Below are 121,896 nucleotides of genomic sequence, written 5' to 3'. Positions count from 1 at the left end.
GCAAATCAAAACCACAATGAGCTACCACCTCACACCAGTCAGAATGGCCATCATTAAAAAGTCTAAAATAATAAATATTTACATATTACTCAGCCATAAAAAAGAATGAAATAATGCCATTAGCAGCAACATGGATGGACCAAGAGGTTATCAACTATCATACTAAGTGAAGTAGGTCAGAAAGAGAAAGACAAATACCATATGATGTCATTTATATGTGGAATCTAAAATATGACACAAATGAACCTATCTACAAAACAGAAACAGACTCACAGACATAGGCAACAGACTTGTGGCTGCCAAGGTGCAGGGGGTGGGGGAGGGATGGATTGGGAGTTTGGGATTAGCAGATGCAAACTAGTATATAAAGAATGGATAAACAGCAAAGTCCTACTGTATAGCACAGGGAACTATATTCAATATACTGTGATAAATCATAATGGAAAAGAATATGAAAAAGAATATATATATATGCATAACTGAATCCCTTTGCTATATGGCAGAAATTAACACAACATTGTAAATCAAATATACTTCAATAAAATAAATTTTTAAAAATCTTTGTGGGCTTCCCTGGTGGTTCAGTGGTTGAGAGTCCGCCTGTCGATGCAGGGGACACAGGTTTGTGCCCGGGTCCAGGAGGATCCCACCTGCCATGGAGCAAAAAAAAAAAAAGAAAAGGCAGTAGAAAGAGTCCACTAGCAAGATGATGTCACAATCTCTTGTAACCTACTCACCAAGGTGACTTCCTTTGATGTCCTTAGAGTACAATGTCTTTGTTGCATTCTGCTGGTTAGGAGCAAGTTGCTAGGTCATCCACACTTATGGGAATGGGATTACATGAGTGTGTGCACAGCCAGCAGGAGAGAGGAATCACTGTGGCCATCTTAGTGTCTTCCCAGCACAGTTGGGTAAACCTCTAATTTTTGCTGGACTGTCTAGAGTGGCTTCTGTTTTTGTGATGAAATCATGATCGACCCAGCCATCCTCTCGGGATTGCACCTGTATCCCTTCTGTGACTTAGGTGACTGCTCTCTGGTCGAATCAAAACCACGGAGACTGTAAAATCCTGTGGCTCCCATCTTTATGCACCCAAATAATCTTCGCCAACAGACCAGGCTGTTTGGACATGCTCTCCACTCTGATATTATTCAACTCTAAGTGGTGCTGGAAGATTAGACTCAGGCATTTGCTGAAGCCAGTTTCAATACGAGACACTACGAGCAGAGTGCAGATTAAAGGAACTCTTCGGCTATATCTTCATGTATAAGAATTTGTGAGAGATTGGTTAAATAGTGAAAAATGCTTAATTGCTTGAAAATGGTTAGCATGGTAAATTTTATGTTATGTGTATTTTACCACAATAAAAAAATTGGAAAGTAAAAGTAGTGACTGCAAAGGAATGGACAAATTTTTTTTTTTTTGCGGTACGCGGGCCTCTCACTGTCGTGGCCTCTCCCGTTGCGGAGCACAGGCTCCGGACGCGCAGGCTCAGCGGCCATGGCTCACGGGCCCAGCCGCTCCGTGGCATATGGGATCTTCCCGGACCGGGGCACGAACCCGTATCCCCTGCATCGGCAGGCGGACTCTCAACCACTGCGCCACCAGGGAAGCCCTCTACTGCCTTTTCTATTTGTGTTGATGACACAAGCAGCCTTGTTGGAAAGGTTCACATGACACAGAACTGAGGGTGGCCTTCAGGCAGCATCCAGCTGGGAACCTTCACAACAACAGACCACAAGGAGCTGAATTCTGCCAACAATCACTTGAACCTGGAAATGGATCTTTTCCCACTCAAGCTTTCAGATGAAGCTCCTGCCCTGACCAACACCTTGATTTCAGCCTTGTGAGAAACTCTGAAGCAGAGGACCCAGCTAGGCCATGAGCAGACTCCTGGCTCAAAGAAACTAAATAATCCATGTGATATGTTTTAAGCTGTGAGTTTGTGGTAATTTGTTTTGTAGTAATAGATAGCTTATGCAATAACTATTGGAAGGCTCAAGGAATGACTGGAGGCTGTTGCTGTCTCAGCTGTCTACAGCACATGGCAAAGAACTTAACTTCTACCCTGCATCTGAAATTGCCACCATAGATTCTCTTCTGCCTTCAAAATCTTGAGCAACGGGACTAGTGGTTAAGCCCAGTGGTTAAGAATCCACCTTCCAATGCAGGGGACACGAGTTCGATTCCTGGTGGGGAAACTAAGATCCCACATGACGTGGGGCAACTAGGCACCGCAACTACTGAGCCCACATGCTCTAGAGCCCCTGTGCCACAACTAGAAAAAAGCCCATGCGCCACAACTAGAGAAACCTGCGCACCACAGTGAAGATCCCACAAGCCCCAGAGAAAATCCCGGGTGCCACAACTAAGACCCGACGCAGCCAAATAAATAAATAAATAAATATTTTTAGAAAATCTTGTGCAAAGGAAAGTATGAGTCTGGAATATCTTGGATGCCGTGAAATAAGGAAGTGCTTTAATAAATATGGGGGAATGTCGAAAGGACACAGAGCCAACCAGAAGTTCTCAATGGCCAAAGCTCAAGTAATTTGGGAAATAAGCTAAATAATAATAGTAATGGACAATAATTCATAGAATAAAATAAATATCCATGATTCCTTGCTGATATAAATTAATTAATTAATTGGAGAGAAGGGACAACCCTTCCGTATGGAAGAAAACTAGTTACAAAAGTATTTGGGGGACTTCCTGGTGGCACAGTGATTAAGAATCTGCACTCCCAATGCAGGGGTCCCTGGTTTGATCCCTGGTCAGGGAACTAGATCCCACATGCGTGCCGCAACTAAGAGTTCACATGCCACAACTAAGGAGCCCGCAAGTTGCAACTAAGGAGCCCACGAGCCACAATTAAGACCCGGTGCAACTAAATTAAATAAATAAGTACTTGGGTTGGCCAAAAACGTTCGTTCATGTTTCCATAACATCTTACAGAAGGAATACGAGAAATGTAAAATAACCACCAGGCAAACACCATAGCAACAATTGTTGGAGGCAAGATTCACCAAGGGATGCTAAAATCAGTGGGCAAAATAGGATATTAGCATAATCTCAGAGTAAATGTAAGATATTTATAAATTGCAAAGGGGAAAAATTAGTAATTTTACATTGGAGAAACCCAGCAAATAACATCTTAGCCAAGTGATCAAGATTCACCTTCTGATATGATGCACAAAGTACACAGCATCCCATGCACAGCTTCAGTCTAATCATGAGAAAATACCAAACTCACACTAAGAGATATTCCACAAAATACCTCACCGATACTCATCAAAAATGTCCAGCTCATGAAAGGCAAGGAAATGAACTGGAGTAGAATAAGGAAACACAAGTTGGAGGAGACAAGGATGTACAAAAACTACATGTAGTGTATGATTCTGGATTGGTTCCTGGAACATTAAAAGGACATTAGAATAAAATAGACAACCAACAAGGATGTACCCTATAGCACACGGAACTATACTTAATATTATGTAATAATATATGAGGGAAAAGAAACTGAAAAAGAATATATATATATATATACATACATATATAACTGAATCGCTGTGCTCTATGCCTAAAACTTATACAATATGGTAAATCAACTTTACGTCAATAAAAAACTTTTTTTTAGAAAAAAGGACATTAGAGAAAAACTGGTGACATTTCAAGACAGTTTGTGGTTTAGTTAATAGTATTGCACCATTATCCTTTTCCTGATTTTGATAATCATACACTTATATGATCCTACAAGTTGTTAATACTAGGGGAAGTTGGGTGAGGAACATGTGAACTCTTTATACTATTTTCACAAATTTCTGAGTCTACATTTTTTCAAAACAAAAAACTTGGCATGCAAACATAATCTCCTACTCATATGTAAAATGCCAACAAATGACAATAATTCCATCATCCCGGTTCTGCCTAGCATCCTGATACTGGCCCTCACATCATCAAAAATGCTCTTGTGCTCTCCCCAAGAAGGTGAGACCCTGAGACCTAAAAGTCTCTCTCTAGTAAATGTTCATTCCTTTTCTAGATCAATTACAGTCCAGTTTTGATACATTGTAATCTGAAGTCTAAATTATAAGGTTAATATAAACAAATAAGGTCAGTACTAGCATATCATGCAGAACCATCTATAAACCAAGCCTGAGGGAAAAACTCATCTTTCTCATTGGATTGGTCATAGGGAACTCCCCACGAGGCCATGGTGTGAGAGAACAGGGTCAGTGCAGCAGGAAGGACTATCATGGGATCTAAGCCATTTGCTCACACAAATCACTTGTGTTTTCAGGACAAGTTCATGCACGATCTTATACGTACTGTTTCTGCCTGATGTAGAATTACCGGTATGCACGACCAACTTTATAGCTTCATAGATCCAATGACGAACACCTAGATCATGATAACCAACAGAGGTCAAATGATAACTTAGTTTCCCTTTGGTGTCTGCTAGCACTGAGGAGTAAATCAGGAGCTGTTTCTCAAAAAGGGAATATCTGTCTTCAGAAAATGGCATTACTTTGCTCCAAAATCCTAGAAGTCTGAGATTCTCTATTGGGGTTTTCCTGAAGTCCCATCATAGCCATCAAAATATTAGAGATGCTTTGGAACCATTGAATCTACTGCAGCACCTTCTCTTGCTCAGGCTTTCACTCAAAACTGAGACATTACGAACTACTCAGTAAGTGTGTCAAATGTATATGTTGCCTCCAGAATCCAAAGTGACCCACCAAACGCTATGCCTCTTTATTAGTGGTAGGGGCACAAGCTGCAGTAACTCATTTCATTCGGGAGGGGGCATCTCAAAATACCCCAGACCAGAGAACCTCTAGGAGCATCAACTAAGCGACAAACTTTTGGATTTTTATGAGGTTTATCTCCCATTCTCAGTCATGCAAGTGTATTAAAAAGAAATCTAGGGTATTTGAAACATCTTCATTATCAGATCCAAACAGCGTCAGTGTAATAGAGCAGGATGATGACCTGATGAAAGACTGTTTCCTGTAGACCGGATTATGACATAGAGCCAAAGATTCAACATCTTTGAGGAAAGATGATGAAGGTATACTACTGCTATTGTTGCCAGGGGAAAACAAATTCTGGTAGGTTTTTTTTTTTAATTGGTATTTAGAGGGAAAAAAGTGTCCAGATCAATTACCAGTTGATCTGATTGCTGCAAACCAGTTACCAGGAAGGTCAATTTGTTCTAAAGAGACATGAAATCAGATGCAACTGAGATTAAATTTATGATAATCCTTTGTTCTCTGAAATCAGTCTTTTGCACAAAACTAATAGGCAGGATAAATGGGGAATCCCTACGTCTTTGTTTTCTTTACTGGTGATGTTGATCTCTGAAATTTCCCAGGGGATGTTTTATTTCTTTTGTGATGTGTGGGTTAATTCCTGGGCTTCCACTTGGCCCTTCCTACCATGATAGCAGCCTTCGTTCTATGAGTCGGAGAGCCACTGTAGGGTTTTACCAATTAGTGCGTATAGAGAAAAATATACAGAGTGAGTTCACTGACCACTAGACCTACTGTGAGACAGACTTGGATGAAAACTCCATGTACCACATGACTCCGTAAGTCACCCATTTGACTAGTAAAATGAAAAGTATTACAGTTTTAAGGGTCAAAATTTAAGGTGGGTCAGCAGGGCTGCATTCCTTCTGTGGGCTCTAAGGAAGAATCAGTTTCTCTGCCTTTCTTAGCCCCTAGAAGCCTCCGACTTTGCTTGGATCATGGCTCAGCACACTCTGACCTCCACTTTTCTCATCACATCTCCTCTCTCTCTGACCCTCCTGACTCTGTCTTATAAGGACCCTTAAGATGCCATTGGCCCCATCTGGATAATTCAGGATAATTTCCCATCTTAAGATCTTTAAGGACATCTGCGAAGTCACCTATTCACAGGTTCCATTCTGGGGCTTAGGAAGTGAACTTCTTCAGCCCATCCAGTAATCCTTGAAAATTCTGGGTATTTTCCTTCCCACAATACACAGTCACTCTGGTAAATGGCCGTAGATCCCATGTGGGAGATGAGGAAGAAGAATGGCCAAGTTGCAGGGTCTTTCCTAGGGAGTTTTCCCTCCCCTTCGATTTAAGGGGCCCTAGGGCTGTAAACTGGCTCAGGTGTGAGAATCAGGTGACGGACAATGACCCTACAATGTATAGCTCACATCAGGTCTGTGGACGCCACAACTAGAACACTTTTACTTCTTAATATCGAGTAAAACTTTAGTGGAGCTGCACCACTTCCCATGCCCACCTGGTTCCTCTGAGAGTCCTCCGCAATGTCAGTGGTCTCAGCAAACTGCATGGGATGACGGACACATGAGGCTGGAGGAACCCGGAATTGCCCCCTCAGTGCCTTTAGCCTGCTTACGTATCAGTAATCATTGGGCCACTTTATCACCATAAAAGGAATTTCTGACATGCCTACTACAATGATAGACAGGCAGGCTTGGAGGAAATTACTGATTGACCAGGATATAAGCCAAGTGCCTGATGTGGCACTACATAGTCAGACAATCAATGGTGTTGCAAAATCTTAGAAATCAGACAGTCATAACTCTGTGAATATGTCCTGATGTCTTAATGCCTTTCTGGAGAGGGGAGGGAGTGATGCCTAAGATCTCCAAAAATGACAGAAGCACCGCATCCCTCCACCTTTATCAACAGAGCACGAGAGCAGACCAACTGTGAGCTGCAGGGAAATCGGAAGAGTCGATTTCTTGTCACTTACAGAGGTGTCAATAAAGGCAGATGTGTATTATTCCAAAGACAGGAGACTAAAGCAGACTGTTCAGAAGGACTTATAGCTCGAGTGAGATCTTAGATTATCTGTGTAACATTTTCCACTGGCCATGCTGTGGTGAGGAAGGCCCATCAGTTTGTTCTGAGTGACAACAGCTTGGTATAAGTCCCACTTAACCCTGGGATGTCCCACCAATGTCCTCCCATCTGCATGTCCCCAACACCCTCACTCTTTCATTGACACCCCAGTACCTCACATGTATTGAGCTAACATGTTCCCTTTTTGGCAGCATCTGTGAAAGCTTCCTTGGATCCAAATCCAACCAATCAGATAACACCTCATACAAAATTTAACCCACCCTTAATTAATGCATAAATACTTTTGTTTCTGTAATCTGGTCACTTCTCCCATTACCCTGTCATCACCTACCCCCAGCTGATGAAGTCCCATCTACTTTGAGAGTCCCCACTGGTGTGAGCATTAATAAAGTTTTATCTTTTATGCTTGTTGCTGGTTGTCATTGGCACAGCATACAGGAAGCTCTTAGATGGCGGATCGCCCAGGGGAGCCCTTTGGGGAGGTCAACACACGTGAAACAGGAGAGGTGTGTTGGGAGAGACAGTTCTCCATGGGTCTCTCATTTCTTGCTGGGTATGCCAAGAGTGCAAGTCCCTGACCACCCTTTCCCCTGGCCATTTCTCAGGATTGTGTTTGCAACAAGCAGCCTTGAGAGATGTGGTAATGTTTTTTCCTGGAGCAAAGGGCAGGCTTGCATACTGCTTGCCATAAAATAGGAGGTTCCCCAAGCTCAGTGTTTCCCAGCTGTGATGCAAACTCACTGTGCGCACAAAAACTATCAGGCCCACGTTGCGTCACCACCGTGGGATTGTGGAGGCAGTGGTGAGAAAAAAATCATGCATGTGTAATGCTGATGCTGCTCTCTGTGCTTTGGGTAATAAAGTCCATGCAGTGAAATTTGATCCAGGAGTCTGGTAACTTCTGCCAGCACCCATGAAAGAGGAACAGGCCAACATACTAGCTTGGAGAGAGAATGAAATGAAAATCTCAGAGCCCGGAAGGTACAGGAAAAGGGCAACATAGAGCCACAGAAGAAAGCCCAGAAGAATGTGGTCAAGGACAAAGCTGTTGGTGCTTTTTTTTTTTTTTTTTTTGCGGTACGCGGGCCTCTCACTGTTGTGGCCTCTCCCGTTGCGGAGCACAGGCTCCAGATGCGCAGGCTCAGCGGCCATGGCTCACGGGCCCAGCCGCTCCGCAGCATGTGGGATCTTCCCGGACCGGGGCACGAACCCATGTCCCCTGCATCGGCAGACGGACTCTCAACCACTGTGCCACCAGGGAAGACCGTACAGCCTTTTTATAGATAAATACCTGCCAGAAGAGTCTTAGACTCTTTGAAAGGGACTTGAGACTCACTACTATATTTGCTTCGTAAAAAGAATGAGCACCAACACCACGCACTGAAGGCAAACCCTGAGAAATGAAAAAAATAAGTAAAGAAGAGCAGGCAACCAAGATCACAAATTTAAAGAGGTATATCCAGTTCCCTGGAAGAAGTCTGCAGCAAACGTAGAGAAATTCAAGGACATTCTACTTTTTAATTTTTATTTATTTATTTGGCTGCATCGGGTCTTAGTTGCAGCATGCAGTGTCTTTTGTTGTGGCTCGCAGGCTCTTTGTTGTGGCAGGCAGGCTTCTCTAGTTGCAGCGCACAGGTTCTAGAGCGCACGGGCTCAGTAGTTGTGGCGTGGGCTTAGTTGCCCTGCAGCATGTGGGATCTTAGTTCCCCAACCAGGGATCGAACCCAAGTCCCCTGCACTGGAAGGCTGATTCTTAACCATTGGACCACAGCGAAGTCCCTCAAGGACATTCTAATAGCCAATGTTCCTGTCTTAGACTTTCCTTCTCCAGAACTTCCTCCTCCTATACCTCTCAGAAGATGGTTTAAATTTAACATAGAAGACTGTAATAGAGTAAGACAGTTAATACAGACAAAAATGGGAAAACACCAAGCCAGTGATGATACAGGGGAAGCAAACACCCATAATATTCTAAGTGAAGAGGCCTGCCTGAGGCTTGGGAGACGGTACCTGTGCTTTTGTTGCCTCTGTGTTTTAATGATTCGTTCTGATGGATTTGGACTAGGTAGACTCTAAGCTCTATGAGGTTCAATTTCTCTGGAAAAAACTAAATGGCTACTGGAAATAACTTTTTTCAAGCAACTTTTATTTTCTCAACTACAGGGTAGTAAAGTAAAACAGTATGTTACATGTAATAATCCATTATGTTACAAAATATAATGCAAAATAATATGGAAGTCTAAAGGCTACCTTGAATTTGAAACATTCCTTCCATCATGCAATGGAAATTGTGCACCTTGGTGTGAATACACCCTTCATGCATCTAAGTTAAATCAGTTACACACTTTTAAAATAGCTTTATTGTGACACAATTCATATAACATACAATTCACTAAGTGTACAATTCATTGTTTTTTAGAATCATTGCAGAATTGTGCAACCATCACCCACAATCAATTTTTGAACATTTTCATCATCCCCAAAACAACTCTGTACCCGTGAGCAGTCACTTCCTATTTCCCACCAATCCCCCACCCCGCACCATCCCTCAGCTGCCACTAATCTACTTTCTGTCCCTATGGATTTGCCTCTTTTTGACGTTTCATATAAATGGAATCATACAACATGTGGCCTTCTGTGACTGGCTTCTTTCACTTACAATAATGTCTTTAAGGTTCATCCATTTGTAGTATGTATCAATACTTCTTTCCTTTTTATGACTGAATAAATATTCCATTATATGGTTGTACCACATTGATGTATCCATTTATCAGTTGATGGACATTTAAGTTGTTGCTATTTTTTTGGCCACTATGAATAATACTGCTGTGAACATTCACGTACAAGTTTTTGTGTGGACATATGTGTTCATCCCTCTTGGTATATCTATGAGTGGAATTTCTGTCCATAGGATAACGCTGTTTCAGGAACTGACAGACTTTTCTTTTCACAAAGTGACTGCACCATTTTACATTCCCACCAGCAGTGCAGGAGGTTTCCAATTACACTAACTGCTCACCAGCGTTTGTTATTGTCCCTTTTACTATAGCCATCCTACTGGGTGTGAATTGGTATCTCATTGTGCTTTTGATTTGTATTTCTCTAATGACAAATGAAACTGAGCATCTTTTCAAATGCTTATTGGTCATTTGTATATCTTCAGAGAAATATCTGTTCATATCCTTTGCCTATTTTTATTTTATTTTATTTTTTATACATCTTTATTGTAGTATAATTGCTTTACAATGTTGTGTTAGTTTCTGCTATACAACAAAGTGAATCAGCTATATGCATACATATATCCCCATATCCCCTCCCTCTTGCGTCTCCCTCCCACCCTCCCTATCCCACCCCTCTAGGTGGTCACAAAGCACCGAGCTGATCTCCCTGTGCTATGTGGCTGCTTCCCACTAGCTATCTATTTTACATCTGGTAGTGTATATATGTCCATGCCACTCTCTCACTGCATCCCAGCCACCCCTTCCCCCTCCCCGTGTCCTCAAGTCCTTTCTCAACGTCTGCATCTTTATTCCTGCCCCACCACTAGGTTAATCAGTACCATTTTTCTAGATTCCATATATATGCGTTAGCACATGGTATTTGTTTTTCTCTTTCTGACTTACTTCACTCTGTATGACAGACTCTAGGTCCATCCACCTCACTACAAATAACTCAGTTTCGTTTCTCTCTATGTTCTTTGCCTATTTTTAAATTGTTCTTTGCCTTTTTGTCATTGAGTTATAAGATACTTTGTATATTTTGGATATAAGTTGCTTAACAGCTACATGATTTGAAAATATTTTCTCCCTTTCTGTGGATTTGTCTTTTCACTTTTTTGATGGACACCTAAGAAGACTTTGCCTAATGCAATGTTATGAAGACCTACTCCTATGTTTCTTAGACTCCTTCTTCTAAAAGTTTTAGCTTTATTTTTAGGTATATAATCCATTTGGAGTTAATTTTTGTGTATGATGTAAGCAAAGGGTCCAACTTTATTCTTTAGCATGAGGATATCCAGTGATGTAGCACCATTCATTGAAAAGATTATTCTTTCCCCCATTGAATTATCTTGGCACCCTTTTTGAAAATCTGTTGATCATAAATGTGAGGGTTTATTTTTAGATTCTCAATTCTTTTTCATTGATCAATATGTATATTTTTATGCCAGTACCACACTATTTGATTACTGTAGCTTTGTAGCAAGTTTTGAAATCAGGAAGTGCAAGTCCTCCTACTTCTTTCTTTTTAAGATAGCTTTGGCTATTCTGAGTCCCTTTCATTTCCGTATAAATTTTAGTTTGTCAATTTCGGGGGGGCAGCTGAGATTTTGATACAGATAATGTTGAATCTGTAAGTGACACACATATCTGGATGGAAATAGATGCCATGCTCTGTACTGCTCTTTTTTTTTTTTTTAATTAATTATTTTTGGCTGCTCTGGGTATTTGCTGCTGCACGCAGTCTTTCTCTAGCTGCGGTGAGCCAGGGCTACTCTTCCTTGCCGTGCGTGGGCTTCTCACTGCAGTGGCTTCTCTTGTGGTGGAGCACGGGCTCTAGGCACGTGGGCTTCAGTAGTTGTGGCACACAGGCTCAGTAGTTGTGGCTTATAGGCTCTAGAGCGCAGGCTCACTAGTTGTGACACATGGGCTTAGTTGCCCTGCGGCATGTAGGATCTTCCCGGACCAGGGCTCGAACCTGTGTTCCCTGCATTGGCAGGCAGATTCTTAACCACTGCACCACCAGGGAAGTCCCTATACTGCTCTTAACAGAAGGAAAATCTGAAGACTGCTGGGGAAGTAGTTAAATTTCCCTTTTACAAGTAAAGAAATCAAATGATTAGGTCTGCTTTTTCTCTTTTAAATGATCTCTTTACCTGATAAATCAGCATGTATTATAGTCATTGACTTTGAATCTCATTTTGCCATTTAGTCTTGGGAGGAATTTAACTTAATTTAATCTAGTACTGGACAGGCCATTGCAATTCTCCCTTGATTCACCTACACAGATCTGCAACTTCTACATTTAACATTCATTTGAGATGTTACCATACCTTCCCTTAACTATAAACTGCATAATTGTTTTCAAATGTAGGTTTAAATATTATTCAGGTATGGTGAGGCCAACAGATCAGAAAACAATTGCCATTGAAAAGACGGTTTCTCACAATTCTCAGAGGAGGGGGCATGCCTCACCATGCAGGGCCACATGGGAAGCAGAAGGGTTAGCTAGGAGGCAGAGAGAACAAGGGTATAATATGGGCAAGAGTTTTTATTGTGGTTCCCAGGGGGAGAAATGGGCGAGGCAGGGTCAGCAGGCTAAACACCTTTAGGATGGCAAGTGTGAATAATTTCAGCAGGCTCTGGGGTATAGGGGATGCCTATTACTTCTAATATCAGGAGGGGTACTTTTCAATATGATACACATTGTGCTGGGTAGAGACAGTGTCAATACTGTATTGTTAGGAATATGTTTGGTACTAGAAAGGATTGTCGTTCATATTAGACAGAATTGATGGTACTTGTCAGGAGTCTCCAGGGAAACCCCTTTGTACTGAGGCTCCATCATTTGCAGAGACGTGGATGGACCTAGAGACTGTCATACGGAGTGAAGTAAGTCAGGAAGAGAAAAACGAATAACATATATTAACGCTCATATGAGGAATCTAGAAAAATAGTACAGATGAACCTATTAGCAAAGCAGAAATAGCGACACAGACATAGAGAACGAACATACGGACACCAAGGGGGAAAGAGGGGGGTGTGAAGAATTGGGAGAATGGGATCGACGTATACACACTACTATATAAAAAATATTTTTTCTCACCTGGGGTATTAAAGTTTTGTAGGAGAAAGTTCTTATTCTTAGGAAATTCATACTGAAGCATTTTAAGGTGCAGCATCTTGATGCCTGAACTTATTTCCCAATGGTCTAGGAGGAAAAAAGTGGGTGTTGACAAACACAATCACACGTGAGAGGATGGGTGAGAGCATAAAGAAAGCTGATGTTAAAAATTGTTGTGCAAAATGTTGCAAATTGTTAAATCTAGGTGGGTGGAATCTAGATGTTCATTATGCAATACTGTCAACCCTTCTATGTGTTTGAAATATTCCTAAATAAAAAAGTGAGAAAAAAAATAACATAGTGGTGAAGTGCTTCCAACAGTCAGCTTAAAGGGAAAAACTAAAGCTAACCATGATGCAGAGCATTGTTTATTCCTAGACAGAAGCCTGGATGAGATTAGATATATACATTTGTCCCAGACCGGTTGCTTTCTAGATACACCCACTGCACCCCTTTGCTAAAATCCGGAGTCTCCTTTAAGGGAGTGCTTGGGTCCTGATGGTGAGGTCAGGCTAGCCTGAGCAGTCAAGAATCTATCCAAACACCATTGCGAGTGTACTTAATGCCACTGAATTGTATGCTTTAAAACAGTTAAAATGGTAAATTTTGTTATATATATTTTACCACAACAAAAAAATTTTAGAATCAGCTTGTTATAGTCACACACGCAGCGGGGATAAAAACCTGCTGGGATTTTGACCAGGATGGTAGTGAGTCTCTATCACTTTGGAGAGAATAAGAGGTTTTCACGTTGAGTCTTCCAGTCCATGGAGATGGCATGTACCTCCTTTAAGTCTTCCTTAATTTCTCTCAACGTCATATTATAATATTTGGAGTATAAATCTTGCCATCTAATCACATTTGATTTTAAAATGTTGTTGTAAAACATGATACCTTATTTTACTTTCTTCCTTTTTTATGATTTATTTATTTATTTTACACTAGGTCCTTGTTGGTTATCTATTTTTTTTTTAATTTAATTTAATTTTTTTTTTTAAGACAGAGATTCTTTATTTAAATCAGCAAACTCAGATTCTTCAAGCCCCAGCCCATGGAGGGCAGCCTTCCCTCCCCAGTCCCCTCACCCCCACCCCTTAGCCACAGAGAGGGGAATGGAAAATGAGAAGCCTGAAGGCCTCTGCCAGGGCAGGCTGCCTCAGAAGCTTGGTGAGTGCAGTCCAGCTGGAGCTGGGGGAGCAGCTGCCACAGACCCCTCCCTATAAATTAAGTCCCTGCAGCCACAGCTGTGGGCCAGGCATACTTGTGGGGAGAAGGCCATTAGGCAGCATCCCTGATTCCCAGTCAAGGAATGGATTAGGGCACAGGGCACAGGGCTCAGGGAAAGAGAGGCCAGAGAGAAAGAGAAGAGGTATGGTGGGGAGAAGGGGTGATGCCCCCCTAATTTTGGTCCTGGGGAAAAGAGGCCAGTTGGTCCAATTTTGGTGGATTTGGAGAAGGGAATGTATTAGTAAGCACGGTGGGGAGGCCACTGTCAGGCACCCTCAGAGGAGACAGGCCAGGCCCCAACTCTGGCAGAAGGGAGTGTGAGAGCTCCAGGGGCTCTCAGGGAATGTCACTGCTAAAATATATATATATACACACACACACACACACACACACACACACACACATATATATATATATATATATATATATATATATTAACCATTCATGGCAGGCAGGGGCAGGGCTGTGGGTGGGATCAGAGATCTGGCATGGCATCCCGTAGCTGGTCATGCCTGCCTGAGATGCCCCGCGGTTGGTCCCCATCTGTAACCCAATCACATTCTTGCCCTCCTGCAGCTGGTCGTCTGAGAAGTTCCGAGGGTTCTCCTTGGATTTCTTGGGAAACCAGTTGGGATCTCCAGAGAAGAGCCCATTGCTCTGGGTTACCGCCAGCCCACCCAGGTTCAGCAGTGTCCGCTGCACACAGGCCATGTTCTTTCCTTCCCAGAGGTCCACAGTCTGGAAGATGTCAGTGGAGTTGATGCCGTAGCGCTCGGCTGCTTGCAGGAACTGGGAGATCTGCTCCATCTGCTTGAAAGCCATGGTGGAGGACTGGATCTTCCTCACTGGGGCCTGCCCCTCGGGGTACAGCCCATTAATGAGCTCACACAGCACCGTGCCATCCTTGAGCCAGTTCTGGAAGTTCTCGCGCCCAGGCTGGGGCCGGCCCACATCCTTACGGCACTGGGCGGTGGTCCATTGGATCAGAATCTGCTCCAGGTCTGCATCGTATTGTTTCTCAATCTTCTGCTGCACTTCCCGGCTCAGGCCATAGGCAGGTCCCCTGCTGGCCATTCCAAAGGGTGGTGGTGTCTGGGGGAAGCGTTCACGCGGGCCGGAGAGCTGCGCACTCAAGGCGGGGTCTGCAGCGCGAGTGAAGCGCCGGGCCGACCGCTATCTATTTTAAATATAGCAGTGTGTACATGTCAGTCCCAAACTCCCAATCTATCCCTCCCCCCACCCCTAGTAACCATAAGTTCATTCTCTAAGTCTGTAAGTCTGTTTCTGTTTTGTAAATAAGTTCATCTGTATCATTTTTTTAAGATTCCACGTATAAGCAATATCATATGATATTTGTCTTTGTCTGACTTACTCAGTATGATAATCTCCAGGTCCATCCATCTTGCTGCAAGTGGCATTATTTCATTCTTTTTAATGGCTGAGTAATATTCCATTGTGTATATGTACGTCGTCTTTATCCATTCCTCTGTCGATGGACGTTTATGTTGCTTTCGTGCCTTAGCTATTGTAAATAGTGCTGCAATGAACACTGCGGTGCGTGTATCCTTTCAAACCATGTTTTTCTTGGAATATATGCCCAGGAGTGGGATTGCTGATTCATATGGTAGTTCTATTTTTAGTTTTTTAAGGAACCTCCATAGTGTTCTCCATAGTTGCTGTATCAATTTACATTCCCACTGACAGTGTAGGAGGGTTCCCTTTTCTCCACACCCTCTCCAGCATTTGTTGTTTGTAGATACCTTCCCACTTTAATTTCTAATTGTTTTCTGATTATAAATAAAAATGAAAGTGATTTTAAAAAAAAAGAATCATGACCCCCAAATAAATGTTGGCAGTGGGCAGAGATGGGTGGGGAGCCAGAACAGACAAAGTAAATTAAGTAGGGCATTCCTGCCCAAAGGACACTAAAGGTCATCAGTGAACTTAGGATATGTGGCCCAGACATGAGCCCCATTCCCCAGGACAGCTGGTGATTCGAGGTTCCAGCCCCCCATTCCCTGAAGACTCACAGCTGCTCCTCTTCGTTATTCACGGGGCTCCCTCTAGAGGTCAGAGTGTGCTACTGACATGATGGCCAAGTAGGGCCCCGCAGCACAAGGTGGATGATCTCTCCCACAAAGGGGGTGGAGGGAAGGAGATTTAGTATGGTCCTTGTCCACCCCTGGAAGGTATCATTCTTTTCTTTGTGGGAGTGTGGAATTCCCCCCAGTGTTGGTCAGGTGGGTGAACCAAAATGGGAGTGCTGTGTGCTTGTGGAAGACAAAGGGAGTGAAGATCCCAATTATTGTGAATTGGCAGACTCCACGCTGTGGGGAATGGACGTTCTCCATATGGCCACTGATGGTGGGCAATGGAAATGTGGACCTCTTGGGTCTGGAGGGCCTTGTGTGGGGCTACAAATTCAGGTCATGGGCTGGAAGTCTAAATAAGAAATGAAGCAGTGAGGGAAGTCACAAAAGTAAGTCAAACACCCTCAGGAGGCAGGAACAGGTCCACAGGGCCTGGGACTGAAGGTTTCCCATTCTGTGCTGCTGATGTTATTAGCTGGTTTTCTAATGGCCACAAGCTCCTTCGGTGGCCAAGACACCTTCTTCCCACTGGTCCTCAGCAGTCCAGAAGTTGTAACCCTGTGGGTCAGTTTCCTGGGCCGAGAGTCAGGGTAGGGCCACTATCCTTGGGCTGCACTGCAAGAGCACAGGTGTAAACACAGAGGCAGCTTTTGGGAAGATGTCAAGTCAAAGTTAGAACCAAAGAAGTCCTCAGTTAAAAGAAACTGGTCAGAAGGAGAGTCTTGGTCATAACCAAAACAGTGATAGTGGAAAGAAACAGAGAAGAAAGGACTCAGCTGAAATGTAACAGAGGCAGGACCTGGGTCTATAAAGATATACCTGTAGAGATTTTCTTAACCCGTTATCTGTCACAGACCCCCTTTGACAGTCTTGTGAAACCTCTGGACCCTTCTTAGAAAAATGTTCTTAAATGCATAAATACCTAGGGATCCTGGGGAAAGAAATTATATACAAACATGATTATCAAAATATATTTAAAAAAACAAATTTGCGCATCGTAATACATGTGCTCCTTTATTAATATATTAAATAACAAACTAATATACTTTCAATATAGGAATGGTTGCAATTTGTGTTTTGAGATAGAGTTTGTGTAATGTGATATGAAAATATACGTGATTTTAATTGGTGACAAAGTTACAAGTACTGTTAATATTACCAAAATCTGTTACTTCTATTTGCAGTGGAAGGAAATGGTAATTTTCAGGTAGACATTAGTGAAAATAAACATGTACCTTCTTCCTATCCAAGTTCACACCCCTGTAAATTCTGTCCACAGACTCCACTCCAGAACACTGTTCTAGAGTCATTTTCATAAGGAACCCATTTCTTCTCCTTAGCGCCCTACCCAGGAAAAGTGGAGCTACGGTTTCTCCAGGTTTGCCTAGTATAAGGTTTTAGTTCAATTGGCTTATATCAGAACTGGGAGGCAAAATCCTTCATTTCTTCCAGCTCAATGTTTTTCAAACATTTTGACCTACAACCCATAATAAGAAATGCATCTTGCATTGAGACCCAGTGCACATACACACAACTGAAACCAAAATTTCACAAAACAATACTATATGTAGTATACGTACAGTACATAGTTTGCTAGGGCTGCCATAACAAAATATCACAGACTGTAGGGCTTAAGCAGTGGAAATTTATTTTCTCACGGTTCTGGAGAATGGAAGTCCAAGATCAAAATGTCGGCAGGTTAGCTTACCCTTCCCCCTCCCCATATCCTCAGGTCTATTCTCTAGTAGGTCTGCGTCTTTATTCCCATCTTGCCCCTAGGTTCTTCGTGACCATTTTGTTGTTGTTGTTTTTTAGATTCCATATATATGTGTTAGCATATGGTATTTGTTTTCCTCTTTCTGACTTACTTCACTCTGTATGACAGACTCTAGGTCAATCCACCTCACTACAAATGACTCAATTTCGTTTCCTTTTATGGCTGAGTAATATTCCATTGTATATATGTGCCACACCTTCTTTATCCATTCATCTGTTGATGGACATTTAGGTTGTTTCCATGTCCTGGTTATCGTAAATAGTGCTGCAATGAACATTGTGGTACATGACTCGTTTTGAATTATGGTTTTCTCAGGGTATATGCCCAGTAGTGGGATTGCTGGGTCGTATGACAATCACTATCTTTTTAAACTTGCTGTAACAAGTTTAAAAAACTTGGCTCGTTAAATACCCTGAATGTGTCGAAATCATGTTTCTCTATTGTTTCAAATTTAGCTAAAAACTAAACATAACATAATACAGTCCAGGAAGTGACATCTCCTCACCTTTGCCATATTCTGCTGATTAGAAGAATGTCACAGATCCTGCCACATTCAAAGGAAAGAGATTACACAAGGTCATGAACCCCAAAAGGGGAACCATGAGGGGTCATCCTAGAGTCTGTCCACCATACACACTTTGGAGGAGACAGAGTCTGAGTTTGGCCTAGGTAATAAACCAGATGAAGGTAATAAAAACAATGAATGTGAGTGAGCTCAAAAGCTTCACGTCCTTTACGTGTGTAGCTTTTAACAACTACACAATAAGATTGAGATAAGTAACGGTACTTTCATTTTACAGATGAGTTACCTGGAGGGAACTATATTTCCCTGGCTGGGGAGTTGGGCCAAGGGGAGTACCTGAACCTAGAGGAACCAAAGAGTCAGTATCATTAGACGACCCAGGCTCAGGCTGAGAACCATCTGGGTTCAGCGGCAGAGACCAAACAGAGCTTCACCAACACTTGCAGACCATCCACTGACATTTGACTGACCACCACAGGACGCTTGCATTGAGAACTTACTCTCTTTGTTGGCAGAGGGCAGTAGTTATTTGTTCTCTTGGTAACCACCCAGCAGATGTTATGCCTGATGGTGTCTTTGTTCAATCCATCCAAACTCTCTTCTGTGCACACTATCTCCAAGAACCCAAGATACTAATAAGCCCCCGCAACTGGCAGGGGGGCTTGAAGACCTGAGAAGTGTGGAAGGTTCAGCCTGGTTGGGGTACAAGAAGGCTGTCTTCAGCATGCCAAGCTCAGGGGATGGGAATCCTAAATCGTAGCAACACAACCATAGGTGAAGCATCTATTTTCCTTCAAGTATCCACTACGTGAGGGACTAGAGACATAAGTGAATAAAGCAGAGACTGTCTCTAGTAACTAAGGAAAATTTGGATTTCATTCATGTACTACGGATGTGTTTGTGATTATACCCAGCAAACATTTATTGAATCCTTCCTGTTGATGGGAGATATAAAGATGAATAATTTCTCTCTCCGCCTAATCCAGGAAGAATACATCGTAGATAGATTAGTACTATAACAGAGGGACTGAAGAAGTGTCCACGGAAGTATCCTGTAGGGCGGGGGGGAAGGAGAGGAATTTCACGGAAGGCTTCTTGGAGAAGATAAATCATTTCCCTTGCAGTTAGGCATTGTAGAAATGGCAGCACTCTGCTACATAGCTGCTGAAGAGTGAGGCCTATATAAAGCAAGGCTTGAGCAAAACCCTGGAAGCCAAGCTGTGTGGAGAATTGGTGGAAACTATGGTTGAGAGAGTACTCAACCATAATTGAGAGGTAGGAGGGACTGAATTATTAAGGCCTTTGAACTGGGTTTACGGGTTTGGAATAGATTTTGAAGTCATTGGAACATCATGGATGGAGAGAACAGATTCAGAGGAATGCTTTAGAAAAAGAACTCTGCGGAGGACAGGTTGAGGGTAGGAAGAGATTTGAGTGAGGCAGTGTTAGTATAAGCCAGACAGGAATTAATGACAGGTTGAGCCGAGGCTACGGAAGCAACTGGAAAGGAGGTGCAGAGGTCCACAGGGTGACCCTGGGAGATGGAAGAGTGGAAACCAACAAGAATTAAACCAAAGGCAGAGAAGATGGTGATGCCATTAACCAAACCCAGAAACAAGGGGGAGGAGTACACAGGTGAGGCAAATCAATGAAGATGTACGATATGTTAAGTCTCAGGGGCTTGTAAGACATATTTGTGGGACTGTAGGTATACAGTTCAAGAGAGAGTTATCTTGAGTTATCTTTATCACCACACAGACAAAATATTGAGTCATTTTCGAGAACAGTATTTGAAACTGTGAGAGTGCATTAAACTAGTTAGAAAGATAGTAGAGCATTGAGAGAGGGCTGGAGAGTGCTGTATATGTGAGAAAGAAGTAGAAAGCAACTTAATAGGGACAGAAGTAGAATCAGGAGAGAGTGTGGTTCTGGTGACCAAGGGAAGAATTTTTTTTTCTGAGCATAGCCAATTTACGATGTTGTGTTAGTTTCAGGTGTACAGCAAATTGCTTCAGTTATATATATATATAGTTTTTCAGATTCTTTTCCCATAGGGAAGCACATTTTAAGGAAGAATTACTGTTGGTAAACTAGACAAGATGAGAACTAAGCCAGGACCATTGGGTGAGGTGAGTAGGTCACCGGCAACTTTGGGGAACAGTCTGAGAAGAGTGGCAGAAGCAGAATGGACTGCCTAAGGAGAGAGGAGGCTAAGGTATATCACACCAGTTACTTTTAGGAGAAATTTGAGAAGGGAAGAGTGTGAGAAAGGAAAGTGCCTTGAGGAAGGAGAGCAGGTATTTGAGACATTCTTGTAGCCACGAGCTACTCTTTTCCTCGCAAGAACACAGCTGTGCACGACAGGAAGAAGGGATGTGAGCCCCATTTATTTCTTAACACAAAACTCCAGATCTAAATTACCATCTGGGAAGGGAGGAGGGGGACATTAACTCTATTGTCAGATTCAGATTTTGCTCCGGCAGCTTTGGCTAAGTCTACTGCAGCTGTATAAACTCCATCCCTCCACCCCAAACAAAACAACAAAACACCACCGCCTCCCTCCGCTTCTTCGTAATCTGGAAAAACCGAGCAGGTGCACCGTGCCGGAGTCCTGCGCCAAAGGCCCCTCTCCGAGCCGGCTTTAACCCGAAGGTGCTCGGCTCCCGAGCGGGTCCGGCCTGGTGTGCAGCTCCCGACGCGGCGCGCCGGGCGCAAACCCGACAGAGTCGCTTCAGTTCCGCCCACCCGATCTTCCCACGATGCTCAGGCTTTGCGGGCCGTGGCCTCTGTGGGGACATCAAGAACAGTCAGGAAAGCCCTCGGCCCTGCCTGCAGCCCCTTCGGCCCGCTGCAGTCGGCCTCCATTACCTTTTCCCGCGCCGCACCGCCCTCGGGAAAATGAAACCTTGTGGCGTCAGCTGAGGCAAAAGGGTATGAGCTTTTTACTAGGCAAAGAGAAAATGCAGAACCGACTTTACACAGCAAAGGGGTGTGTTGCCCCAGCCCGGTCGCCCGGACGCCCCGCCCAGGCCCGCCCTCTCGGCACCTGGGACTACATTTCCCAGAGGCCTCAGCGGCCCCCGAGGGGCAGGCCCGTCCGCTCTCCGCTCACACTGAGCAGTGACTGGCTTCTCCGGAGGAGGGCGGGGCCTACACCAGCCAATGGGTCAGAGGCTCGTTACGGCGGCGGAAGCAGCGGCGCTGGGCTGAGGGGTGGGGGGCAGAGTGCTAGCGCCTCGGCGGCAGCGGCGGGTCCGGGAGCCCGAGGACGCCGGCTCCACAGGCGGAGAGCGCACGAGAGCGAGCTCGAGGCGGCGCCGCGGCCACTCGGCGCAGCACTCAGGTAATGGCGGGACGGGCGCCTGGGAGCGGAGGGGAGGAGAGGGGAGGAGACGAGGGGGCGGGGCGGCCGAGCCGGGCTGCAGCGTCCTTCCCGCTGCGCGTCCCCGGGGAAGGGCAGCGGTCCCTCGTCTCCTGCGGCGCAAACCTGAGCTCTTTCGCGAGCTGAGCACGGCTTTTGGGCCGGCGGCAGAGGCCGGGTGTCCTGTGGCAAGGAAGGGAGAGGCGTCGGGAGGGCTGGGCTGATTCGGGCGTGGGGGCGTGGCGGGCGTGGGCTTTGGCGGGGAAGCTGAGAGGCCGGGGGAGCGCGGGCGGGCGGGCGGCCCAGGGAGTTTGGCTCCTGGAGCAGTTTAAAGTGACTCTCCACATCCGGGCCCTGCGCCCGCCGCTTTCAGACCCTGACCGAGGCGGGGCCTCCGAGCTCCCCGCCCCTTTCGCCTGCGGCGCTTGTCTGCCTCTGCCATTGGCTCAGCCTCGAGAGGTTTGGGCTGCCCCGGCGAGGCTCGCGCCTGATTGGCTGGCAGTCGGCGGGAGGGTGGGGCGGGATCTCAGCGCGCAGGCAGCGTTGGATTGGTGCGGGCCCCGGACTGACGCGCCGGGCGTGGGGCCAATGGGCGGGCGGGGGAGGTAGGGGCAGGTTCGGGGGAAGAGGACTGGAGCGTAGCGGCAGCCGGGCAGCGGGGGTGAGCGGGGCCGGCGGGGCTGGACAGCGGCGGGCCCGAGGCGGGCTGCGACACGAGTCGTCCCCGCGACCTCGGAGCCCAGCGCTGCCACCGAGATGGGTCCTCCGCGGCACCCCCAGCCCGGCGATGTGGAATCGGGAGGGGCGGGCGGCGGGCGGCGGCAGGTAAAGGGCACACTGGTCCCGGGGCTCCTCAGAACGCCTGCCCCCTCCCCAGGGATGGAGTCTCCGAGACCCGGAGTGTCTGGAGACCTGTGTTCTCCGATCTCAGCGGGGGACTTCAGGGTGGGGGCAGGATTGCGGGCGTATCGGGGATATCGGCTCCTGAAGGAGGAGTGGGGGTCGATTTTAGGGAAAGTGGTGAAGGTCTCGGTTCCCTTTGGCTCAGTGGGGCTCTGTGAAAGGGGCGGGGGAGAAATCCGTCAGTGGAGGCCTGTGCAGGAAAGCGTTTGGGAATTCCTTTCGGATCAGGTCTTGATGGAAGGTTTCTGATCCCTTCTTAGGATAGGGCATCTGCCTCCGATTCCTCCTGTGACACACTGATGACAGTTCTGTTCACCTTGGTGTGAGGCTTAAGTCTTTCAAAGGCACATGCCATTTGTCTTGAAACTTTACACAGAATATATGTATTGTGTTAAGATCTGTCACGTGGATGTTATACACAATGCAGTGCCGACTTTGTGGCAATCCACAGGTATTGGGGGGCGGTGTCATAATATCCCCCAGCACCACATAAACGATTTTACCATTAATTGAACCTATGTACATCAAAAGCTTAAACAGTTTACACCATTTCTGCACTGTATATTGAACACAAGTATCATTTTAGATAGATGATGCTACATTTGCTTTTCTAAGGGAAGATGTAGGTACTAAAAATGCTTTACTTTCTCATTGATTCTAATATCAGAATCCAGTAATAACCATATGCCTATGCACTGCAGGTGGAAATGAGTTCTCAACAGTTTCCTCGGTTAGGAACCCCCTCCACCGGGCTAAGCCAGGCTCCTTCACAGATAGCCAACAGTGGTTCTGCAGGATTGATAAACCCAGCTGCAACAGGTGAGATGTGTGATATTTTTCTTTATTGCTTCCTGCTTTAAAAATATTGCCAGTTTTCTAATTTAAAAATTAGCAAATTTTTTGTGGGATTTTAGTAAATACTAGGTTATCAAATTTGAAAAATGGATATATTACAGTTCTAATTTAAATAGGGCTTTCTTTCTTCCTGTTTTAACCACTTGATTCACATGTACAGAGTGTACATGAAACTTACAGTGAAGCACGCCTACAAGAACATTTTTTTTAATGTATTAATGTGTTCTTATTTAATTAAGGCCCAGAGGTGTAATAATAATGCCATGAGGGATGCAAAGGTGTGTAATGCGTAGGTCTTGCCTTTCAGGAGCTTACTGTATAGGAAAAGAGATTTTAAAAAGATGTGTATACGCACATATATGCAACTTGGTTTTTAGTTGTGTACTCTTTGAATGCTGAAGATCAGTGGCCTCAGCTGGTGATGATTTTGCCCCCCAGGGAATATTAGGCGATGTCTCGGTACACTTTTAGGTGTCACAAGTAGGGGGTGCTGTTGGCATCGGATATTTAAAGGCCCGGGATGCTGCTAAATACACGACGTTAAGCAGAACAGCCCCCAACCCCACAGCAAAGTATCTAGTCCAGTCAGCAGTGCTGAAGTTGAGTTACTCCTTCAAATAATTCTGTATTCTGTGTATAAAGTGGAAAGGTGGCATTGCGAAGTGAAGTAAGGTACTCCTTTTTTTATTCCTCTTTCTTTACAGCCTGATTTCTATGTTCCTCATCATGGTAAATGGTACTTACCATCTACTTATTGCTCAAACCAGAAACTCAGGCATGGTGTTTAATTGTTCTGTCTTTGTCTCTCACCTGTGAGCTGTGGCCTCCTTCCTATTGCTTCGCCTCCTTCCTGCCAACTTAGTTTTTGTTACAAATTTATTTTAGTTCTCTTTAGACTTAAAGTAACTTTAAGCTACTTTATTCCTCCTGCTTAATAGTAGCTGCTCATATTTTCTGAACAGATGATAAGTTCTCAGCCTTCTTGACCTTGGGACTTTACACAGTCCAGTTTTGTTTTGTTTGTTTGCCACAATCTTTCTTCTTCCTTTGCACACTGATTTATCTGGCTAATTCTTTGTTCTTCCTTGAGGTTTCCTCTCAGATGTCACTTTCTCTGGGAAGTCTTTACTGACTCCATCATCCACAGCAACGCAAGGTCGGGCCTCCTCCTAGAATGAAGGCCAGGACCTATCTGTCCACGCTTCTTGTATATGCTATCCTCGCTACAGGGTAGAGGTTAACAAATTCTTATAGCGCCACTTCAAGTTCCTGACCCCTTAACAAAGATTTTTGACAGTGTTTTATCTTTTGTATGAATTCACAGTGGAATTTTTTTTTTTTTTTTTGGCCAAGCTGCATGGCTTGCGGGATCTTAGTTCCCTGACCAGGGATTGAACCCAGGACACAGCAGTGAAAGCGCCAAGTCCTAACCACTGGAGTGCCAGGGAATCCCCACAACAGAATAATTTAAAGGAGCATAGCTAAAGATAATTTTTTTTAATAGAAATCCATTTTTAATTAATTTATTTTATTTATTTATTTTTGGCTGCGTTGGATCTTCGTTGCTGCACGCGGGCTTTATCTGGTTGTGTCGAGCGGGGGATACTCTTCATTGTGGTGCACGGGCTTCTCACTGCAGTGGCTTCTCTTGTTGCGGAGCATGGGCTCTAGGTGCATCAGCTTCAGTAGTTGTGGCTCGCAGGCTCAGTAGTTGCGGCTTGAGGGCTCTAGAGCGCAGGCTCAGTCATTGTGGCACACGGGCTTAGGTGCTCCACGGCATGTGGGATCTTCCCGGACTGGGGCACGAACCCGCGTTCCCTGCATTGACAGGCAGACTCCCAACCACTGCGCCACCAGGGAAACCCCAAAAGAGAAAATTTTTGAACATCTATTTGCAAGAATTATACTGCTCATTAAAAAGGGTATCAATTAGCAATAATTGCCCTCAGACTTTGTTGAGAAGGAAATCATTGACTTAGACCCAAATTGTCTATAATTTTACTTCTGAAATGTGTATGTTGTTTCCTTCAGTTGCTCTTAAAAAGAAAATAAAAGTTTTCCTTAAGTAGTTAGATGTTTTTCTATATTTCCTGGTGCTCTTATTGGAAGAAATAAGTTGGGATCCTACGCATGTCAGGATTTCAAGTACATGTTCACAGTACAGAAGTATAGATTACAACCGTTCTCTTAACTACTGCTTCAAGGTTCTTTTCTGATAAAAATAAACAACCTCAAATACCTAGAAGGAAACGATACATAGTTGCAAAAAGAGCTTAGTGGAGAATGGTCAGTGCATTATATCTTAAATGAAAGTGTCAAAAATCAAAGTCTTCCTGGACAGATAGGTTTGGAGGAAAGTTATGAAGTTGTCCATTTCCTTTAAAATTTTAATTAGGGGAAAATCTGGGCAGTGGGGAAGGTTAAAAATCAGTTGATAATGGAAAGACAGAAGTAAAAGTCTTTATTCACAAGCATCACATATACAGAAAATACTAAATGTTTTTTAAAAGCTGTTGGAACTAATAAGTGAAATTACTAAAGGTTGCAGGATAAAAGTTCAGTGTACAGAAATCAATTATATTTCTAAATACTAGTAATGAATAGTGAAATTTTAAAAATGTCATTTACAGTATCGTTTAAAAAAAAACATAAAATACTTAGGAATAAGTTAACAAAATATGTGTATGACCTGGGGTCAGAAAATGATGTAAAACATTGCTGAGAGAAATTAAAGACCTAGATAAATGAAAAGATCTATCATGTTCATGGATTGGAAAACTCAGTATTTTCCTTTACCCAGAGGGATCTGTAGATTCAAATGAATCCTAATCAAATTCACATCAGGTACTTTTCTAAAAATTAAATCTAAAATTTATGTGAAAACCAAAGGACCTAGAATAGCTAAAGCAATTTAGACAAAAAAGAAGAAAGTTGGGGGACTCCACTGCCTTACTTCAAGACTTGGTATAAAGCTGCACTACTCAAGACAATGTGATATTGCATAAATATCCAGCATAAATCACTGGATCATTGGTACAAACTAGAGGATCCAGAAATAGACCCACACATAATGGTCAATTGATTTTTGATAAAAGTACATAGATAATTCAATAGGGGAATGATAGTCTTTTTAACAAAATAGTGCCAGAACACCAGAATATCCATATGAAAAAAAATAAACCTTGACCTTTACTTCCACTGTGCACATAAATTAACTCGAAATGTATAATTATGGACCTAAGTATAAAACTTAAAATTTCTAAAAGAAAATATAGGAGAAACTGTTTGTTACCTTAGAGTAAGTAAAAATTGCTTAGGGCACGAAAAACATTGGTTATAAAGGAGGCAACTAATACACTGTACTTCATCAACATTAAAAATGACTGCTCTGCAAAAGACACTGTTAGTAAAATAAAAAGGCAAGCTACCAAATGAGAGAAGACATTTGTGATAAATGTGTCAGCAAAGGACTTACATCTGGAATATATAAAAAACTTGTAACTCAATAGCAAAAAAGGCAAACAGCTTGTGTTTTTTTGTTGTTAGTTTGTTTTTAAGGGATGAAATATGTGAATAGACACTTTACCAAAGATGCTATATAAAGGCCAGATAAACACAAAAGATATTCAACTGTATTAACTCCTCAGGGCAATGCAAATTAAAACCACAGTGATAAACTACTATACACCCACTAGAATGACTAAAACAAAAAGACTGACAATACCGAGTTTTGACATGTTTCTCGAGCAAGCAGAACCCATGCATTGGTGGGAATGCAAAGTAATCCAGCCACTTTGGTAAGCAGTTTGGCACAGTATGTTAAAAAATTTAACGTAAGCTTACCATACAACCCAGCAGTCTCATTCCTAGGTGTTTACCCAAGATAAATAAAAATATGTGTCACACATACAGTGACTTCTCCTTCAGTGTTCATAGAAGCATTATTCATAATAGCCAAACCCTGGAAAGAACCCAGATTTTATCAACTGGTGACTGGATAAGCAAAGTTTGGTTTAATCCATACAGTGGAATACTACTCAGTGGTAAAAAGAAGCAAACTAGCGTTGTAAACAGTAACGTGGATGAACGTCAAAAGCATTTTACTGAAAGAAGCCAGACCCAAAGGACCATATACTGTGTGGTTCTATTTCTATGAAATTCCAGAAAAGACAAAGCAGTGGTGATAGAACCATCAATAGATCAGTGGTTTCTAAGGAGTAGGGGTGGGAGGGAGGGAATTGTCTGCAAAGGGGCATGAATGAACTTGTTAGAGTAAGGGAAATGTTCTATGTCATGATTGTGTTGTGATAACAGTACTGAATACATTTGTGAAAATTTAGTTTTATACAAAAAATTAGTAGATTTTATATGTAAATTGTACCTCAGTTAATAAACCTGATTGATTAAAAAATGGACAAGATATGAACATATACTTCACAAAGGAAGATGTATATGAATGGCCTATGGTCACATAAAAAGAAGTTCAACATTACCAGTCAGCATGGAAATGTTAATTAAAACCACAATGAGATACCCAGTACACACCCACTAGAATGTCGGTGTGTCAAGAATCCGTGAGGATGAGGAACAACTGGACCGCTAGTACACCGCCGGTGGGAACATGAGATAATACAACCACTTTGGAAAGTACTTAGGCAGTTTCATATGAAGTTTACCATTTGACCCAGCCATTCTGCTCCTAACTTGTTGGTGAGAATGTAAAAAAAAAAATCATTGAACTCTCTTTAGAATAGCCATTTTATTGTATGCAAGTTATACCTCAATAAAGCGGTTTTAAAAATCAAAATTTTAAAAAATCTGAATGACCTAGGAGAAGGGTCAATGTATAGCAGAATATAAAATATATTAATCTTTTCTCCCAGCACTTTTTTCCTCCAAGAGAAAATTTCTGATTTTTTTTCCTGAGATCATTGAACAAGGACTCAGAGTACATATGGATATTTATTCTAGAGTTGTTGACGATAGCAAAAATTTGGAAATAACCTAAAAGCTCATCGATGATATAATGGTTTAAAAAGGTATAGTACATCTATTCAATAGAATTTCATTTAGCACTTTTGAAATGATGCGGTGTATATTCTATATTACTTAGCGATTCCACTCTAAGGTGGAATCCAATAGCAATGGTAATGTTCACCAAAAGTCATACACATGAATAATTACTAGCATTCCTATTCATAATAGTAAAAAAAAACCCCCAAAAAACCTGAAAACTAACTGGGAGTAAAATGGGTAATTTGTGATTTATTCAAGCAATGGCATACTGTACTGAGAATGAAGGAGCTATGGCTACATGCAGTAATATGCACAAATCTTATACCTATAAGTGAGAGAGCCAAGAACCAGGTACATTTGTTATGAGTATATTTATATAAGTTCAAAAATAGACAACAGTAACCTGTAGTTTTAGGAGTTAGCGTAGTGAGTATCATTGGGAGGTACAGTGACTGGCATCAGGCTGAACAGAGGGTCTATGGGGAAGCGGTAGCATTCTGCTTGTTGATCTCGGGGCTGGTAACTCGGGTGTATGCCGTTCGTAAAAGTTCATTGAGCTATACATTTGTCTTTATGAAGGTTACAGTTAAATAAAAAGTTACGTAAATAAAAACCCACCTAAGATTAAAGAGCTGAGAAGTGTCTGACGTTTTACCAAGATAGTAACTTGGTGCCTTTAGGGGATAGACTTTGGGAGCAGCTTTACTTTCTTTATAGTTTTCCAAGTAATTAAAATTTTTTATGTAAGTATAATCTTTATGTTCAGAAAAATAATGTCAGTGTTGTTTTGGGGAAATGATAGTGCAAATTAATATTTTCACAGACTCTCCTCTTTCATTACATTAGTTCCTTGATTTTTAATAAATTTTTTAATCATTGTGTTCTGAATTCACAGCATTTTAAAATTTATTTTTATTTATTTTTGGCTGCGTTGGGTCTTTGTTGCTGCACGCGGGCTTTCTCTAGTTGTGGCGAGTGGGGGCTACTCTTCGTTGCAGTGTGCAGGCTTCTCATTGCGGTGGCTTCTCTTGTTGCGGAGCATGGGCCCTAGGCGCATGGGCTCTAGAGCGCAGGCTCAGTAGTTCTGGCGCACGGGCTTAGTTGCTCCGTGACATGTGGGATCTTCCCAGACCAGGGATCAAACCTGTGTTCCCAGCATTGGCAGGCGGATTCTTAACCACCGCGCCACCAGGGAAGTCCCAGTTCCTTGATTTTTTTAACTTAATTTTTAAATACGTTACGTGTTCTCATGGTCCAAAATTCCAAAAGAAAAAAGAATATACACTGAAAAATATCTCTCCTTCCTGTCCCCCACTCATCCACTTTCTTTCCTTTCAGGCAACCAAGATGCTTTGGAGATATGTTATCCATATTCAAATACAAATGTATTTATATTTGTGTGTATTTTATTTACTTTTTCTCTGTTCTGTACTTTGGTATTTTCGTATATCTTTTTCACAATATATATATATAATACATTTTCCCATAAGAGTACCTAAAAAGCTTTCTTGTTTTATTTTTATGGTTGCATGGTAGTGTGTTGTGTGAGTATACCATAATTTATATAACGAGTCCCCTATTGATGGACATGTAGGTTTTTCGGTTCCTTTGCTAGTATAAAAATACTGAAACAGATAACTTGTACCTGAGTCATTTTACACACATGCTGTGTATCTATAGGGTACAGTCATGCAAGTGGAATTGTTGAGTCTCAAAGGGTGCATGCATTGTAATGATGATAGAGCTTTACTTGTTCACTCTGTAGGGATTTGGACTGAGAAATTGGTTACCTTTTTTTTGGGGGGGGGGCGCACCACACAGCACGCAGGACCTTAGCTCCCCTACCAGGGGTCAGACCCGTGCCCCCTGCAGTGGAAGCATGGATTCTTAACCACTGGACCGCCTGGGAAGTCCCCAAGTCACCTTTTTAATATTAGGTTTTTATAACTTTTTAAATAAATATTTTAAATGAAATTGCCTTATATCTTATATTACAATTTCAAGTATTTGAGGTCATTCTAGATAGTTTTCAGGCCCTTTGTTCATAGGAGTAGGAAATTACAATCTTTAAAACAAGTCCCGTGTTCCATAGGTGTGACTTTCGAGTTTGCTCTCCATCAGGGGAATTTGATGCCCAAGTTTTCCTTGTTAAGAAAATCTCAGAAGGAAACGGTCAGTTTATCAACCCTGCAACTTAACTGCAAGCGCCACTCTCACATGTGCCGTTATGTTATTTGATATTGGAAGGGCATGACACGCTGTTTCACCTTTCATGTCTTCACTAGTCAACGATGAATCTAGTCGAGATGCTGAAGTCACTGCCAGGGAGCACGTGGGTTCCAGCAGCTCCCTACAGTCCCGTGAAGAGAAGCAAGAGCCTGTTGTGGTAAGGCCCTATCCACAGGTGCAGATGTTGTCTACACACCATGCTGTTGCATCGGGCACACCTGTCACAGTGACAGCCCCGCCAGCACATCTGACGCCAGCAGTGCCACTCTCATTTTCGGAGGGACTTATGAAGGTAATGGAGAGGTTTAAAATTTCACATTGAACGACAGCTAAAGACTGGCTAGTATTTCTGACAGTGCTCACAGAGTCTTAGGCTGTATCCTAGGATCATAGCTTTTTCTTTTTGACCTATCAGTTCAGCTCCTCTCTGTAACTCAGAGTTGCGCTGTTCTGCAGTGCCTAGTCTCGTGCCGCTGGGCAGTTGGCATCACAGGATCTTTTCTCATACCCATTTTGACGTTGATTTTATTTCAAGTTATGGGCGTGCTAGTGTAGCTTTTATCTTGGAGTGGCACTCTTCTCCAAGGTTTTGTTTTGATAGCTTGCTAATTTGGGTGTATCAGAATATCGCCTTGTGTATTAAACCATATGGATATGTGTCAGTTACTGGGAGTTTTGTTTACTTCCAGCCAAACTTGGGAGGCGGCACGGTATAGAAGAAAGAATGTGGGCTGTGAGCCATACAGATCTGGGCTTTATTCCCAGTTCTAGTTTTTACTGTCTGTGTGGCTTTAAGCAAGGGTCTTAGCCTTGCTTTGTATGTTTCCACATCTGTAACATGGCAATGCTAGCACCTCAATGGAGAGGCTGTGATGCTAAGAGATAGAACATGTGAGGCTTCGGGCATCCTTCCTGGCGCTCTCCAGGTTTGATTTGTGTGCGTGTGTGGAATGAAGGGCATCGCTGGAAACGCTGTTGATCTGTGTCGTGTGGTTTTCTGTTCGCAGCCGCCCCCGAAGCCCACCGTGCCTAGCCGTCCCATTGCTCCTGCTCCACCTTCCACCTTGTCACTTCCCCCCAAGCTTCCAGGGCAGGTTACCGTTACCATGGAGAGTAGCATCCCTCAAGCTGCAGCCATTCCTGTGGCAACAATCAGTGGACAACAGGTTTTTTTCCTCTTAATTTGCTGATTTTCAAACTGAGATGCCAAACTGTTGATCATTATTTACTGAATGCCAGCAGTACATTAGGCACTGGACTAAATCAAAAAGTAACTGGTCACCGGTATCTGCAAGGGGACAAGAGGAGAGTGGACAGAGAAGGATGGCCTCGGGAGTGAGACCAGTATGCACAGTGGTCTTGTCATTCGGCCCGTACGTAGTGGGTATCTGCTGTGTACGAGGCACCCCCTGCAGTGTGAGAAGCAGATCTAGATAAGACAGCCCGTGACCTTGAGGAGCACAGGAGTCCGGCTGTGCTTGGTTACAGGCGCAGAACTCCAGTGGGCTGAGGACAGCCTCACAGCAGCAGTGCTTCTCTAAGGCTGTTCTCTGAGGACGGTGATGTGTGTCTCTTGGGCGACTGGCGGGTTCCCTCAGCAGCCTACCAGTTGTGAACCTTTATTTTAAAGTCTCATGTTTTAACTTAATTTTTTTTTTTGAAATTGCAGTCCTCCTCCATAATATGTATTATTTAAATATTTTAAATTACTTACCAATGAAAACTGAATCTCACAACTCACTCCCTTCAAGTTTTCAGGAGAAAAATGGTATTCCAAAAAGGTGCACTGTGGTGTTTTTCATTTTGTCATATTGCTGAGTCCTCCCAGAAGTGCTGGAATGCCCACCTGAGAAGCACTGGCATCAGGATCGGGCAGGTGTGAGGAAGGGACAGGTAGGGGTGAGCTGCAGAACTGATGGGCGAGTGCCCGTTGGATGCTGACTGAATTTACTTAGAGATCCTGGCTAGCGTAAAGCATACGTGAGTGCAGTGGCGTGTAAAGGAAATAGTGATAATAAGAAAAAATAAGCTATAGGCCAAGACAAAGAAAACAAGGGTAAAAGCCTACTGTTGAAGATGAGAGTGTCTGAAAGTGGACAGTCAGATGTGTCATCAGTGATAGGAATCTAACAGCTAGCTAGATTCAAGGCAGTTGATGGGTCCTCCCTGCCCCTTACCACATGCCTGCTGGCACAGGGCATCGTGCAGTATGCTGTGAAAAGGAAACTAAATGTCCTTTCCCTTGGGGTGCTCACTATCTTAAGAGGAACAACATGACCCACATTTGGAGGCAGCTGACTTCCTAGAAGCAATGGCTAAGCACCCGTGGCTAAGACCAGACACTTGGAAATAACGTTGCATCCTGTTTCTTGCAGGGGCATCCCAGTAACCTGCATCACATCATGACCACAAACGTACAGATGTCTATCATCCGCAGCAACGCACCTGGGCCCCCTCTTCACATCGGAGCTTCTCATTTACCTCGAGGTAGATAAAGGCTGCGTGTTTTCTTCAGACTCCTGAAATGCAGTGACAGGTGTACGTTTGGTAGAAGATACAGTACACAAAGCGTATCCAGAATGAGCTTTTTAGCGTTGCAGGACAGCAGAGATAAACGCAGATTCATGCACGTTTTTAGCGTGGCCTAAGAGGTGCTTGTTACAGTTGTATTGCAACACACATGTGTGTGTGTGTAAACTCAGAGCAGTTCAAATTTTCTCTATGGTCTAAAAATTGGCCTTTATACTGAGGAACTCCTGAAAGCTGTGGTCGTGTAAATATGGGCTTCATTTTCAATAAATGAGTCACAAATGTTAACACTGAGTATTTTTGAAGTTTAGTGAAAATGCTTAGTCAAATCTTTTTATTCACATGGCAATAAGATGAATTTATTCTTACAATTAAGTGCTGATAGGTTGTAAGGTATTAAGCTTAATGGGTTTTTTCAGTTACTTGATCAGAAATTGTTCCCTTCTATTGGAGAGGATAAAGTTATTGTCGGCAGAGTCAGGCTAACAAATACTCTCTCTCGATGTAACTTAGTGGTGGTTCTCAGAGTGAGGGTCACAGACTGCAGGGGGACCTGTGTGAGGTCGAAACGAAGACGTGTGCCCTCTTGTCAGTGCTGATATTGGCACTGATGGTACAAAGGCAGTGGTGGTTCAAGTGAACTCTCACTGGTGGTTAAACTGCTGCAGCCTTGGCTTGAATCAGGGTAATAACAGCACCGTGCTGTGCTTCACTTCTACATACTTGCAGTTTAAAAAAAAAAAAAAATAGCCAGTTTCATTTAAGAACACCCTTGAAGAAGCGATACAGATGATCGATCTTATGAAATCTCAGCCCTCGAGTGCACGTTCTCTTAATTTTCTGTATCATGAAATGGGAAGCGTACATAAAGCACTTAAGCTGAATACTGACATACTGAGCTCATAGGGAATATAATTGTAGCTATTTAAATCGTGAGCCCGGAAGCCATACTAATGAAAAAAATGCTGTTTTTCCAGGTGCAGCAGCTGCTGCTGTGATGTCCAGTTCTAAAGTAACCACGGTCCTGAGGCCGACTTCCCAGTTGCCAAATGCTGCTGCAGCTCAGCCGGCAGTACAGCACATCATTCACCAGCCAATCCAGGCACGCCAGGGTTGTGGGTAGTCAGCCAGCAAGCGTTAAGCGCCTACTCGGAGTTATTCGCTCTGCTTGGCACTGCGCGAGTCCTTGAACCTCAAGCGACTTTGGATCTAGCTGCCAAGATGTAGAGAAGGCTGAATTACATACAGTGTCATGTGATCCGCTGTAGGAGTTTAGGAGAGAGGTAGTAAGGGGAGGCTTTTGGTTGGGATGGGTGTGGCAGTGGGGATTCAGAGGCGTGAAGGGGGGCAGCACTGTGAACAAGGCAAGGAAGATAGTGGTGGTTGTACACGATGTGGAGTAAAGCCTAGTTAGAACTGAGGGATTCTAATTTGGATAGGGGTGTGTGAACCCGTAAACATTTTATGCACATTTTTACGCACATATGTATGCTTTTTGAGGAAGACGGTCCATGCCTTGCAACTTTTTTCAAGGAAACCTGTGGCCTCAGTACTACTGAAGTATAACGTGTTACTGCGTGATACCGTGTCTGTCTCTAAATTCGGGGCTCTAAGATGAAGACTGTAAACTTGATATTGTACACAGCAGAGAGCTACTGCGTCTTTGGAATATACTGATATATGGTCAAAGAAATACCTTTGAAAGATTTATCTAGCTGAATCGCGTACAGAAGGTAGAAGTTCAGTGCCTTTGGGGCCAGACTGGTAGCGTGTATGAAATAGCTGGGTTTAAGATACTACAGAAGAGTGCTGACTGGGACGCGGGGTAAGATATGTCTAGCCTAGGGCTTTCACATTAAACAAAATAAAAGACCTTGCTGGTAATAAAACACATTTGGAGACTGATTAGGGCCCCAGGAGTATAATGGTAGGAAGGGTTGGAGAAAGAGGAGAACCAAGGTCAAGAGCTCAGTAGTGAGGAAGACAGCACAGCAGTCCTAGTGTGAGAGGACAGGCTGTGAGAGCAGCGCCATGGGGACGAGGTCTGCAGGTGCGAAACAGATCAAGAATGGGCAGAGTTTGCTGAGTTAACCTGCACGTGGCAGGAGCAGGAAAGAAGGACTACTCAGGAGAGCTCGGATGACTGGAGAATCTGACAGTGGGCAAGCGGGTGAAGCCCAGTGTGGAACTCGTTAGTCAGGTGAAGATTTTACACACAGATGTAGGGGTAAGGGAAGTATATCCGTATGGAAACATCTAGAAAGCTTCTGGGCACCCTGCACCTTCCGCTGGTAAAGAATGCTATTACCACGTGTTTGCCTTTTTTGCCCTCAGATGGCATGAGAGCCAGCATCCAGTTCTGAGTAGGCCCTCTGTGGAAAGCCCTAGGTTGTGTCGTCATGAAAAGTGTCTGCTCCAGGACCAGCGACAGCTCTGTGGGAACTAGAGCTGAAGGGCTAGATTCCAGTCTGTACTAATCGTAGGACAGAATTTTGAGTCCGGTCATATTGGAAAAGGAGGGGCTTGTGTACTCTCCAACCAGCATTGGATTTTTGGGGATAATTCTGGCTCTTGGCCTTCTAACAACCTATCTGAAAAGAGAACTCGGTAATCATAATGGTGAGAATTTATTTTCATTTGGACATAAACACCCTTATTTCGAGGCCCAGTTTTCAAATTATACTTGCAGTGTTTTGGGCATACTGTATTTTGCTTTTGCTTTCAATGAAATATGTTTTTCTCTTCTCTTGGTAGTCTCGTCCACCTGTGACCACCTCTAATACCATCCCTCCTGCTGTGGTAGCAACTGTGTCGGCCACCAGAGCTCAGTCTCCAGTCATTACTACAACAGCAGCCCATGCCACTGATTCTGCACTTAGGTATATTTGGGGGTTTGAAGATCAGCCATCCTGTCATCCTCCCTTCTTCTCTCCCCTTTTCTTTTCCTTTCTTCATTCAACTCAACAAATATTTATTGAGTGCTTTTTTCTTTTTTTTAATGAGCTATGTTGTGTTCTAGACACTGAGGATAAAGCAGTGAACAAATAAAAAGAAATTCTTGCCCTCAAAGAGTTTCTGTTTGTAGAAACTGTGGCTGGAGACATACCATAAAAAAATATATAGTGTTTTAGGTGGCAGAGAATGCTTTGGGGAAAAATCTGGGCGAATGGGATTTGGAGTGACAGGGTAGGCAGTACGGGGAGCTTACTTTGTCATGTAAGGTGATCAGGAAGGGCTTTGTTGATAAGAATGCAGTTGAACAGAAAATGGAAAGATGTGAAATGAGCCATATGGTTGTCTGGGATAAGAGTGTTCTAGGCAGTGGGAACAGTAAGTGCAAAGGCCCTGAGACAGGAGTATGTTTACCGCATAAAGGGGCAGCAAGAGGCTAATGGTAGGAGAGTGGCCAGAGATGATTTTGGGAGGTAGCAAGGTCCCCAGGTCATGCCGAGCCTTAGGAACCACTCTGAGGGTTTGGCCTGTGCTGGGGGGCAATGGGAAGCCTTAGCAGGGTTTGGAACAGAGCAGTGCCATGATCTGAAGTAGCTGCATCAGCCCGGTTGCTGGAGAGAGTTGGCTGTGGGGAGGCAAAGTTGGAAGCAGGATGTTTCGACGAGTATGGCAGGAATCCAGGAGAGATGGTCATTGGAGGTGGAAAGATGTGGTTAGATTCTGAATAGAACTTTGAAGGTAGCGGAGGGGATTTCTGAGGAAGCACGTACGGGGTTATTAGAGAATGAGAACAGTCAGGCTTAGGCCAGCGCTGGTTGGCTGTGCAGCTGGGAGAGTGGAGTTGCCTAAACTTGAGATGGGGAAGAATGGGAGAAGTAGGTTTGGGGAGGAATTCCAGACTCTGGTTTGGGGCACTTTTAAGGTTGTGCTGACTTCTGAGCACCCAAGTGGAGATGTTGAGAAAGCTTCTGGAGTCCACAGAAGAGTTCGGGAGGAGATGATTTAGGAGGGCAATGTAGATGGGGAGGAGGTTTATGAGAGAAAATGGCTCCCAGTTGAGAGGGCTGTCGAGGGAAGCAGTGTTCTCAAGGGAGAACCAAGATTCGTTAGGGCAGGAAGATAGTGGATATATTCACGGAAGAGGTTGAGGGTCCAAGAGATTTTGCTAAAGATGGATTGTGAGTCCACAGGGTATAGTAGGAAGGTTGGGTGTTTGAGAAGTGAAGCCAGTACAATTAAGAGATTTATAGAGCCATACAGGGAGAGAATCTGGTCAATGAGGGATGGTCTCTGATGCTTCTTGTGAGTGACACAGTCAGGGATGAAGACATCAAAGTATTTGTCCTCACGACCCCCAAGCATATTGTGCTGGTGAAGCTATGAAAGTTGGGGAGGGCAGTGGCATGAGAGTTTTGCCAGGAGCATGCAGTGTTCCAGTGGTCTTTCTTGATTCTTGCCATCGATTACGTGGGTGCCGGGGAAAGAGCCTTCGGCAATATGAACAAGAAGTGATTCACTGGACCGAAGAAGGGATAGGGCATGGAGAGCAGAGCTGTCGGGAACTAGACACCATCCGGAAGACTTGTCTACCAGCTGGAAGCAGTCTGAGATGCCTCCTTGGTTTCTTCCTTGCTTGACCAAGTAAATGAAAAGGAAACAAGGGAAAGAAAGCAGATTTATTTATTGATTTATTTATTTTGGGCTGCATTGGGTCTTCGTCGCTGTGCGTGGGCTTTTCTCTAGTTGCAGCGAGTGGGGGCTACTCTTGGTTGCAGTGCGCAGGCTTCTCGTTGCGGTGGCTTCTCTTGTTGCAGAGCACGGGCTCTAGGCACGTGGGTTCAGTAGTTGCGGCACGTGGGCTCAGTAGTTGCGGCACGCGGGCTCTAGAGCGCAGGCTCAGTAGTTGTGGCGCATGGGCGCAGTTGCTCCGTGGCATGTGGGATCTTCCCGGACCAAGGATTGAACCTGTGTCCCCTGCATTGGCAGGTGGATTCTTAACCGCTGCGCCACCAGGGAAGCCCCGAAAGCAGATTTCAAAGAGAAGGTTAAGTTCTGTGATACTGAGTGTATCTGTGGCAACAGGTAGTTGAAGAGATGTCTGTGCTTGAGAAGTCATTAATGTGAGCTACGGTTAATGCTCTAGGTATCTGAGTCTACCCAGCGGGAATAAATATAATGAGAAGAGGGCCCAGAACAGAGCTCTGAAGAAAATAACACTTACATGCAGAGTAGTGCCTAGGACGTAACTTTAACTACTAGCTCTGTCATTTACTATTTACTAGCTGTGTGTCATTAGGCAAGTGTTTTTAACTTCCCTGGTCCTTAGTCCCCTCTTCAATAAAATGAAGACACTTTACTTCTTGGTAATTGAATATATTGCCTGAGGTACAAAGAGACACAACAGCCCAACATAAAATAGACTGTGTTATTCGTGTTAACTTTATAGTACCTTCAAAATATTAATATATTCAGATGGTATGATGAAATTCAAAAGGTATAAATGTGTATACAGTGAAAACTAGGGTTAGATTTTTTTTTAAACCATGTTGTTGAATTATCTATCTTTTCCAGTGTATTGTTTTTACTAAAAAATGGATATTGAATTTTGTCAGATATATTTTTAGCATATAACTATGTTTTCACTCCTGTAACAAATATTATTGTGTGCCTCGTCTGTGATAGTCACTGCTCTAGGCACTGGAAATACGCTAGGGAATTAAACAGACAAAAACCCTAATGATCAGATGGTTTTTCTACTTAAATTATCTATAACTGTGATAAATTCCTAATGTCTGACTTCCTAGCTAATGGATGTACTGATGGGCATTTTGGCATATGTTGCATGTTTGTGATGGTGTGCCTTCAAGGTGTATTCCTAGAAGTGGGAGTGCTAGGTGAAAGAGTAAATGTCTCAATTTCCTCACCTAGAAAATGGCGGTAATATTACCTTCCTTGATATGGAAGTTAATATATACATATTAATGTGTAAATATGTATATATTAATACTAATATATAAAGCACTTAATACATGCCTGACATGTAATGGTCATTAACACTTTTTATGTGTTAACACTTGTTATTTTTCATTAGAGTAAATGAAAATCAAAGACTAGTATAGTCTATGCTTTCAGAAACACTTCACATATCTAAATACTTAATAGAAATACTCTTTTGGGGGTATATTTTTGTATGAGCTGGACCTCTTAAAATATGAGCACGTTTAAGTTTGAATTTAGGAGATCCCTTCCGGGTGATTCTGTTGGCATTCTTCTTTGTTACAGGTATCTTCAGAATTGTTCCCATAGTTAGATTCCTCCATCCTAAAATTTGTGATTATTTTAGTTATGTGTACACTTATCTCTCTGAATGCATTTCATTGTAAATGCTGGGAGTGGGCAGCTTTCACTGTACTCTGGTGACCTAAGTCATCAACTATTAAAAATCTAGTCTTCAATAGTAGGCTTTCTCCTCAGTAAGTTCCACCAGGTGTCATAGTTGCACCTATGACCAGGCTTTCAGCTTTCCTTTGAACTTGAATAATATGCCATTTAGTTCTCTTTCTATAGGGAGAAAGCCATCCTTTATTCAGTTTGTAAGTTTTATGCACTAATATCCCACCAGCTCTGATCTTAAAGCATTTTGAGAGAGGATCCCTGTGATGAAACCATTGTTTGGATACGTGAGGTCCCAATCACATTTCACCCTTACGGCTCAACTTTTCGTGTTTTCTTCTTCCTAATTTATAATCACATGGTTCCAAAATACAAAAACATAAAAAGGTATTCAGTAGGGAGTATCACTCCTCTGTCGCACGTCTACCAAGTTCCTATGTTCTTTTCCCTTTGCCTTCGTAAAGTAACATGTTTATAGCTTTCAGGGTATCCTTCCAGTGTTTCTTAAATACAGTCGAATTCACATGTAATTCTTAACTTTTATCCTTTTTACCCCCCCAAATTGTTTAATTCATAGATTCCTAAGCTGCCCTCTTACTGCAGCCGGCAGTGTGTCAGTCTCAAGATTTATATGTTCCTCTGGGTTTTTTCATATGACAACGTATGTTGGAAGCTTTCCATTTCAGTACGTGGAGTTTCATTGTTCTTTTAGCAGCAGTATGATGACCCATTGTGTATGTGGATTTGAGGTTCTTTTCTTTACTTTACTATCATAAATAATATTGCAGTGAATAACTTTATACCCTTGTCGTTATGCCTGTGGGCAAGAATATCTATAGGATAAATTCCCAAAAGCGATCAGAGGGTATATATGATTGTAATTTTGATACCTATGTCTTACTGCCTTCCATAGGGTTTGTACCAGTTTATACTCCCTCCAGAATATTTAAACGTGCCTGTTCCCTTACAGCTTGAACAACAGAGTACCCTGTCAATTTTTTGGATTTTTGCCAATCTGATAGGTGAACAATGATATATGTGTCTTTTAAATTACATTTCTCTTTCTCTGATTAAGACTTAGTCTTTTCCCTTTGTTAAGGGGCCATTTGTGTTTTCTTTTTAGCAAACTGACTATTCATATCCTTGGCCTGTTTTTCTCTTGGGCTGTTATTTTTCTCATGGATTTCTAGGAGCTCTTCATATATTAAGATTACACTTTCACCTGTGAGTCTTTTTACTTTGCTTGTAGTGTGTTTTACTGTGTTAGGAGGCTTGCTTATTGGTTTACAGAGTCAGATTTCTTGATTTTTTTTTATAGCTTTTGGATTTTTAGAGCTTTTGATTGTTAGAAAGCTCTCCGCCACTCCAAGGCTGTTAAAGAATTCTATCTTTTCTTCATGTACTTTCTTATTTTCCATTAACCCTTTCATCATTTTCATATTTATCCTGGTGTACTGTGTGAAGTATGGATCTCATTTGATTTTTTCCAAATGGCTATGTAGTCTTCCTAGCATCATTTATTAAATAGCCCATTCTCTCCCCTCTGTTTGAGATGTCAACTTTGATATACTGTCAAGTTTTCTTACCATTTTTGCAATTTCAGTAGCATGCTTGCCAGTTAATTTGACATGCTGTCTATGTTGATATCCCATTCAGTTATGAGGCAGTCATAACTATAACTTTATCTTTTGGTAAGGGATGATATAAAATTGGGGGAAGGAAGTCAGTGCTTCAAGATCACAGGTTAAGCTTCCGTTAATCAAGGTTTTCTGTAATGTTACCTCAACAGTTAGAACCTTAGTGTGTATCTTCAGATTTGTCCACAGAGTGAAACGTGTTCGTTATTGTAATGCTTACTCGAGATGGTCAGAGAGTGTTGATCAACTATATCGAGGATACTCAGTATGACTGAGGATTAATTTATTTGGTTCGTGGTACACGTTGATACCTTTTAGAATGAGGCTTATGGCAGTTTCAGGAGAGAAACTCGATAGGCAGTTAACTTCATTGGTTCACCTGTGGACTTCACAGACCTGTGAAAAATAAAACTCTGACTGTGATCCAGCACGAGACAGTAAGTGGCCTTGGCTGCCTGCATTGCGTCTGGAGACAAGTCATAGATCGTGATGTCTTTTCTGTCTTCCCAGTCGGCCAACTCTGTCTCTCCAGCATCCACCGTCTGCAGCAATTAGTATTCAGCGTCCTGCCCAGTCACGGGATGTGACAACAAGAATCACACTGCCATCTCACCCTGCGCTAGGGACGCCAAAACAGCAGCTCCATACCATGGCTCAGGTAAAACCAGAGATGAAGAGCCATCTGTATACTCTGTGGGTTAAAACCAGAATTGTGCAAAACTTGCTAAAAGCCTGGCAATATCGAAGGCAGTGATTGCGTTTAAACGGGATTGGGTGGGAGATGTTCCTGTTTCTAATCGTGTTGTGGGGTGTTCCCCCCCCCCCCCCACAGAAAACGATCTTCAGTACTGGCACACCAGTGGCTGCAGCAACGGTAGCACCTATTTTGGCAACCAACACCATTCCTTCCGCAACCACGGCTGGTAAGTCGGCAGCCCTGCTCTTCCTGCCAGGGAGGAAGGAGGCATAAGGCGTGGGTTCATTCTTTATTTCTCAGCTTCAGGCAGAGAACAAGAATTAGGTTAGAAAAATTCTCTTTCTTTTTCCCAAGAGCTTTTCTTGGGTTTTTGAGAATCTGTAATGTGTGCAGAGGCCATTGTTGAAGAATTTCCCTTTTTCTCCTGTCCAGGATCGGTGTCACACACACAAGCTCCCACGAGTACAATTGTTACCATGACAATGCCCTCACATTCATCCCATGCTACGGCAGTGACCACCTCAAACATCCCGGTTGGTAAGTGGTGTGCAGCCTGCAGACGGAAGCTTACAAGGAATTTTCAGCCCCGCTGACCAGGTCTTCATATAGCTGGCTAATGTTGATTTTTTTTTTTTAATTGTTAATTTTCAAAGCAACACCGACTTTAACTTTGAGTATTATTTCATATACAGATTTGGCATTTTGATGGTAGGGGGAGAAAAAAGAAGATAACCGTCTCTGAGAGCTCAAAGTAAACTACTTTAACTCCACTTTTGACTTATTCATCAACCTTTACCTTTTCTATGTTTACCTTTTTAAAAAGTAAGTTAACTTTACTGATAAAAGTTTGACAAGAACAACAGGAAAAGCAAGAAAGAAGCAAAGATCTGGAGTGAAGAGACCTTGTACACTGACAGATTGTTCAGGAAAAACAATCTCTGGGTGATGCAACAGTGGGAAGAATGCTAACCCTCAAGTCACTTCCCCGAGGTTCTTATCTGGGTGCCACCCAAGGTACTTCATGACCATCCTAAAATTCCTTCCAGGCTTTGCTTATTCCCCTTTTAAATATGTGTACATTTACAGTATTAAAACATCTTTGAAAAATTTCTGGCAGCCAAACTTTAGTGATCAACAGCAGGGATTGGCAAGCTTTTTCCATAGAGCCGGATCGTAAATGCTTTAGGTTCTGCAGGCCTCCTGGGTGTGTGCAACTACCTAGCTATGGACAATATGTAAACAAATGGGTGTGGCTGTGTTTCAGTTAGATTTTTTTATGGACACAGAAATTTGAATTTCATGTCATTTTCAGGTGTCACAAAATAGTCTTCTTTCGATTTTTCCCTCCCCCTGCCGTTTAAAAATGTGAACCCATTGTTAGCTCATGGGCCAAAACAGGCATCAGCAAGGTTTGGCCGGCAAGTTGTCGATGCCTGTCGTCAGAGTTGATAGCTTACTGTCACAGCTTCCAAAGCAGAGGCTGTGGCCTATGAGGCAGAACACTCCTTTAACCCACAAGTGACAGGTTTTAGTTTCTAGTGTTACCTGTGCCTTGGTTCTGTAACAGTGAGTGTGCCATCTTACTCTCCTTCACTCCCAGAGATGTGGGACAGCTGCCATATTTTTAATCTGCTGTACTTTTAGAAGTAAGGCTGCCTTTTGTGAGAGGACGCACTGACATACTCGACGGTCAGAAATCTGGTGACCAGACACAGAAGTGTCTCCCCTACCTGCTGTGTCCCAGCACTGGAGTGGTCCCTCCCTCCCTGCTTCCTTCCTTTGCATGTGTGACAGGCTGCAGCTTCCACAGCCCTCCTAGCAAACTTTGAAGGCACTTTTCCAGAGTAACAGTAGGACCCAGGAAACCCTTGCTCCTCTTTTAAATAACTGAGCCATACCAGCCCTTAAATTGGGACTCAGCCCCACAGACGGCTTTTAGCAGAGAAAATAACTGCAGTCTTTCTCACGTTACTGCTCACTCCAGCTTGGCATTGGGGAAACCAAACTTCTGTCACACCCTCTGAATTTAATCTCACTTCTGTGAAGTCTGGCAGTGGGGTTAGAGGTTCAGCATTACAGCACTTTCGTTGAAAAAGATCGTTGATTGTTCCATGTTGTCATTTCAGGCTGTTTTCTGGCTATACCTAACAGTGTCATCAGTTATCTGCAGCACTGTCAAGTCAGAGCCAAGCCCCTTCTTTTCATTTTTATAGTCGAGAGTCTCACTAGGGAATGTGTAGCTATGAAGAAAATCAGACCAGTAAAGAGGGGCAGCGTACCCTAGGGGGCTGTCTGGTTGTGTCTTGAACCCTCTCTGTGGAGAATTATTTAGAGATCAGTTCTTGTCAATGTCACTGTGGCTTCCTAAGAGTAAACACTGTGCAAGTAAACTCACTGAAAGTAGCAGGAGACAAATAATGTTCATTCATTTGGCTAAAACTACCGCCTTCTTACCTGTCCTAAGGTACTGTATTGCTGTGTTCTCTAACTCCCCAGCTCACTTATCTTTGAACTTTTACCATTTACTAAATTCTAGGTCTGAAAATCATTTGACAGAAGTGTCCAAACAGATTTAAACATCTGCTACTTAGTGTGATCGCTTTTGTCGAAGTTCCGTCAGGTTTATGCTCTAGTTTTGTTTTCTTCTTGTGTAGTAACTCAGATACTTGTTACATCATGATGGGATCCCTGTACAGAAGGGCCTCAGTTGAGAAGGGAAAACTGATATTAACCCTAGAGCATTGATTTTCAAGTTGAGGGCATAAGAGCTATATTAAAATCACATAAGTGGCTTTTTCTAAGTGTCACTTGCTTTCTCCAGGTGAGATTAGATATTGAATTCAGCCATTGTTATTAATAGGAATGTGTTGGATCAGGGGAAAAGCCTGATAACCCCAAGCATAGGTTTTCACCTGCAGTGAATGCCCATTTCCAATAGAATGCCACCCTTATTTTCTCCACACACGACAGTGGTCTCAGAACTATAAAAAGAATCAGATGATGCCAGCCTACAGAAAACAGGGATTATCTTTGAAAATAGCCCCAACTTACGATTTCTGCATTATGTTTTCCCTGAAGTTTTTTTTTTTTTTCTAAATAATTGAGGATGTATGGCCCTTTTAATTAGGAAAAAGTAAAGGTATGATTCATGTGTGTGTGTGTGGTTACCATCTGATGTTAGCTACTGTGCCAAACACAGCTGCTTTTTTATTGGAAGCATAATTTTCTCCTACCTTTTATGGGCACAGTGAAAACACAGGCTTACTCACTTTTCCCTCAGCACCCTCTCGACTGACTACTGATGGAAAATACATCATGCCAGCTTCTCTCTGCGTTAGCCAGCAGAGGCCATCCTCGCTGGTCAAACCGGGCATGTCACCCATCATCCTGCGGAAACTTCTCCAGCTGCCTCCCTCAGAAAATATCTGGGCCCGGGGGGGTGGCTGCTTACCTTTGGTGTTCAGTGTGCTGCACCTTGGGTAACGTGATGGCATCATCCCAGTCTCTAGTGTTTGCGTGCCTGCCATTGGTATGACTTGGGTCTTTACAGATAGAATTAAATTTGAAAACTGTATGATCGTTTTGATTTTGCCATAAAATATTATGCAAACTCACAGGAAACTCAAAAGACTTCAGAAATTAAGTGATTTTCTAGAGAAGGCCTCCTCATAGATGAGGAACCTAAGACTTAGAAATTAAAATGACCTTCTCATTACTTATTAGCTACATTATTACTAATTAGTTATGGGCCCCTGAAAAGAATCTAAGGTGTTTGCCATTTCTGTATTCAAATTTTTGTTGATTTTTTTTTTTTTTTTCTAAGTTTTCTCCTTTTAAAAAAAAGGTCTCCAAGAAGCCAGGTCAGGGGAAAAGGATGTAGTTGCTGAAAGTATTAATGTTGAACCCTACTTTGACAGATAGCAGTGTAAATATATCAGTGGATTATTGGATTGAAATAATTCAGTTGGACCATAGGTACTCATCTTTTCATTTTTTATTTTGATTAAAACTAAAAATCCAGGCTTCTTATTACTGTTTGCATTCTTAAGATTGTTGCTGGCCAAGAATGTTTTGGCATGCCAGTGGAAGCATATGAGCAGTAATGTAATTGGATTATACTTTTTGTAGCTAAGGTGGTGCCTCAGCAAATCACACATACTTCTCCTCGGATCCAACCCGATTACCCTGCAGAGAGGAGTAGCCTGATTCCCATTTCAGGACATCGAGCCTCTCCAAATCCTGTGGCTATGGAAACCCGAAGTGACAATAGGTAGGAGGGAATGTGCCCCATCGTGTCACGAATCGTTTTGATTTTTCAGTGAAACCAGTTGTCCCACGAATATGGCATGTATTTCTTTATTTTCAGTTTTTCCCCCTGAAAATCTAATACATTGTGTAATTTCTTTAATTTTATGAAACTGTGCTGTATTTATTCGTTCTCCTTTTGATGAATGTTCTAGTATCTTTTTTTGACTTGGTTACTTCTCTTTTTAATTTATTTTGAGCCATTTTGAGTGTAAGGGTGGCAGCATCATGACCTCTTATCCCCTAAGTATTTCCATTTTCATCTCTAGAGAACAAAGCTGTTCTTACTTAACCACAGTATGGAGAACTGAAACGATCCTTTAGCTTTCCATTCTCTTTCATACATTGAACTTTTTGAAGAGTATAGATAGGCCATTGTTCTTGCAGAATATTCTTCAATTTGGGCTTGTCGGATTGTTCCTCAGAGTTAGATTCAGGCTGTGCATTTTTGAAGTGAATACCATTAGGTGATATGTTCTTCTCACTGTTATTACATCAGAGAGCTCATGCTCTCCCTTTGTCCCATTAATAGTTATCTCAACATTAATTACTTAAGGAAGGTGATGCCAGATTTTTCTGCTGTAAAGGTGTACTTTTCTTTTTTGTAAATAACTAATTTGTGTGGAAATACCTTGAGACTGTAAGTGTCCTTGTAAGCTTTCACTCGGTAGTTTTGCTTCTATTGATGATTCCTGGCTGAATCAGTTGATGGTTGCAATATGATGGTTGCAAGATAGTGACTTGTTCGATCATTTCGTTGATATTTATCAGTTGACATTCTGATGTAAAGAAAGTTCATCTATCCCCATTTATTTATTTTTCTGTGTATTTTATTTTTGAACATCTGCATGGGCTCGTGGATTTGGTTTTATTTATTCATAATTATAATCCATTACTGTCATCTATTTCGAGGCTCAAATTGTCTCCAGGTTCGTCCTTGGGAGCCCCTTCAGACTAGTTCCTGGGTTTTGCTATGTCCTGGTCATTCTAGCCCTTCCTTACTTCTCACCACATTACGATACTTGAAACTCTTCGTGAACTTGGTCCCTCTGAACCCTGGAATCTGCCATTTCTCCAAGGAGCCCTGGTTCCTTTGCATCATTTAGAAACTAAGATCTAGCCATTAGCTCTGTTTGTTGTTACTGGATTGTCACTACTTCTAGGCCCTTTCAGCAGGCAGAGAGGTAGGAAGTATATAACATTTTAAAAACTAAGTACATTCTGGTAGCTCTGGTCTAGCTCCATTACCTCCCCCGTTCCGTATTTGTATCTCCCTTCTCCCACCCCACAGTGAGAACCTGGTGGAGTGCACATGAAGTAATTTCAGAATTGGATCATTTTTAAATATTCTTGTTTGATTATTGTGGTTTATAGAAATGCTTATTAGTTTTTTTCTTTTCTTTTCTTTTTTTACCGAAGTACAGTTGATCTGCAATGTTGTTGTTAGTTTCTGGCATACATCAAAGTGATTCAGTTTTATATATATATATGCGGTACAGTAGGATCTTGTTGTTTATCTATTCTATGTGTAGTAGTTTGTGTCTGCTAATCGCAGACTCCTAATTTATCCCTTCCTGCCCCTTTCCCCTTTGGTAACCACAAGTTTGTTTTCTATGTCTGTGAGTCTGTTTCTGTTCTGTAAATAAGTTCATTTGTGTCATATTTTCAATTCCACCTGTAAGTGACATCATATGGTATTTGTCTTTCTCTCTCTGACTTACTTCACTTAGTATGATCATCTCTAGGTCCATCCGTGTTAAAATATTACTCTCTCTAGGTCTGTATCCTTTGATATAATTGTTTGGGATGCAATTTAGGAAACGTTAGTATGGCAGTTAAAAGTAAAAAGAGTTTGTAGGGGATAGGATCATTTGAAGGGAAAGAAGAAAAACCATTTTGGTTCATATTATCTGTGTTCCATCTATAGACCATCTGTTCCTGTTCAGTTCCAGTACTTTCTGCCAACGTACCCACCTTCTGCATACCCACTGGCTGCTCACACCTACACCCCGATCACCAGCTCTGTGTCCACCATTCGACAGTATCCAGGTATGAGCCCCACTGTTAAGATGACTTTTAACATTTTAATTTTTGCATGCAATGAGATAGAAATTGATCAGTGAATATTTCTAGTATGGATTTAATTACTCTAGCTTTTATTTACAGATTCAGATAAGGCTGAAATCTGAAGCTTTAAGGTTGTAAATCACCATCCCTGAAATCTAAAAAGTTGTTACTTATTAGTGATAGTAGCATGATTTTATCCCACCCTGAGGATAATTATGTTAACAGTTTTTGTTATCCCTTAAAATGGAAGTGCAGTTAAAAACGAATAAAGCTGTACTCTTATGGGGCTTCTATTGTTTTGTGGGATATTTGTTGTGTTTTTAATGTTCGTCCAGTTGTGCTCAAAATTCACTATCCAGTCCAGTAAATAGTGTTCTTTTTGCCAATCCAGAATAAACAATGCTACTTAAACCTCAGGGTTTGTATAGTCTTTTCCTGTGAGACCCTCAGCTCACTTCAGGCATAAGAAAGCCAGGTTGTCAGATTGTGGCCATTGCCTGTCTGCTGTGCCGTCCAGGACTGCAGCTGCGCCCACATGTGGCCATTGAGCATTTGAAGGGGATCCGGCATAAATGAAGAACTGAATTTTTTGTTTTACTTAATTAAAATGAGAGAAATTTCAAATATGTTTGGTGCAACTTAGTGATATGCAACTACTTTTTTCAAAATTGTAGATTTTATGGAATCAAAATACAAATCGAATATTTCTGAAATTTAGTCTCTGAATTGAGATGTGTTTTAAGAGTAAAATGTACCCTGAATTTTGAAGACATAATATGGAAAAGAGAATGTAAAGTATGTTATTAATAACTTTTATAGTGATTATATTTTGAAATGATAATTTTTGGATATATTGAGTTAAACAAGATATGTCATTAAAATTAATTCGGCCTGCGTTTTTGTGTGTGTGTGTGTGGTACGCGGTTCTCTCACTGTTGTGGCCTCTCCCGTTGTGGAGCACAGGCTCCGGACGCGCAGGCTCAGTGGCCATGGCTCACGGGCCCAGCCGCTCCGCGGCCTGTGGGATCTTCCCGGACCAGGGCACGAACCTGCGTCCCCTGCGTCGTCACTGCGCCACCAGGGAAGCCCTGGCCTGCATTTTAGTTTATTAATGTGGCTACTGGAAAATCTAAAATTGCATGTATGACTTATATTTTCATTAGGACAGTGCTAGTCTAAAACTTTCAAACACTGAGGGTTTTTTAAATTATATATATTTATTTATTTATTTATTTTTGGCTGTGTTGGGTCTTCGTTGCTGTGTGCAGGCTTTCTCTAGTTGTGGTGAGAGGGGCTACTCTTCATTGAGCTGCGCAGGCTTTTCCTTGCAGCAGCTTCTCGTTGTGGAGCACAGGCTCTAGGTGCTCGGGCTTCAGTAGTTGTGGCTCTTGGGCTCTAGAGCGCAAACTCAGTAGTTGTGGCGCACGGGCCTAGTTGCTCCGCGGCATGTCGGATCTTCCCGGAACAGGGCTTGAACACATGTCCCCTGCATTGGCAGATTCTTAACCACTGCGCCACCAGGCAAGTCCCAATACTGAGGTTTAAATAGCTTTGAAAATAGGTTCCTCCATCTCTACATTGTTCTATGTGTGTGTTTTGATTTTTTTTTTTTTTTTGCAGGATGGGGGGTGTTTGTTTTTCAAAACTTTCTTTTTAAAGGAACTTCATAACAGTGTTTTTTATTAACAATCTTATAAAGTAGAATAATGTTTAATTGATTGTTGCCAAAAGTAGGATGCAGAAAGTATCACAGAAGCATGTTGACAATTAGGAAGTAAATTTCACGTGTGTGTGTGTTACACTAACTGCTGAAAATTCTTAAGTCTCTTTATCAGTAACAGCACTTACCTTCAGGTTCTCTCCTTCATCTACTACCTTGAATTCTATAACAGTGAAGTTCTATAACAGAACTCTATAACAGAATTCTATAACACGATTCTATAACAGAACTTCTATAACAGTGCAGTCATTTTGCTTTTATGGAGAGGGTCATTCATGACCACTGTGTATTTCTCTGAATGCTAGCCAGCTGAAAAGGGCATGCAGAGTCTCTCTTGACCTAGAATCAACTATGCAGACACTATCATTCTATATAAACCTTTATTGTAAAAATCCATCGTAAGAGCACTGTCTGAAGTGTTGGGGATTCTGCCAGTCATCTGTTTCTCTACATTATTCCTCTTTCATCACTGCTGTAGCCCTGATAGATACTAACACAGAAAAATGAATAGTACGTTCAATACTTTATTTCTTCCAGGGTCAAACTGTCATTGTTGGTGCAGATGAGAGGTAATATATTATTTCTCAGACATGTGGATCTAAACATGGATGGACACAAATGAAAAAATGACTTAGTAACCAGCTTACAGTGTCCTATTGAATATTTATTGAAACCCTACTTTTTTGTAAGGTCCTGTGTAAGGCTCCTATGCTAGGCTCTATTTTTAAAGTTGACTTTTAAACAGCTTTCAACAAGCTTAGAGTCTAGTAGGAAGATTAGACATGAAGAGATATTATAATATGCTGAATCTTAAAAGAGGGGCTTGAGCAAAGCCATGCTGCTTCTGAGGTAAGAGGTTATGTCTACTTGAGAAGGTAGGGTTGGAGGTCAGGAGTGATTTCCTGAAGGAAGTGACATTTGGAAAGCATCTTTCAGAAAGTATAGGGCAGAGCCGTAGTGGGTTTGGAGAACAGCACATTTCTGTCTGTGAATAAAGTATTAGCTAGAGTATGTGGTCAGAAGAGAATGGTTTGGTTTGGGCAAGAACATAGTGTGAGTGAGAACACAAAGTGTGAAATAAGATTGGATCTTAAAAAGGCTTGGAGTGGTGACTAGACTGCAGGTTCAACAGCAGGCAAATGGCCAAAAACTGTTATTTAACAGAAATAGCACAGATGCACTTCTCAGGAAGAAGCTATAATGCTCTGGAAATTGTGTATGTATATATTTTACAAAGGAAGAATTACAATATAGCCATGACTATAAATTTACACGTAGTAACTTTTCACTATACTTTTCTTATGCATAATAATAATTTAAACCTTTATCTCTATGGTTTATAAAACATTTTCAGTTAGATTATTTTTTTTAAGTTGAGGTGTAATTGACATATATTAGTTTCACATGTACAGCCTAATGATTCAATGTTTATATCACCACAAGTCTAGTTAACATCTGTCACCATCCAGTTAAAGGTTGTTTTTCTTGTGATGAGAACTTTTAAGATCTACTCTCTTAGCAACTTCCAAATATACAATACAGTATTGCTAACTATAGTCGTCATGCTGTACATTACATCCCCATGACTTATTTATCTTATAACTGGAAGTTTGTACCTTTTGGCCACCTTTACCCATTTCGCCCACTCTCCACCCCTGCCTATGGCACCCACCAGTCTTCTTTGTATCCAAGAGCTTGGTTTATTTTTGTTTTCTGCATTTTTGATTCCATATATAAGTGAGATCATATGGTATTTGTCATTCTCTTTGTGACTTATTTCACTAAGCATAATACCCTTTAGGTCCATCCATGTTGTCACAAATGGCAGTATTTCGGGTCTTTCTTTTTTAATGGCTGAGTAATATTCCATTATGTGTGTATGGATATATATACCATAAATTTTTTATCCATTCATCCACTAATGGACACAGATTGTTTCCATATCTTGGCTATTCTAAATAATGCTGCAGTATATCTTTTTCCAGATTGTTTTGATGACCGAGAAGAAAAGTCTTTTGTTTGTTTGTTTTCTTTCCACAAACAGTGAGAAATTGCTTCTTTTTTTTGTCACTTCCTGGGAATGTTTTTGTTTTCAGTTTTGTTTGTTTGTTTTTAATATACACAGATGATATGTTTGCCTGATAGATAAAAGGACAAGTTACTTCTCTCTTCAGTGCATATTTTGGAATTTAAAATTCGCAACTACTGTATTTCAGAAGTGCCTGTGATAGTGGTTCTATCAATTAAAGCAAAGATTCTTGACCTGGAGGCATGGATGTATCTCAGAAGTTTTATATTAATTACTTACATAGTTGCGTGGCTCACATTTGGCTTTTAATAAATGATTGCTTTTTTCTCATTTTAATGCTATTTGTAGCAATCTGCAGAGATCGTATCAAATTGGTGCAAGTGGTGGGGGGGAAGCCTCAACGTATAGAGTTTACGTAGCACTTTTTTTTTTAACTGAGAGTTTAGATCTTGAACAGTGGAAAAATTGTTTTGATTTGAGTGTTTTTCTCCTTATGTGGACTGTGCCAATCAAAGCTAACATTTTTGTCACTTTTTGCATCATTTTTAGTTTCAGCTCAGGCTCCAAACTCTGCCATCACAGCTCAGACTGGAGTCGGGGTGGCGTCCACGGTCCACCTGAACCCCATGCAGTTGATGACAGTGGATGCATCCCACGCTCGACATATCCAAGGGATCCAGCCAGCCCCCATCAGTACACAGGGCATCCAGCCAGCTCCCATTGGGACACCAGGGATCCAGCCAGCCCCCATAGGCACACAGGGCATTCACTCAGCAACCCCAATCAGCACCCAAGGACTTCAGCCTGCACCAATAGGGACCCAGCAGCCTCAGCCTGAAGGAAAGACTTCAGGTAATTTTAATTTTTTACATGGAAGTTGGTGTGGAGGGAAAAGGTACACAGGGTTTGAATCATGGTTCTGCCACTTGCTGGCTTTGTGGTCTCAAGTAAGCTCGCTAGGCCTTGATTTTCTCTTTGTAACATGAGTTGCTTAGAACTTAACCTGTCAGGGTCTTTGTAAGCATTAGAAACTACGTACATAAACAGCCTAACGTGTGCTTGCACATGGGGAGAAGCGTTCTAAAAGAGCTCTTAGTTGAGGGAGTACATTCACCTTATAAGACTAGTGTTCTCATTCCATTTCAAGATTTTCTTTTTCTTTTTTACCTTTTGGTTGTGCTGCGTGGCTTGCGGGATCTTAGTTCCCCGACCAGGGATTGAACCTGGGCCCTGGCAGTGGAAGTGCGGAGTCCTAAGCACTGGACCCCCAGGAAATTCCCTAAGATTTTTTTTGGAGTTGTTTATAAAGCTGCAAAGATAGACTGGAATGTTGGTACCATTATTAGGAATTGAGAGGTGGTGGTATTTCACCAAAAAACTGTAGCAGAACATTTCTTGCAGTATACTATATACTTTATGTATCTTATCTCACTTATTAGTAATTATGATTGTAGAGCAAAGAAAAGACGTTCTCAATCGTGCATCAGTAGACTTTGTAACCGCCCCAGTTTGCCATCTGCTTTTGTCCGTATCCCTCATCTTCTTGAAATTGGACGGTCCTAACATGGATACTCTTGATTGTGGTGGTCTGATCGTTGTTTCTTGTCTTACGTGACATTTTAGTGATGTTACTTCCGTTTCCTTCTCCTCATTGCTGTTTCCTGTCCTCCAGCAGTGGTGTTGGCAGATGGAGCCACAATTGTAGCCAACCCTCTTAGCAACCCATTCAGTGCTGCTCCAGCAGCAACAACTGTGGTGCAGACTCACAGCCAGAGTGCGAGCACCAACGCTCCAGCCCAGGGCTCGTCCCCACGGCCGAGTATACTCCGGAAGAAACCTGCCACAGATGGGTGAGTAGATCCAGAAGTGCCAAAGGACACTGCCAATTCTGGAAGTAATTGGTGTAAACAGTAGGCAGTAATCCAGTGCTGATAGCAAACTCAATTTCCTCCAAAATAACTTGACCACCGGGTTATTCAGTAGAGCCTTGCCAAGCTCAGACCGCAGAATGGTAAGAATCCAGGAGTCAGTTGGGTGTCAATTTGTAAGCATGTGTTGCATATTACGTACTTTTAGGAGTTCTCTCTGGTTCTGAGAGTTTAACCCTAGAACCCCTAAAGTAGCTTGAAGTGAACTCTTCAGGCTTGTCTAGCTAGGCACAGTAATGTGTGCTGTGTATTTTTTCCTCATTGTCCTAAATGAATTGTTGCTCAGGGCAAGCAGTCTCCCAAGTGTATTAAGGGTCATATTTAGTAGCAAGTAGTGTTCTGTGTTGTCATATAAACTTCTGAGTTGGTGGGTCATAGGTGGGAAGGTATGTGCTCTGCCATAACAGAGACCAGAGTCTCTGTCTTAATACTAAGTCAGTCCATGACACAGTAACCATATTAATGAAAACACAAGGCAGAGCTTGTAGTTAAGATGGCAGATTGAATATGCACTTCTAAATTTCTCTTCCTCTCAAAACCCTACAGAACTTATAGTAAAGAGGCTTTTTAAAAAGACTGTAGGGAATTTCCTGGTGGTCCAGTGGTTAGGACGCCACGCTTTCACTGCCAAGGGCGCACGTTCCATCCCTGGTTGGGGAACTAAGATCCCACAAGCCACACAGTATGGCCAAAAATAAGTAAGTGGGTAAGTAAATAAATATTTTTTTAAAAAAAGATTATAAATACACAGAGATGGGGAGAATAGGAGAAAACACAACAGCAACAAGTCTTTGAAGCTGGAAAGCAAATAGGCAAGTGCTCACTCGCTCCCTTAGCCGTGAAAAAGGTGAACGTTAAGTCTGCAGAGAAGAGCGCTGAGAACCATCCTTGTTTAAACTGTGAATCTTCAAAAGGACCAGGAGCGGGAAGAACTGGGGGTATCCACCTGGATTAGCCAGCACAGTGAAGGGCATGGTGCTGTACCAAAAACGGATTAGGGGACCAAGCCTGTGTGGAGTGCTGAGACTTCTCCCTCGTGGCTGACACGACCCTGGCAGCTGAATTTAACTCTGTTGACCGAAAGTGAGAAGACGACTGTACTCTGCTTCTAGGGTCCGTTCCAGCCCGAGGGGAAAGAGCTAAGGATACCAACAGTAGGGGTTTAAGGACGCTAAGGACAGGGCTCCGATTGCCCTTAAAGTAAACAAGCCCCGCCACAAGCTCAGAGCTTCCAACCGGCTTTTTAGTCCCCCCACTTCTCCTCATGAGCGTGCAGCCAAGCATATCAGGTATCTGAGGGTTCTTCTAACAACGCAAGATAGAAGCCACAGCGAACACACTGAAAAAAGCAGCTCGGAAGATGCAGAGGCTAGGCAAGGAGAATAAAACTAAAAACAAAACATAAGAACACATGAACAGAGATAGACACTGTCAGTACCATCTTCAAAGGACAAATGAAAACTGCATCCAGGAAACGGGAAGGCCATGCTCCACAAAAGGAACATTCCGAGAACAAGAATGTGTCCAGAAATCAAAAACTCAGTAGAAAACTTGAAAAGTAAAATTGAGGAAATCTCTCAAAAGTAGAGCAAAAAGACAAAGAGATAGAGAATAGGAGAGAAAAGACCCAAAATTTAAAGAGCCAGTTCAGGAGATCCTGCCTCCAAGTGATGGGGTTTCAGCAAGACAGATCAGAGAAGAGAAGAGGACGACTTAAAAATGATTCATAGAAAATCACCAAAACCGAAGGGTAGGAGTTTTCTATTTTAACGAACCATGAAATGCTTGGTACAGTAGATGGCAATGGATACAAACTGGCACCAAGGTGAAATATTTTGAAATTTCACAGCACTGGACAAAATGAGATCTGCCCCTTCTCCCATGCTTCGTCACCTCCAAAGTCCCTTCTGCTGTGCCCTCTGAGATGTCCGTCATCATCTCAGTCCCCTGTGGCCTGACCTCTTCTCTGAGCATGGCTTCTTGCTTTAATTGGAACCTGGCTCTTCTTCGGGGTCTCGACTTCCTCGACTCTCCCCAGGGTGGTGGCTGTCTCTCCCTCCCCATTCCATCCTGTCACTGGGCCTGGAGGTGGGGTGGCTGTCCTCTTTGGGCCTCACTGCCACTTTCAGGCCCATCCTTCTCAACAGTGGACATGCTTCCTGGTCTGTATTTAGATTTCATAAAATTTGCAATTGAAAAAGTAGTTTCACATAGCCAGGTTAGTCCAGATACACTGAAAAGTTTTCCAGTAACTGAACCAAGCACCAGTTTTTAAATTCAAATTAGTTTAAATGAAATATTGTTAAAAATCATGCTCATCAGTTGCACTTGTCACCTTTCAAGTGCTTAGTAGCCCCATGTGGCTGGTGGCCACCTTGTGGGACAGATTCAGGTTTGATTTGGGGTCTGTGTTTGTCCTTCAGAAGGTACATAGTGTCTGGCTGTGTCATACCGTCTTCAACTTTAATGTAAACAGAAATGATTTCCCAGCTCTCTGGCCTCTCAGTTGCTTGAATGCATCCTCTGCACCTGCCCTCCCTCAGCAGGGCACACCCATGAGCGCTGGCACTCCACGGCACAAAAGTTCAGCAGCCTTTTCTGTACCCTAGGGTCCCACAGCCCGCCTCTCTTTCCACGTCCCTGGCAGCGACTCCCACCAAGACCCAGCTAGGAGCCTTCAGTCTATTGGTCCTTACCACCCTTTCACTTTCCTCACTGCCTTTCCTGGCCTCTTTGTCTGCCCTCCCTGGTTCACAGTCTGTGGTGCGTTGCAGTCATTTCCTCGCGTGCAGCCTCAGCTTCCCTGTCGTCCTCTTCACTTTGGCAAAGTCAGAGTTAAAATCCAGCGTTCTGCTTAATTTGTGTTGTGCCGCTTGCCTGTGTGCAGCAGAGTGTTGCCTCGTCCGCCTTAACCTCACACACCTCCCCAGGGATCTCCCAGCGGACCAGCACAGTCTGCTTTCCTTGGCCATTCCTCCAGACACCCGTGTACCTCTGCTCCTTTCCAGACTTCCACGCCTCCTCTCCCGCGTTCACTTGTAGCTAATGAATGTGCCCACCTACTTTTTTCTTTCTGCTACGTTCTTGAGAAAATGGAAACACACAGAAGAGAAGTTCACAAGCTAGCTGTCACATGCTTGCCTGCCTGCCTCTGTCTCCAGCTCCGCCTCCGTCTCTCAGTGGTGGGCTCATCACTCAGAGCTGAGCTCTCAGGTCGTCTCTCCAGAGCGCCTGACTGCCGCCCGTCTCATCTCCGTGAGAACTGCTCCAGCTCTTCTGCCTCTCTCCTCCGTCAGTTTTTTCTTGTTAGTGGATCCTTCACATAAACAAGTATAAACTTGTTATCATTTCTTCCACTTTGCTCCACTCTCTGCCCCATTTTTTTGCTCCTGTTTGCAATGAAAATGAAGGCATTGTCTCTGTTTGCTAGCCCCACTTCTTCCAGTCTCTCTTTCTTTCAGCACTTTCACTGAAGTATAGAAAACTGCACAGATAATGTATGTACAGTGTAATGAGTCAGCACAAACGTATAACTGCTGTATCGGTTAAGAAACAGGACATTACCAGCACTTTCTCCCAAAGATTACTAACCAGTTTTTCTTTTTTTTTTTTCAGTTTTTCTTTTTACCCTATGGATTTGTTTTGCCTCTTTTTGAGCTCCCATAGAATCATACACATTTTTTGTGTGAGTCCATCTTCTTTCGCTTGATTTTGGGAGATTGATCCATGTTGCTGCATATAATTGTAACTTTTCTTATGGTTATATAAAATGCCCTTGTCTGAGAATACCATAGTTTAACCATGGATATTTGGGTTATTTCCAGTTTAGGGCCATAATGTTACCCCGAACATCTTTGTGCATCACCTTTGATGCATCCATAAATGCAGTGCTGTTATGTACCTCGGAGGGGATTCGCTGGGCTGTGGGCTGTGCTCATTTTCAGCTCCAGCAGGTAACGCCAGCAGTTTGTCCAGGTGTTTGTACCCATTTACACTCTCACCAGCAGTGGGGTCCTTGCCTTCATCATCATCGACGCTTGTTATTTGGCACTCTTTTTTAAGTTTGGTCATTCTGTGGGTTTATAGTAGTGTATCTCTTTAGGGGTTTGGAGGGCTTGTTTGTACTGAGGAATGGGGGATTGAGTGGTCTTGCTTTTTTGTTTATTTCTTACTTTTTATTGTGGAAGGTTTAAACATAATACAAATTTGAACATCTGAATTTATACCCATCATTCAACTTCAGTTATTAACTTATCAGTTCATGTTTTATCTGTATGCCTTTCCACCACTTTCCACCATATTATTTTGAAGCAAATCATAGGGAACACATCATTTTGTTTGTATATATTTGTATATATTTCAGCATGTGTTTATTGAAATACATACTTTAAAAAAATGTTATAACCCCATAGTGTTATCAAATATTTAGTCATTGTTCAAACTTCCAGTGATCTCAAATGTCACAAATTTTGTTTTGTTATATTATTTATTTGAGTCTGTATTCTGATAAGGTACACACATTACGATTGGTCGATATGTCTATTAAGACTCTTCTAGTATATGTTACCTCCATTTCTTTTTTCCTTGCAGTTTGTCTGTTGAAGAAACTTGGTCTTTTGTCCTGTAGAGTTTTCCTCTCCCCTCCCAACTCTTCCTGAATTTGTCGATTGCATCCGCATTCTGTTAGTTCCCTAGGGCTGCCATAACAAATTACCACAAGTTTGATGGCTTAAAACAACAAAAGTTTATTCTCACAGTTCTGATGACTAGAAGTCTGAAATCAACACGTCGGCAGGGTTGGTTCCTTCTGAACACTCTCAGGGAGGATCCACGCCGTGCCCTTCTTCCAGCTTCTGGTGGCTCTTGGCGGTCCTTTGTGTTGCTTGGCCTGTGGATGCACCACTCCAGTCTCTACTTCCATATCCACATGGCCTTCCCTCTGTGTCTTTGTGTCTCAAATCTCCCTCTCCTTTCTGTTGAAAGGATACCGCTCATTGGATTTAGGACCTGCCCTAAGTCTAGAATGATCTTATCTACTTAATTACGTTGGCAAAGACCCTATTTTTTTACATTCACAAGTAGCAGGGGTTAGGACTCGGATGGGTCATATTAGGGAACACAATCCAACCCCCTGCCCCCATTGTCTGGTTTCACTTGTTATTCTCTCCTCCACATTTTCTCTCAGTTGTTACTTGAATCTAAAGGCTTGGTGAACTTCACTTTTTCTCCCCTTTTGGCAAGAGTCCTTCCTAAGTTGGTGGTTTAGTCTTTTTATCAGGAGAAGTATGCTGTGTGGAAGTCAGCCTTTTTGAGATGTTAGCAGTCTTACGATCAGTGTCTGGATCCATTCACAGTTAGGCATTGCAAAGTGGTATGCTCTAGCCGTTTCGTCTCAGACGGACTCTTCTAGCATTTGCTTGCACCACTCCACCAGAACTAAATGTGTCAAGATCACTTATGACTTCCACGTTGCTAAGCTCCAGTAGTTAGTTCAGTCGGAGCCACGTGTGGCCTCTGTGCTGCGTGACACAGTTGATCACTAGCTACCTTGATCAACTGTCTTCGCTCAGTTCCTCAGGTCAATATAAATACATAGGTACAATAATGATTGTAACTGCTAAACAGATTTAAATGTTATTTTATTTTTAAATTTTTTTATCATTTATTTATGTTTTATATATTTATTTATTTATTTTTGGCTGCGTTGGGTCTTCATTGCTGCGTGTGGACTTTCTCTGGTGGTGAGGGGGGGCTACTCTTCATTGCGGTGCGCGGCCCTCTCATCGCGGTGACTTCTCGTTGCGGAGCACGGGCTCTAGGTGCGAGGGCGTCAGTGGTTGTGGCGTGTGGGCTCAGTAGTTGTGGCTTGTGGGCTCTAGAGCAGACTAAGTACTTGTGGCACGTGGGCTTAGTTGCTCTGCAGCATCGGGGATTGAACCCGTGTCCCCTGCATTGGCAGGCGGATTCTTAACCACCACACCACCGGGGAAGTCCCTAAATTTTAATATTAAGTACAAAGGAGATATGTAGGTAGAAAGTAGAAGAAGCAGGTAAAAGAGTCGCAATGGTTGCTTCCTAAAGAGAGACAGGCAGGAAGTGGGGAGGCAGGGGGAAGGGATCTGCTGTATGTTATTAAAAGCGTTTTAGTACTATTTGGTTTTTTAAATAATCTGCCTTCATTACTTTGGTAAAATTTGAAAATCCATTAAAAAATACCTAGCCATAGGTACACTTAGCAAATGCGTAGTTCTTATCCTTTAATGCCGTCTGGGTTTGTTTCTTTACTCTTTCAGACTGGCAGTTCGGAAAACCCTCATTCCTCCTCAGCCTCCTGAAGTGGCTAGCCCTCGAGTGGAGAGCTCTATGCGGAGTACGTCTGGGTCGCCTAGGCCTGCAGGGTGAGCACATCATTGAGGACAGAAAAGTCTAATACATGTCGCAGACTTCACATCATTTGCCTCTAAAAAGAACCCCTAGTGTGTGCATCTGAAAGAACCATTTTCTAGCTATGAGATCTGGACACGTTTCTCAACCTCTCTGACCGTTATTTACCTCATTTATGAAGTGGCCATACTTACAGCACCTGCCTCATAGGCTCCTTGTGTATTGAAACCACTTAGAACAGAGCCTGCCTCACCGTAAACACCCAGTTATTGCTGCTATCGAAAATGGCATCATGACAATAGTTAATGCATTCTGTTTTCTTTACTCTTTATCTCCTTGATTCTAAAAGTAATATTTTGGAAAAGAAAATGAGACAATATAAAAATATTTAAGGTATAAAGAGAAAATCGTCCTATTCTCCACCCCCCCTCCAGTCGCACTCCCCCAGAGTAATATTGATTGGTTAAAGTTTTGTTAAGCATCTTTCCACATCTTTTTCTACATACACGTGTAGATAGATTGATAGATTCTTAAAAACAGGATTTTGTTGACTGTTTTATATACTGCATTTTATACTTATATCTGTAATAGCTCACCATGTTAATATATTTATATCTACTTCTTCATAAAACTTCAAAAAAAAATTTATGAATGCCATGTGTGTGCCAAGTATCATTTTAGAATCTGGGGATGTAAGAGTGACTGAAAGTGTCCATTCTCCTTAAGCTTACTATCTAGTGAGTGTAGAGAAATAATAAATATGTGAAGAAAAAGAAAACAGTGTAAATGGAATATAAGTGATGGGAGGAAGGGGTGATGACTTACAGAAAGGCCTCTCTGAGCAGAGGCTTTAAGAGCATGGAGGAGTAAGCCACATGCTCCCTGATGTCAGACTGTCAGGCAGAGGAAAGAGCAGGGACTAAGACTTTGAGGTGGGAGTATTTGCAGTCACCACTTTGTCCATTAGTGCAGGAATGTGCAAATAACCATGTAAACGGAAACTGTGCATGGCTATTTATAATTGTTCTGTGACCTTAAAAACATTTGTGAACATATCAGAAACTCTCTTAACTGTCAGTTAAAATATATAGGGAAATGAAAAACATAGTAAAACTAAAATTTATTTAGTACACTGTAATTTGAACATCAGAAACGCTGAGAATTAAAGTGTTTTATTTCCTTCTAAAAGCTAATCAAGTGGGAATTCCCTGGCAGTCCAGGGGTTAGGGCTCCACGCTTTCACTGCTGAGGGCCCAGGTTCAAACCCTGGTCGGGAACAAAGATCCCACAAGCTGCGCAGCATAGCCAAAAAAGAATAAATAAATAAAAGCCAGTCAAGAGTACAGTTGGCCCTCTGTATCTAAGGGTTCCACATCTCGAGCATCCACAGGTATCCATGGATTTTGGTATCTGCAGGGGTGGGTATTGAGGGACGACCGTAGTTGGAACAATGTTTCCCTTATTCACATTGAATAACTTATGATACAGAGCAAGAGTCCTTCTATGCTTCGGTGAATTGTCCTACTCCTTTCTAAGTTTGGGTCTGCCCTGACATTTTATCCTATCTTTTTTTTCTTTTGGCTGCATTGGGTCTTCATTACTGTGAGTGTGGGCTTCAGTAGTTGTGGCACGTGGGCTTAGTTGCTCCACGACGTGTGGGGTCTTCCCAGACCAGGGATCAAACCCGTGTCCCCTGCGTTGGCAGGCGGATTTTTTTTTTAAGAATTTATTTGTTTATTTATTATTTTTTGGCTGTGTTGGGTCTTCGTTGCTGTGCGCAGGCTTTCTCTACTTGCGGCGAGTGGGGGCTACTCTTCGTTGTGGTGCGCGGGTTTCTCATTGCGGTGGCTTCTCTCGTTGCGGAGCACGGGCTCTAGGTGCGTGGGCTTCAGTAGCTGTAACACACGGGACTCAGTAGTTGTGGCGCGTGGGCTTAGTTGCTCCACGGCCTGTGAGGTCTTGCCGGACCAGGGCTCAAACCCTTGTCCCCTGCATTGGCAGGTGGATTCTTAACCACTACTCCATCAGGGAAGTCCGGCAGGCAGATTCTTAACCACTGTGCCACCAGGGAAGTCCCTATCCTTTGTCTTTTCAGTGTTGTAAATTATTTCCAGAAGTTCCTTTAATGTGAGGTTGTTGCCAGCATCACTTCCAGGGACATCTTTATCCTTTTATCAAACCATCTTCCTTAACTAATCCTTGGAATCTGGGTGCACATTCCACAGCAGCATCTTTATCTGTGCTAGCAGTTTCACCAGATAGCTTACATTCATCAAATTAATGCTGACTATTGAAAAAATGAATCCAGCCTTTATTGGCTGTAAAAGGCTTTGGATTTTTGGTTTTTTTTAATCCTCCCTGTAATTTCCATCTTCTTTCTTTCTTTTTTTTTTTTCGGTACTTGGGCCTCTCACTGTTGTGGCCTCTCCCATTGCGGAGCACAGGCTCCGGACACGCAGGCTCAGCGGCCATGGCTCACGGGCCCAGCCACTCCGTGTCACGTGGGATCCTCCCGGACCGGGGCACGAACCTGTGTCCCCTGCATCGGCAGGTGGATTCTCAACCACTGCGCCACCAGGGAAGCCCTCCATCTTCTTTCAATGTGGCAGTTAATTCAACACTTTGGTCTGAGTGATTGGGTTGTTGTGGGGTTTTTTTACAGTCTTCAATCCAAAATGGAAGTAAATACTCCGTTTCACTGTAGTGGCTTACAGTAAAATGACTTTACCACCTTTTTTATGTTCATTGGACTTTCTCAGTGTGGTCCAAGCCATAGCTTCGTACAAGCCTAGGTCCACTCCTAAATTATCTTTGCTGTTGCCATTTTCAGATCTTCTAATCACATCCCATTTTACTTCTAGATTTATCACATTTGTTTCTGCATTTTCATCGCTGTTGGCCAGTTCTCTTTCAGTCGTTCATTTTTGTAAAATTTCACCTGGGTTTATCACTAGGAAACTAGACAGCACAACTACACACTTCACTGTCTGCATGAACTGAGAAGTAGATGTGCAGTGATCAACCAGTCAACGACATACTTCGAAAGAAGTGATGTGCGATGCGCATGTCTGTAAGTTACAGGGTGGTTTGTGGACCGAAGAGCTAGCAGCAAAGTTTGCACTTTATGAAGTTACTCACAGTTAATAATTATACTGTAGTAACTGAAATTCGAACAGTGTTGGTGGGGGACTGGGGGAATGCAGTTACACGTATGTATGTGAAAGTCACACATATCAGTGTTGTGCGAAGTAAGCACTGTCTGTATATTAGGAATAAACAAGGAGCAGCAAGGGAGAGCAGCCTAGAATGAGGGGCAGGGTTGTACAAAATGGTTCAGAGATAACAATGAGAGCCAGATTACGTATACAGGGCTTTGTGGGCCATTCAAAATCCTTTGGATTTTATTTTGAGTGAGGCAGGAGTGCCATCCGAGGGCTAAGGCATAGGAGTGACATGATTTGACTTACTTCTAAAAGGATTGCTCTGGCTGCTGTGCTGAGAATCAACGAAAGAAGACAAGAGTGGAAGCAGTGAGACCAAGTAGGAGATGATAAAACCTTAGGACTTAATGGCTTGGACCAGCATGGAGGTAGTAAAAGTCTTCAGAAGAGTTCAGATTCTCAATATGTATTGAAGGTACAGCTGTCAGAATTTTCTGAGTGGAGAGAAAGGGAAGGAGGCAATGCTAGCTACCAATTTTTGCCTGAGCAACTACAGATAAGGAATTACCCTTTCTGAAGTGAGAAATAGCAAGGGGGAAATCAGGAGTTTACTTTTAGATATTTTATTTTGAGATATCCAAGTGATTAAACACACCCAAGTGGAGATGTCACGTGCATAGCTGGGTATATATTTCTGAAGTATATACAATTCTGGAATTGAAGATGGAGGTCCATGCTGCTGATTAAGATTTGGGAATTAAAGCAGGTACTGGCATACCTTGTTTTATGGCGCTTCACAGATACTGCCTTTTTTTTTATAAATTGCAGGTTTATGGCAGCCCTACATCAAGCAACTCTATCAGTGCCATTTTTTTTTTTTTTTTCAGCATTTGCCCACTTTGTGTCTCGATGTCACATTTTGGTAATTTTCACTGTATTTCAAACTTTTTCATTATTGTTATATCCGCTATAGTGATCTGTAATCAGTGATTTCTGATGTCACTGCTGTGATTCCCTGAAGGCTCAGATGATGGTTAGCTTTTTATAGCAAAAAAGTATTTTTTACAATTAAAGCATGTATATTGTGTTTTTTCAGGCATAATGCTGTTGCACACTTAATAGACTACAGTATAGTGTAAACATAACTTTTACATGCACTGAGCAACCAAAAAAGTTGTGTGACTCGCTTTATTGCGATATTCATTTTATTGCAGTGGTCTGGAGCCAAGCCTGCATCTCTAAGGTATGTTGTATGTATGCTTTAACACCATGAGAGTGGAAAAGCTCCCACTGACAGTGAGTATAAATAGAGAAGTGGTACAAGGACCACACCTTAGGACATAACCATCTTTAGAGGTCAGGAAAGTACAAAACCAGAAAAGGAGACTGTATTCCTGTCCTGTGTTATGTTCCCAGATAGGCTGGTGCCATAATTAAGTCCTCAATTAATGAACATTTAAGTTATTTCCATTTATCACTGCAATAAACATTACTGCAGTGAATCTCATTATCTATCATTGAGCCTCATTGCAGACATTTCTCAGGGATAGATTTCTGGAAGCAGCATTGATGGGTCAAAGTAAATGTGCAGTTTAAATTCTGATTTCCAATCGCTCTTCCTTTTTACATGCTTACAAGATACGTGTTCCCATTTCCTGCACATTCTGGCCAACACCAGATATTAAATTTGCAAACGTAATACACTTATTTTCAGTGTTTAAGATTTTTTTTTAAAACAAAGTAGCATATGGAGTTATTTTTAAAGTGGTAGAAAAAAAGTAGTTCATGAAGGTGAAGAGCACACTGTGATGTATCAATACAAAAGTTTATCCCTTGTGAGAAAAACGTGCAGAAACTTGGGTGAGGAGGGGCTGTTGTAGACTCTTTCCTGGGCTTAGTATGGTTCAGAGAAGCTGTGGGGTGGGCCCCATACAGGCACCCAGGCTGGCCTCTTTTTGCAGTTGGCAGTCTGTTTCTGTGGCACCTGAAAGAAGAGAGTATTTGGATTGTGAAAAGCAACCAGCTGAAAGAGCAGTTTTCCTACCCTCCCACGCCCAAGGAGTCTCACGTAAATGGCTGTTTCTTGGAATAGCCCAACTCATTTACCGACGAGTAATAACAGAAGGATTGATGGGAAAATAAGTTTAAAAAGTAGGAAAAAAGCAACAGAATATACTAGTTTGTTCACTGAGAACACTCACCAGAAAAACATTTACAGGGAACAGATGAAATTTATAACAGAATATTTGACTGTGAATAGAAATTACTTAACGAAATAGCCACCACTTTTATGAAACAGAACACAAGGATGAAATACAAAGACGCCCAAGAATAAATGAGAAAACATAAAGAGATGATACGTGAGTGGACAGAATTCAGTAAAGATCTAGAAGAAACCATCACAGAATGAAGTACAGTTAAAACAAAAAACAGTGTAGGCATAGAGGGTGGAAATGAAAAAAGTGAACAAAAATTTTAAAAGAAACAAAACAAAAACCATACAGAACATGCTGTGATACAAGTAAGATCAAACATATACATGTCAACATCTCTGAAATCAATATATAACTTTAAATTGACTGCATGTTAATATCCTATTTTTTTTTAATATCCTATTTTTAATTATGTATTTTTAAGTTCACAAAATATTGGTGTATTGTATAATGTTGGCAACTTAGATTCACTGAAATACTGAAATAGACTGGTGTTGTGTAGAGATGGTAGTGGGTAGGTTAGAGGAAGGAGACTTCTCAATACATCTTTCGAAACGTGAATACCAATATTTTTCAAAACAAAACGTTAAGAAAAGTTGAATCTTAGAAAACAGTAGATTTAGAAAGTAAATCCAGACGCTAACAAAATAGATATAAAAATTGAATTTTAAAAGAAGTCACATAATACAATACTACAAGGCTACTATTCATGTTTGCTTAGGTTTTCCCTGCCAGCCACTAGTTCATCTTCAAACTCTCCACCAAACCTATAGAAAAGCTCTGAATAAAGGTGGACCTATAGATCTCTGTGTCATTTGTTCTTGGTAACATCCCTCCAGTCCGCATTGGTTGCTCTCTAGGCAACCAATATAACGTGGCAACTCCGAACATCAGACTCCCACCCCTCCCCGGGTTTGTTGCTGTTCCTTGTAGTTGTATAGTGACTTTTCTGAACTAATTCTTTAAAATCTATATCTTTGTCTAATGCAGCCACTGAAATCTACTTGGTTAACTTTGTAGTCAGCTAATGAAAGAACAGATTTTCTTCAATGCCTGGAACCAATAAGTCTCCATGTGTTTGCCAGAGAGCTGTGTGTGTGTCTTGGGTACCCTGTCAACACTTAGGCAGGCAGTTGACAGCTCTGCCTAAGCCCTCTCTTCCTGCTTGCACAGAGCCTCACAGTCAGCCAGAGGTGAGACTTAGGGCCTTCTCAGTTCTTCCCTGGGCGTGTGCTTAGCCCTGGGTACGCACACAGCCCTACATGTGCGTGTTGCTTCCTAGACTGCCAGAAATATGTCAGAGCTGTTCAAATCTCCTATGGATATTTCATTCTCCAGTTTTTCCTTTCACGTTTTTTGGGTAGCTTATTGTTTGCTTCAACTGTTATCATCCTCTCAGTCAGCTGGGAAACTGATCGATTGCCTCTAATATTTTCCAAAAACACACCTTGGGAAAAGGTCGTTTGCACTGACAAGCTCCAAGTCAAGTCAAATAAGACAGCCTTGCAAATGGGATCAAGCAGACAGGTCATATAATGGTAATTCTTTGGTAAAGAGGGTTTGTAGTGGCTCTGACCCCTCTGGTAGCTGCGAGGCTGCTGGTTTTCACTGTCAGTGTGGGCTGTTGGCTGATAAGTCTACTGTGGGGCTGGAAATGGAAGAATGGAAACAGTGCAAGTTAAAACGCCACAAAGTTTACTGTTCTTACCAAGATTCAGCCTCTTTTCTTGAATAGTTTTGCCAGATTGTTGAAAGCCTTTGGTTAATTTCTAGTTCTGAAAAAGTTGTTTCTGACTTCCTTTTTTTTTTTTTTTGCCAGTTTTTTGTTGCTTTTATGAAAGGGAATTTTCAGAGATCCTAAGTCTCATATATTTTTGCTGATGTCTCTGGTTATTTTATCTCTTTTTTTTTTTTTTTTTTGGTCGTGTTGGGTCTTTGTTGCTGTGCATGGGCTTTCTCTAGTTGCAGCGAATGAGGGCTACTCTTTGTTGCAGTGTACAGGCTTCTCATTGTGGTGGCTTCTCTTGTTGCGGATCACTGGCTCTAGGCACGTGGGCTTCAGTAGTTGGGGCTCACGGGCTCTAGAGCGCAGGCTCAATAGTTGTGGTACACAGGCTTAGTTGCTCTGCAACATGTGGGATCTTCCAGACCAGGGCTCGAACCCATGTCCCCTGCATTGGCAGGCGGATTCTTACTGTGCCACCAGGGAAGCCCTATTTTATCTTTTAATTGTCTTTAATTCCAGAATAATCCTTACCTCAACACCACCCTTATTTTTTAAAATGCTTATCTTGAAATAATTTAAGACTCACAAGAAGTTGGAAAAGTAGTACAGAAATTTCCCATGTACCCTTTTTCCAGCTTCCCCAAATCATTACATCTTACATGACTCTAGTACATTTTTAAAATGAAAAGACTGGCATTGATACAATACTGTTGACTTAACTACAGACCTCATTAGAATATCACCAGTTTTTATAATGTCCTTTTTTATTCCTTTGGTATATACTACTTTGAGATTTTATCACATGAATAGATTTGTATAACCACTGTTATAATCAGAATATGGAATTGTTTCATTACAACAAAGACGTTCCCTCATTTACAGTCACACCCTTCCCCCAACCCTAACTCCTTGCCATTCAGCTGTTCTTCATCACTATAATTTTGTCATTTTGAGAGTTTTATGTAAATGGAATCGCATAATTATGTATATAATTATATAGCTTATTTTCACTTGGCATAGTACATTTGAGAGTCTATGCCAAGTTGTAGCATTGTAGTACTGTTTTGGTTGAGCACTGTTTTATCATATGGATGTAGCACAATCTGTTTATCTGTTCACTCATTGAAGTACATTGGGGTTGTTTCTAGTTTGGGGCTATTACAAATAAAGCTGCTGTAAACATTCATGTACAGTGCTCTGGGTAGACCACATTTTCCACCCGTTTTCATTTCTGTAGGATAAAAATCCCAAGAGTGCAGTTGCTGAGTTGCATTGTACGTGTATATTTTTAGTTTTATAAGAAACCTCCAAACTGTTTTCCAGGATAACTGGACCATTTAAAATTCATACCTGCAACATAGGAGATCCTTTTATTATACAACCCTGCTAAACTCCTTTATTAGTGTTAGAAGGTTCTTGCTTGTTTGTTTGTTTTTTAATTTTATTTATTTTTGGCTGTGTTGGGTCTTCGTTGCTGCACGCAGGCTTTCTCTAGCTGCGGCGAGCGGGGGCAGCTCTTCATTGCGGTGTGCGGGCTTTTCATTGCGGTGGCTTCTCTTGTTGTGGAGCCAGGCTCTAGGCACGCGGGCTTCAGTAGTTGTGGCATGTGGGCTCAGTCGCTGTGGTTTGTAGGCTCTAGAGCGCAGGCTCAGTAGTTGTGGTGCACGGGCTTAGTTACTCTATGGCATGTGGGATCTTCCCAGCCCAGGGCTCGAGCCCGTGTCCCCTGCACTGGCAGGCGGATTCTCACCCACTGCGCCACCAGGGAAGCCCTAGAAGGTTTTTTGTAGAAATAGTTGCTCCACATTCTTTCCTGCACTTGGTATCATAGGGTATTATATTTTCACCATTCTGATATGTGTGTGGTCGTGTATCATCGAAGCTTTCTTTGCATATCTCTAATGGCTAATAGTGTTGAACATTTTCTTGTGTGCTTATTAGCCTTCTGAATATTTCCTTTAGCAAATTGTTCATTATTCATGTGTTGTGCCCATTTTTAATGGGATTATTTGTTTTCTTAGTGTTGAGTTTACAGACTTCTTTATATTTTCTACATATAACTCCTTTATTAGATATGTGTTTTGTTTTCGTTTTTTTAACCATCTTAAGTGTATATTTCAGCAGTATTAAGCATATTCCCAGTGCTGTGCAACTATTCTCCAGATATTTTTCATCTTACAAAACTGCAGCTGTATACCCGTTTTACAGCAACTCCCCATTGTCTCTCATTTCAACCCCTGGAAACCACCATTCTGCTTTCTTTTTCAGTGAATTTGACTACTCTAGGTAGCACATATAAATGGAGTCCTACAGTATGGTCACCCCTCGGTACTCTCTCGGGGCATTGGTTCCATGACCTGCGCCCCTGCATATATCAAAATCCATGGAAGTTCAAGTCCCTTATGTAAAATGGCATAGTATTTTCATGTAACCTGCGCATCTCCAGATTACTTATAATACCTAATACAATGTAAATGCTGTGTAAATAGTAGCCAGCATGCACCAAGTTAAAGTTTTGCTTTTTCGAACTTTCTGGAATTTTTTGTTCCTAAATATTTTCCATTCACTGCTTGTTGAATCTGCAGATGTGGAGCCTGTGGGTATAGAGGGCCGACTGTATTTTTGTGATTGGCTTATTTTACTTAGCATAATATTCTCAGATATATGCAGTATGTGCTTTGCAGATATATTTTTCACTCTCTGCCTTGTCTTTTCAATCTCCCAAAATGGTCTTTAGCAAAGCAAAAGTTTTTATTTTATTTTATTTATTTATTTTTTTTTTTGCGGTACGCGGGCCTCTCACTGTTGTGGTCTCTCCCGTTGCGGAGCACAGGTTCCGGACGCGCAGGCTCAGCGGCCATGGCTCACGGGCGCAGCCGCCCAGCGGCATGTGGGATCCTCCCAGACCGGGGCACGAACCCATGTCCCCTGCATCGGCAGGCGGACTCTCAACCACTGTGCCACCAGGGAAGCCCAAAAGTTTTTAATTTTGATGAAGCCCGATTTATCAGTTTTTTGTGCTTTTGGTATCATGTCTAAGAACTCCAGTCATAAAAGTTTTATAGTTTTACATTTTTACGTTTAGATTTATGATCCTTGTTTAGTTCATTTTTGTATATGGTGTGAGGTTTTGGTCAATATTGAATTTTTTTGCCTATATAAGTCCTGTTGCTTGGGGCCTTGAACTTGAGGGGTATTGTCTTGTGTTGCTTTTGATATTCTGAATTTTCAGCAGTAGTATATAAATTTTCAGCAGCAGTAATATAAATCAGTAAAGCTTTACAGCTATCAAATGAAATATTTTACTTAAAAAAATGTTTGAGAAGAATTTGTAATGACATCGATGACTTCTTATAAAACTGAAAAAAATAGAATATACATTTTTGAAGACTGTATCTGTAGTTACTTTAGATGTCTGAAGTATTTCTGGTAAAACATACCGGAATGTTGTGGTGACCCTGGGTAGAGGGCTGGGTGTTCGAAGTGGAGGGAAGTTATTCTCAATTTGTATTCTTTTCGATCTTTTCCATGTGCATGAGTTTCCTGTTTTATAAGAAGTAGGTTTACAAATGACATATGAAGTGTGAGTATAGTTGTTATTAAAAAAAAAACCTCCGGGGCTTCCCTGGTGGCGCAGTGGTTGAGAGTCCGTCTGCCGATGCCTGGGACACGGGTTCGTGACCCGGTCCGGGAGGATCCCACATGCCGCGGAGTGGCTGCGCCCGTGAGCCATGGCCGCTGAGACTGCGTGTCCGGAGCCTGTGCTCCGCAACGGGAGAGGCCACAACAGTAAGAGGCCCGCATACCGCAAAAAAAAAAAAAAAAAAAACAAACAAAAAAAAAACCTCCTAAGGCAACATATGCAATAATGAATTCTTGGAGGGAAAAATACACTAATGTAATGAAAATTGGTTGTCTTTCAGTGATGTGACTTTGATTTCTTTAAAGTGTTCTTCGTTTTCTAAATTAATTTTATTACTGCCTATAAAAACGATGGGGATGGTTCTGAAACTTGAATTCCCTTTAAAAGTTACCCTAAAGTTCAACTTTTAAAATCAAGGAATAGAGTTTTAGTTGTACTGTGTGTTGTACAAAAAGAATTGGACAGATATTCACCTTCTGAGATGATGCAGGTTAAGGCAACTTTCTGTGTTTGCTTTTGTGTTTCAGTGCCAAACCCAAGTCAGAGATCCACGTATCGATGGCCACTCCAGTCACTGTGTCTATGGAGACCATGTCCAATCAAAATAATGATCAGCCCACCGTTGCAGTCCCACCCACCGCTCAGCAGCCTCCACCAGCCATTCCAACTATGATTGCAGCAGCTAGCCCCCCGTCACAACCAGCGGTTGCCCTTCCGACCATTCCTGGAGCAGTTCCCGTCACTCCACCCATCACCACCATTGCCACTGCCCCTCCACCGCCAGTGGCTGTGGGCAGCAGTCTCTCCTCCGTTTTGGGCCCTCCTGTACCTGAGATGAAAGTTAAAGAGGAAGTGGAACCAGTGGACATCATGAGGCCAGTTTCTGGTAAGTTCATTCACAGTATGCTCTTTGCTGGCAGTTGCTTCTTCCCCTTGTCCTAACTCTCCTCAGAGTCCAAACTCTTGTGTGACCCTCAGCCAGGAAGCCTGACGCCTTGATGCCCATTTGAAACTTGTATTTCATTGGTTTTTAATAAATAGGAGAAAGCATTACGCTCCTTTTGAAAACTAAAACCATACTGCTACCCTTTTATAGTTAATTTTCTCACCAAAATCTTGAAAAAGATTATTATTTCCCCAAGAATATCTTTGAACATAGCTTCTTGTATTCATTAAGAAAATATGGCCACGTAAAAGGGGTTCACAATACAATCATAGCTAAGTGCTGATTAGTTTACAGTGTGTTCCCTGCCAATTTTTGTTGCCTTGTGTATGCAATGAAGTAAGATTTGTGTCGTAGAAAGTAGTCTCTTGATAAGTTTATTTGTGATTAGTAAAATCTCAAAACTACCATTACCCCCTCCCTCTTCTCAGCTCTAAACTTCTAGTTTGTAAAAGGCAGGTCACTTTAAAGGTTTTCTTTTTGTTTGGTTGGTTTTCTGTTATTTTAATAACTTACGTGTAATCTTATTTTTCCTGACTACAAAAGTAACATTCAGTGTATGAAATTTATAAAATACAGAGAAAGCCAAAGTGGAAAACAAGTCAGTTTGTCCCATAGTTACCCAGTATTACCCTCTTAACCATTCGGCATGAAGGCCCCCATCTCCCCTGCCGTCTGTTCAGTTATGAGGTGTGGTCATGCTATGTCTACAGTTTTTAAACCTGCTGTGTATTTATTTGCTTATTTATTTTCATTTTATTATGCCAGGAAATATCCTTCTATGGCACCCATATTTAGCCTCAGCACTTCCATTGAAAGGTACTGTGGATAACCCTGGAGGGGAAAGGAAATGGTCTCACTTTTGCGGTTCATCTGCTCTTTCAACGTTCTGGGTACTTCCTCTTAACCTCTCGGTACTAGGAAGTTGGCAGTAGTCCTTCCTCAAACTGTAGGGCTCTGCACCGGCCTTTGTCCTGTAGGGCTCTGCACCAGGCACTAATGATACAACCTTGTACAAAACAAGCACAACTCCATCCTCTTGGAGCTTACCTCCTCGCAAGGGCAACAGACGGTAAAATGAAGTAGAGACAAAATATAAGGGAAAGTTAGGGCTGGAGCTGTGATTTTTAAGAATGTTTTAAAGGAAAGGCCTTACTGAGGAAATGATCTTTGAGCGAGACGTTAAAGAGATGAAATGCTGGCCATGAGGATATCTGGAAGAAGGTCATTTCAGACCGGGAGAGCAGTAAATGTAAAAGCCTGGTGTGCTCAAAGAATAGCAGAGGCAACAGCAGATGGAGCTCAGTAAATGAGGGGAGCGGGATGGACAAGGTCAGAGAAACAGGGTCAAGACTGTGAGAGCCTGTGGGCCACTGTAAGGCCTTCGGCTTTGCTGAGGGAGGTGGGAGCTATTAGAGGGTTCCGAGCAGAAGAGAGACTTGAGCTCACTTCCGTTTTTAACAGACCACTCTGGCTGCTCTGTGGGAAAAAGACTGGGAACAAGGGTGGAATTAGGGAGATGTGTTTAGAGCCTGCTGCATTAATTGCAGGGACCAGTGAAGGTTTCAGCCAGGGTAGTAGCAGTACCAGTAGTATGAAGTGGTGAGAGTCTAGATATATTATTGAAGTAGAACTGAGAGGATTTCTTTATTAAGATGGAATGTTGTGTGTGAGGAACGGCATCAGAGGCAACTATAAAGTTTTTGGCCTTAGTGTATGGAAGCATAGAGTTGCTGGCAGTTGAGGTAGGGGAGGGTGCGGCGGCGGGGGCGGGGGGGGGGGGGGCTCCATTGTGTAGGGAGAGATCAGGAGTTAGTTTTTAATCTTATCCATTAAGTTAGATCTTAATGGATAAGATCATCTGAGGAATGAGCGCACGATAAAAAACAGAAGCAGTTGTGAACTGAGCCTGGGGCACTGCACCATTTTGAGGAGGGAGAGGAGGCCGAAGCTAGCAAAGGAGACTTAAGTGGAGGGGCCAGAGTGATAGGGAGAAAGCGTAGAGTGTGATGTCCCTAGAAAGCCAGGACAAGGGTCATGACTGATGAGAGATCAAGTAAGGTAAGAACTGAGCAGGACCATTGGATTTAGCAGTATGAAGGTCACGCAGATCTCGAGAAGAGCAGTTTCCACGTAATGATATTGGCCACAGCATCATGGGAAGTGGATTCAAGAGAAAGCTGGGAAACAACTTAGAGACAGGGAGTATAAACAGCACTTGAGGAGTTGGTTATAAAGCGCTAGAAAAAGGAAGGGCAATATCTGAAGGGAAATGATGCCAAGAGGAAGTTATTTTTAAGACAGGACAAATGAGTTTTGTATGTTAATGGGACTGATCCAGTAGAGGGGAAAGAAGTGATGATGCAGGAAAAAGAGATGAATTCCTGGAGCGATGTCTGAGGAGGTGAGAGTGGGTGGGACGTATTGTGTATGTGAAGGAATCTGTGTCTGCTGAAATCACAGAGAGAAAGGAAGTGCCTGGTCACAATGCATGTAAGTAGGTATAGCTGGTGGGAATTTATGGACATTTCCTTCTGATTATTTCTATATTTTCCAGTAAGCTAGAGAGCAGGGTCATAGCTGAGGGTAGGGGTGATATAGGAGGTGTTGAGGGTGAATGGACTTGGCAGATGCGGGAGGATCGTCCAGGAGCAAGGGCCTGCTCGAGGTCAGCAAGCATGCTAACAGGACACCTGTGCCCGTTGCTGTGTGTTTTTCTCTGGCCACACTCAGCTGCACAGGTGCAAACTAGTTGGAGAGTTGGATTTAACCTGTTGTGCTTTTTGCTCAGTGAGTACAGTGAAGCAAAAGAAAGGACAATAAACGAATAAAGTGAATAAAATTAATGGGAGAATTAAAACCCAGTGATAGGAGAGAGTGGACATTTGAGGGATGAGTGACAGCAAATAAGTGGTATGATTAATGGATAATAGTTCCTAATGGGGTCTAGGAATTGTTGGAGGCAAGTTACTAAGAGAAGTGACCTAGAAAGATAGTTGGGCTATCTTTGGGCTGGAAAGTCAGATGCTAGAAATTGAGATGTGATGACAGAGTGAAGGGTATGACTGTTGGGAGTGGGTGGCTGAGGAAGGGTGGAGGGAAAGGATAGGCCAAGGATATATGGTATAGAAGAGTTGAGGTGAAGTTTTCTCATGATTTGCGTGTCCCCAGACACATGATCCATACAAGCCCAAACAAATGATGTTAACGTTGTACTGAGAATGCTGCTTATCTGGGGGCAGTGGACTGTGGTAGTTAAATAGTCCAGGCTCCGAAGCCAGACTGCCTCTGTCAGCTCCCAGCTGTCCCACTTCCTACTTGTGTGATTTGTGCCACGTTTTCTCATCTTTAAATTGGGGCATAATATAATGCCTACTTGCTCAGATTACTTTTAAGATTATATCAGTTAATGGGTTATCTCCTAGAAATCAATGCTCAAAGGCTTGAAAAACAGTGGCTTGAAACATGTACGGTTTTATTGTCTCCCTTGAAGCGAATCCTGAGGCAGACAGTCCAGGCATGGTATGTGGACTCCATAAAATCATTAGGGATCCAGGCTCCTGTCACCCCTAGCATTTGACCCTCATGCTCTTGATTCAAGATAGCTGCTGGAACTCCAGCTATCCCATCTGAGTTCCAGGGTCACAGGAAGAAGACGAGGAGTGGGTCGTGCCTTCTTTCTTTTAAGGAAACTTCTTAAAAGTGCTACAGAGCACTTGTATTTTCATTTCAAAAGGCCACAATGAACTGTAAGGGAGACTAGTAAATACGGTCTTCCAGCCAAGTGACAGTGTGCCCATTTCAAAGTGAGGGGTGCTCGTGCTAAGGGAGGTGAAGATGTGAGGTATTAGAAAGCAGTTGGCAGCCTCTGCCACAGTTGGAGTGCTTAGCATAGCGCTGGGCATGTCGGAAGACTCCATAAATGTTAGCTCTTTTTCCTGTCTTCCTCATCTTTCTCATTGATGGAAATCAAGTGACACTTTCCACTGTGTTTGGGCTCTCATGCATGTGTGCACCCTTTTTCCTATGACAGCAGTTCCCCCCCTGGCTACCAACAGTGTGTCTCCGTCTCTTGCATTGCTGGCTAACAACCTGTCCATGCCTACAAGTGACCTACCACCCGGTGCTTCGCCAAGGAAAAAGCCTCGGAAGCAGCAGCACGTGATTTCAACAGAAGAAGGGGATATGATGGAGACAAACAGCACTGATGATGAGAAGTCCACTGCCAAGAGTCTTCTGGTGAAGGCAGAGAAGCGCAAGTCTCCTCCCAAGGAGTATATCGGTAATGCTCACTTGAGCTAAATTTTGTCACGAGAAGCTTCCCACTTAAGTCAGGGGTCCATCCCCGAGGCTGTTTACATAGCCAGATTGCACTTACGGCTTACCTGCAGGAATTATACCAGGAAGATTGTTGCAAATAGATAGTAAGCTATTTAATGTCTTCTTTTTCTTCTCTTGAATAGATGAAGAAGGTGTGAGGTATGTCCCAGTGCGTCCAAGACCTCCCATTACCTTGCTCCGTCACTATCGGAACCCCTGGAAAGCTGCATACCACCACTTTCAGCGGTACAGTGACGTCCGGGTCAAAGGTCAGTTTCCCCAGAAATGTTCGGTGTTAACACTTGCAATGGGTCTTTCACTCAGCTATATTGAAATCACAGTAGAATAGAAAAACAGAATCACAGTTTCCCAGTTTCAAAAAGAACCATAAGTTTTTGTTATAAAATCTCAAGACTTTATTGTTTAACTTAGATAGAATACACAGTTGAGCATAAAATTTGGAAAATTATCCTTTGCCTCAGAAAGCTTTGTGTACTTTACTGGAAACACAGTCTAATGAATAAATGACAACATGTGTTGCCAGCTCCCCAGGTGGTCACAGATGACCTCTTTAGCCCTCAAAGTGGTTGAGGAAGAGCTATACTAGACTGTTACTGGACATGGTCCACAGTAGTTCCAGGATGCTCAGATATACATGTGTGATAAGCCCCAGGAAGTATATTTTCCAAAAGACCTTTTGTTCAACATATGTGAAGCTCTTGGAATGGTCCAGTGCAAGCACTCAGTGAATGTCTTTGTGGTTTTGAACTTGAGAATAACATTCTCATTCATTAACCCACTTATAATAAAAATGGCTGATAGTACTTTGCGAATATCTGCAAATATTTCTATGGATAGACTTTGTGTCATTAATCTCAAATATAATCATTGCACAGAGAAGTGTAAGTTTTCAGAGAATTGGTCATATTTCCCATTCCCTCAAATAAACTTTACTTGGAAGCTTCCTTGAAGCCTCAAGATGAGTCTGATCTGGATGGTACTGACTAATGCCTATCAGCAGGAGTGAAGGTCCTGACAGTTCACTATCTGAATGGAAGTACAGAGGTGGCTGCTCTGCCCAGCTTTTCTTCCTCACAAGTACACCCTGAGGATTGAAAAGAGGGTGAGATTTCGAAAGAGAAATCAGAGAATGTTGGCCTTTGGTGGAAGCAGGATATGAGCCACCAGACATTTCTTCACACCACAGGAATTCCATATCGTAGCAGGAAAATATTTACAGTTTTCCCTGGTAACATTTTAAGCCATAAAAGATTCTTATTGCTTATTGGAACTCACTCTTCAAAAGCTATCTCAGGGAAAGTGATTTGACAGCTGAAAATACTGATGATTCCTAAATCTTCTGTTTGGATATGTACATATTAATCACCTTGTGCCAAGTCTCTTGACTATTAAACTTTAATTGAACTGTTTTGCCTAAGCTTTAAAGTCATATTCATACAAAGAAATAAAGGTGGAGTACTGAAAACAGATAACTCACAGGGAGGAAAGAAAACAGAAATAGGGGAATAAGAAGCACAGAAAACAAATAATAACATGGCAGGCTTAGCCTTACATATCAGTAATTACCTTAAATGTAAATAGTCTGGAAGTACCAATTAAAACACAGATGGGCAGAGAGGATAAAAAAAAAGATCCAACTATATTATGTCTGTAAGAAACTTCAGATACAGTGGGTCAGTAGAGTGACAGTAAAAGGGTGGAAAAATATGTACAATGCAAAAACTAATCAAAAAACAAGAGTAGTTATAGTAATATCAAATAAAAGTAGACTTCAGAGGAAAGAAAATTACTAAAAATGAAAAAAGGCATTACATACTGATTAAAACTATATAGGCAACAAAAATCATGAGCTTCAGAATATATGAAGCAAAAACAGCTGAAAGGAGTACAGGCAAATGTGCAGTCATAGTTAGACCTTCGACACCCTCTTCTCGGCAGTTGATAGAAGTACTTGACAGAAAATCAGAAGGATATACAAGAAGTGAACACCACGAACCAACATCTAGTAGACATTATAGGACACTAGAACTGCAGCAGAATACATATTCTCTCAAGTGCACACAGAACATGTAAAGACAGACCATATTTAGGATCATAAACCTCAACAAATTAGGGAGAATTGAAATCATATAGAAAAATATAAAGTATCTTCATTGACCATAATGGAATCAAACTAGAAACCAGTGACAGATAAAACCTCCAAGCCATGGATTAAGCAACACACTTCTAAATAATGGGTCAAAGAGGAATTCTAAAGGGGAGTTTTTAAAAATACTTAAAACTGAATGAAGATAAAAGAACAACATACCAAAATATGTGGAAGGCAACTAAAGCAGTGCCAACAGGAAAATCTATAGCACTAAATGTTTATATCAAAACAGAGGAGGAGGGCTTCCCTGGTGGCGCAGTGGTTGAGAGTCCACCTGCCAATGCAGGGGACACGGGTTCGTGCCCCGGTCCGGGAAGATCCCACATGCCGCGGAGCGGTTGGGCCCGTGAGACACGGCCGCAGAGCCTGTGCTCCGCAACGGGAGAGGGCACAACAGTGAGAGGCCCGGATACCACAAAAAAATTTAAAAAAAGAGGAAATATCTCAGTCACAGCTTCTACATCAAAAAACGAGAAAAAAAAGAACAACATAAACTCAAAGCAGGTACGAGGAAGAAAATAGTGAAAAAAGCAGAAATCAGTGAAATTGAAAACAGAAAATAATAAAATGAAAAAGCTAATTCTTTAAAAGAAAAATCAATAAAATAAATAAATCTCTAGCAAGACTGAAGAAGGTAGAAGAGAGAGGACATAAATCATGAATATGAAGAAGGAAACAGGAGAGGCAGCACTGCAAACATCTGCAGACAACAGCCGTACACTTACTGCATATGCAAGCATGGCAACAAACAGTGCTTGACACATGATATTCTGTGTCAGAGATTAGCTCAAGATGGCAGAGTAGAAGGATGTGAGCTCAGCCCTTCTTAAAAAAACACCAAAACCACAACTAACTGCTGAACAAACATCAACAAAAAAAAGCGCACTAGAACCTACTGAAAAAGACAGCCTACATCCAAAGATGAAGAAGCCACAATGAGATGGTCGGAGGGGCGCAGTCGCTATAAAATCAAATCCCATACCCGCCAGGTGGGCAACTCACAAACTGGAAAACAGTTATACCACAGATGTTCTCCCACAGGAGTGAAAGTTCTGAGCCCCACATCAGGCTTCCCAGCCTGGCAGTCTGACAAGAGAAGGAGGAGCCCCCAGAGAATCTGGCTTTGAAGGCCAGCAGGGTTTGATTGCAGAAATTCCACAGGACTGGGAGGAAGAGAAACTCCAGTCTTGGGGGGCGCACACAAGGTCCCATGCACACCAGGACCCAGGGGTAAGAAGCAGTGACCCCATAAGAGACAGGCAGACCTACCTGCTAGTATTGGATGGTCTCCTGCCGAGGTGGGGGATGGCCGTGGCTCACTACAGGGACAATAACACCAGGAGCAGCAGTTCTGGGGAGTACTCGTTGCAGTGAGCCCTCCCAGAGGCCACCATTAGCCCCACCCAACAGCCTGTAGGCTCCATGCTGTAACACCTCAGGCCAAATGACCAACAGGGCAGAACACAGCCCCACCCCTCAGCAGACACGCAGCTTAAAGTCTTCCTGAGCATGGCCCTGCCCACCAGAGGAACAAGACCCAGCTCCACCCACCACTGGGCAGGAACCAGTCCCTCACGTCAGGAAGCCTGCACAAGCCTAATCTAGCCTCATTCACCTGAGGGCAGACAGCAGAAGCAAGAACTACAATCCTGTAGCCTGCGGAATGGAAACCACAATCACAGAAAGTTAGACAAAATGAAACGGCAGAGGAATATGTCCCAGATGAAAGAACAAGGTAAAAACCCCAGAAGAACAACTAAGTGAAGTAGAGATAGGCAACCTACCAGAAAAAGAATTCAAAATAATGATAGCGGAGGTGATCCAAGACCTCAGAAAAAGAATGGAGGCAGAGATCGAGAAGATGCAAGAAATGTTTAACAAAGACCCAGAAGGGCTAAAGAACAAACAAACAGAGGTGAACAACACTATAACTAAAATGAAAATTACACTAGAAGGAATCGATAGCACAATAACTGAGGCAGAAAAATGGATAAGTGACCTACAAGACAGAATGGTATAAATCACTGCCACGGAACAGAATAAAGAAAAAAGAATGAAAAGAAATGAAGACAGTCTGAGAGACCTCTGGGACAACATTAAATGCACCAACATTCACATTATAGGGGTCCCAGAAGGAGGAGAGAGAAAGAACCTGAGAAAATATGTGAAGAGATAATAGCTGACGACTTCTCTAACATGGGAAAGGAAACAGTCAACCAAGTCCAGGAAGCGCAGAGCGTCCCAGGCAGAATAATTCCAAGGAGGAACATGCTGAGACACATAGTAATCAAACTGACAAAAATTAAAGACAGAAAAAAATGTTAAAAGCAACAACGGAAAAGCAACAAATAACATACAAAGGAACTCCCATGAAGTTATCGGCTGATTTCTTAGCAGAAACTTTTCAGGCCAGAAGGGAGTGGTGAGATATATTTACAGTGAGGAAAGGGAAGAACCTACAACCAAGATTACTCTACCCAGCAAGGCTCTCATTCAGATTCGACAGAGAAATCAAAAGCTTTACAGACAAGCAGAAGCTAGGAAAATTCAGCACCACCAGACCAGCTTTGCAACAAATTCTAAAGGAACTTCTCTAAGTGAAAAAGAAGAGACCAAAACTACTATAGAAACAAGAAAATTACAATTGGAAAAGCTCACCAGTAAAAGGCAAACATACAGTAAAGGTAGGAAATCATCTGCACACAATATGATATCAAAACCAGCAAAATTGTGAGAAGAGGAGAGCACAAATGCAGGATGTTGGAAATGGATTTGAAATTAAAAGACCAGCAACTTAAAACAATCTTATTTATATATAGACTGCTATATCAAAACCTCATGGTAACCGCAAACTGAAAATCTACAATAGATACACAAAAAAGGAATCCAAACACAGCATCAAATCACAAGGGAAGAGAACAAAGAGGAAGGGAAGAAAAACCACCTGCAATAACAAATCCAAAATAGTTAACAAAATGGCAATAAGAACACACATATCGATAATTACCTTAAGTGTAAACAGATTAAACACTCTAACCGAAAGACATAGACTGGCTGAATGGATACAAAAACAAGACCTGTATATATGCTGTCTACAAGAGACCCACTTCAGATCTAGAGACACATACAGAATGAAAGTGAAGAGATGGGAAAAGGTATTCCATGCAAATGGAGATCAGAAGAAAGCTGGAGTAGCAATACTCATAAAAGACAAAATAGACTTTAAAATAAAGACTATTACAAGAGACAAAGAAGAACACTACATAATGATCAAGGGATCAATCTAAGAAGATATAATAGTTGTAAATAGATATTCACTGAACATAGGAGCACCTCAATATAGAAGACAAATATTAACAGCTGTAAAGGGAGAAATTGACAGTAACACAGTAATACTGGAGGACTTTAACACCCTGCTTTCAAAAATGAACAGATCATCCAGTCAGAAAATCAGTAAGGAAACACAGGCCTTAAATGACACATTAGACCAGATGGACTTAATTGATATTTTTAGAGCATTCCATACAAAAGCAGCAGAATACATATTCTTCTCAACTGCACATGGAACATTCTCCAGGATAGATTACATCTTGGGTCACAAATCAATCCTCAGTAAATTTAAGAAACTGAAATCATATCAAGCATCTTTTCCAACCACAACGCTATGAGATGAGAAATCAACTACAAGAAAAAACTGCAAAAACCGCAGGCACGTGGAGGCTAAACAATATGCTACTAAACAACCAATGGGTCACTGAAGAAATCAAAGAGGCAATCAGAAAATACCTAGAGACAAATGAAAATGAAAACACAATGATCCAAAACCTATGGGATGCAGCAAAAAAAAGTTCTAAGAGGGAAGTTTGTAGCAATACAATCTTAGCTCAGGAAACAAGAAAAATCTCAAATAAACAATCTAACCTTATACCTAAAGCAACTAGAGAAAGAAGAACAAACAAAACCCAAAGTTAGAAGAAATCATAAAGATCAGAGCAGAAATAAATGAAATTGAGATGAAGAAAACAATAGCAAAGATGAATAAAACTAAAAGCTGGTTCTTTGAAAAGAAACAAAATTGATAAACCTTTAGCCAGGCTCATCAAGAAAAAAAAGAGGACTCAAATCAGTAAGATTAGAAATGAAAAAGGAGAAGTTACAACTGACACCACAGAAATACAAAGGATCATAAGAGACTACTACATGCAGCTGTATGCCAGTAAAATGGACAACCTGGAAGAAAGACAAATCCTTAGAAAGGTACAATCTTCCAAGAGTGAACCAGGAAAAAATAGAAAATATGAACAGACCAATCACAAGTACTGAAATTGAAACTGTGATTAAAAAACTCCCAACAACAAAAGCCCAGGACCAGATGGCTTCACAGTTGAATTCTATCAAACATTTAGAGAAGCACTAACACCTATCCTTCTGAAACTGTTTCAAAAAATTGCAGAGGAAGGAATACTCCCAAGCTCATTCTATGAGACCACCATCACCCTGATACCAAAACTAGACAAAGATACCACAAAAAAAGAAAGTTACAGGCCAATATCACTGATGAACGTAGACGCAAAAATCCTCAACAAAATACTAGCAAACCGAATCCAATAACACATTAAAAGGGTCATACACCGTGATCAAGTGGGTTTTATCCCAGGGTGCAAGGATTTTTCAGTATCTGCAAATCAATCCATGTGATACACCATATTAACAAATAATTGAAGAATAAAACCTATATGATCATCTCAATAGGTGCAGAAAAAGCTTTTGACAAAATTCAATACCCATTTATGATAAAAACTCTCCAGAAAGTGGACATAGAGGGAACATACCTCAACATAATAAAGACCATATATGACAAACCTACAGCTAACATCATACTCAACGGTGAAAAGCTGAAAGCATTTCCTGGAAGGTCAGGAGCAAGACAAGGATGGCCACTCTCGCTACTTTTATTCAACATAGTTTTGGAAGTCCTAACCACAGCAATCAGAGAAGGAAAAAAAAAAAAGTCATCCAAATTGGAAAAGAAGTAAAACTCACTTTTTGCAGATGACATGTCATTATACATAGAAAATCCTGAAGATGCTACTAGAGCTCATCGGTGAATTGAGTAAAGTTACAGCATATAAAATTAATACACAGAATCTGTTGCATTTCTATACACTAACAACAAGAGATCAGAAAGAGAAATTAAAGAAACAATCCCATTTACCACCACATCATAAAGAATAAAATACCTAGGAATGAACCTACCTAAGGAGGCAATAGACCTGTACTCCAAAAACTCTAAGATGCTGATGAAAGAAATCAAAAATGACCCAACCACATGGAAAGATATACTGTGTTCTTAGATTGGAAGAATCAGTATTCTCAAAATGACTATACCACCCAAGGCAATCTACAGTCTCAAAATTTGTATGGAGACACGAAAGACCCCGTATTAGCCAAAGCAATCTTGAAAGAGAAAAATGGAGCTGGAGGGATCACGCTCCCTGACTTCAGACTATACTACAAAGCTATGGTCATCACAACAGTATGTTACTGGCACAAAAACAGAAATACACATCAATGGAACAGGATAGGGAGCCCAGAAGTAAACCCATGCACCTGTGGTCAATTAATCTATGACAGAGGAGGCAATGGAGGAAAGATAGTACAATACAGTGGAGGGGGGACAGTCTCTTCAATAAATGGTGCTGGAAAACTGGACAGCTACATGTCAGAAAATGAAGTTAGAACATTCTTTAACACCATACACAAAAATAAACTCAAAATGGATTAAAGACCTAAATGTAAGACGAGACATTATAAAACTCTTAGAGGAAAACAGGCAGAACACTCTCTGACATAAATTGCAGCAGTATATTTTTTGATCCATCTCCCAGAGTAATGGAAATAAAAACAAAAATAAACAAATGGGACCTGATTAAAAAACTTTGTACAGCAAAGGAGACCATAAACAAAACAAGAAGACAACCCACCGAATGGAAGAAAATATTTGCAAGTGATGCAGCTCACAAGGGATTCGTCTCCAAAATTTACCAACAGCTCATGCAGCTCAGTGTCATCAAAACAAACAACTCAATCAAAAAATGGGCAGAAGACCTAAATAGACATTTCTCCAAAGAAGACATACAGATGGTCAAGAGGCACATGAAAAGATGTTCAACCTCACTAATTATTAGAGAAATGCATATCAAAACTACAATGAGATACCACCTCACACCAGTCAGAATGACTATTGTCAAAAAATCTACAAACAATAAATGCTGGAAAGGGTGTGGAGAAAAGGGAATCTTCCTACACTATTAATGGGAATGTAAATTAGTACAGCCACTATGGAGAACAGCATGGAGGTTCCTTAAACAACTGAAAATAGAAGTACCATATGATCCAGCAGTCCCACTCCTGGGCATATATTGGAGAAAAACATGGTTCGAAAGGATACATGCACCCTGATGTTCACTGTAGCAGTATTTACAATAGCCAAGACATGGAAGCAACCATAGTGCCCATCAACAGAGGAATGGATTAAGAAGGTGTGGTACATATATACAATAGAATATTACCCAGAATGAAATAATGCCATTTGCAGCAACATGGATGGAGATTATCATACTAAGTGAAGTATATCATACAGAAAAAGACAAATATCATATGATTTCGCTTATATGTGGAGGAGAAAAAAAATACGAATGAACTTCTTTACAAAACAGAAACAGACTCAAAGACTTAGAGAACGAACTTATTGTTACCAGGAGGGAAGAGTCGGGGGGAGGGATAGATTGGGAGTTTGGAATTGACATGTACAGGCTGCTATTTTTAAAATAGATAACCAACAAGTACCTACTGTGTAGCACAGGCAAGTCTGCTCAGTATGCTGTAATAACCTAAATGGGAAAAGAATTTGAAAAAGAATAGATACATGTATATGTATAACTGAATCACATTCCTGTACTCCTGAAACCAACACAACATTGTTGGTCAACTGTACTCCAATATGAAATAAAAATTTTTTAAAAAGAAGGAAACAGGATATTACTAAGACTGTGCAGCCATTAAAAGCATAAGGAAATACTACAAACAACTTTATGCTCATAAAGTCAGCTGCTTAGATGAAGTAGACCAATTCCTTAAAAGCCACATACTAGCAAAACTCAATCAGAAACAGGCAATCTGAGTAGTCTTATAACCATTAAATAAGTTGAATCCATAATTTAAAAGCTTCCAAACAGGAATCTATAGGCTCAGATACTTTTACTGGGAAATTCTACCAAACGTTTTTTTTGTTTGTTTGTTTGTTTTGCGGTACGCTGGCCTCTCACCGTTGTGGCCTCTCCTGTTGCGGAGCACAGGCTCCGGACGCGCAGGCTCATCGGCCATGGCTCACGGGCCCAGCCACTCCGCGGCATGTGGGATCTTCCCGGACCGGGGCACGAACCTGTGTCCCCTGCATCGGCAGGCGGACTCTCAACCATTGCGCCACCAGGGAAGCCCTACCAAACGTTTAAAGAGGAATCAACACCAATTTCCCACAATCTCTTTCAAATATAGGAGGGAACACTTCATTTTATGAAGCCAATATTTTTCCTGATACAGAAACAAGACAGAGTACAAATATAGAAAGCTACATATCAATATTCCTTAATGAATATAGTTGTAAAAATTCTTAACAAAACGTTAGCAAATTTAATCCAGCAATATCTAAGTAGAATTTTACACCTTGATCAAGTAGGATTTGTTACAGCTCTGCAAGGTTAGTTCAGCACTTGAAAATCAGTGTAATTCACTGTTTTTAACAGGTTATATTAGTTTCCTAGGGCTGCCATAACAAAGTACTACAAGGTGGATAGCCTAAAATAACAAATATATTCTCTCATAGTTCTGGAGACCAGAAGTCCAAAATCAAGGTATCAGCCGGATCATGCCCTCTCTGAAGGCTGTAGAAAAGAATCCTTCCTTGCCTCTTTTTAGCTTCTGGTGGTTGCCAGCAACCCTAGTTATTCTTCGGCCTGCTACTGCGTTACTCCAGTTTCTGCCCCCATCTCCAACAGAGCATTCCTCCCTGTGTTTCTTGACTCTTTGGATTTAGGACCACCCTAATTCAGTATGACTTCTTAACTTGATTACATCTGCAAAGACCCTCTTCCAAATAAGATCACGTTCACAAGTACCAAGGGTTAGAACTTAAACATCTTTTGGAGGGACACAATTCAACCCACAACAGAAGCTAAAGAAAAATCACATGATCATATCAATTAATGCGGAAAATTTGTTTGACAAAATTCAAAACGTTTTCATGATAAAAACTCAAAAATAGAGAAGGAGGAAGACTTCCTCAACTTGATAAAAAGTCTACAAAAAAACTAGAGCTAACATTATACTTAATGGTGAAGACTGAATGCTTTCTACCTGTGATTAGCAAAAGGATAAGACTGTCTTCTGTCACCACTCTTAACTTAGGATAGAACTGGAAGTTCTAGCCACATCGTAAAGTAAGGAAAAAAGAGATAGAAGGCTATACAGGTTGGAAAGGAATAAATAAAACTATTTGCAAATGACATCATTGTCTACATAGAAAATCTCAAGGATTCTACTAAAAATCCCTGAAACTAGTAAATAAGTTCAGCAAGGTCACAGGCTACAATATCAATATGAAAAAAATCAATTATAATTTTAGATACCTGGAATGTTGTGGAAACATATTGAAAGCATAATGCCATTTACAATTATTCCCCCCAAAGTGATATACTCAGGTACAAATCTAGCAAAACATGTACAGGACGTGTTTGCTGAAAACTGAAAAATGCTGATGAAAGAAATGAAAGAAGATCTAAATAAATGAAGAGGCATACAGCACTCATGATTAGAAAAACTCAAAGATGTCGGTTCTCCCTAGGTTGACCGATACATTTACTGCAATTTCTACCAAAATCACAGAGGTTTTTGTAAACTTAGTAAAGCTTGTTCTAAACATTATGTGGAGAGACACAGGGACTAGAATAGGTAAAATAATCTTGAAAAACAACAGAAATCTTCTTACGAAATCTTCTTTAGCTTCAGTACTCAAAACAGCATGGTGGTTGCAGAAGGATAGACGTGTTGATGACAGGAATGGAATAAAAAATGCAGAAATAGACTCACACAAATATGCCCAACTGATTTTTGACCAAAGTGCAAAAGGAATTCAATGGAGGAAGGAGAGTCTCTTTAACAAATAATGCTGGACATCCATATGTTTGGTGGGGGCAGGGGGGACCTCAACCTAATCCTCACACTTCATGCAAAACTTAACTCAAAATGGATAATAGATTTAAATGTAAAACTATAAAACTTTTAGGAAAAAAACCTAGGAGGAGGTCTTCAAAACCTAGGGCATGGTGAACAATTCTTAGACATAACACCAAAAACACCATCTCTAAAAGAAAATCAATCAATAAATTGGACTTCATAAAATCTTTTTTTATCTGTGAAAGACCCTATTAGGAGGATGAAAAGACAAGCTATAGACTGGGAGGGAATATTAGCAGACTACATCTCTAATAAAGGACTCATGTCTAGGATATATATTAGGAACTCTCAGTACTTAACAGTAAATAAAAACAATAATCCAGTTAGAAAATGGACAAAGGCATAAAGAGACATTTCACCAAAGAAGATGCATGGATGGCAAGCACCTGAGAAGATGTCCAAGGGAATATAAATCCTAGTCCTTAAGTGTGGGCTATGTAGAGACTTTGTTGTTCCAAAGTGTGCAGTGTGGAAGAGGGTGTCTCTCTCACTTTACAGTGGAGACATGTGACAAACATCCCCTCAGCCAGGTGATCAAAGTCAATTTCAATAGTAATGAATCATGTAATAATACGTACCCTCCTCAGGCAGTGATGACAATGGTACTTCTCTATGTCTCCTCTCAAAAATCTATAACCACTATCTAATCCTAACAAAACATCAGAGAAATCTAACTAGAAGGTCATCCTACAAAATAGTTAACCAGTACTCTTTAAAACTGTCAAGGTCATCAGAAGCAAGGGAAGTCTGAGAAGCCATCAGGCCAAAAGGAGTCTCAGGAGACATGACGAGTAAATGTACTGTGGTATCTTGACTGGATTCTGGAACAGAAAGCAGTAAAATTTAATTTTTAAAAAGCGTTTATCCCTAGCCATTAGAGGAACTTAAATTGAGATGCCTACCAAAATAACAGAAATTAGGGAATTCCCTGGCAGTCCAGTGGTTAGGGCTTGGCGCTTTCACTGCCGGGAACCAGAGTTCAATCCCTGGTCAGGGAACTAAGATCCCACAAGCCACGCAGCACAGCCAAAATAACTGAAATTAAAAACACTGATAATGCCAAATGGGGGTGTAGAGAAACTAGATCTCTCATACGTTCCTTTGAGCATTTTGAATGTTATCCCACTGCTTTCTAGCCTCCATTGTTTCTCTAGAGAAGTCAGCTGCTGATTTTATTGGGGTTATCTTGTAAATGATGCATCATGTTTTGTCTTGCTCCTTTGAAGATTTTCTCAACTTTTTTTTTTTTGATTTTCTCAACTTTGACTTTCAACATTTTTATAATACTATAATATGTCTATTTGTATCTTTGCATTTATCACACTTAGGGTTCCTTGAGCTTCCTGGATATATAGTTTATTGGTTTTCAGTAAATGTGAGAAGTCTTCAGCCATTTTTTCTTTGAATATTTCTCCTCCTTTCTCTCTTTTCCTTTCGGTACTCCTTTATACATGTTTTGGTGCTCTTAGTGGTGTTTCATGTTTCTTTGAGGCCCTGTTCATTCTTCTTCATTTCTTTCTCCCTTCAGTTCTTCTGTGCTGTTGGTCTGTCTTCAACTACTAATTCACTTGTACCAGTTCAGGTCTACTGTTGAGCCCCTCTAGTGGATTTTTAACATTTTGTTTACTGTACTTTTTAACTCCAGAATTTCCATTTGGTTCTTTTCTTAAAAAGTAATTTCTGTCTCTCTACTGATTTTCTCTATTTAATGTGACGTGATCATCATACCTTCTTTTACTTCTTCACTTATGCTTTTCGTTCTGTGAATTTATTCATAACGGCTACTTTGAAATCTTTTTCTGATAAATCTGACATCTGGTCACTCTCTCAAGCAGTTTCTGGTGCCTGTTTCTCTTTCCCTGTGTATGGGTCATACTTTCCTGTTTCTTTGCATGCCTCATAATTTTTCTTAGAAACTGGACATTTTAGATACTATATTGTAGCAACTCCTGGTACTGATCTCCCCATCTCCTCCAAGACCCACTATAGTTATTTGCTATTTGCTTGTTTATCTGTTTAGCGACTGGCTGGATTCTTTTAGTGAAGTCTAATCACCTGCACCCCGCCAACGCCACCAAGTGTTAATAAGCCTCTGACGTTACTCCTTGGGGAGGCACAGCTTTGGGTGCCCACAGTCACCTGGGAAGACAGTGGCATTAGTACGGTTCTCCCCCACTGTTTCCCTGACTACATCCAGCTGATAAACCCCACTACTTGCTTGCCATTTGATTTCCTAGAACACAGTACTGGAATTTGACCTTAAACACAAATTCCTCTGCAAACTAATCCAGTCGTATTGTAGCTCCTTGCCAGAATGGTTTCTGAGGTCAGCGTTTGATGTTTGTTCTGCCCCCAGGAGAGCTCCTGCCAGCTGTCTTACTCTTTGTTCTCTCCTGAAAACTGGTCAGCCCACAGTCTAGGCCGCGCCTTTCACTGGGTCTGTACGTTTCCTGCTACTTTGACTGCACTCTCCACTGCTTTGGGGAGCATATGAACGTGCATACTCTGTTGAAAATGGAGCCACTTCCTTTGGGAAGAGATTAGAAGCTTCCTGTGCTATGGCCTCTTTCTTCCTCCAGGCAGAATCTCTGAGCCTAGGGCTCTGGAGGTGGGAGTGGGACAGTGACAGCCTTTTCTCCGAGTAACACCTTGCTGTAGGAGGTGAGCACTCAGGGTAGGGGAAGAGGAGTGAGTAGCCTGGGGTATGTCCACTTGGTTTGCCTCTCCTAATGTGACGCCACCATTTAACAAGCCAGGAGAAGGGCTCCTGGGGCCCCAGTGTTCTCAGCACGCCTTGCCTAAGGTACAGTCTCCATCCCACAAGTGGGGTTGAGCAAAAGAAGGGAGCCCCCATGTCAGTTAGACTCGCCCAGGACTTGGCCTCAGCAGCAGGGAGCACGGAACAGGATGAGAAATGTCTCGCTTCTCCTTGGAGGAGAGCCATCTCCCTAGCGGCTGGCGGAGAGGGGGCTCTGTGGGCTGGGATGCAGCAATCTGGGATGGAGTCACCGCCTCTCAACTGGAGAGAGGAGAGAGGGAGCGGTCTTGGTTTAAATACCACAGACTCCCTGTTCTTTCCACATTTTCGTAGATTTGCTTGAGTAGATGTTTCTGCTTTGCTCTTTGCCCTTAGGACCTTTCCCAGAGGTTTAAAGTGTTATTTAAAAATTTTCCGCAGTTTCACTGGGGAAGCAGCTTAGAAGAACACTGTCATATCACAAGTCAGTTGTCTCTTATACATTGCTGAGCTACTCTGGAAAAAAAAAAAGTTTAGCAGTTTTATAAAAACCAAACATACACTTACCATATGACCCAACAGTTGCACTCCTGGGCGTTTATCCCGGAAAAATGAAAACCTGTGTTCACACAAAAATCCGTACACAGGTGTTCATAGCAACTTTTTGGTAATAGCCAAAATCTGGAAACAACACAAATGACATCAAACGGTTAAACAAACTATAGTGCCATTGAGTACTACTCAGGAATGGAAAGGAAAGAACTGTTGATCCTGTAATAGCTTAGATGGAGCTCAGGGGCATTGTGCTTATGCTTGGTGGAAACAGCTAATCTTAGGAGGACACATACCAAAAGGAAAAAAAGAAGACATATCGTGTGATTCTATCTATATAGCAACAAAATTATAGAGGTAGAGAACAAATCAGTGGATTTGGGGGTTAATCATGGGGCAGGGGTGGTGTGACCATAAAGGTCCGGCACAGGAGAGATGTCTGTGGTGATGCAATAGTTCTGAATCTCGATTGCGGTGGCAGTCACATCAGTCTAAAATGATGTAATGGCATATACTCACTTTATATCAGTGGCGGTTTCCTGGGTGCGATACTGTACTACAGTTATTAAGATGTAGACAGTGGTGAAGGAGAAATACCTGACCTCTCTTTACTGTCTTTTTTCCCCAGTAATAGTTTTATTGCACTATAATTCATGTAGCATACAATTCATCTATTAACATGCACAATTCAGTGATTTTTAGTATGTTCACAGTTGCACGTCCATCACTACGGTGAGTTTTAAAACATTTTCATTACCCCAATAAGAGACTCCACGACCCTTAGCCATCCTCCCCAATCCTGCCGTCTTCACTCCTCCCTATACCCCCAGCCCTCGGCAACCTCTGATCTGCTTTCCGTCTCTGTAGATTTCCAGTGCTGGACATTTCCTATGAACGGAATCATATATTATACAGTCTTCTGTGACAGGCTTATTTCAAGGTTCATCCATGTAGCATGTATGAGTACTTCATTCCATTTTCCTGCCGAATAATATTCTATTTTATGGATATATACCACATTTTATTTATCCATTCATCACTTGATGGGCATTTGGGTTGTTTCCACTTTTTGATTATTATGAATAATGGTGCTGTGATCATTTGTGTCTGCATTGTTTTTATAAATTTATTTTATTTATTTTTGGCTGCGTGGGGTCTTCATTGCTGCGCGTGGGCTTCCTCTAGTTGCAGCGAGCGGGGGCTACTCTTTGTTGTGATGCGCGGGCTTCTCATTGTGGTGGCTCCTCTTGTTGTGGAGCACGGGCTCTAGGCGTGCAGGCTTCAGTAGTTGTGGCTCGTGGGCTCTAGAGCGCAGCAGGCTCAGTAGTTGTGGCACACAGGCTTAGTTGCTTCGCAGCATGTGGGATCTTCCCGGACCAGGGCTCGAACCCGTGTACCCTGCATTGGCAGGTGGATTCTTAACCACTGCACCACCAGGGAAGCCCCATGTGTCTACATTTTTGTGGGAACATCTGTTTTCATTTCCCTTGGACATATACCTAGGAATAGAATTTCTGGGTTATTTGGTAGCTATAGTTAACATTCTAGCAACTCCCAGACCGTTTTCCAAAGTAAATACATTTTTCCCACCGGCAGTGCATGAGGATACTTCGGATTTCTCCATATCCTCACGGCAGCACTTACTCTTTTTTTTATTACAGCATCCTAATGGGTCGGAAGTGGTACTTCACTGTGGTTTTGAGTTACATTTCCCTAATGCCTAATGATGTTGAATGTCTTCATGTGATGCTGGCCATTTGTATATGTTTTTTGGAAGAAATGTCTTTTTGGATCCTTTGCCCTTTTTAATTGGTTTGTCTTTTTATCATTGAGTGGTAAGAATTCTTCCTATGTTTTAGATACAGGTCCCTTACCAGATATATCTCTAGACTATCTTTGCAACTTCTGTGAAACTAAAAAGTTTTTTTTAATGCTCGTAATGAAATATACACATCCATCTAAAACTGGTGAAATCTGAATAGGGTCAGTGGACTCTGTCAGTGTCATGGTTGTGATATTGACTGTAGTTTTGCAAGATCTTACCACTGGGAGAAAGTAGATAAAGAGTACACAGGATCCACAACATTGTAAAGCAATTATAATCCAATAAAGATGTGAAAAAAAAAAGTACATGGGATCTCCCTGTATTATTCCTTACAATTGTATGTGAATCTACAGTTCTCTCAAAAAGGTTAAAATTCTTTCATCCCATTCATGCTAATATTTGTCTAGTAGACAGAGGTTTTTTTTTTTTAATTGCTCTGAGAAGTAAAGTTTCTCAGTTTTAGGTTCACAACCATATCAAAAGAGATATTCCATGTCCCACCCCCACCCCCTCCCGAACATGCACAGCCTCCCCTACCGTCACCACCACCACAAAGTGGTGCATTTGTTGCATCTGCTGAACCTAAACTGACATACAAGTATCACCCAAAGTTCATCATTTACGGTCCAGTTTGGTCTTGGCATTGTATACTGTATCAGTTTTGACAAACATATAGGTAGGGTTTTTTCAAGATTAATTTTTAAAATAATAAAATAAGGTTTTTAATTTAAAAAATGTTTTTTAATTATCCATGTACTATGTAATTACATTTTAAGTCCTAGTTAAACAGTGATATTAAAACTTCACAGATACAGCTAAACTCACCTTTGACAGGTACCCCTCAATCCTAGTTTCTTTCCCCAGTCCAAATGATGCAATTCATATTTATTTTACTACAGTGCTGGTTACTGGACTTTTCTACCTACATTTAAATGTGACCCAAGTTGGAGCCCTGTGACTTCTCCAAGATCTAGATAACACCACGGAGCTTCTAAGCTTCATGCCCAAACTCTCCACACCCTGGCAAGCTTCACACATGAGCAAGGCTCCAACCCACTAAAGACCATTTCCTTCATTTAAGAGTTTAGAGTACTGACTTACTCTCTTTTGAACTCACTAGATTAGCACAGTAGGTCTTTAAAGAATTCTTCTGGTGTGGACACAAAGAGCTTTTATTCATGTTGTGACTTGTATTTTCAGTGACTTAAAGATATTTAAGTAAAGTTCTTAATAAAGTAGTGGCTTGAACACAAATGACTTTAGCTCTATAAAAATTGAAATATACTTTTTTTTTTTATGGTTCCAGAGGAGAAGAAAGCTATGCTGCAGGAAATAGCTAATCAGAAAGGAGTATCCTGTCGTGCCCAAGGCTGGAAGGTTCACCTCTGTGCTGCCCAGTTGCTGCAGCTGGTAGGTGGCGCTCTAGCAGTTGTTACGTCCTGCTGAAAAGAAGGATGGATGCTGGAGACGTCTGAGTTCATAGAACATTTTCTTTAGAGTGATTCCGAAGTGTTCCCAGTTAATGTGGGTCGTGGTAGAATTTTTATGTGTGCTGTGTGATATTATAATTACTGTTACCTATTCTGTGGATGGATGTAATTGTAATCTAAATATATCTTAGCTTTGGTCCCCATAAGTGAAATATACTGAACAACTTAAGTTTGTAAGATGTACAGTTAAGGTTCAGTGTTACCTGTTGCCGTGACATCTGAAAAAGAGGGGGCGTCAGATGACCCAGCTGTGTAAGCTCCTCCCCCTCACGCTGCTCCTTGTCGTGGGGACCAGGCACAGTTCCCACTTCTTCCTGAATAGTGGGCTTCAGTTCTCTGCCAGCTTGCGATACTCAGATAAGCCGGTGACATCCTCCCGGGAGCACCAGGGGGCACCGCTCCCTCTTGATACTTCAGTGCCTGCCTCCTACAGCCCCTACTCCTTCACTCCGTTCCCTGCTTGTCATGGAGTGCAGCCCCCATGTGGCCGTGCGTGGTGTGCGGTGTCCTCTTCCCCTGGGCTGAGAGTATACTGACTAGTAAACTGCTGTTGATCTCTTCTGTCCAATGTGTTAGGTGTTCAGCCCTTTCCATAACCCTAGGCGGGAATCCTTCCTTCAACAAGGTAAAGCGGAGGTGATCAAAATAATAACCTCGGGCTTCCCTGGTGGCGCAGTGGTTGAGAATCCGCCTGCCAATGCAGGGGACACGGGTTCGTGCCCCGGTCCGGGAAGATCCCACATGCCGTGGAGTGGCTGGGCCCGTGAGCCATGGCCACTGAGCCTGCACGTGTGCTCCGCAATGGGAGAGGCCACAACAGTGAGAGGCCCACGTACCGCAAAATATAAAAATAAAAAAAATAACCTCACAAAGTCTTTCCATCTTTGGAGTAGCAATGATCTGAAGAACATTGTCTTTTATGAGTATTGTTTTTAAAGTAGTGCCATGGCTAGTTTTCTTTATGTAGCATAAAAGCATATTTCTCTGAAACTTATAGACTTGTTTTTCAGAGGGATTGTGAATTCCTGGCAGAATTTAAAAGTTATCCTTGGACTTCCCAGTGGTTAAGACTCTGCACTTCCACTGCAGGGGGCACGGGTTTGATCCCTGGTCGAGGAGCTAAGGTCCTACATGCCATGTGGTGCGACCAAACAAACAAACAAATAAATAAGTTATCCTGGGGGCTCCCCTGGTGGCACAGTGGTTGGGAATTCACCTGCCAATGCAGGGGACACGGGTTCGAGCCCCGGTCCGGGGAGATCCCACATGCCGCGGAGCAGCTAAGCCTGTGCGCCACAACTCCTGAGCCTGCGCTCTAGAGCCAGTGAGCCACAACTACTGAAGCCTGAGTGCCTAGAGCCCACACACCCAGCAAAGAGTAGCACCCACTCACTGCAACTAGAGAAAGCCCGTGTGCAGCAACGAAGACCCAATGCAGCCAAAAATAAATAAACTAATTTTAAAACAAAAGTTATCCTGGAAGATGGACTCTGAATTATGGCAAATTGTAATGTAAATTGTTGATCAATTTTCTTTACTGCATCTTAGTCATTGGGAGAAATGATTTTATCACCCAAACAGATCCGATACCAGTTTACACAGGTGATTCAGGGTGGGTTGTTTGCCTGAGTTTGACAAAAGTATCTCCGAGGTCATGACGCCCTCCCTCTTGTTTGTTGCAGACAAATCTAGAACATGATGTTTATGAAAGACTCACCAACCTACAAGAAGGGATCATCCCAAAGAAAAAAGCAGCAACTGATGATGATTTACACCGAATAAACGAACTAATACAGGTTTGAAGGAGTCCTTTCCCTCTCCTTACTTCTCCCTTTCCCTCTCTCGTCCACTAATGTCTTTAGTAAAAACCTGTTACTTCAGCCTGCATTATCAAGAAACACTAAAACATTTTTTCTGTGTGAAAGCCTCAAAATGGCTCAATCCAAAGGTGAGAAGTTCTTTAAAAGCCACATTGTTTCGAAGATTACTTACTGACGATGTGATGTCTTTTGTTTCAGGGGAATATGCAGAGGTGTAAACTTGTGATGGATCAAATCAGTGAGGCCAGAGACTCCATGCTTAAGGTTTTAGATCACAAAGATCGTGTCCTGAAGCTTCTAAATAAGAATGGGACTGTCAAGAAGGTGTCAAAATTGAAGCGAAAGGAAAAAGTCTAGACCCCGAATCAGGACTTTGGAAACAGAATTTATGAAGAATGGTGTTGGGGGCGGGGGAGGGCTTTGGTTATTTTCAAAGCAGAACATTGAAATTAAGAAGGCGTTCCTTAACTCACGCTCGAAAGCAGACGGGCCCATAGCATCCAGTGACACGGAAGGATCAGAGCTGATCTGACACAGTGGGCTCCAGTCTTTCTTTCAGGCGTCTCCCTCTTAGACTTACCATGTCGTACATGATTCCTGATGCATCAGTGTCTCCCAGTTGGAATCAGTGACACAAGTGACTGGCTGGCGTTTTTCGGCCTTCCAGTTGATAAACTGTATTTATCTGCTGGATTCCTGCAGGACCCATACTGAGCCTGGACTGAAAGTATCCACTCAGACCATCTGTTCTCTCTCTACGCTGAAAATCGAACCTCTTCCCTTCACCCCAGTCGGTCCTTACTCTGACCTTCAGATGCCCACGCTGGCCTTCTAAAGCAGTGCCATGGCACCGAGAGACCTGCCACATCTCACTTTAAAGGGTTTGAACTATCGATTCTTGTCATTTTTTTAAAGAACCATTTCAAAGTGAAATTGTTATATTGTCTGTCCTGCGTGTGTCAGAGTTGGGTTTTTGTGGAGGTTCGGAGCAGGCAACACCATAAGTTGCTCTGAGATCTTTGTTCTGAAGTACATTCTTGGTTACCTGTACTTCTGTAGCTGGTGTGATGCTGTTAATTGTATGTACCACACATCTCCAAACGTTAATAAAGGACTCAAAGAGGTTTTTGTACAGAAGCAGTTTACATCTTTTTATAAGTTAATCAGTGCTGTACTGCACATCGCTCGAGTGTTTACCCTACTGTAGTTTCTCTCACGTTGTTGAGTCTACTCTGTTAAAGTTTTGTTGTTCCACATAGAGTTCCACTTACCCTCGTATCTTGAAGATGTCACAGATGGTGAAGCCTGTTGGCTTTTGGTTATCTTAAATACGAGACTACATTGTATCCCACTGCAGATAGAAATTGGTCATGTTATAGGACAGTTAGGGGTAGAGCTTCCAGGAGAGTGGAGTTTCTTTACAAGGTTGCTTCCTGTGAACTAGCTCAAGTGAGAAGCCCAGCCTCGCTTTTTGCCTTGACCTGCATAGATCTGAGACAGGAGTCTATGCCAAGTGATCCAGTCTTTGGCACCAGAGATGGCCCTCCTGGGACAGCCTTCCTCGAACTGGAATGGTAAACTCTCATCTGTTGTAGGATTGGGGAAGAGAGAAGCAAAGCAGGCTTTCAGCCTTCCCCCGGTTAGGCCACATGGCCTGCATAGCATAAGCTAAAGAGGTCCTCGGAACAGGCAAGGCTGCTTCACTAGAGTGTTTCAACCTGAAGATATTACTGACTGTGTACTAGACGATGCCGGTTTAGTGTTGTGTGCAGTATGGTGCCTGTGCTAGCACAGGGCTCCTTGCCTCCATTTCTCATCTGTGCATATTGCCCAGGTATATGTGATGTGCTGGCTCTGAAGGACAGGACCCAGGTACTTTGGATCCTGCTTTATAGACCTATTCTGTCTCAAAGAATTGTTACCTCTGTTTAAACAAAACTTTGATAACCCTGGTCAAAGGAAGATTGTCAGTACAAACTTTGCTGTCAGTGCAGGTTAGAACGGTTGGTGTTTTCTGTTTTCCCTCGCCTTATGAGGACAGTATGATCAGAAGATAGGAGAGGGTGGAGGGGGAGATGAATTATATGTGTCTACAGCATTATTTAAAAACAAAGCACCTTAAAGTATACAGTCTGATAAGATCTTACATACATACATGCCCATGAAACCATCACCACGATGAAGAGAGTGAAGATATCAGACCCCAAATTTTCCTTGTGCCTCTTTGTGATTTCTTGCCTCTCACCCCTCCCTGCCTCACCACCCCCCATCTCCAGGCAAGATTAATCTGCTTTCTGTCACTCTAGATTGCATTTTCTGGAATTTCATTTGAACGAAATCACACAGTATATTCTTTTTTGAGGGAGGGAGTCTGGCTTCTTTTACTCAGCATAATGGAAATTGATGCTGAGATTTGCTCATGTGGCTTGTTTCAATAGTTCATTGCTTTTTACTGCTGAGTAGCAAGCATTCCATTGTATGGATATGGATACTCCTTCCACAAGTTGTTTCTGCATTCACCTGTAGAAAGACATTCAGGTTATTAGATTTTGGTTATTACAGACACAGCTACTTTGTACGTTTCTGTTCTTTGTATGGATAAACGTCAGTACACACCTTAATTGGTGATTTTATGTTGGTTGTACTTTCCAGGGATTTATGACCAGGAGATAGTGCTGAGAAGTCCAGACACCCAGTGGCTCTTGGTCCAGAAAACTATCAATCACATACTTAAAGATGAGAAAGAATTAGAAATATATTTGAGGTAGGACGTCGATATGGTTTCTGTTCTTTACAGTAGAAAATTAAACATAAATCTGGGGGGAAAAGTTTTTGTTTTGTTTTGTTTTTTAATATTTATTTATTTATTTGGCTGAGTCATGTCTTAGTTGCGGCGTGCAAACTCTTAGTTGCAGCGTGGGGATCTAGTTCCCTGACCAGGGATTGAACCCAGGCCACCTGCCTTGGGAGCGGGGAGTCTTAGCCACTGGACCACCAGGGAAGTCCCTGGGGAAAAAGTTTTAATCCATCTGCTTGGTCTAGAAAATCTTTCATATTATTTTCTTAAACCTGGGTATTTCAAAAGATCATTAAATAGAAAATGCTTTAGAATATTTTCATTGATTTTTATCATAGTAATAATATAGAATCACACAGTTTTAGAGTTTAGAAGTTATTTAGAGGTTATATAGTCCAGCCCAACCTGTGATGAAATGGACACCTTTGAAAGGATGTTAAGTTTTTGTACTTTTTTATAGTAAAATACAGCACAGGTAAAGAAAAGTACATGAAACAAATGTATAGCTTTATAAGTTCTTAAAAGAAGAACAACTTTTAAATGGTCCCCCAGAGTAAGAAATAGAACTTTGCTAGTCACAGAATGCTCTATCCCAATCACAGCGCTCTACCTCTCCCTAAAATAACCACTATCTTGACTTTTCCCTCCCAAATAATCAGTTTTATTGTGATGTAATTACAGAGAGTAAAATACCCAAATCTTAAATTTACAGATTTGTGCATCTTGACACACATATACAACCGTGGCTAACATCCAGATAAAGATACATGACATTACTGTAACCTCAGAAGGAGCTCCTTTGTAGTCAAGTACACCTGTGTCCTCCCACCCACACCCATTAGTTTTGTCTGTTCTTGAATTTCGTGTGAATAGAATCACACAGTATGTACTTATTTGTGTCTGGCTCTTTTGCTCAACATAATTTGAGGTTCTTCCATGTGTTAAATGTATCCTAAGTTGTTTCTTTTTACCGCCGTGTGACTATGCCACAGTCTGTTTACCCATTTCCCCACTGAAGGACATCTTGGTGCTTCCAGCTCTTGACTATTACGAGTAAAGCTGCTGTGAACATTTGAATGCAGCTTCTCGTGTGGAATCTCAGGTTTAAATCAGTCGAGTAAAAACCTAGGAGTGTGATTGCTGAGTCATAAGGTAAAACCATGTTTAGTTTTGTAAGAAACTTCCAAACTATATTCCAAAGCAGCTGTACCATTTTACAGTCCCACCAGCAATGAGTGAGGGTTCCTGTTGCTTCACATCCTCGTCAATATTTAGTGTTGTCAGTGTTTAGATTTTAGCCATTCGAACAGGTGTGTAGTGGTTTCTCATTATTTTCATTTGCAGTTCCCTAACGATACGGTGTTGAGATTTTTTTCAAATGCTCATTTGCCATCTTCATATCATTTTTGATGAAGTATTTGTTCAGATCTTTGCCCATATTTTCATTAGCTTGTTTGTTTTCTGATTGAGTTTTAAGAGTTCCTTATATATTTTTTTTTTTTTTTTTTTGGCTGTACGTGGGCCTCTCACTGTTGTGGCCTCTCCCGCTGCGGAGCACAGGCTCCAGACGCACAGGCCCAGCGGCCGTGGCTCACGGGCCCAGCCGCTCCGCAGCATGTGGGATCCTCCCGGACCGGGGCACGAACCCGTGTCCCCTGCATCGGCAGGCAGACTCTCAACCACTGCGCCACCAGGGAAGCCCCAAGAGTTCCTTATATATTTTTGATACCAGTCCTCTTTCAGATGTGTGTTTTGCAAATATTTTCTCCCTGTCTGTAGCTTATGTTGCCATTTACTTAATAAATGGTACCTTTTGAAGAGCAGTTTTTAATTTTAATAAAGTACAACATCAGTTTTTTCTTTCATGAATTGTGCTTTTGGATAATAGCTAAAGACTCATCACCAAACCCAAGGTCACCTAGGTTTTCTCCTATGTTTTGTCATAGTGGTTTTATAGTTTTGTGTTTTACATTTAGCCTATAATTATCAATTTTGAGATAATTATTTTGAAAGTCGTAAGGTCTGTGTAAAGTCTTTTGGGTTTTGGTTTTCGGGGTTTTTTTTGAACATGGATGTCCAATTGTTCCATAATCATTTGTTGAAAAGACTATTCTTAATTAAATTGCCTTTGCTCCTTTGCCAGAGATCAGTTGACTGTATTTGTGGAAGTCTATTTCTGAGCTCTGTATTCTGTCCCATTGATCTACTTGTCTATTCTTTTGCCAGTACCACGCTGGTTTTTTTTTGGGGGGGGGGGGTTTTACCACTCTGTTTTGATTACTGTAGCTTTACAGTAAGTTTTTAAGTTGAGAGTATGAGTTCCCCGACTTTGTTCTTCAGTATTGTGTTGGCTATTCTAGGTCTTTTGTCTTTTCATATAAATCTTAGAATCTGTTAATATCTATAAAACAGCTTGCTGGAATTTTGACTAGGATTACATAAATCTAAGATCAAGTTGGGAAGGAATTGACATCTTAATAATGTTGAGTGTTCTAGTCTGTGAACATGGACTGTCTCCTCATTTATTTAGATATTTGATTTCTTTCATCAGTCTTGTAGTTTTCCTCATGTAGAGCCTGTACATCATTAGATTTATACCTAATTATTTCATTTTTGTGTGTATGCTATTGTAAATGGTACTTTTTTTTTTTTGCCACACCGCATTGCTTGCGGCACGTTAGTTTTCCAACCCCAGGGATTGAACCTGGGCCCTCAGCAGTAAAAGCATGGAGTCCTAACCACTGGACCGCCAGGGAATTCTCTATTTCAAATTCTGATTGTTTTCTGTTGTTATATGGGAAAGCAGTCCACATTTATATATTGTTAACCTTGTGTGCTGTGATGTTGTTGTATTCACAGAAGTTTTTTTGTTGATTCTTCAGGACTTTCTATGTAAACAGTAATTCCATCTGTGAACAAATACAGTTTTATTTCTTCTTTCTCAATCTGTTTAGGTTTTATTTCCTTTTCCTATCTATTGCACTAGGTAGGCCTTCCAGTAAGGTGTTGAGTAGGAGTGGTAAGAGGGAATATCCTTGCCTTGTTCCCAGTCATAAGGGTAAAGTGTTCAGTTTCTCATCATTAAGTATGACATTAGCGGCAGGGTTTTTTTGTAGATGTTCGTTATCAAGTTGAAGTTCTCCCCTCTTCCTAGTTTGCTGAGAGTTTTCAGTCATAGAATGAATGGTGGATTTTGTCATATGCTCTTCTGCATCACTAATATGATCATATGAGTTTTCTTCTTTAGCATGTTGGTATGATAGATTACATTAATTAATTTTTTACTATTGAACCAGCCAGTCAAACCAGCACACTTGAAATAAATCCCACTTCATTATGGTGTATAATTCCTTTTACACATAGTTAGATTCAGTTTGCCAACACTTAGTTGCATCTGTGTTCATGAGAGATACTGCTCTGTGCTTTCTTTTTCGTACATGCCTTAAGTCTGGTTTCAGTGTCTTGGTAATAGAATGAGTTAGGGAATGTTCTCTCTGTTCTCTTTTCGGGAGGGGATTGTAGAGAATTGGTACAATTTCTTCCTCAAATGTTTGGTCAAATTCAGCAGTAAAAACATCTGGACCTGGTACTTTTCTTTTTTGGGAAATGATTAATTATTGATCCAATTCTTTAAATAGCCATAGGCCTATTCAGATTGTCTCTCTCCTTGTGTCAGTGTTGGTAGTTTCTGTCTTTCAAGGAATTGGAACATTTTGTCTAAGTTATTTGTGGGCATGGAGCTGTTCCTAGTGTTCCTTTATTATTCTTTCCATGTCTGTAGGTACAGTAGTGATAATCTTTCATCTCATTTTTTAAAATATTTATTGAGATACAACTCACATAACATACGATTCACCTGCTTTATGTGTGAAATGCCATGACTTTTACTATATTCACAGAGTTGTGCATCCATCACCACAGTCAATTTTAGAGTATTTTCATTGCCCCCAAAACAAGCCCTGCGCCCTATAGCCATTACTCCTGTTTAGGAGTTTAATCTGTTTTGAGTTAATTTTTGCATCTGATGTGATGTAGGGAGTCCAACTTCATTCTTTTTTTTTTTTATTGACGTATAGTTGATTTACAATGTTATGTTAATTTCTACTGTAGAGCAAAGAGATTCAATTATACATTCATATATTCTTTTTCAGATTTTTTTCCATTATGGTTTACCATAGGATATAGAATATCGTTCCCTGTGCTCTACAGTAGGACCTTGTTGTTTATCCATTCTATATATAATAGTTTGCATCTGCGAATCCCAAATTCCCAATCCATCCCTCCCCCTTCACAACAACCACAAGTGTGTTCTTTGTTTGAGTCTGTTTCTCTTTTGTAGATAAGTTCATTTGTGTCATATTTTAGATTCCACATAAAAGTGATACCATATGGTATTTGTCTTTCTCTGTCTGACTTCACTTAGTATGAAAATCTCTAGGTCCATCCATGTTGCTGCAAATGGCATTATTTCATTCATTTTTAATGGCTGAGTAATATTCCATTGTGGAATTATGGTATATACCACATTTTCTTTATCCATTCATCTGCTGATGGACATTTAGGTTGTTTCCATGTCTTGGCTATTGTAAATAGTGCTGCTGTAAACATTGTGATGCATGTATCTTTTTGAATTATAGTTTTCTCCAGGTGTATACCCAGCAGTGGGATTGCAGGATCATATGGCAATTCTATTTTTAGTTTTTTGAGGAACTTCCATACAGTTTTCCATAGCAGCTGCACTAATTTACATTCCCACCAACAGTGTACACACCCACATCCTCCACACTCGGTTCAGCATTTGTTATTTGTAGACTTTTTAATGATGACCATTCCTACCAGTGTGAGTTGGTACCTCATTGTAGTTTTGATATGCATTTATCTAATAATTAGCAATGTTGAGCATCTTTTCATGTGCCTGTTGGCCATATATGTCTTCTTTGGAGAAATGCCTATTTAGGTCTTCTGCCCATTTTTTGATGGAGTAATTTGTTTTTTTGTTATTGAATTGTATTAGCTGTTTGTATGTTTTGGAAATTAAGCCCTTGTCGGTCACATTGTTTGCAAATATTTTCTCCTAGTCCATAGGTTGTCTTTTTGTTTTGTTTATGGTTATGGTTATGTTATGGTTTTTTTGGTTTGTTTATGGTTTTGTTTATGCTGTACAAAGGCTTGTAAGTTTGATTTGTAAGGTCTCATTTGTTTATTTTTACTTTTATTTCTATTGCCTTGGGAGACTGACCTAAGAAAACATTGCTATGACTTATGTCAGAGAATGTTTTGCCTGTGTTCTCTTCTAGGACTTTTATCCAACTTCATTCTTTTGCACATGCCTAGCCAGTGTTCCCACCACCATTTGTTGAAAAGACTATTCTTTCACTATTGAATTGTCCTGGCAATCTGTCAAAGATAAGTGAGTTGTATTTGTGAAGGCTTATTTCTGGATTCTCAATTCTATTCCTTGGTCTAGACTTAGGCCACTACCACACTGTTTTGTTTACTAAAACTTTGCCATAAGTTTTGAAATTGTGAGTTCTACATTTTGGAACTCTTTTTCCATATTGTTCTGGCTGTCCTGGGCCCCTTGCATTTCCAGGTGAGTTTATGAACAGCCTGTCAATTTCTGCAAAGAAGTCATCTGGGATTTTTATAGGTATTGTGTTGAATCTATAGATAAATTTGGAAAAATTTGCCCCCCTTAATATGAAGTCTTCTGATCTGTGTACCTGGACTGATTTTAGAATTTATTTACTTCTAACTTAAATTCTTTCAATTGTTCTATAATATTCAGAGTAAAAGTTTTTCATTTGTCAAACTCACTCCTAACTTTTATTATTTTTATGCTACTGTAAATGGAATAGCTTTATTTTTTTAATATTAACTATTGTTAATTTATTATACAACTCACTTAACACATTCAAGCAGAAATACAGTCAGGCCCAGAGGAAGACAGTTTTTTTCTGTGCCCCTTGGTTATTACAGATTTTAATAAGACATAATCCTCATTGTAGTAGATTCTTCATGTCATTACAGCTTCCTGCCATTGACACATAATTACTGGCATTAGTAAGTGTAGGAAAAATGTTGCGGTCTGGTCTATGTAGCAAAAATATTTGTGGCAGGCCCCTTTGATTAGCTTTATTTTTTTATTTTATAATTTTTTATTGAGGTATAATTGATTTACAGTATTCAGGTGTACAGCATAATGGCTTACAATTTTTAAAGGCTATCTTCATATACTTATAAAATATTGGCTATATTCCCTGTGTTGTACAATATATCCTTGTAGCTTATTTATTTTATACATAATAGTTTCTAGCTCTTAACCCCCTACCCCTATCTTGCCCCCCTCTTCCCTCTCCCCACTGGTAACCATTAGTTTGTTCTCTGTGTCTGTGAGTCTATTTTCGTCTTTTTGCTATATTCACTAGTTCGTTTTATTTTTTAGATTTCACACGTAAGTGATATCATACAGTATTTGTCTTTGTCTGGCTTATTTCACTAAGCATAATACTTTCCAAGTCCATCCATGTTGTTGCAAATGGCAAAATTTTATTCTTTTTTATGGCTGAGTAGTTGGAACAGCTTTCTTGGTTTCATTTTTTGTTTGCTTATTGCTACTATAGAGATGCAATTGATTTTTAAAATATTGTACTTATTATTTATTTATTTTGAAACAGCTTGACAAATATTCATATACCATACAGCTCACCCATTTAAAGTATATAATTCATTGGTTTTTGATATATTACATTATTAATTTTTTAATTGTAGTAAATACATAACATAAAATTTGCCATTTTAACTATACAGTTCAGTGGCATTAATTACATTCACAATATTATGCAAACTTTACCACGACTATTTCCAAAATGTTTTCATTACCCCTTTGTAACCATTAAGCAGTAACTCCTCATTCCCCCTTCCCCAGCCACTGGTATTCTCAAAACTATTTTCTGTCTCTGTGGATTTGCCTATTTTCAGGTACCTCGTGTAAATGGAATCATACAATATTTGTCCTTTTGTGTCTGCATTATTTTGCTCAACATGAGCTTTTCAAGTTTCATCCAGGTTGTAGCAGGCATCAGAACTTCTTTCCTTTTTACGTCTGAATAATATTCTGTTATATGTACATAGCACATTTTATTCTATCCATTTATCTACTGGTGAACACATGGATTGTTTATAAATTTTGCCTATTATAAATAATGCTATAACGAAAATTGGCATATAAGTCTCTGTTCAAGTGCCTGGTTTCAGTTCCTCTGGATATGTATCTAGGAGTGCAATTTCTGAATCATATGATAATTCTGTGTTTAGCTTTCTGGGGAACCACCAAACTGCTTTCCATAGTGGCTGCATCATTTTACATTGCGAAGTACGTTATTCTTTTTGATGCTATTGTAAATTGAATTGCTTTTACAATTTGCTTTTGTCTTGTTCATTGCAAGTATATAGAAATACAACTGATTTGTGTGTTGATTTTGTATGTATCCTTCAGGTTTGCTGAATTTATTAGCTCTAACAGTTTTTTGTGGAATCATTAGGTTTTTTTACATGTCAAACCATAACATATGCATACAGAGAGAACTTTACTTCTTCCTTTCCAATTTGGATGCCTTTTATCTGTTTTTCTTTCCTAATTGCTCTGGTTTGAAATTCCAGAACTATGTTGAATGGAAGTGGTGAAAGGTGGCACTGTTGCCTTGTTCCTGATCTTAGAGGAAAAGCTCTCAGTCTTTCACAATTGAATATGATGTTAGCTGTGGGTTTTCCACATATGACTTTTATTGTGTTCAGGAATTTCCCTGCTATACCTGGTTTATTGAGTGTTTTTATATTGAGTTTTATTAAATGCTTTTCCTGCAACAATTGGAATGATCATGTGGTTTTATTCCTTCTTTCTAATAATGTGATTTACTACATTGGTTAATTTTAATATGTCAAACCATACTTGCGTTCCAGGAATAAATCCCACTTGGTCATGGGATGGTCCTTTTCATATGCTGCTGAATTTGGCTTGCTAGTATTCTGTTGGGTGTTTGCATCTATCTTCATAAAGATTTTCATCTGTTGTTTCTTTTCTTGTAGTGCCTTTGTATAGTTTTGGTATCAAAGTAATTCTGACTTCATAGAGTGAGTTAGAAAGTGTTTTCCTCTTCTTCAGTTTGTTGGAAGAATTTGTGAATAATTGGTATTGATTCTTTTTTAAACGTTTGGTATAATTCACCAGTGAAGCCATCTGGTTCTGGGATTTTCTCTGTTGTGAGGTTTTTCATTACTAATTCAATCTCCTTACCACTTACATGTTATCCTAATTCAGGCTGCTGTAACAGAATACCATAGACTGGGTGGCTTAAACAACAGACTTATTTCTCACAGTTCTGGAGGCTGGGAAGTCCAAGATCAGGGTGCCGGCATGCCTGATGACTGGTGAGACCACTCTTCCTGATTTGCAGTGAGTGTCTTCTTGTTGTATCGTCACATGGGGGAGAGCAGAGAGGAAGCAAGCTCTCTCGTGTCTCATCTTATAAGGACACTAATCCTATTCATGAGGATTCCACCTCATGACCTAACTACCTCCCAAAAGCCCCACCTCCTAATACATCAGAGGTTAGGATTTCAACAGATGAACTTTGGGAGGACACAAATGTCCAGTCCAAAGCACTTACATTTAATGTGATTACTGATAAAGAAGGGTTTACTTATGTCATTTAGCTATTTGTTTTCTGTGTATCTTCCATGTTTTTTATTCCTCATTTCCTCCATTACTGCCATTTTTGTAGTAAGTTAGTTTTGCAGTGTACCATTTTGATTCCCTTCTTTCTTTTTCTGTATATTTTAAAAGTTATTTTCTTGGGAGTTATCACGGGGATTACAATTAACATCATAAAATTATGATAATATGCTTTGAATAATAGTTCTAATAGTATACAAACGCTTTGCTCCTGTATATCTCCTCCTTTCCCTCTTTATGTTATTATTGTCACAGATTACATCTTTATACATTATATACCCATTACCATAGATTTATAATTATTTTATGCATGTTTCTTTTAAATCATATATGAAAAGGGAGACATTGGGACTTCCCTGGTGGTGCAGTGGTTAAGAATCTGCCTGCCAGTGCAAGGGACACAGGTTCGATCCCTGGTCCAGGAAGATCCCACATGCCGAGGAACAGCTGAGCCTGTGAACCCCAACTACTGAGCCCTCTTGCCACAACTACTGAAGCCTGTGCACCGCAATAAGAGGAGCCACCTCAGGGAGAAGCCCACACACCACAGTGAAGAGTAGCCCCTGCTCACCGCAACTAGAGAAAGTCTGCGCGCAGCAACGAAGACCCAACACAGCCACACACACACACACACACACACACACACACACACACATACACTCACATATATATATATATATGTATGTATGTAAAAGAAAAGGGAGGTATTATAAATATAAACTAAACCCGAAGTACAGTAATACTGGCTTTTTACTTAGCTATGAAGTTACCTTCACTACTGTTTTTTAATATTTTCTTATGTCTTTGAGTTACTGTCTAGTGTTCTTTCATTTCAGTCTGAATAACTCATTTTAGGATTTCTTTTTTTTTTTTTTTTTAATATTTATTTGGCTGCACCGGGTCTTTTCATTGCAGCATGTGGGATCTAGTTCCCTCACCAAGGATCAAACCCGGGCCCCCTGCATTGGGATAGTGGAGTCTTAACCACTGGACCACCAGGGAAGTCCCCATTTTAGGATTTCTTGTAAGGCATATATACTGGTAAAGAGCATCCTCAGCTTTTGTTTATCTGGAAATGTCTTAATTTCTTCTTCATTCTTGAAAGATAGTTTTGCCAGATACAGAATTTTTAGGTGACAGTTTTTTTATTTCAGTATTTTAAGAATGTCATCCCATTGCCTTTTGATCTTCATGGCTTCAGACGAGAAATCTGCTGTTAACCCTACTGAAGATCCTTTGTACATGAGGAGTCACTTCTGTCTTGCTGCTTTGAAGATTCTCTCTTTGAGTTTTAGCAGTTTGACTATAATGTATTCCTTAAAAAGATGTGGATCTCTTTAAGTTTACCGTTTGGGGTTTGTTGAGCTTCTTGGAGGTGTGTATTCATATATTTCATCAGATTTGGGAAGTTTTAGCCATTATTTCTTCAAGTATTTCTTCTGCCCCTTTCTGTCTTCTCTTTCTGGGATTCCTATAATGTATATGTTGTTCTTCTTGATGGTATCCCACAGGTCCCTTAGACTCCGTTCACTTTTCTTCATTATTTTTTCCTCATTATTTTTATCCTCAGATTGGTTAATTTCTTAATATCTAATCTTCAAATTCATTGATTCTTTCTTCTACTTGTTCTGATCTACTTTTGAATCCCTCTGTGTTTCATTTCAGTTATTGTACTTTTCAGCTCCAGAATTTCTTTTTCATTGCCCTTTATAGTTTCCATCCCTGTATTGATATTCTCATTTTGTTCAGATGTCACCTTACTAATTTCCTTTAGTTCTTTGTTTGTGGTTTCCTTTAGCTGATTCACATTTAAAATAGTCGCTGTAACACCTTTGACTAATAATTCTAATATCTGGCCTTCCCCAGGGATAGTTTCCTTAGACTCTTTACTTCCTGTGACTGGACCGTACTTCTCTATTTCTTTTTATGTTTTGTATTTTTTGTTGAGAAGTGGATACTCTGAGTATCATGTTGTGGTAACTCTCTGGAAATCTAATACTTCCACTCATCAGGGATTGCTGAGTTTTCTTTGTTGATGGCTGGAGCCATCCTTCTGTAGCTTTTCCATACTATTTTTTGCAAAGTATGTATTCTTTGTTGTGTATGTTCACTGAAGTTTCTCTTCTGTTGTCTCTACAGTCAGCCAGTGTACTGACAGAGATTTCCTTAAATGGCTCTCAAAAGAGAGAAAAAAACCTATCTCTTTAAACTCATGTCTAGGAAGCCCATCAGCCCATGGGTTGAAACAATGGCCCACCTCCATGGCTGCTGCTCATTTATCAAATCAGAACCCACAACCCCATCTTTTGAAGGACAGAGTCCTTATGACCCACTCTGGGTCCAGCACGCCACACCAGGAATGTGTGTAGGCTGCTGTTTCCATAGCTGCCAGCTCCAGGGCTTAAGACTGAGGAATAGATAGCAGCCACCATCTCACTGAAGCCGAAATAGACAAAAGTTTACCAGCCTCTTCATCCAGCTGTCTCTTGGATGGTGCAAATATTTGTCTGCTCTACTGGCTATACCATGTAGTTGCTTCAGACAGTTCCTGGCAATCTGATGGTTGGGTCAGTGGAGGGATAGATTCCTGGAGCTTTCCACTCTGCCATCTTTCCTGATGTCACTACAATACAGTTTGAAGTTATGTATATACAGTTTGGATTTTGTGTGTTCCCACAAACTTGCTAAATTTGTTTATTTCTTCTGACAGTTTTTTCCTGTATTCCTTAGAATTTTATATGTACAAGGTCAAGATCCTGTCATGTGCAAAGAGAGATAGTTTTCCTTCTTTCTTTCCAGTCTGTACGTGTTTTTTTTTTTTTTTTTTTTTTTTAAAGAACAGATTTATTTATTTATTTATTTATTTTTGCTGTGTTGGGTCTTCGTTTCTGTGCAAGGGCTTTCTCCAGTTGCGGCGAGCGGGGACCACTCTTCATCGCGGTGCGCGGGCCTCTCACTATCGCGGCCTCTCTTGTTGAGGAGCACAAGCTCCAGATGCACAGGCTCAGTAGTTGTGGCTCACGGGCCTAGTTGCTCCGCGGCATGTGGGATCCTCCCAGACCAGGGTTCGAACCCATGTCCCCTGCATTAGCAGGCAGACTCCCAACCACTGCGCCACCAGGGAAGCCCTGTACGTGTTTTATTCCTTCCTTCCACACCTTTTATTCATTCCTCCTTCCTTCCCTTCCTTCCTTCCTTCCTTCCTTCCTTCCTTCCTTCCTTCCTTCTTTCCTTCCTCCCTCCCTTCCTCCCTCCCTCCCTCCCTCCCTTCCTTCCCTCTTTCAGTAAATATTGAACATATGTGGTGAGAGAAAACATCCTTGTCTTGTTCCTGATCTTAGGGGAAAAGCATTTAGTCTTTCACCATTAAGTATGGTGTTAAATATGAGTTTTTCATAGATGCCCTTTACGAGATTAAGTTCCCTTCTATTCCTACTTTGTTGAGTGTTTTTTAATCATGAAACGGTGTTGCATTTTGTCAAATTCTTTTTCCACATCTATTGAGATGATCATGTGGTTTTTGTCCTTTATCCTATTGATGTGTAGTGTATTACATTAATTGATTTTCAGATATTAAATCAACTTCGTGTTTCTTTGGATATATCCCATTTGGTCATGATGTATAATCCTTTTTATTAATGGACTTGATTTGCTAATTTTTTAAAGGTTTTTAGTATATATTCATTAAAGATATTCTGTGCATTTCTTTTTGTGTGTGATGTCTTTGTCTATTTTTTATTAGAGTTATATAGGCCTCAGAATGAGATGGGGAATGTTCCCTGCTGTCCTTTCTTTTGGAAGAATTTGTGAAGGGTTTGTATTAACTCTTCCTTAACGTTTTTTAGAATTCACCAGTGAAGTCACTTGGTCCTGGGATTTTCTTTGTGGGAAGTGTTTTGATTGCTAATTCGTTTATTTCTTATAGATCTATTTGGATTTTCTGTTTCTTCATGAGTCAGTTTTCGTAGTTTGTGTCTTTCTAAGAATTTGTTCATTTCATCTGAGTTATCTAATTGGTTGGCATACAGTTGTTTCTAGTATTCCCCTATGCTTCTTTTTATTCCTGTAATGTCAATAGTAAAGTTCCCTCTTCAATGTCTGATAGTAGTAATTTGTGTCTTCTGTTTTTCCTTGGTTAGTCTAGCTAGAGTTTTGTCAATATTTGTAAAGAACCAACTTTTGGTTTTTGTTGATTTTGTCTGTTGATTTCCTGTTTTCAATTTCATTGATTTCTGTTGTGATTTTTATAACTTCTATGCTTGTTTTAGGTTTAAATAGCCATTCCTTCTCTGGTTCCCTAAAGTGGAAGCTTAGATTTTTTATTTATTTATTTTTTGCGGTACGCAGGCCTCTCACTGTTGTGGCCTCTCCCGTTGCGGAGCACAGGCTCTGGACGCGCAGGCTCAGCGGCCATGGTTCACGGGCCCAGCCGATCCACGGCATGTGGGATCCTCCCGGACCGGGGCACGAACCCGTGTCCCCTGCATCGGCAGGCGGACTCTCAACCACTGCGCCACCAGGGAAGCCCGAAGCTTAGATTATTGATCTTCAATCTTTCTTCATTTTTTAATTTATGTATTTAGAGCCAGAAACTTCTAAACACTGTTTTCTTAGTTGCAGCATTCAGACTCCCAGTTGCAGCATGTGGGATCTAGTTCCCCAACCAATGAAGATCCTGTGTGCTGCAGCTAAGACCTGGCGCAGCCAAAAAAATATTATATATATTTTTTTAATGGTCCACATCAAAACAAACAAAAAAAAACACTGCTTTCACTTCACCCTACAAATTTTGAAAATTTGTATTTTCAATTTCATTTAGTTCAAAAAATATTTAATTTCTCTTGAAACTCCTTTGACCCATGTGTTATTTAGAAGTATGTTAGTTAATTTCCAAATAGTTTTGAATTTTCCAGTTATCTTCCTCTTACTGGTTTCTAGTTTAATTTCACTGTGGTCTGAAAACATTCATTGTATGATTTCTATTCTATTAAATTTTCTAACACATGTTTTATGGCCCAAAATGTGATTTATCTTAGTAAATCAACTCTGGCATTAATGGACTCCTCTATCTTGACATTTATTGCAATCGTAGTTTTGCATTTCTCTATGATTTTAATAACCAGTTATGTCTGTCTAAACATTACAGTTCATCTTGCCTGTTTTCTGATTGTCTTTGCTATGCCTTTTATTTATTTTTAACACCTTTATTGGAGTATAATTGCTTTACAGTGGTGCGTTAGTCTCTGCTGTATAACAAAGTGAATCAGCTATGTGTACACATATATCCCCATATCCCCTCCCTCTTGTGTCTCCCTCCCACCCTCCCTATCCCACCCCTCTAGGTGGTCACAGAGTACCGAGCTGCTCTCCCCATGCGATACAGCTGCTTCCCACTAGCTAGCTATTTTACATTTGGGAGTGTATATATGTCCATGCTACTCTCTCACTTCGTCCCAGCTTACCCTTCCCCCTCCCCCTGTCCTCAAGTCCATTCTCTACATCTGCATCTTTATTCCTGCCCTGCCCCTAGGTTATCAGAACCTTTTTTTTGTTTTGTTTTAGATTCCTTATATATGTTTTAGCATATGGTATTTATTTTCTCTTTCTGACTTACTTCACTCCATGACAGACTCTAGGTCCATCCACCTCACTACAAATAACTCCATATCTTTTTATGGCTGAGTAATATTCCATTGTTGAGATGCCTTTTAAATCTTTAATCAAAGGTGGCCTTCCTGTTCTTTTTCTCTTAGGATTTGTTTGTTAAGGAATTCAATCCTTTCCCCACAGTCTGACTTTTGCCGATTGTACTTAATAGTAGAGTTAAACGTGATTCTCTGTCCTCTGGATCCAGAGTCTTGATCTGTTCATTTTTGATTTTTTATTTTGGTAGGACTGTGTGTGATGTTGTATTCTTCCAACAGGAGTTGCTTACTGCCTAATTGTCTCTTTATAATGTTAGCAGCCAGTAGGAGCATCTCCAGGTTGACTCCTGATTCTTTTTGTTACGATCTTGCTCTCTGGTGTGGCAAGATGTTCTAAACACATCTTGTATGTTTCCTGCTTCACAAATTGGTCATTTCTCTAAGAATCTCTGGTTTCAGTTACTAGGAAGTGGTGTTTAAACATCACAGTCTAGGCAGTGGGGCATGATTATTGCTATTGGGTATGTAATTCTTTCTAGGACTTTTTAATAGATATACAAATGCATATTTAAGTGTAGTGATTAATTGTAAAGTTACCCCCCACCTCCTTTCCATAAACTACTCTTTGGAAGCAAGTCACTAAGTATAGCCCATGTTCGAGTGATGAAAAATTAAGCTCCACCTCCTTGAAGGCTCTCCCCTCATTATTTTCTTTTCTTTTATTTATTTATTTATTTTTGGCTGCATTGAGTCTTCATTGCTGAGCGCGGGGTTTCTCTAGTTGTGGCGAGAGGGGGCTACTCTTCATTGCCATACGCAGGCTTCTCACTGCCGTGGCTTCTCCTGTTGTGGAGCACGGGCTCGAGGCACGCAGGCTTCAGAAGTTGTGGCATGCGGGCTTCAGTAGTTGTGGCTCACGGGCTCGAGAGCACAGGCTCAAGGGCTGTGGCACACGGGCTTAGTTGCTCTGCGGTGTGGGGGATCTTCCTGGGCCAGGGCTCCAACCCGTGTCCCCTGCATTGGCAGGTGGATTCTTAACCACTGTGCCACCAGGGAAGCCCTCCCCTTATTTTTTTTTTTTTTTCTTTTTTTGCGGTACGCAGGCCTCTCACTGTTGCAGCCTCTCCCGTTGCGGAGCACAGGCTCTGGACACACAGGCTCAGCGGCCATGGCTCACGGGCCCAGCCGCTCCGCGGCGTGTGGGATCTTCCCGGACCGGGGCACGAACCCGTGTCCCCTGCAACAGCAGGCGGACTCTCAACCACCGCACCCCCAGGGAAGCCCTATTTTTTATTTAAAAAAAATTTTTTTTTGGCCATGTGGCATGTGGGATCTTAGTTCCCCAACCAGGGATCAAACCCGCACCCCCTGCGTTGGAAGTGCAGAGTCTTAACCACTGGACCATCAGGGAAGTCCCTCCCTCATTTTTTAAATAGTTATACTATACCTGCAGTATCAGAGCACATCGACATCGACAGTAGGGAGCATACTACCCTCCCTTGTAATCTTCAATTAGTATTAGTTCTAGAAATAACTATATATTTAGTGCTTACCACCAGTCCTTATGTCAAAGTCTCCATTTTGTTGTTTGAAACTTGTTCTCCAGTGAGTTCCTCAAGAAGGCCTCAGAGGTACAATATTCCTTCAGTTCTGGTGTATCAGTAATTGTTTGTCAACACCTTTTATAATTGAATGTCAGTTTGACTGACTTTAATAAAATTCTCTTAATAAAATTCTTGATTCACATATAGTTTGCCTTTTTGTTTTACAAAGAGGAAGTGGAAACTTTACAAAGAAAGTGTGTGTAATCTTTTCATTCAAACTAGCATACCAGTGTTTTAAAATGCTCACTTATGGGCTTCCCTGGTGGCACAGTGGTTGAGAGTCCGCCTGCCAATGCAGGGGACACGGGTTCGTGCCCCGGTCTGGGAAGATCCCACATGCCACGGAGCAGCTGGGCGCGTGAGCCATGGCCGCTGAGCCTGCGCGTCCGGAGCCTGTGCTTCACAACGGGAGAGGCCACAACAGTGAGAGGCCCACGTACCGCAAAAAAAAAAATAAAATAAAATGCTCAGTTATAAGTTAACTTCTACCATTTTAATAGCATGTGATTGGTATTTTTATTTTATTTTACTTTATTTACTTTTTTTTTGGCCTTGAAGCTTGTGGGATCTTAGTTCCCCAACCAGGGTCTGAACCTGCATGCTCAGCAGTGAAAGTGCAGAGTCCTAACCACTGCACCGCCAGAGAATACCCATGATTGGTCTGTTTAAAGCACTCTCAGGGATTTGTGGCTATCAGGTTGCTACAATTATTGCATTCAGGGTGTGAATCATCCCTGCTTTTTCTTCTCATTACATTTATCCATATTCTCATAGTTTTCCATGCTGTGTAATAAGTTACCACAAATACAAAACAACAATATTTATTATTTCAGTGTCCATGCTTCAGGAACCCAGCAAAGCATAGCTGCAGCCCTGGGCAGGGTTTCACAAGGCTGCAATCATGGTATCCCTCAGGGCTGGGATATCATCTGAGTCCTCTTCCAGTCTCACGTGGTTTTTCAGCATAATTTCCTATTGAACACATGATGGCTTGCCTCTTCAAGGCCCAAAGGAGTGTTTTTCTGGCTTCATGGCACCAGAGGCCAGGCAGGCATAGTTACCGCAGTGGACAGCAGAGTCAAAGCAGCAATCTGAATATTTTGACTCGCCATAGGACTCAGACCTATGGTGTTGGCTAGTTAATCATGGGGTTACTAGACATGAAATAGATAGGAAGCCTACTAGATTCTTCATCTGTATAAGCAGAAAAGTTCTAGGTCAAGTGAACAAAAGTCTAGCTCAAATTATAAAACTAGAGAGTCACACCCCCTCAATTCCCAAACTTGAGCTGGTTGACAGATCCAGAACCTTTTGAATGAAGGGGAGTCTGGGTCCCCTTGAGGAAGGACCCCAGTACACGACCAAAACTGTATACTGTTAATCTTTCTCCCAGCCTTCCCCAAAGGGACCTACAGCCTTTTATCACTTTTACCAGAACATCTATGCACTGGGGAACAGGGAATAACCAGACCTTTCAGGGACACTGGCTGTGACTAGGCATTGATTTCAAGAGACCCAAAAATGTCAGGTGCCCTCCAGTCAGAGTAGGAGCTTATGGGGTTCTGGTCATCAATGGAGTTTTAGCTCAGGTCCATCTCACAGTGGGCCCAGTAGGTCCCCAAGCCCATCCTGTGGTTATTTCCCCAGTTCCAGAATGCAGGATTGGAATAGACATACTTAGCAGCTGGCAGAATCCCCACATTGGTTCCCTGACCTTCAGAGTGAGGGCTATTGTAGTGGGAAAGGCCAATGGAAGTCATTAAAACTGCCTCTTCCTAGGAAAATATTAAGTCAAAGCAATACCCCATTCCTGCAGGGATTGCAGAGATTAGCAGCACTACCAAGGACTTGAAAGTTGAAGGGGTTGTGATTCCCATCACATCCCCATTCAACTCTCCTATGTGGCCTGTGCAGCAGACTGATGGATCTTGGAGAATGAGAATGGATTAACATGAACAACGAAGTGGTGACTCCAACTGAAGCTGCTGTAGTGGATATGGTTGCATGGCTTGAGCAAATTTACACATCCCCTGGTCCCTGGTATGCAGCTATTGACTTGGCCTTTTCCTCCTCACCTGTCCATAAAGCTCCCCAGAGCAGCTTGCTTTCAGCCTTCACTGCCCTACTGGAGGGGTATATCAACTCTCCACGCTATGTTACAGTTTAGTCCACAGCGATCTTGATCACCCTTCCCTTTCACAGGATGTCACGTTGGTCCACCACGTTGGTGACACTATGCTGATTAGACCTTGTAAGCAGGAAGTAGGCACTACTTTAGACTTATCGGTAAGACACGTGTCAGAGGATGAGAAGGAAAGCCGAGTAAAATCCAGGGGCCTCCTACCTCAGTGACATTGCACACAGTTGTGTGTAACATGTCAAGATAGGCCTTCTGTGTTGAAGGATAAGGCCTCTCCTATAACCGAGAAAGAGGCAATGCCCAGTGAGCCTCTGTATATCGGAGGCAACGTAGTCCTCACTTGAGTGAGTTACTTCAGCCCATTTGCGGCGTGACCCCAAAGCTGCTGGTTTCGATTGGGGCCCAGAACAAGAGGAGGTCCTACACCAGGTCCAGCTGCTGTGCAAGCTGCTCTGCCGCTTGGGCCCTATGATCCATCACATCCAGTGGTGCTCGACCGTCAGTGGTGGATAAGGATGCTGTCTGGAGCCTTTGGCAGGCTCCTGTGTGTGAATCGTGTCACAGGCCTTTAGGATTTTGGAGCGAGACCCTGCCATCTTCCATGGATAACTACCCTCCCTTTGAGAAACAGCTCTTGGCCTGCTACTGGGCTTTAGTAGAGACTGCGTGCTTGACCGTGGGCCACCAAATTACCGTACGACCTGAGCTACGCATCGTGAACTGAGTGTCATCTGACCCACCGAGCCGTAAAGTTGACGGCAATGCTCCATCGTCACACGATGGTTGAATATATATGTGATCGGGTCTGGGCAGGCCCTGAGGGCACAGGTAAGTTACATGAAGAAGTGGCCCAAATGCCAATGGTCCCCATTCCTCTTACATTGCCTTCTCTCTCCCAGCCTGTACTCTTGGACTCATGAGGAGTTCCCTACAATCAGTTGACAGAGGAAAAAAGACTCAGGTCTGGCTTACAAATGGTTCTACGTGATATGCAGGCACCACCCAAAAGTGGACAGCTGCACACTAGTCCCTTTCTGGGACATCCCTGAAGGACAGTGGTGATGGTCAATCTTCCCAGCGAGCAGAACTTCAGACAGCGCACCTGGCTGTTCACTTTCTTGGCAGGAGAAATGGCCAGATGTGATCATATACCCATTCATGGCTGTGGCCAATGATTTGGTTGGATGGTGAGGGACTTGGAAGGCATATGAATTTCTTTGGCGACAAAGAAACTTGGGGCAGATGTATGTGAGTAGACCTCTCTGGATAAGACTATATTTGTGTCCTATGTGAATGTTCACCAAAAGATGACCTCAGCAGAGGAGGATTTTAATAATCAAGGGGATAGGATAACCTGTCCTATGGATACCAGTCAGCCTCTCTCCCCAGCCACCTCTGTCATCTCCCAGCGAGCTCATGAACAAAGCGGCCATGGTGGCAGGGATGGAGCTTACGCATGGGCTTCCACTCATCGAGGCCAGCCTCGCTCTGCTACCAGCAGCAGGGATCAACACTGAGCCCCCATGTGACACCATCCCCTGGGGTGATCTGCCAGCCACCTGGTGACAGGTTGATTACATTGGACTGCTTCCATCATGGGAGGGGCAACATTTTGTTCTTACTGTAATAGACACTCTGGCTATGGATTTGCCTTCCCTACATGTAATGCTTCTGCCAAAACTACCATCCGCGGACTTACAGAATGCCTTATCCGCTGTTATCGTATTCTACACAGCATTGCTTCAGACCGAGGAATGCACTTCACGGCAAAATAAGTGTGACAATGGGCCCATGCTCACAGAAGTCACTGGTCTTACCATATCTTCCACTAGCCTGAAGCAGCGGACTTGATAGAATGGTGGAATGGCCTTTTTTTCTTTTATTATTATTTTTTTTAATTGAAGTATAGTTGATTTATAATGTTGTGTTAATTACTGCTGTACAGCAAAATGATTCAGTTATACATATATATACATCTGTTTTTTAATATTCTTTTCCCTTATGGTTTATCATAGGATATTGAATATAGTTCCCTGTGCTATACAATAGGACCCTGTTTTTTATCCATTCTATATATAGAAGTTTACACCTGCTAACCCCAACCTCCCACTTTATTCCTCCCCCAAACCCCTCCACCTTGGCAACCACAAATCTGTTCTCTATGTGTGTGATTCTGTTTCTGTTTCATAGATAGGTTCATTTGTGTCATATTTTAGATTCCACATATAAGTGATATCATGTGGTATTTGTCTTTCTCTTTCTGACATTTCGCTTAGTATGATGATCTCTACTTGTATCTGGAATGACCTTTTGAAGACTCAGTTACAGCACCAGCTAGGTGGCAATACCTTTCAGGGCTGGGTCAAGGTTCTCCAGAAGACTATATATTCTCTGAATCAGTGTCCAATATATGGTGCTGTTTCTCTGATAGCCAGGCCTCACAGGTCTAGGAATCAAGGGGTAGAAATGGTAGTGGTACCACTCACTGTTACCCTTAGTGACCCCCTAACAAAATTTTTGCTTCCAGTTCCTGTGACTTTGTTCTGCTGGCTTAGAGGTCTTGCTTCCAACAGGAGGAATGCTTCCACCAGGAGACACAACAATGATTCCACTGAACTGAAAGTGAAGACTGCCACCAGGCCACTTTGCATTCCTCATGCCTCTGAATCAACAGGCAAGGGAGGGAGTTTCTCTGGTGATTGATCTAGATGACCATGGGGAGATTGGACTCCACGATGGAGGTAAAGAAGAGTGTATCTGGAATACAGAAGGTACCTTAGGGCATCTCTTAGTATTTCCACGCCCTGTGATTAAGCAGCTCAATCCAGGCAGGACTACTTATGGCCCAGACCCTTCAAGAATGAAGGTTTGAGTCACCCTACCAGGTAAAGAACCATGACCAGCTGAGGTGCTTGCTGAAGGCAAAGTGAACGCAGAATGGATAGTAGAAGAAGGCAGGTATAAACACCATCTACAACCACACAACCCCTTAGAGAAATGAGGACTCTTAATTGCCATGAGTATATCCTCCTTATTATACCAACCTGAATTATACCACCAACTTTCTTGTTTCTCCAGTTTGCACACAGGAGATTGTGGGAAACAGCCTCCATAACCATGTGAGCAAATTGCTGTAATAAATTTCCTCTTATATATATATCTATACATCCTATTGGTTCTGTTTCTCTGGAGAACCCTGATACATACGGTTTCCATGATTCGGGAGCTCAGGACGCATAATCAGGAGCCTGGTCAGGGTCTGAAAGGCAACAATTACGGTATCATCCAGGGCTGGGATCTCATCTGAGTCCTCTTCCAGACTCACATGCTTTTTGGCAGAATTCATTCCTGTGGAACTCCTGGTGGCTTGCTTCTTCAAGGCCCAAAGGAGTGTCTTAAGCCTCTCTTAAAGGGCTCCCTGATTAGGCCAGGGCACCCAGGATGACCTCCCTTTTAATTAACCTAAAGTCGACTGATTAGAGACCTTAATCACATCAGCAAAATCCCTTCCGTTTTGCCATATGATGAAATCAAATTATGAACGTAAGATCCCATCATATACACAAGTCCCACTCACACTCAAGGCAAGAAGAAGGTCATGCATACCAAGGGGAAGGGAACTTGGGGGCCATCCAAGACTTCTACCTGACACAAGTTGATTTTTTTTTTTAATTTTTTTAAGTGTGTAACAATTGCATTTTGGAAAGCATGCTGCTCTCTTTTGTCTTGAGTTTCTAATGTGGACAAGGTCTAGGGTTAAGTCTGAGGACAGATAGAGCAAAGCATGTTTGTACTTTCTGGCTGTTTTATTGCAGACTGTTTACATCAAAAAGAAAAGCAGGGCTTCCTTGGTGGCGCAGCGGTTGAGAGTCCGCCTGCCGATGCAGGGGACACGGGTTCGTGCCCCGGTCCGGGAAGATCCCACATGCCGCGGAGCGGCTGGGCCCGTGGGCCGTGGCCGCTGAGCCTGTGCATCCGGAGCCTGTGCTCCGCAACGGGAGAGGCCACAGCGGTGAGAGGCCCACGTACCGCAAAAAAAAAAAAAAAAAAGAAAAGCAGCAATAGCAGCATATGCTAAGCGGTAAATCAGGTACACGAAATAAAAGTGCTTTCAGGGTTTAGAGAAGGAAATCATCACAGGTTAGGAGTGACAGAATGAGGTTAGCGATTGAACTAGATCTTGAAATTGAATAGAACAAATATTTATTAAGCCCTGAGTGACTCTATTGGGGCAGAAAGATGAATCAGACAGTCTCTGCCTTCCAGGAACGTATAGTCTGGAGGGAGAACCAACATTGAACCAAATGAATGTGGGCAGGTTAAAAAGTTGGTAGATTAGACATAGAATACGTAGGGAAGAAATCCCATAAATCATAAAGGATAAATAGTCTTCAGAAAAAGGAAAAAGCAACAAATGGCAAAGCGGAAGGGCAGGATGCAAGGGGAAGTAATAACGAGAGAGAAAACCACAAATGTGCCAGAGCCCATGGCTCAGGGTCTTGTACGCCCCGCTACATAATTTTCACTTATCCGTAAGAGTCATGGGAATTCTGGATTTCCCTGGTGGCGCAGTGGTTAAGAATCCGCCTGGCAATGCGCGGAACACGGGTTTGATCCCCGGTCCGGGAAGATCCCACGTGCCACAGAGCAACTAAGCCCATGTGCCACAACTACTGAGCCTGCGCTGTAGAGCCCACGAGCCACAATAACTGAGCCCGCGAGCCACAACTACTGAAGCCCATGCACCTAGAGCCCG

General features: G+C 41.8%; 2 protein-coding genes and 1 long non-coding RNA gene across 10 annotated transcripts; 1 reads left to right on the top strand and 2 right to left on the bottom strand.

Annotated features, from left to right (window-relative positions):
- Positions 1-12,032: 12,032 nt before the first annotated feature.
- LOC116756394 (transgelin-2-like) lies at positions 12,033-15,078 on the bottom strand. Its single transcript, XM_032636642.1, has 3 exons — positions 14,396-15,078; positions 12,687-12,791; positions 12,033-12,088 (listed from the first exon to the last, which is right to left on the bottom strand). Exons 1-3 carry the CDS (start codon positions 15,003-15,005, stop codon positions 12,033-12,035), a joined length of 771 nt encoding a protein of 256 aa, XP_032492533.1. The 5' UTR covers positions 15,006-15,078.
- A 5,611-nt stretch (positions 15,079-20,689) lies between these two features.
- Positions 20,690-21,315, bottom strand: LOC116756989. Its single transcript, XR_004350814.1, has 2 exons — positions 21,190-21,315; positions 20,690-21,107 (listed from the first exon to the last, which is right to left on the bottom strand). It is a non-coding gene; the product is annotated as an uncharacterized LOC116756989 (long non-coding RNA).
- Positions 21,316-21,498: 183 nt separating this feature from the next.
- SAP130 (Sin3A associated protein 130) lies at positions 21,499-97,357 on the top strand. 8 transcript variants are annotated; one of them, XM_032637775.1, is made up of 21 exons: positions 21,499-21,664; positions 23,287-23,404; positions 30,742-30,977; positions 31,693-31,851; positions 33,061-33,172; positions 34,192-34,316; positions 35,969-36,093; positions 41,707-41,854; positions 42,029-42,119; positions 42,326-42,430; positions 46,022-46,163; positions 48,126-48,247; positions 52,564-52,866; positions 53,690-53,864; positions 60,236-60,340; positions 71,597-71,955; positions 76,046-76,294; positions 76,476-76,601; positions 94,217-94,320; positions 96,083-96,196; positions 96,419-97,355. In XM_032637775.1, the coding sequence occupies exons 2-21, from the start codon at positions 23,293-23,295 to the stop codon at positions 96,575-96,577; spliced, it is 3,171 nt and encodes a 1,056-aa protein (XP_032493666.1). In that variant the 5' UTR covers positions 21,499-21,664; positions 23,287-23,292; the 3' UTR covers positions 96,578-97,355. The 8 variants fall into 8 exon arrangements, with proteins under 8 accessions (XP_032493666.1, XP_032493669.1, XP_032493665.1 ...); XM_032637774.1 differs by having other exon boundaries at positions 21,535-21,664; positions 53,687-53,864; XM_032637776.1 differs by having other exon boundaries at positions 21,535-21,664; positions 76,049-76,294; positions 96,419-97,351.
- Positions 97,358-121,896: the final 24,539 nt, after the last annotated feature.

This window comes from Phocoena sinus, chromosome 7 (genome assembly GCF_008692025.1).
Source record: "Phocoena sinus isolate mPhoSin1 chromosome 7, mPhoSin1.pri, whole genome shotgun sequence".
NCBI lineage: Eukaryota > Metazoa > Chordata > Mammalia > Artiodactyla > Phocoenidae > Phocoena > Phocoena sinus.
This window is presented reverse-complemented; position numbering and strand designations above follow the sequence as displayed.

What these genes read in the sequence shown, in the direction of transcription:
- LOC116756394 (XM_032636642.1), bottom strand. Translation starts at nt 15,005, where the DNA reads ATGGCCAGCAGGGGACCTGCCTATGGCCTGAGCCGGGAAGTGCAGCAG. An exon ending in GATCTCTGATCCCACCCACA is followed by an intron (nt 12,792 to 14,395) that starts GCCCTGCCCCTG and finishes TTTTCCTCCTAG; the next exon opens with ACCATTGGGAAATAAGTTCA. An exon ending in ACAAAACTTTAATACCCCAG is followed by an intron (nt 12,089 to 12,686) that starts GTGAGAAAAAAT and finishes TCTGCCTCCTAG; the next exon opens with CTAACCCTTCTGCTTCCCAT.
- SAP130 (XM_032637772.1), top strand. Translation starts at nt 22,439, where the DNA reads ATGGGTCCTCCGCGGCACCCCCAGCCCGGCGATGTGGAATCGGGAGGG. An exon ending in CACCTCAAACATCCCGGTTG is followed by an intron (nt 42,431 to 46,021) that starts GTAAGTGGTGTG and finishes TACTTTTTGTAG; the next exon opens with CTAAGGTGGTGCCTCAGCAA. An exon ending in CATCATGAGGCCAGTTTCTG is followed by an intron (nt 71,956 to 76,045) that starts GTAAGTTCATTC and finishes TTCCTATGACAG; the next exon opens with CAGTTCCCCCCCTGGCTACC.